This window comes from Lynx canadensis, chromosome B3, assembly GCF_007474595.2.
Source record: "Lynx canadensis isolate LIC74 chromosome B3, mLynCan4.pri.v2, whole genome shotgun sequence".
Lineage (NCBI taxonomy): Eukaryota > Metazoa > Chordata > Mammalia > Carnivora > Felidae > Lynx > Lynx canadensis.
Genome location: NC_044308.2, coordinates 137,183,999 through 137,325,086, shown reverse-complemented (window position 1 = coordinate 137,325,086; position 141,088 = coordinate 137,183,999). Strand labels below are relative to the sequence as shown.

At 53.6% G+C, this 141,088-nt stretch overlaps 1 protein-coding gene across 4 annotated transcripts; it reads left to right on the top strand.

The window, feature by feature from the left end:
- Nucleotides 1–23,257: 23,257 nt before the first annotated feature.
- On the top strand, nucleotides 23,258–135,704 carry CLMN (calmin). 4 transcript variants are annotated; one of them, XM_030319892.1, is made up of 14 exons: nucleotides 23,258–23,342; nucleotides 98,545–98,606; nucleotides 103,619–103,714; nucleotides 106,692–106,775; nucleotides 112,063–112,155; nucleotides 114,476–114,666; nucleotides 116,561–116,754; nucleotides 118,855–118,937; nucleotides 123,484–125,145; nucleotides 128,399–128,595; nucleotides 132,838–132,898; nucleotides 133,518–133,588; nucleotides 133,969–134,065; nucleotides 135,506–135,704. In XM_030319892.1, exons 1-14 carry the CDS (start codon nucleotides 23,261–23,263, stop codon nucleotides 135,668–135,670), a joined length of 3,138 nt encoding a protein of 1,045 aa, XP_030175752.1. In that variant the 5' UTR covers nucleotides 23,258–23,260; the 3' UTR covers nucleotides 135,671–135,704. The 4 variants fall into 4 exon arrangements, with proteins under 4 accessions (XP_030175752.1, XP_030175751.1, XP_030175753.1 ...); XM_030319891.1 differs by having other exon boundaries at nucleotides 135,502–135,704; XM_030319893.1 differs by lacking the exon at nucleotides 133,969–134,065 and having other exon boundaries at nucleotides 135,502–135,704.
- The last annotated feature ends 5,384 nt before the right edge of the window (nucleotides 135,705–141,088 follow it).

Below are 141,088 nucleotides of genomic sequence, written 5' to 3'. Positions count from 1 at the left end.
TTAAAACCAGTACTTTGAGTGACAATGGTTGTTCCTTCACATTTCACTGGGGTCGCCATTTCGGAGATCCAAGAGGTGCGAAGGACCTGCTTCCTATGAGTACTGGTAACCATGGTCATGAACACTGTGTCTGACAGACCAAGCCCTGCCCTTGACAGTTTATGAAGGGGCTTCATTTGCCCAGTCTCACTTGGAGTCAATAGTCTTTAGACTTCCAGTTTGCCCAATCCAATGGGCAACTTTTATCCTCATCTTCTTGGCAGAATTTAACACAATTGATCACTATTTCCTCCAGCTTTAAACACTTTCTTCCATTACTTTCTGGGCCACCACACTTTCTTGGTTTTCCTTCTCCTTAGCTGGCTGCTCGTTCTAGATCCTGCCCTCCTCTGGTCTCCTCTCTCCTCTCCTTTCCTCCTCTCCTCCTACAATCACTCTATTAGTGACCTTGTCCATTCTCAAGGCACTGACTATCACTTTGCCCTGAGGACTCTAAAATATCTATCACTAGGCTGGTCCTCCCTTCTGAGCTTCAGACTCACAAACCCAACTGCCTGTTTGACACCCTCCCCTTCTCTTGAATGTCTCACACTTTAGATTCTTGATTCCCACTGCTCACCTCATCACACTTAAGCCTGTCCCGGCCCCCTGGCCTCATCCATCTGAGTAAATGACAGCATCATTCATCCAAATGTTCACGTCAACAACCTAGCATCATCGTTCTTGCCTCCCTTGTCTCCTCCTCGTACCTCACACTGGAAATTCTATTGGCAGTTCCTTTGAAATACCTCTGAATTCTGATTACTTCTCTCCTCTCTGCTCCTGCCCTGATTCATCTCACTATCATCTCTTGCCCGGATGAGCAACAGTCCCCTAACTGGCCCCGTTACTGCCAAACTCTGCCCCATCGGTTCTTCAAACAGCCACGGGAGTCATCTTTCAAAGCAGCAAATTATAGCATGCCACTCATCCGCTTAAAATTCTCACATGATGCCCTAGCCAATGCAATAAAGCAAGAAAAAATATTAAAAGTATACAAGAAGAAGCAAAACTGTCAGAATAGAGTCTGGGCATGAGAAATATCAACTTGCATTTTGTGTTCATGTCTTTCCAGTTCCCTCCAATCTGGGATGAATTCTTACTCTTTCCCTGTCTTCCATGTCTTCAACAAATCTGTAGGATGACCCTCAACTTGGTCCCATCTGAGATGTATATGGACAGGGTATAGATTCAGTAGAAACCACCTGGAAATTTTCAAAAAGTTGTATTTAATATGCACCTCTGCTATCAATTACTGCACACCCTTATAAACACTTGCTATTTTCTGTTTTGTTCCATTTTAGCCACTCTGGTGGATATGTAGTAGAATCTCAAAGAGTTTGAATTTGAATTTCCCTGATGACTAATGATGTTGAACACCTTCTCATGTGCTCACTGGCCCTTTGGATGTCCTCTTTTGTGAAGATCGTCTTCAATAATTTTGCTCATTTAAAAAAAATAGGTTTGTCTGTCTTTTTCTTATCTATTTTGTAAGTTCATTAAATATTTTTTAATGTTTTTATTTCTTTTCGAGGCAGAGAGAGACAGAGCATGAGCAGGGGAGGAGCAGAAAGAGAGGGAGACACAGAATCCGAAGCAGGCTCCGGGCTCTGAGCTGTCAGCACAGAGACCGACACGGGGCTCGAACTCACGGACTGTGAGATCATGACCTGAACCGAAGTCGGACGCCCAACCGACTGAGCCACCCAGGCGCCCCTATTAAATATTTTTAATACAAGTTCTTAAATGTTGAAAACAATATAATAAAGCATCTAGAAGAAAACATAGGGGGAATATCTTTATGATTTTGTGTAAGCAAAGATTTCTTTAACTGAATACAAAGAAAAAGACTGATAAATTGAACTTTATTTAAATCAGGAACTTCTGTTCACCAAAAGACCCTTTAAAAAGAGCCAAAAGGCAAGCCATAAAGGAGGAGAAGACGCTTGTAATGCATATGCCCAGTAATCACATTTTTGGTCATACCTACTAACCTAGACTATACATACATCCAATGAATATATACATACATGTTCCCAGGTATGTATCTAACAGAAATGCTTCCATACGTGTGTCAAAAACCATGAACAAAAATATTAACAGGATTTTTACTAATAGCCCCAAACTGGAAACTACTCAAATGTTCATCAACAATAGAAGGGATAAACAGTTTAAGAGATAGTATAGAATGGACCATTATATAATGGTGAGGGAGAAAAGAAGCTAATTGCTGCATGTAAGGATATGGATAAATCTCACGGATAGGGTCAGTCAAAAGAAGACAGGCACAAAGAAATATATGCTAATTCCATTTATATATGGTTCAAAAGAGGTGAAACTCACCTTTCACTATGGAAACATTTATCCCTGATGTGTATACTTAATTTTTGTGTACTTTATCGAATGCACTCTGCTTCGATTAGAATTAAAAGAAAGACACATAGCTCCCCAGTGGCTTCTCATCACACTCATCGAAATTCTTATCAAGGCCATATATGATACGGCCCTGCCCAGGTCACTGGCCTCAAATCCTACAGTTCTGCACTTCATTCGCGCTAGCCACACTGGCCTGTGGCTGATACTCAAACACACGAAGCTGGTGCCCATCTTTTGTAAATAGCACCACTGCTCCCAATTCTTCACCCTTCTGTCTGTGCATTTCACAGTTGTACCTGCTAGGGGTAGAGCATACTTCTCTGCCCCATTGGTGTTAAGCTTGACCACCCCTCTCTGTGTGATGTGCTTTGGTCCACGAAATATCAGTAGAAGCCTCAGTGCGCTTGGTCCAAGCCTATGCTCTACGATAGCTCCCCTCTTTCTGCTTCCCCTCTTGCCTTCCCGCCTCCAAATTGAGAACACGTTCTCCCTAGTGTGCTGGATCCAAAGAAGATGAGAAACAAAGATTTGCAGCACGGAGCCAAGCCTGGCCGAGACCACCCTGGACCACCCTGGAGCAGCCAACCACTAACTGACCTGCAGCGGGATCATCAAGAATAAAGAGTTGTTGTCTTAAGCCGCTGAGTTTGGGGATGCTTGTTATGCAGCGTTAGTGGGGCAATAGCTGACTAACTCAGCACCTCTGGATCATTACCCTCTGCCCAAAAAGCTCTCCCCCTAAATATTCTCTTCTTTGTTCAAATGTCACTTCTTCAGAGTCTTTGCTTTGCCACTCTATCAACAGAGTTCCACGCCTTCCTTTCATTCCTTTTTATCCCCTTGCCCTGCTTTATATTTTTTTATAGCTCTTACGGCCACTGCCATCTTACTAACTATGCGTGCATTTGTTCATTCCGTCTTCCATGTTTCCATGACATCTTGTCTTTGCTGGATCTCCAGCATCTAGCACAGTGACACTAACCAGGAACTCAGTAAATACTTGTTGTGTCCCTGCCCTCCTCCCCACGCACAGTGTTGCTGGCACACGGAGGAAAAGACTGACTCAAAGGTCACGTCCTTTCCCCTGCTTACCAAGATGGGGCTGGCACAGAAACACAGAGTGACCAGCCCCTAAGTTGCTGGAGGGGAGGAAAAAAAAAAAAAAAAAACGGAAGCAAGGAATCTGCAAAATCCACGAGCTGTCACACGAGCCCCTGGGAAAACTTCTCCATCGTGATGGTGATTGGGTGTGAGCCAGTGCGTGCCCATAAGCGCACACTTGCTCAGTTCATCCCTCCAGGAGCCCTTTCTGGGGCCTCGCTGCCAGAGAACATGCCCCAGGCAGGGAGCAGAACCCTTCAGTGCAGTGTTGCGGGTTTGCCAAAAGCCACCCACACACCTGATGTTTCCAGAGTCTACCCGCAGTCCACAGAGGGGGCTGAGTGCCAGCTATGTGTCCGGCTCTGTGCTGCGCCCTTCGTGGGCTTTATGACATCAATCCTCCCACGCCCGTGCAAGGTACACATCATCATCGTTACTATTTACCAACGAAACTGCAGCCAGGGCAGTTAAGGAGCTTGCCCACGGAACCGGCAGAGCCAGGATTTGAATCCCAGTCCTGCTGATGTCGAAGCCCTTACGGTTTCCACCGCATTACCTGTCCCTCTGCACAGAGAGGGGTGGGCGGACACGTACAGAGCTGGGGGCCGTCAGGGCCGCACTTAACCCCCCCCCCCCCAGCTTCCCCAGCACTCCGAGTCTTATCTCATGCTCCTGGGTCTGGAATTTGATTTGGGGGGAGGCATCGCATTGAACCTGACCTGCTTGCTGTGAATCACTTCTGAGATTTCTTAGGTGGATAAACAGACAGTCTTCAATTGTAGTTTAGAGTGCTGCCTCCTTTGAAATAAAGGCAGGAGAATCGCACCTACGTACGGCTATAAATACAGGTGCGGGCATAGTTATAAAGATATAAATTATAAAAAAAAAAAAAAAGTGGGGGGGGGAGGAAGTAGCCACAGAAATACTTAGAGGGAATTGAAATAGAAGGAAGAATAAGAATAAAAACTGCTTAGGTTTCTACAAGGAACTGGCGCAGCAGTTTGCAGAATTACGTATGCGCAAGCCTCTGGCAAGAGAAACAGAAAGATGCAAAAAGTTTCTTGGTGAATAACTTTCCCGAGTGCAGCGCAAAGGTCTCTGGGAGCGTGCCCTGCAGCTGGGATGGCAGCAGCAGGCAATGCAGTGGGGGAAGGGCGGGACAAACCCGCGGGGACAAGCCCTTCGGGTCGGACTGGTGCTCACCCACCTCGAAGATGGGAGGCCATGGGTCCTGACTCCGTCCCCGAAGAAGGAAATCCGCATGTGATCTCTCTGCGGCTCTGCAAAGCCTCCCAGGCTGGTGGCCCCGTGCGGAGACTGAGAGCCGGCGCCGGGGTGATAAACGGATCTGGTATGAATCCTGATACTGTGACCCTGTGACCCTGTGACCCCTCCCTGGGCCCGGAAAATAGGATTTGCCCTGCAGGACCACGTGGGGAGGAAGGCGTATCTTCACGAAACCCACACGGGTCTGTCTCCGGGCTCACAAAGCCGAGCATGGTGGTTAGGGCTGGGCTGCTGCTGACTTGGAATTCTTGCTTCGGAGGCAGACCCTCGTTAGTTCAAGCCAATATGAAAAGTGATTTGTGTCTTTCGAACTTGCGCCAGTGGGTCAGGAAGGAGCTGGTGCCGGCACTTATTTTTGCATACTAAATAATAATAATCTTCGTCCTACTCCCAAAGAGCCTTCTCATTTGCATCCTTGTTCCTTGTCTACCTCACTGGAATATATGTTTTTTTAAATTTATTTTTGAGAGACAGAGGGAGAGAGGGAGAGCGGGGGAGGAGCAGAGAGAGAGAGAATCCCAAGCAGGCTCCGTACTGTTTGCGCAGAGCCGGATGCGGGGCTCGCACTCGCGAACTGTGAGATCGCGACCCGAGCCGAAATCAAAGAGCCGGACACTTAACCGACGGGGCCACGCAGGCGCCCCTGGAATACGTGCTTCATAAAGGGAGCAAGGATATTGAATCCCAAGAGCCCGCCCAGTGTCAGCGCCCCGAAGGAGCACTGGGGAAGATTCCGCGGTGCGAATACGTGCACGCCCGGAAGCTGGGTTAGAGCCTTTGGTGGGATCAGCCTTCAGCGACACTCACCAGCGTGCACCTGCAGCCCCTGCTCTCTGCATGTCTCAAGTCCAGGACGGCGCCACAGATAGATTCAGGGCTCAAAGCTTAGCACCCGTGACACCTCCTCCCGGAAGCCTTCCCATATATACCGCGGTCAGAATCAATCCCCCTGCCCTGCGCTTCCATGGCCCCAAGCTCTGGGCCCTCATCATTCCACGGAGCAGGGCAGTGGCTTTTCAGGGACGCCAGGCGCTAAGTCAACGAGCCCAGCGCATCTCCCCAGGGAGGAGTGACGAGCAGCAGGGCGGTGGGAGCAGAACAGCAACGACATCTGAGTTATTCGCAGGATCCATCCAGCTGCCGGACCGAGCCCGCAGTGCAGCGGGGGAGCAAGGGACAGATGGCAGGAGATTAGTCGGGGCGCAGTTGCGATGATCTCAGCGAGAGGTGACGCTGGCAGTGAAGGTGGGGTGACATCGTCGGGTTGCGGAATTGGTTTTCAACGTAAAACCCACAGAATATCCCAGAGAACCCAAAGACCGGGAGCCGGAAGACCACGGGAGAAGCCGGTGTGGGAGGAGCCCGAGGGGGTCAGTCGGGGCCGTAGTGAACTGGCGGTGTCTGTCAGACATCCAGCGGGGACATCGCACAGGCAGTTGGATACATGGGACAGGATGACACCCCTGAGAAGTGAGTGTGGTAGAAAAAAGAAGCCAAGGACCCATCCCCACGCTTGGATCCCCCTGGCTGAGGGTTCACACCGCGGCCAGCTCTGTACTAGGCGCTGTGGGAGGCACGGATTTGAAGGAGACCCCATTCCTGTCCTCGAGGTCGGGGAGACGGAACTTGCCTCTCACCCACAGACCCAAGATGCTGTGTGATGTGGAAAGACCTCTGGCCAGAGCCAGGCAAACCTGGGCTGGGCCCCCTCCCCCGACACCCCTCCCACCCCCTCCCACCCCCGCCCACCAGCCATGGCTTTTCTCTAAGCCTCAGCATCCTCCTCTGTAAAATGGGGACAATTGTACGTCCTAGCAGGGGACACACTGAGAGCTCTAGAGAGAAGAGAGGTGCTTGGCAGAAACCGGTGCTCGGGAACCTGTCTGTACTCTTTATGATTTGCTAGCACGTTCCCCCCCCGGCCCTCCGCCCTGAAGGCCCTCCGGCCCATATAATGTCAGTTGGGTTTCCAGAGGGCCTGGCCTCCAGGAATGGACCTGGAGACTCCCCTCACCTGCCACCCAGCCTCCCTCCGTGGCTGCTGCTTGCCTCATGCAGGCTGGGGACTTTCGGTGGCAAGGTCAAGGCCACGCGGCCCCTTGCAGTAATTGGAAATGACAACAGTGTTTTGTCTCTCGGTGGAGACTGGTGGAGATCAAAGCCGGCATAAAGGAGCGGCTGCGACAGGCAGGAATGCCCTGGCAAATGCCATCAATTACCGAAAATTGGCTGCAGTTAGGACTATTACCATTAAGGGCTGCCTGGCTTCCCCCAAAGTGCCCCCGAGGCGCATTCCTGACAGCGGGGGTGAGCGGGTCCCACGGGGCTGGTGGGAGGGCAAAGAGAATTCCAAGGGTTTCCACTGACCGCGACTCAGGCTTCAGCACGGATTACCACTGGCCAAGAGACAAGCTAAAGGGGATTCTGGGAAGGGTCTCTGGGCAAAGAGGAAGCGGGGGTCCTGGAAAACGTGCGGGGAGAGAAACTGAGCTCTGGAGACCCGTAAGGGAAAGACCGGTGGCCTCGGGGCTCTCCCTTGGCACAGAGGTGGGCATCAGCCCTCTGCCCTCCGGGTCCTGATTAGGGGGTGCACATGTCAATGGTGTGTCAGAGGAACACCTCCTTCGGGTATGAGAACCAAGGGAATCTTGACAGGATGTTGGACCCTGAGCCAAAGGACAGGGCCCCGCGGGTGTTTGATGGCCACTCACTGCCTTCTTATCCCCGCAGCAACTTTGGGGAAAGGGCCCTGAGGAAGACGGGCAGCCAGAGAGTGACCTCCCTCCCCCCCCCCCCCCCCAGAGCAACATAGTATGCATATGACAATTCCGGCAGGTACCGGGGATGGATGAGAGGACGAAATGGTAAAGGAACCAGTTGTTCCTTCCAGAGAGACTGAGACGTAGCGGAAAGATCCTCACCTTTCTAGCCGTGAAATATGGATCTGATCTCCGCCTCCAACGCGTAGGAGCTGTGTGACCTTCAACAAACCACTTAACCTCTCTGAGCCTCTTGTTCCACATCTGAAAAGGGAGGAAAGTAATACCGGCATCAGAATTCTGTAAGATGGCCCTTTAAAAGGAGTCACGGCGTCGTTACTGCTGTTAGTGAAAAGTCCCGGGCTAACTGCTGCTTGGCGATCCGAGCGGGTCCTCACGTGTCAGGGTCAACACGTGCGCATACGCTGCTGTCTCGCGTGCTATCAATCAGCCGGCCGGTGGGGCCCCTCACGCATCATCCTGAGAACAAAAAATAAAATGGCTTTGTGTCAGGAGGCTTGTGGCTGCAAGTAACAAGGTGCCCACTTGACGGTGGCTTAAACAGTGAAGATCATTATCTCGGCCAACAGCTGAGCGGGGCCTCTTCCAGACCTGGCTTAACAGCTCAACCAGTCGAGGCTCCAGTGTCTTTCCATCCTTTGTCTCTGCCACCTCCAGCCTCTCATCTCAGCCGGGGCCAGCTCCGCAGCGTGCAAGCACCAGGGCAATGAAAATGAACGGCCCGTTGTCTGAAAAGCAGGATAAGAGTGCTGTAAAAAACACTAAAATATAATTTGTTTTTCTTTTGTGTCTTTCTCGACCTGTCATGGTGTTTTGATCTGCTATTTAAGGAGTCACAGGTGGCCAGCGGCGTTTCACCCCGCAACTGGGAACACTGGCTGCTGGGGTCCTCTCCCGCCAATCACGGGACTGACCTGCGGTGACCCGGCTGGGGCCCAGAGCACCAGGGGGTGGGAAGCAGGTAGCTGAGACCCCCTCCTGGGGAGGTAGAGGGGCAGCCGGGGGCAGAACCACGCCTAGAAGTCTCCAGGCGTCCAGCCCATGCTCCGCCGTCCCAGCGGACTTGGTTTACAAAACACAGATTCAAAGATAAAACGACTCGGGATTTTAGGACAGTGACCCCAGAGCCTTAAATCCCAAGCTCGGGGCACAAAGCCAGCCTCTGCCTCCTGTCTGCACATAGTCTCCCCACGGTGATGACACCCTCAGGTAGGAAAAAAGGGGCTTGACCCACAGTGTCTCACCCCTTTTCAGGGCAATAGTTATCGCCCCCCTTGGCCAATAAGATGAGAGAGACCCTTCTACTGTCATCTCATTGGTCAGGGCTGGTCATGTGGCCACTGCTAGCCACAAAGGAGTCTGGGAAAGCGAGTCTCTAGAACGACACGTTCCTGCAAGGAAAAAAAGAGGCTGGCCGTAGCTGCTGGAGACCCTCAACGGTGTAGGCCGCAGGCTAGTGTAGGAATCGTTCAAAGCCGCTTTGGGCTGCTGGGTCACCACCTGTAAGGGGTTCAGATCCATCGGCCTGCAAAAGGACGGGCACAGGAGACTACGCGGTGACCAAGCAGGCTCCCGGACACGGAGCATCCCCCTCTCGTCGCAGCCTGCGGGAAGGGGGTGTTAATCCCACTTTTCGCAGAGTAGGGAACAGACACGGTTTTCAGTCCTTGTCTGGCGTCACACAGGCCGTGAGTTCAGTGCAAGGGCGAGAACGTGAACCTGATGGACCTCACTCTGAAGCCTCTGCCCCAGCCCTCGTCCAGCCCAGTGCGCGCTGAGGAGGCGGGCGTCTCTGTGACTTGTCCTCCAGGCAGGGGCGGGGGCGGGACTGCAAACCAGGCTGGGGCTTGCACCCCACGCCGCCTCGGGTCAGAACTCCCCAGCACCTTGGCCTCCGAGCCGGCCCCACGGCAATGACGCCACGCGTGTTCCTGTCTCCAGCCGGTGTTGATGCTGTTCTCCCCGCCTCAGCAGGCTCTCCCCGTGGCAGGACCACCCTGGGGCCAGCCACGCGGCATGGTGGAAAGACCACTGGCCACCCAGCAGCCTTCTGCTGTGACAGAAGGTGACAGAAACCGATCTGGCCAACTTAGGCAGAAAAGGCCAGGCCCAAGAGAGTCTCCGAATTGACCAGACTCTGAAGGTAGAATCAGGCTGCCTGGGGGTAACGATGGGGCAAAGGACCGGTCTAGGCAGCAGGAAACAACGAGGGGTTCTTCTCAGCACCCTATCCTACCCTTTTTCCTGGGACCAATCAGGCCCAGCCATCTTCAGGGATTTAACCCCTGTGCATGAGGTGCACACTCTAGGGATTGAGAGACAGAGCCTCCGGCGGGCTGAGCTGGGTCCCAGACCCACCCCTGGGCCAAAGGATGCGGGCACCTCGATGGACAATCTCGCCATCGGGCCCATCAGGAGGAAGAGGCAGTCCCCTCAAAGATGGCAGGGCACTATTATCAGAAGGAGTGGGAATCGATGTTGGACGGGAAAAATGAACACCTGTCTAGCCCGGCGCCTCCTTCCGGAGGCTCAGTTTCCTCATCCGTAAAATGGAAGACGTTGACATCCGTGGAACTTGAAGGCGGGGCTCGCTCCGTGCCCCCGTGCGTGCCCGGCACCGGGTAAACAGCAGCTGTTCACGTGCCAGCCCGCGGGCATCCCACGCTGTCAAGACCCTCCCTCGGGTCAGCTGGACGGTAAGGCGGTCAGAACTGGCGAAAGGCGGGATGTTCCTGGCCGCTCCTATGAGTCCGGAAGGTGTTTCCTCCTCCGGGAAGACAGGAGGGCCACACCAGCATTCATTCCCACGTAACCTTACAGCCCCAGAGACGCTAAATGCCTTCCGCGGTGGGCACCGCCGAATCCGGCCCCAGGTCTATGTCGCCCCGAAGTCACGGGGTGGGGGCCGTGCCGCACACCCAAAGCGCCTCGCCGGCATCCGCCGGGGACTCTGCATCCTTCAGGAGGGCGCGTGGAATCCCTCAGTGAGCTTTAGGCCCCTTGAGCGCTACACATGGTTCTGCTTTTCCTCTGCAAGGGCATCGCGTGGATTCACTTGAAGTCATTTGGGGGGCGAGCGAGGTGCCAGATGCTGGCACACAGCCTCCCCCCTCGCTCTGCCCGAGAGGTATATGAAGCTTTCATTTCTGCTTTGCTTACAAAAATAATGGTTCTGGGGGCAGAAGGACACGTGAAATGAAAAGGAAATTACAGGCAACGGGCCAGCCAACTCTCGGTTTCCAGATGCACGTCAAGCCACCTCAGGAAACAGGCCCTCCCCACAGGGAGGGGCTCCCAGAAACCCTTTTCGGCTTCGGGACATCCCGACGGAGAATTAGCCAGGGCCTTGCCTTCTCACCTGGGACCTGTCACCGTATTTAGCAGCGTTTAAGAAACAATCCCTCCCCCCCCCCATCGCTGCTGATTAAAAGGAACATCAATTTTAATGGGGAGGTGTCACCAAAGCCTGGCCGAATGCCCTAACTGGGAAGGTCACCTTTCCCAGAGTGTCTGCGTTCCTTTCCTTCCCAAATTAGGCGCCGGTGTGTGGGAGGGTGAGCCAGTCTTTTCTACTGGGTGACCTGCCTCTGTCACCTCACAGGAGCCAGGATCCAACCAAGGTACTGAGTATACCCCAGTCGTTTCTACAGGGTTGTGGGGTTACGGGTTTTCCTGGGACTGAGGCCTCACCTAGAAACCCTGGGAAATCGGATAATCCCTCCCCGAACCATCTTCTCCTGTGTGCCTTTCATGCCTGTGCACCTGGTCGGCAACCCGGCAAACTGGGGACACGCAAATTGCAGCTCGTGAAAACGGAGAAGTCGGACGTTTGAACGGGCCGCAGGGTCTCTGCCCAACCTCTTTCCCAAAGATTCACTGAGGCTGGGCGGGAGACTGGATGGGTTTCCAGCAAACAAGGGACAGAGAAGGGGAGAGGCTGTCCGGTGCCCACGAGTCCTGCCTAAGTGCCTAGGAAGCTTCGTTCACGTCGAGCTGTACCATTGGGGCGGTTAAGCGTTCGACTTCGGCTCGGGTCACGGTCTCGCGGTTTATGAGTTCGAGCCCTACATGGGGCTCTGTGCTCACACCTTGGGGCCTGGAGCCTGCTTCCGATTCTGTGTCTCCCTCTCTCTCTGCCCTCCCCCATTCATGCTCTCTCTCTCTCTCTCTCTCTCTCTCTCTCTCGCATGTGCACGTGCTCTCACTCTCAAAAATAAACATTAAAAAAAAAAGTAAGTACCATTTTTCAAACTCCAGTGATGTGGCAGAAGGTCAAGTCCGGGACCTGATGTGTTTTCTCTGATGCACACGACAACCATGAGGGAAACTTGAGTGTCCTACTGTGTGGGTGAGGGAAACCGAGGTTTCAGAGAGGTTAAGACACTTGTTCAAGGGCACACAGCAAAGCGAGACAAAGCGAGGATAGCCCTCAGGTTAGTCTGTCGTAAAGGGCATAGGCTGTCCAGTCTCACGGACTTTGTAGGGGTGGGGAGGTCTGAGTGGCGCCGTGAGAAGTGAGGGTTTGCCTGGAGGGTGGTGGCCGAGGGGGAGGGAAGGGCAGCAGAGGGCCAGCCAGGTGAGCAAGGATGTTGAGCGTGAAACCACCTGGTGATCTCGGGAGCAGGTGCTTGGTGGTGCGGGGGGTGGAGAGGCAAGGCTGGAGGGCCTGGTCCAGAGCGGGAGCCAGACAGGGGACAAAGCAAGGGAAGGACATTCGTGGGCCCCTTCTGATGATCTCAGCCACCTCTGCCAATTTGCCCGCTGGCCTCCAGTCCCCAGCTGCCGGAAGGAACGCAGTTCAGGTTCTCCAATCAGACAACACAACCTGGGCTCAAATCCCAGATGCATCACTTCCTGCCTTGCGAGGCCTTGATGAAGGGACTTACCCACTCTGGGAAATGGGGCCATAGGGTCCCAGTGAAGTTTTAAAAAAGAATATAGACTTAATTTTTTAATGTTTTAGGTTCACAGCAAAATTAAGCAGAAAATAGAGATTTCCAGTAAGTCCCCCGCCCTCACACACACACACACACACACACACACACACACAGCCTCCCCCACAGTCAACGTCCCCCAGCATTGGTGGTGCATTTGTTAGCCTCGGTGAAACTGCGTTGACACATGTTGTCTGTTACCCAGTGTCTATACTTTACATCCGGGTACATTCTGTGCTTTGACAGATGTATAATGACACGTATCCACCATCACAGGGGCCTACAGAGTGATTCCACTCTCCGGACCGTCCTCTGTGCTCTATTCATCCCTCGCCACCCCTAACCCTTGGCAACGGCTCATCTTTTTAAACGTCTACCTACTTCTGCCCTTTCCAGAATGTTCCATAGTTGCAACCTACAGTAGGCACTGTTTTCAGATTGGCGTCTTTCACTTAGTAATATGCGTTTAAGTCTCCCCCGTGGCTTTTTCGACTTGCTACCACTTTCCCTGGCTTTTCTTTTGCGTGGAACACTATTCCGTTGTGCGGGTGTATCACAGTTTATTTACCCACTCACCGTGGAAGTTTTCAACAAGGTGATACAGGAAAGGCATCGCGAACTGTTCCTGGCACCTCGTAGGCATGCGGCGAGGACCCCTCACTGTCCTTCAAGCCATCTGATAAGCACCCCGAAGGCGAAGCCTGCTCCAAGGCAAGGTCAACCCTTTTCCAAAAGCAGGACCCCAGTGGAGGTGGGACCCCAAAGGAAGAGAGGCTCCCCGGGTTTCTTGTGGTCGCAGAGGCCCCATTCGGCGGTGACAAGGGCCAGGTTGGAGCCGTGCCCTGAGCGCTCCGCTGAAGGGTGTGAGGCCACTGGGCTTACAGGATCCTTGAACTTGGTTCACAGAGAGAGGAAGGGCTGGTGTGGCCTTGGTCGCAGACCACATTTCTTGCACACAGCTCATTTTACCGATGAGAAAGCATTTGCAACATCTCCCGTGCTAACTAGCCAAGAGCCTTTGGTGCCAATTTAGCAAAGCCATATTTGAAGGTCGCTGTACTGTCACGGGGAATTCATGATAGTGTTACTTCACACACCAGCCCCTAAGGGTGTAGGTTAAAGTTAACTAATGCACCCACACTCATCCAGAAGTTTCTACTGAAACGCGATTCTGAAGACGGTGACAGGCGTGTGGCGAAGGCTTATTATGGGCTGCACCCCCTGCCTCGTCAGCCTGCTCCCTCGGCCACCACCCTTCCCTCCCGGGCCTCAGGAACTGGCCTTCTCAATGACTAGTCTCATGCCTTTGGGTGGGTCACAGACCAGGCTGGAAGCTGGGTGTGGAGGTGGGAAGGGGGATGGCTGGGAAGGCAATAAGGAAAGACAGGGTGAGACGGAAAGGACACTGGCCTCAATTGGGAGCCTCAGGTTGTCCTAATTTGCGATGTGGCCTTGGAAGTCCCTTCGCCTCTCGAGAATCGGGCTCATCTCTTCTCTGAGCAAGTGGGCTGGGCTTGCCCTGACATTCCTTGGAAAATGTGGCCGGGCGCTGCCCACAGGAGCATCACCCTGGCAGCTTCAGGTCTGCCCCAGGGCCCGATCATTCCAGGACAACCCCTTGCTAGCCAGGAGAAGGCGAGTTCCTCCTCGTCCCCCTGGCCGCCCTCCATCTGCCGTTGCCCAGAGCTTAGAACCCCGGATCCTCTGGCTCCGGCATCCATGAGGGCAACCCGCTAGTGCCCCACCCCCTCCCGGCATCAGGGCGTCTCTTGGCTCCCATTACCCTCCCCCACCCCCCAAGGGCCACTCCCATCAAGACCAAGTTCTCATCCATTTAACGGAAACGTTGGTATCGCCGACCTAGACTTCGCGTTGGGCTGGTGGGGTGTTCGACTGAAAATTGCGAGGGGCATGTGTTCATGACACACTGTGGGCCATGAATGCCGGGGACCCCTTGGGACCTAGATATCCATGCAGATATCTAGGATGGAGGGAAGTTTGCTCGGGTGGGAAGGGAGGACTTTGGGCTGCTCACTGAAGGATCCAAGGGCTGAGCAAGCAGAAGAAAGATGGTGGGAGGGAAGCCCAGTGGGAAGAACAGCCAAGATGCAAAAGCCAAGATGAGAATAACAAATGGGGAGTGGGGGGAATGTGTGGGTGCCTCGCCTCCCGGAGATGGTCCAGCCTGTCCCCTGCCAAAGAAGTGCCTCCATTTCTCCAGGACTTCTTCCACTTTCCTTCTTTTCCCTCCCTCCCTCCCTTTCTTGTTCTCTCCTCTTCTTTTGACTTTCTTCACCAAATATTTCGTGGCACCCATCACATCCCGGCCACCGTTCTGGGCATGAGCTGCACGTGAGTCGCAGGAAAGCGAGGGACGAAGATAATGAACATCCCGCTCCGCAGATGGATAGTGGGTTACAGGGGGTGGGGGGGTGCCATACGGGGAAGTGTCAGGGGGTGCTAACAGGGAAGCTGTTCTCTGGGAGGGGTTGAGGAGGGCAGCACTGGTGGATCGTTTGGAAGCCATACCCACAATAATGCCCCCTATCCAGAGGTGGAGTTTATTTCTTTCGCTCCTGAATCTGAGCTTGGCTCTGTACTTGCTTTGGCCAGTGGACAGTAGCAAGTGTGACACAAGCAGAGGCTTAAGAGGAGCTTCTGCATCGAGGCTGGCCCTCTTTAGTGGCCCTTGGAATCCTGAGACCGTGATGTGACAAGCCCAGCCAGCCTGCTGGAGAGGCCACACTGAGGAGGACTGAGGCGCCCCCACCAAGAGTGTGCCAGCTGCCACACACGTGAGCCCATCCTAGAGCTTCCCGCCCAGCCAAGGTGCAGAGACAGGAGTCCAGGTGAGACCAGCACCAGACCCACCCCGACTGGCGACCATAGAGTCATGAGCTAATTCGTGACGATTGCTAGAAGTCGCTACATTTTCGAGTGGTTTGTTACGCAGCCAAGACTGACTGATACAACCGGGAAAGGATTCCCCAGTGAAGGAAGATCTGAGCTACATCTGAACAACAGGCAGGAATTCACCAGGGAGAGGCGAAGGGAGGGTAGAGAATTCCAGGTGGAGCCAAGAGGGTGTGCCGTCTGGCAGGAGGCAGAGCTGCGCGTTTAGTTTTTAACAGTTTGTTGAACATACGCAGGAAAATGCACCAGTTGGTGAAGTGTCACGTAATGCATAAACACAGGGTAACCAGACCCATATAAGAAACAAAACATGCCCTGCACCCCAGAGGGCCCCCTTACGCCCTTTGCCCACACCACCTCCCTCCCAGCCTGACCACTACCCTGACTTCTATCAACGGAGAGGGAAGTGGTTTTGAACTTCTTACTGGGTTCTTAACTTTTTTTTTTTATTTTGTAGTGTTTTATTTGTGAGAGAGAGAGACACAAAGGTGCTGTGAATCTTTTGAACACACATTTTGAGGACTATGTATGCATTTGTGCTCGGTATAGAACAGCAATGGAATGGCTTGCCTAGTAGAGCAATTCTTTTGAGTAACTGAAGGGAGCAGGTGGACTGAACGGGGCTCGGGGTGCTTTGGGGGAGAAGTGAGACCCTGCAGAGTGCCGTGGACATAGCAAAGTTAACATTTGACGCTAGCTACCAAGGATGGATTTGGGGAGATCGCATGAACTTGACAGGACTTGCTGCTGGCTTGGATGCAGACTTTTGCCCCTTCTCCTTGGACTCTGCGTGTTAAAATCCATTTGCACAGCACGAAATACATACTTTTCTAGCAGAGCCACGCTGAGGGTTCTTTACAAAGATAAGTTGCCATTTGAGATGTACAGGGGTCAGCCGTGGAAATGCCTGCCAGCATTTCACATAAACCTAAGAAATGTCCCCACAGAGGGCAATGGAGCGAGTATTTTTGTTCCTGACCTTTTAGGGGACAGGTGCCTCCGGTCATCTTGTTTCCATAAGGCTAACAGTTGGCTGGATTTATTTTCCAGTGACTCCCTAATATGAATGGTTCCACTTAGTTGCCTGGGCAGGTTCCAAAAGGGTACAGAGCAGAAAGATCAGACTCGGTTTCTGCATAATATTTGAGGTCAAGTCTCGTCTCTGTTAACCTACGACCTGTGTGACCTTGGGGATGCTACCGAACTTCTTTTGGTCCTTAGTTTCCATCAATAAAATCAAGACGGTAATAGCACCTCCTTCAAAGGATTAAATGAGATAATGCAAAGCACTGGACTCAATGTTTGGCAAATAGTGAGTTCTTAGTAGCTGTTAGCTGCACAGCAGACAAGAGATACACAGTAACTTTGTTGAAATGGGCTTGCCTGTGCTGGCGCCCTCGGCTGGAGGGGCTGGCCCAGGGATTCTATTTGCACCAAGTTTGGGCTTTTAAAATCACCCTTCTTGGGATTATCATCAACAAAGTTTGCTTTAGATTCCAACATGTTAAAAAATTATATATATATATTTCTGCAATGTTGTTGGAAACAACAATAGAGGGTGTTTTTGCTGGGTCTACAGCATCCTGTCTCTCCCCACCTCTCCATATTGCCAACATCTCCCACATCGCCGGGGAAAAGGTTTTCATCATTTGCTTTACTGGAAAATATACTCTCCTTAAATAGTGTTCTAATGTCTGCAAAAAAAAAAAAAAAAAATTAGCAGCACTGTCTCTAGGGAAGCAGCCTTTGACTATTCAAACCTGGAAGAAATGAAGGGTTTTATTTGTGGAAATTGGGACATCCGGTGCTGTCTACTTAGGGAAGCAGATTTTTTTTTTTAAACCACCCATCAACACCTACACATACCAGAAAAAAAATTAATAAAATCCCAGAGAACACATTAATATTTTACATTATAGGTAATCTTCCAAGTTGAGGGACAGTTTTTCTTCTGAGTGTGGTTCATTTTATGCCACAGAAATGATCTGAATCTTACTGAAGTCTCACCGGAGCATCTCTTCTCTATATATGTGTCTTTGATCTCACAGCCACCCTGCCATGCAGGAACTCTTTTATCTTACAGATAAAAGCACAGAGGCCCAGAGAGGTTAAGAACGTGCCTGAGGTCACACAGCTCAGACCATTACCATCTGCCCACTGTCCGCCACACCGCATATCTTCCCTCCTTTTTGCCCGAGCCTGATTCCTTCTGCTTCTCAGCATCTCTCTCTGCCACCAGCCTTTGCATCTTGTCCTACGGGATTCCTGGAGGCAGACAGAAAACATTGGGAAAGAGTCAGCAGGAAAAAAAATTGGCAGAGAGCTGGCCCTCCTAAGGCATGGAGGAGACCCTGACCCTTCTGAGGAGCCCGGGGCTCAAAGAGTTTTAATAATTACTCGTTGGTGGGGCGCTTGGGTGGCTCCGTCGGTTGAGCATCCGACTTGGGCTCAGGTCACGATCTCATGGTTTGTGAGTTCAAGCCCCATGTTGGGCTCTGTGCTGACAGCTCAGAGCCTGGAGCTTGTTTCGGATTCTGTGTCTCCCCCTCTCTCTGCCCCTCCCCTACTTGTGCTCTGTCTCTCTCTGTCTCTCAAAAATAAATAAATGTAAAAAAAATTTTTTTTAATAATTAAAAAAAAATAATTACTGGTGGGTGAAGTTTAAATAGAACATGTTGAGTCACACACACCACTAATACTGAGGACCGTCCAGCGCCATGTTGGGCCCTGGAAATACAAAGATGAACTGGGCGGCCCTGCTTACAAGGCCTTCCTGAGGAATTTGCACAATGTAGGTGTAACAGACATGCGCAAATACTAGAAGCAGACGCCACAATATTCCTAAGCCAGCCACAGGTACGGTCAACTCCACCGTCTTGAACAGCGGAGAATCTGTCTCTACAGCCGCTGCACCCCTGTGGGTTACTGCCATCTTACCCCGGTGTCCCTGAGATCAACAGGGTCCCGAGCTCCTAGCCTCCACCTCCGACTCTTCCTCCACACCACAACTAAAGGGCCAATCTGACCCAGTTTTGTCCTCCAAAGGCTCCTCTCTGCCCTGAAGACAAAGTCCAAACCCCTGAGCAGGGATTCACAGGCAGATTCTGGGGTTTGTCCACTGTTGGGTCCTAGCATGGGGCCAGGGCATGGGTAGTCATTCAACCAGTGTTTGTTCAATGAATAAATGAGGCTGCGGGCGCGGGGGGGAGGGGGGCGGGGGCGGTCTTCATGCTACAGGGAAGCCTTGTGACATCATAATGCAGACCCTCTGCTCAGAAAGTATTCTTGGGTTTTTTGAAGAATCACCATTGGTTAATCTATCTAGGACCCACTATAGCCTCTTAACTGGACTTACTTGAAATTAACTTGAAATTCCCAACAGGTTTCATACGACGGCGAAATCTTTTCAAAAATGTCACGTAAACACGACAATACCTAAGTATACGTGACTAATACCAAATTGCTAAGTGTTCGTCTGGTCCACAGCTCAAGTCCAGTCGCATGTGGGTGATGTGGGCAGGCCGTGAGAAGTATAGTTCAAAGTGTGCTTTTGCCCTACCCTGTGACCTTGGGATGGTGTCTGGGCCGCTTTAAGCGCCACCTAAAAATGACCCTGCTCGGTTGGCCTCATGAGGTCACTGTGGAGACCAGCTGAGCCCTGGCCGCAGAGGGGCCATCCAAACCCACAGTGCTGTGCACGTGTCACGGGTCACGACCATGACCAGAGAAGGCAGCTTCCCACCGGCTGGAACCCCATCACACTCCTCTCCTGCAAAGTGGCTGGGGGTGGGGGGGGGGGTACACTGCGGTTATCTTTGTTGTTCTTAATCCTTCCCAAAGGGGGTGTGAGATGTGGATGTGCAAACCCTCTGTCCAGATTATCTGCCAGAAGTTATCCATCGCCATTAACAGAAGCAGGAAGATCCCTGGGCCAGATGTTTTAGAGGTCCTGGGGGCGCCTGGGCGGCTCAGTCGGCTAAGCATCCAACTTCAGCTCAGGTCATGATCTCACAGTTTGTGAGTTTGAGCTCCTCGTCGGGCTCTGTGCTGACAGCTCAGAGCCTGGAGCCTGCTTGGGATTCTGTGTCTCCCTCTCTCTGCCCCTCCCCCACTCACGTTCTGCCTCTCTCTCTCTCCCCCCCAAAAATAAATAATTACAAAAATAAAAAATAAAAAAAAGTCCTTACAGAGGGAGGGAGGTTGGACTTGATCTCTGAGGTCCTATCCAGGGATTCTTTGCGATTCTCCGACTCCACGTCCTTTCCCTTGGCAGAAGTCAGTTTTAAACAGTTTTAAACAATGGCATAGATTCTAGCGGCATTGGGCAATTTCTAGAAAATCAGTTTCTGGAAACTCCCGGGAAGCCAGGCCTTCAGGCAGAGTACTTTTCCTTCCCCAAAATAAAAAGGCAAAAGAAAAATAGAACTGTTAATTCAGGTAAGAGGCAAATAACGTCAATGCCCATGGATGTCACATGACCTTCTCTCCCAGCTGGTGCTCCAGATACAGGAAGTTGTACACACCCAAGGAAGGTACAGTGTGGTATTTGCCTGGGGCCTGGGAATGTGTGCTTTCCCCGCTGCCGGTATGTGAATATTTTTTTTTACTGCCTCTGCAGAAGTTGACTTGAGCCCAGGACATAGGGATCAACTATTTGGCATTTGGTCCTTGCTTTGTGAGTTCAGGCCTATACTGGATCATCCATCCATCCATCCACTCAACATGAGACCTCATTTGGTGCCAGGCAGTGTGCTAAGTGCTCAGACAGAGAAATTAATGAGACTGAGCCCGTTCTCAACGACACAGCTTACGTGGGGAAACCACCAAGTAAACATAATCGTGATGTGACATCTTAAGATAGGGGTTCATAGGCTATTATGAGATTGTGCTGAATGTTATGGCAATTGTAGGAGGTGGGCACTCAGCTGGGCTTTGGGGGTTTGGAGGAGGTTCTCTTGAGATGAACATGAGTTAGCAGTGGTGTGCTAGGTAAAGCAGGAGTACAGAGCAGGGGAGGGCAAGGGCATTTCAAAGGGAACAGAGTGAGCCAACGCCTGCAGGTGACTGGGGTGTGGCCAGACCCTGCAATCCCACATCCTGGGTAGAAAAGTGCAAAACCAGGATTGATGGGCAAGAAGGCGGCACAGGGACCAATCAGGGAGGGCCAGGGTCCAGAGAGAATGAAGGAAAGAGGGGTGATATTGACACACAAGCTCAGTGAATATTCAAGCACCTGTTGGGGGCCAGCCTCGAGCTTAGTGCGGGTTAGTGTGCTTAGACGGGTCCTAGTCCGTCTTGAAAACCACCTAAAATTCTCTGCACCTTGGTACAAAGAATTTCTCTGCACCGACATCTAGTACACAGTTGGTGCTCAATCAGTGGCGATCACGGCCCCTCCCTGCCAGGGAGTTGTTACTGCCTACACAGTGTTCCTCACACAAATGCTCCTCGACGATGCAGACTTCCATTCATATCTTTGTGTCGTGACAAATGGCCCATCCCTGCAGCTTAACATCCCCACCTCGTTGTTTAAAGCCTTCTGTTCCCTGAGACCCGCCTCTGGATGGAGAGAGTCTGATTCCCTTGGCTCTTTGCTTTGTAAAGAAAACGATTTTCAGCCAAACTCCCCCCTCCATAGCAATTATGGAAAATAAATTGAAGTGTAAAAACGGGAGGTAGCTAGCAGATGGGGCAAAATTAAGTGCCTGGCTACTAGCACCCAGCTCCGGAGGACACAGAAGCAGACCTTGCTCCCTGGAGTGTGAAATGAACACAGGCTCTCAAACCCGGTCGGGGATAAAGCAGCTCCAACCTCGAATCCGGGAGGCATGCGCCCAGGCACCCGTGAGTGCCCATTGGCTCCGTGGGCCTCCACTGGGCTTCCAGAGCCGCAGATGAGGAGAGCTGGGACAGGCTGGGGACTCTTGGAAAGGGTCTTGAGAGGTTAAAAAAGAATTTGCTGGTCTTCTGCCTGATGATAAAAAATATGTGCTCATGGTGAGAAACTTGGCAGACAGAACAAGAAGAAAGAAAAATCATTCCAGAGCTTCCCACCTTGACATTGCATTTCGGTGCATCCTCTGGTTAAACTTCCCCCCTGTCTGGTCAGCTCATCTGGCTTTGACGTTGGGTCCCCGATGGGGCCCTGGCACCTGAAGAGGGCAGCACACAGGAAGCCACTGGGGCCTGTGCCCACTGGCCCTGCCCAAGTTGCTTGCCCAGTGGTGGCTCCCCTCATCCTTCCAGTCCAGCTCTAAAGTCAGCCCCACCCAGAGATCTCTCCAGACCATTCCCTATCCCAACTACTCCCTCCAGTGGATTTTCTCCCTTCTGGAAGTCACCTCTATCTGTATTTTTGTTTCTTGGTTGTTGGCTGTCCACTCCACTGCCTACCCCCCACCCACCCCAACCCCACTCAGGAGTCTGAGTCAGAGAGTGGATTCACTCACCTTAAGGCCCTACCTCAAGGACACAGGGTCTGTGTACCAGTGGGGGCTGCATAGTTATTTGTTAATTAGGAAATAGCCCAACCATCTGGGTTCCTAGTAGTTCAGTAGCATGAACTTGGCAATGATGAACACAACCTATGTTTATGCCCATTTTTTTTCTCTTGTAACACCCCATATATAAGCCATTCTCTGTCTCTGTGTGTGTGCCCAGGTGCCTTCCACAGCTCTCAGGAGAGGGTCCAAGTAGTGAGCTAGGAGCTTGGACCTCATGCCCCTAGATCATTCTTCAGCCTCGGGTAAATTCCAAGACTCCGGGACCTCACTTTTTCCATGTTTGTGAAACCAGCTAGGAACTCTGCCTGGAAGTATGGGTTGTGAGCCCCAAACAAGATAAGATCCTGGAACTCTCAAGAGTTAAAAGAAACAGTAACAAACACTCCCCCACCTCCACCCGGAAGGCCCTTACTCATTTTCAGTAAAGCCCCAGAGAGGGTGGCCCCCCCCCCCCCCCGGCTGCACGGGGTGGTGGCGATGGGGGTGTCGGGCTTCTCCCTGCTTCCCAGAATCTGGGGTCATCTCTGGACGGGATCCGCAGGGAGAAGGTTTCCAATAGCCAAACCTAAGAAAGAAGTCTTTCTCGCTGCGGCTCCCCAATCTGGAGGCAGAGGAGAGGCTCCCCCTTAACTCCATCTCTGCATTCGTTCGCCCCTACCCGGGTTCTCACCGTTTCCCCCCCCAGGTGCCCGCGGGGGCGCACGGCCTCCCACGGCCCTCCCCTCCGCAAAGGTGGCCTCTGAATTGTGCGGAGGCCGGGGACCTGAGGTGGAGGGCTGTCTGCCTGGCCGTCCCGGGGACAGGGGTGCGCGGAGGGGCCGGGGGCCCGGGGGCCGGGTGGCAGGGGGCGGGCCCTCCCGCGGACCAGGCGCTGGGACCCGCGGGCTCACCCCGCCCCCGCTTCGCGGCGTCGCCCCGCCCCCCGCCCCCTGAGACATCACAATCTGGGGGCCGGGACCCCGTGTCTCATCACCGCCCGTTTGCGACCAAACAATCCAAGCAACAAACACCCCCGGGGTGGGGGGGGAAAGAAACCGGCCCGAGCCCAGCCTCCCTCCCCCGCCCCGCCCCGCCCCTCGCCCCCCCCCCCGGGGCCCCCGCCCCCGGACGGGGGAGTGAGCGCCAGCCGGGCGCCCCGCACCCGCCGCCCCGCGCCCGCCCGCTGCCCGCCCGCGGCGGGGGCGGCCCGACCGCGCGCCCGCCCCGCCCGCCGCCCGCCGCCCGCCGCCCGCCGCCGCTGCTCCGGCTCCGCGGCGCCCTCGCCCGCCAGGCTCTCCGCCCGCCGCCCGCGCCCGGCCCCGGCGCCCCGGCCCGCCGCCCGCGCTTCATGGCTGCGCACGAATGGGACTGGTTCCAGCGCGAGGAGCTCATCGGGCAGATCAGCGACATCCGCGTCCAGAACCTGCAAGGTAAGGCGCCCCGGGCCCCCCACCCCCCACCCCCGCCCCGACTCCCGCCCCCCACCCCCCGGGGAGCGACGCCGGGTCGGGTGGCCCCTCGCCCGGCCGACCCCGCTCCTGTCACTTGCTGGGGGAGGGGGCCGAGACAGCCGCCCCCGAGCCCCCGCGGGGCCGCCCCGGCTAGATTTGCTGTCGCCCAGGGGGTGGGGCGGCACACGTGCGTGTGTGTGTGTGTTGGGGGTCCCGCTTTCTTTGGGGGGACGTCACGGCTCCCCTGAAGCCCCTGCTGCGAGTTTGGCCAAGTTTGAACGTGTGGGCTCTTAGGGGCGGTGGCCCAGGTCAGGGAGGGAGAAGAAAGTGCGACTGTGTGTGTGTGTGTGTGTGTGTGTGTGCGCGCGCGCGTGCGTGTGTGTGAGCTTGCACACCTCCCAAGTACCTCTGAGGCTCAGGGAACGGGCTGGGGGGCGGCGCTTGAGGGGGTGGGCCGGGGACCCGGGGCCAGGGGCACGGATGGGTGGGTGGGGGGGGCTCGGCAGGCTCCCAGCCCATTCGGGCCACTTTGCGGCAGGGAGCGGCCCCTCCCTTGGCCGAGGCTCCACTGGGGAGTGGGCGACAGGCCCCGCTCGCCGGCCCGGGACGCTGGGACCCGCGGCTACCTTGTCACAAGGTGAAAGAGAAACTTGGGAGGTCACGGAGTCCCAAGGGCTAGGGGTGGCTCCCGCCACACGTGAAGTGTATTAAGAATTTATTCATGGTGGAAACTTCGAAAGCACGACAATAGTTAAAGGGAAAAAGTCACCCACAGTCGCCCGGTAACCCGTTCACCCACCCACCCGCCCAAAGAAAGCCGCTTTTCCTGGAGGTGTGGTTCCAGCCTCTCTCTCTTTTCATACGTGGGCTTTGCTGAACTAGAGTTCCACTTCCGGCCTCTCTTCAGACACATAGACCTGGCTGGGCCGGGGAACTTTCTTTAGCAGTTTCCTGGGCTGACCTGGGCTTCTAGAGATTCCAAGGTTGGGGGCGCTGCAGAGAGAAGCTGGGAAACCTGGACAGAGAGATGATAGGACTGTGGGTGTCGTCCTTCCCCGCCCCCGCCAGCAGGTGCCTGCCTTTACTGCTGGAGGGTAGGGAACCCCAGCAGGCAGGGTGCAGTCGGGGGGTGGCCGGGTAGTCAGTCAAGTTTAAACATTACACCTGATGGAATGTTCCCTGGGAGTCCATTTAGACCGGCTCCACCCCTAGGCTGTGCAAGGACAGTGCAAGCAAAGGTGACCCGAAATAGGGTGGTGGGGGGGGGGGCTAGTACAGTAGACACTGGACCCTGAGTTTGCTCTGGGTTCCCCTGATCCCTTCTGGCTGTGATTGGTGTGAAAGGAGGAGGATCAGGCTGGATCCCTTTGGATAATAAGCCTCACATCTGAATCCTGTTGCCCCAGAACTGACATCCTATTTGGGCGTGGGAATTAGTGTCTTTTGCTAAGATGGCACGTGGTTTGGGCCGTCGTGGTGTGTTTGTGCGTGTGCCTGCGTGCGTTAAGCAGTCCGTGGGTGTTTCATAAACACATGCTAACCAATTCTTAATGCAACAACTTCCTGCGTTGCTCTAAGATCAGCTCCCGGCATACAGGGGATCGGGGATCGACTTTTGTGAAGGGATGCTCAGCAGTTTGAGCAGTTATACCTAGAATGATGAGAGAAGGCTTCACTGAATGGGGACAATTTGAGATGGGTTCTGAAGGTTAGGTAGGAGTTCACTGAATGGCCTCTTCTCTCAGCTCCCAGGGAACTGTCCTCACTTTTAGGCAATGCCAGTTATAATTTGAGCGTCCAAATGGCTTTGCTATTTTAAAAGGTAAACGTTTAAATGTGTGTGTACGTATTATGTATACATCTTCTACGTGGCTACGTGTGTGTATAAAATGTGCATTAATCTTTAGTGCGAGCCCAGCAAGTTTTTGCCTCCGGATAACCTGTGGTAACCACCATCCACATCAAGATGTTAATGATTTCCAGTACCCTGGATGGGTGCCTCATCGCTCTTCCCAGTAGGTGACACACGCACACAGGGCCACTACTATTCTGATCTTTATTACTGTAGTTTTGCCTCTAGAACGTCACGTAAAACAGAAGAGTACGATCCATACTCTTTTGAACTGGCCCTTTTTACTCCACGGGATGTTGGTGCAATTCATCCACGTCCTGGCCTGTATTTCTTCAGTTTTTGTAGACGATTAAGGTACGATTCACATATCATAAAATTCACCTGTTTTAAGTTTACCATTCAGTAGTTTTTAGTAAGTCTCCAGAGTTGGGCAGACATCCCAACAATCCAATCTTGGAACATTTTCACGGCTTGAAACAGCTCCCCGGTTGTCCGCGTGTGCATCTGTTAGCTCCCGGCCCTGGACCCAGGCAACACGTAGTTCCTTGTCATTGGACTCTTCTGTCGCCTGGAAGCACCCCACTTTGTTGGTTGGCTCACCGCCGAGGGACATTTGGGTTGTTTGTGGTTTGGGGCTCTTGTGGAACTGTCCATCCCCTGGGGGGATGCTTGCGCTGTGGAGGCGCTGGCCTGCTGGCCCGTGGCTTTGCTGCCGTGGGACAGGAGGTGGGGCCCGGGGTGCATCCTCTCTCTCCAATATTCCCTTGGCTCCCCTGTCTTTTGACTGGATGCTTAGCAGATAGTTTCTCTCCTTGTCTCCGTGGTACTCAAGAAGTCTCGACCAAAGGGCCACGTCCAGAAGGCCCCGCTCGCTGTGCTTCGAGCCTCTGCCCAAAGCAGCTGGTGGGTGTCGCCGGGCCCGGATATGTCTGGCTCACCAGCTATGCGGGCCATGGGGGGGGTGGGGGTGGGGGGGCTCATTCATCTGAACGCCGTGTGGGTGGCAGTCAAGGGAGGGCAGGAGGAGCCCAGGCAGAAGGGTGGTTTGCTTAAAGCTGTGCGTTCGCTTACAGCACAGGTAGTCAAGAGCTGTTGTGGCGATGGCCGTGGGCATTTCACGAGTCTGTAATCGGAGGGACCAAGGAGGATGTCCAGCCTCCTTCCGCCCATGGCAGCTGTTGTATGGTCAGGCAGTCCTATTCTTCGTACAAAGCTTTGACGCCTGTGGTCCTGGGGCCAGGTGCATTCCTCCAAAATGTCAGTCTTGAGGATGCTGCATTTCAGGGAGGATTGGTTCCCTAGCACAGCCCTGCGTGTACCTCTCTCTATGGATCTACATAGTGAAATTGACTCAGAGGCGTCTCGACCTCTGCACGTTTGCTCCTCGAACCCTTCGTCTATGTCCCTGAACTGGAGATCAGGCGTCCAAGCAGGGAGGATTGTGATGTCACCAGATCATCTCCCACGGAACCCTGGAACGAACACTTCCTGACCTGTCTTTGGAGGTCGGGGTGAGCTGGATAGAGAGCACGGTGTCTCCCAAGAGGCCTGTCACTCAACTTGCTGTCCCCGACACGGGGGCAGATGAAGCCCTCGTCGATATGCTCCCTTTGATGGCGATGGCTCATAATAAGTGTTTGCAGATCAAGGACTCGGTAGTGGAGAGCACAGGGGGGTGTCCCTCTGGGCAAAGGCTGCCCATGACCCCCTCACAGGGTCCCTTCCAAGGAAACGGAGGTGGCCCAAGCCGTTGACCTTTCCAGGGAGGAGAAAATAGACTTGTAGGACGCTGGCAGCTTCCTCCTGGTGGCCCCACTTCCTTGGGGCCTTGAGGGGTAGAACTGAGGTTAGAGGTGGCCGGTTAACCATCCTGTGCCTTAGCTCGTGGCCTGGCCGTGGGTGGTGAGGGTTCTGGTGCTCTCGTAATGACAAGGCAACTCTGGCTGCCCCCTTTCCCCCTTTGATCCGACCTCAGGGTCCAGCTGATGTCCCACCAGGTCTGACCATTGCTCAAAGATGGGGGGGGGGGTGTTGGGCCAAGATTCGGAGGATGCTTCTGTTCCGGTAGGAAGCCTCTGCCACCCTCAGAACTCCCAGCACGTTTCTGTTCTGTCCGGCAAACGTGTGCCCAGCACTGAGCAGTGTGCAGGCAGCGAGAAATTCAGTTGGCTCTCGTCCCTGCCTTTGAGGAGCCCGAAGCCAGACGGGGTCCCACCTGTCCTGCTTCCGGCTGTCCCCCGTTGCTCTGGAGCCTGTTGGGTCTGATGCTGTGAACCTTGACCCCGGCAATGCAGAACAGCTTGGTTAAGACCTGTTACCCGCAGCTGGGGGGTGCATGGAGTCAGGTGGGCCTGGGCGGACAGAAGTCTCTCCCCACTGCTGCTCTGGGGGAACGTAGGGGCGATGCCTCCCCTCCCCCCCACCCCCCTGCCAGCTGGGCCCTGCTGGCTAGTACCCCCGGAGCAGTGTCCCCACCCCTGCCTCCGTGTCTCCCTCAGTCCCAATCGGTCGGGAAGCCGTCCCGCCCGGGCTTGGCAAACAGGACCTGCGATTTGGGGCACTTGGAACTGACCGCCAGACAGAAGTGGTAGCAGTCTGACGGCTCGGTCCCCTGACAGAGCCGCTTGGGTGCCAGGCACAGTCCTAACTGCCACCTGTAATGTCTTCCGCCGGCCTTTGAGGTGGGTGCTGGTTTTCGGAAGTGGAGAGGTCAAATGACGTGCCCGAGGTCGCAGGCTTGTTAAGTGGGGCTGGGATGTGAACCCAGGTCAGACGGAGCCCGCGCGTCCTGTGGCACCAGCTCCGTGAGTCATGTGCACTGGGCGCCCAGGGAGGAGCTGGTAGCCTCAGGGCGGGGAGCTGGGAAGGCCCGTCCGAGGAGGGGCGTTGGCGGTCAGGCCTTGAGTGCCGAGCAGGAGGAAGCCCGACTGCACAGAGTCTCCGGGGCACGGCGCAGGAAGGAAAGTCAGGAGAGCCTGAAGGCAGGCTCTGGGCAGGACGGTGCCTGTGTGGTGAGAAAGATCGGCCCCTCCCGGGTCGTCCGCCCCCGTCCTGTGATTACGATGGCTCCGGCCCAGGAGCAGGCCCTCCCCATGCTTGCCTCTTTATGGTGACCTCTTTATGGCTCTGGGCCCTGCGTCACCTCCTCCAGCCTACCCAGCACTCAGCCACCCGGCGCACGTCCCCGCTAATCCCTTCGGCGGGTCTCCAGGGCCAAACTGTGGGCCGAGGGCAGCACCCCGGTCCATCCCAGGGTAATAGCATCAGTTTCCGTGGACACGGTGATGTGAAACATGCTGGGCCACACTGGCTCACGCGGTCAAGTCCAAGCCCCTTAGCCTGGCATGCGGGACCCTCTGTGGTCTGGGGTGGGAGGCCAACCAGTCTCCTCTCCCTCGGCCACCCACTGACTCCGAGCCCCCCGGCATCCTGCCCTCCTGGCTCTTCTCTCCATACCTGTAGACCTCCTGTGCCTACCGCAGGGGGATCAGGGATGTCACTCGGGTCAGAGTTACCCAGCACCCAGGGAAGAGAAGGCACCGAGGAGGAATCGTTCCCGCCCCCACCTCCCCCCAGCTCTCAGAGGACGCAGCAAATATGCCAGAGGTTTCTGTATGAGTACAAAATCAAATGCACAACCCGCTGCCTATAAGGACCCAAGTCCTGATCTGTGTGCTTTCTTCTAAAGAATAAATCCTCATGTAGAACATTTTGGCGGGGGGGGGGGGGGGGGTTGCTCCCTGCTGGAGTCAAGCCACAGGCTTTGAGTTAACTGTGGATTTTGCCTCCCAAAGACCACGTTCCAGACCTGGCTCCACCCCTAACTCGGGGTGTGGACTCTTCTCCAGGGGGGCCTTTCCAGGCGGAGCGTGCTGTGCAGCTCTGGGAAGCCCTAGCCAGGAGCTAGAGGCTGAAGGCCTGGCTCTGGGTCCTGGCACATGTCTTCCCATGGCTGTGCCTCAGTTTCCTCATTGCAAGACGAGAGGACTGGGCTCGCACGGGCCCCTTGGAAGGTGGTTTGAGGAGTGACGCGGCCTGAACGGAGCATGTGCTTGCATAAAGGCACCCAAGTTCCAGTCCCTGGCACAGGCGGGCAGCCGGCATGTGACGGTGGGCGAAGCTGAATGTGGCCGGTCGCACCGCTGGGTTCTTTTCACTGTCAGGTGCTAGGGACTCCCCTCCCCCGTTCCCCGCCACTAAGGGTCCGCCGGACAAAAGGTTGCAATTGATAAGTTTGTTATAGAAGCACCCCTCGGTAAATGACGTGCCTTCTTGGTTTAGTCTTGGCTGCTCAATTACGGCTCCTGTGACAAGCCCGGGGAAGGGCTGGGACACCTCTGAACGAGCGGGGCAGAGTGCCCAGGAGGGTGTCATGACCCGCCCACGGTCAGGGCAAACTAGGGACCCCCGCCATCCCTCACGTTTGTACTGAGGAACAAGAGCGTTCAGGAGCCATCCCGTAAAAGGTTTGTCGGTAGCGAGAGGGGGCCTCGGTCAGTTGGCAGCGGGCCTGGGAAGAGGTTTTGCCGCAGGGACGCTTATTAGTGGCCGTGGCCTGGACGCCATCGGGGCCCCCCAGAGCTGCCTGGGGTGGGCAGCCTCGTGAGAGAGGCCGAGCTCCTGCCTCGATTCAGCGCCCTGGGGACGCGGCCCCTTGCCCAAGAGGCCCAGATTACATTAACGGCCCTCCCTGACCCATGGAACACTCTGGCATTTAACTTTTGACTGGAACAGCTGAGGCACTGGATACGGTCCTGCCCGAGCAGCCTGAGGTCACGCCTGCCCTCTTCAGAGGGGAAGTGAGAAAAAGAAAGTAATTGTCTTTTTAGTGATAGAACCGTTCAAAGTGAACTCCCTGTTCCCATAGAAACCTTTTCTTATTTCTCCCACCCCCTCCCTGCCCTTTTTTTTTTTTTTTTTTTTTTTTTACAGTGGTAGACTGTGTCACAGAAGCAATTAGAGGCGGCATCGCAAATCACAAATGTGGCTTTAAAGAATCTTTGGTGGGTTTTGTTCCCCCCTCACCGGACTGCCTCCTTTTCTCTCATGAATTGTATCAGAGCAGGGGGCGTGGCACTCTATGGTTTGCAGGCCGAATCTGGCCCGCGGGCTGCTTTGGTGAATAAAGTTTTATTGGAACACAGCTGTGCTCGTTTGTTTGCATACTGTCCAGGGCTGCTTTTGCACTACGACGCTCACTACATCGTCGTGACGGGGAAGCACCCACAAGACCGAAAAGGCTGGGGCGCCTGGGTGGCTCAGTTGGTTGAACGTCCGTCTCTCGGTCGCGGGTCAGGTCGTGATCTCACGGTTTGTGGGTTTGAGCCTCGCGCCGGGCGAGCCTGCTTGGGACTCTCTGTCTCCCTCTCTCTCGGCCCCTCCCCTGCTCGTGCTCCCTTTCTCTCTCTCAAAATAAATAAACTTTAAAAGAGAACCAAAAACATTTACGATTTGGTTATTTAATCTTTGGACCGTGGGAAACCAGAGAGCTTCCAGTGGGATGGCAGGGACCTTTCTTCTAAACCCAGACTTGGCACAGGACAGGTAGGGGATGCTTGGGATGACATCAGCAGGGGATGCCTGTTGCCTGTACAACGGCCCAGGCTTGTTTCCTGGAGGGTAGGTTCGTGCCTAGGGCGGGTTCTGGCCCTGCCTTAGTAAAGGACTTGCCTTTGAAGCCTGGCCATTCAGCCAAAGAGCAGTTACCGAGTCCTCCCGAAATCCGGGGAGCTGGCACAGAGGGGTGAATGGGCCACTGCAGGAGTCCCCAGTGCACATCACGAGGCTGAGATAAGCGAGTTAGGACTGAGGGTGCTTAAGGGGGGTGCTGCAGGCGTCTGGAGGTGAGGCGAGGCCCAATCCAGGGGGGACGCTGGGGGTCGGGGAAACTCTGTAATTGCAAATCTGCAGAGTGCAACCAGGGAGCAGGGGGGTGTATGCCGGTGGGTGGGGTGTCGGCTCTTCAGTAGGATCGTGGCCGGGGTGGGGGTCGGGGGGAGCACAGGGAAGCGGTCTCGGAAGTAGCCCGTGCAGCTGACCTTTTCCTCTTCTTCTTCCCCTTCCCGAGCCCTCTGAGACACTGCTTCCGGGAGATTATAGTCCAAAGTCCCCCGAGGACGAGGACAGGCCCGGGAGGATCTGGGGGACCTACAGAAGCCCTGCAGTCATGTTGCTGTGCAGACCTGGGGGGCCCGATTGGAAGGACCTTTAGGGCTCTGACGACGTCATGCCCCACTCCTGCTTCTCTCTCCTGGGGGGCTCTCCATGTAGGCAGGAACCTCAGCGATATTTATATCCCTCTCCTCTTTTAAACTATTTTTAATCCTCGATGGTATGACATACTTAAAAAGCAGGGTTCTGAGGCCTTGTAGCTGGGAACTGGGGCGGGGGGTGGGGAGGGGCCCGGAGATGACCCTGCCGGTTGGGTGGTGAAGTCACTGAGCCCTCACATTTGCATCCTCCGCTCGCCCTCCCCTCCCGCGTCAGCCCTGGTCCTCTCGCCTGTCCCTTCTCACCTGCCTCTGCCAACATCCTCCTCCTCAACTGCTAGGACCACTGCCCAGCTGCCTCCAGCACCTCTAATCCCAGTTCATCCGGGCGGCCCGAGATCCTTCCCTGGTTCAGTCTTCTTTGCCCTCAGGAAGGAGCCCTGCTGTGTGCTCTCCCCCCGACCCTTCTCCCGTCCTTCCTGGAATGAACCAGACCCCGCTGCACTCCCCCCCACCCCCACCCCCACCCCAGGCCCGCCCGTCCTTGTCCCTGTACGTTTGTCTGCATGACTCCTGCAGAGAATGACCACGACCTGGCCTAGAGCAGCCTCCCGGAACCTCGCCTGCACCTGCCTGGGCAGAAATCACAGCGTCTTCCTCTGGACACGGGAGGACCCCTGAGTGGGTCCCTGAGTGGCTCATCCCGTGAGCCCCTATACTATGGATTAGGTCTTTGGAACTGTGTGCTGTGTTGCTGTAGGCTGAGCCCCGTGCCCTCAAAGACAGTCACATCCTAATCTCCGGAACCTGGGGTTACGTTACCTCACTTGGTAAAGCGACTCTGCAGATGCGATTAAGTGAATGTCGACGTTGAGATGGGGAGATTATCCTGGATTATCCATCTGGGTCCAGTGAATCCCAAGCATCCTTAGGGAGGCAGGAGGGCCAGAGGGGGAGAGAAAGAGAGGGGGAGGGGGGCAGATGACTGGAAGCAGGTCATAGTGATGCCATTGCAGGAAGGGGCCGTGAGCTGAAGCAGCAGCTTCTAGAAGCTGGAAGAGAGAAGAAATGGAGTCCTCCCTAAGAGTTCCCCAGAAGGAGTGCAGTTCCGCTGAGAACTTTGATTTTAGTCCGTCAAACCCATCGCGGGCTTCTGACCTACAAAAGTGTTAGATAATCAATTGGTGTCGTTTGAAGCCACTCAGCCTGTGGTAATTTGTCACAGCAACAACAGGAAACTAACGCGTGAATGAATTGCAAATGGCGGCTATCAAGCCTGGCCGACACCCAGGCGGTGGCATCGAGCCCGAGCTGGGAGTGTAGAGACCGGGGCTCTGGCCACAGGGCTGCCACCAGCTGACTGTGGGACTTGGGGAGGCTGCCTGGCCGAGGGCAGGAGAACAGGGTTTGAGGGGACAGGAGAGGGGGCTGGCCTGAGCCTGCAGACTCTATCCAGGCGTCCACAGGCAGTGCAATCTCCGCGTGATCTGAGATACACGCAGGGCTGTGCACAACCAGGGGACAATGTCACGGAGCCCATCCTCTGCTCTGTGGCCCCGGGCGGTGTGGATGGCTGTGGCAGTGAGAGGGTGACATCCCGGCAACTTCTAGGCACGAACCGTGTTCCTGGGATTCAACACACTCTGGCAGCTGTAGTCTCCGTTCTAATCTTCATGTTCCGGTCGGGTTGAGACACACGAGCGAGCGCGGTCCGGACCATTTGAAACGGTCTTCTACTTCGCGTGACGTATCGACGCCTGCTGAGAACCCGAGAACACAGCATTCGGGAACCGGCTGATTGGCAGTTCCCAACTTTGGGTAACATTCCGTCAGGGGTTAAAAGCCGCAGGCTAGACTCACGTTGACCTGGCACCCGGGAAGGAAGCTGGACCAGGCTCAAGGATATTGGGCAGGAATCGGCCAGCTTTGGGTATTGAGCCTTCCCCGAGGGGACTCAGCGACTCAGCCATCTATGGTCACGTACCTACCAGGTTCTTCACACTGTGACACAATCGAGTCCGAATTCCTAACTGACGGTTCCTGATTAGTGATTCCCGGGAGCAGAGCTGAGAAGAGCGGGTGCAGGGGTCCCCTTTTGAGAGGCTGACAGAATGAAATCCTTGTAACCTTGAATTATGGCAGGACTGACTGGAGGCAGCCACGGGAAACCAGCCTGTGATCTTCGTCATGGGTTGTGATAAGGGCAGTGGCAGATTATAAAGCAAGGTCACCTACACCATAGCCTTTAATTCCACCATAACCCCTGAGGTTGTATCCCCTCTACAGAGGCAGACGCCGAGGCCCAGAGGAGGTCAGAAACTTGACCCTGTCCTGCAGCCAGACAGCAGCATGTCCGGGGTTTCATTTCACATTGTGCCATCTGAGACCGACCGTGGCCCTCCACCCTCCACCCCCACCGGCACTTGCTGGGGGCCAGTCTGTCTGAGGTATTCGCTTCCCTTTCATGCCCACAAGGGACTGTGGAACTCTCCCTTGGAGAGCTGGTCTGGCCTTTGAGCTTGACTCTGATCTAAAACAAAACAAAACAGTGATACCTTGAAAATCAAAGCTTGGAAGCCTTGGGCCCCAGTAGCAAAGGTGTTGGCAGGCCCGATGATGGCCTGTCCGGTTCCCAGAATTGCTGTGGGCAAGTGCCATGAAATGGCATGTGATGGCTTACCTGTAGGGGGATGGGGGGGGGCGGGCGTAGGGACCAGGTGCCATGATGCCTCGGACTGATGATGGGCTAGCAGAGGGGGAGGCCGGGAATCAGTCAAGTGTTACCCTTGATAGACTCTGCTTGCCCAGGGTGGGCACTGCTGTACTGGGATTTGTTATTAGTGACGGCTCGTTGACTGCTGGTTAGCCCTGGTAGACCAGAAAACTCATTGGGTTGGGCACTGGGGCCCATCCTGCCCACCACTGTGTCCCAGGGTCTGTCTTCCTGTTCCAGGCTCAGCGTGTGCTCAGCTCAGTTTACGTTTGTTGAATATGTGAATGCAGACTCAAAGGGAAACTGTAGGCTCCAGGGTCTGGCAGAGCAGGGTTTTTAGTTTCAGACTCTCTAGTAATGACTAGCTGTGGATGTCAGAGGCTTACAGCATCTTTTTGGTGGCAAAGAATATTCGGTGGCATCACGCCTCCATCAACGTGTTTCCCGGTACCTTGCCTTTTCTAAATCACACATGACTCTAGTTTTCCAAGGTTTGCGTAAAAAGTAGTGGTTCCCCCATGTTGTCCCCTTTCCCAGAGGCGATCAACTTGCAGATTTTTTAGCTGATGATTTTGGTATTTTCCTCTTGGTCTCTGAATAACATACCTGTATTCCTTTGTCTTGATTTTTTGTTTGTTTTGGTTTGGTTCAGGGCTCTGATTTCTGACCGTGGAAGGTAAGGATATAGATCTCCTCTTTACCTCTTTTAACTTCCGATCTTTCCTGTCCTCCCAGCTGCCTGGTATATTTTCATCGTAATTTTGGTAAGATTAGTGACTGGAGTTTACAGTGCAACTACTAGGGGGGAATAATCGGAGCTGAGGCACGTAGTAACTTATGATCGCTCTCCCTTTCCTGTTCTACTTTTGGTTTCCTTGGAGTTCAAAACTGTTAGAATTGGCATATGTGCTCATTGATTCATCCCCCCAGCTCTGTTGGTGTTCTGGATATCCCCTCAAGTTGTTTGGCTGCATCAGGAAAATTCTCTCGGTTTCCTCTTCTTGAGCACATCAGGGTCCTTTGGTCTACTCCAGTAGATCTGGAGTCTGGCTGTCACCTGGGTGCTCTTCCACTGTCACCTGTGGCCCCTTACCTCTCTCCTGGGTTAGTTCTCCCATTTCCTGCCTTCCTCTTCTGGCTTAGTCTGTTGAATCCAGGGGCATATCCTTCCTGAGAATGGGCGCCTGAGTGGTCAGTTTTCTGAGAACTTGCACATGGGAAAATGAATTTATTCTCCTCTGATTCTTGATTGCTAGTTTAGCTGGGCATCAAATTCATGGTTGGAAATCATTTTCCCTTGGAGCATAAAAGCCTTGTTCCACTGTCTTCTAGCCTGCGGGGTTGCAGTTGAGAAGTGTGAAGCCATTCCCTATCTTTTCTGTGACCTGTTTCATTCTCTCTGGAAGTTTATAGGATCCTCTTTTTGTCCCCAGCACCTCGAAACTCCAGGGTGACCTGCCTGGGTGTGGTCTCTTTTCATGCATTGTACTGATCACTGAGTGTAACATTTCCATCTGGAACTGTGTCCTTCTGTCTGGGAAATTGTCTTGGATTTTCTTTTTTTTGGGGGGGTGGGTCATGATTTCTGCTCTTTGTTTTTCTCTAATCTTCTAGAACTCCTTTTATTTGGACATTGGTCCTTTTGGACTAATCCTCTAATTTTCTTATCTTTTCTATTTTCCATCCCCTTTACTTTTTGCTCTACTTTCTGGGAGATTTCATCAGTTTTTATATTCCATATTTTAACCTACCACGTTTTTACTTTGCAAGAGCTCTTTCTTATTCTTTAGAGGAGCCTTATTTCAGGAATGCAATACCTGCTCTCACACACTGGGAATAGTCACGATGGACCGTGATGGCCGAGGCCTGGAGCAAAATAGCCTGGTTCGAATCCCAGCACTGCCACTCACTTGCTTTGTGACCTTGGGCAAGTTATTTAACCTCGTTCTTCTCCAAGCCCCTCATCTGTGAAATGAAAGTAATAATATTGAGATCTGCCTCAAAGGTTGTGCTGATGACACGATCGGTTGGAGGCAAAGGGCATAGAGCCGTGCTGGTGCCCTTCGGATGCGCTGCGTGTGAATGTTACCTCTACCCTTCTCTTTGCTTATGTGGGTTTGTTTGGTCTGGAGCTTTCATGTTAAAGGCTTCTTTGTTTAGCTGGCTCATAGCCCTTGATTGTTTTCTCATATTTAAGAGTTGGGGACTGGGGCACCTGGGTGGCTCAGTCAGTTAAGCGGCCAACTCTTGATTTCCGTTCAGGTTATGATCTCACGGTCGTGGGACTGAGTCCCGCATCGGGCTCCACAAGGAGCCTCCTTGGGATTCTCTCTGGCCCTCTCTCTCTGCCCCTCCCCTACTGCGCTTTCTCTCTCTCCAAATAAATAAACATTAAAAGAAATAGAGCTGGGGACTGAAAAGCGAAAGCTCAGTGCCCAGGGGGTGGGGTTTCTTGGTCAGAGCCTCTCTCAAGGGTGCCCTGCTGGGTTGTGTCATGGGGAACCCCCATGTCCGTATCTTTAGAGCTTCCCTCCTGGCTGGTCAGACTGAGTCTTGCAGTCTTCCGTCCGGAGGGTCCAGGCCAGGGTGCTGGGGTGCGGGGTGGGGGTCTGAGAGCTGGGAGAAGAAAGAGGGCGGGGGGCAGGGGGCTCCTCTGCTTCCAGTGTGCAGAAGTCACTCACTGTGCCGTCCTCAGCTCAAGTCATACTCAGAATTTCTGTTTTATCCTCTTTTTTTTTTTTTCGTTTTTTTTTTATTATTTATTTTTGGGACAGAGAGAGACAGAGCATGAATGGGGGAGGGGCAGAGAGAGAGGGAGACACAGAATCGGAAACAGGCTCCAGGCTCCGAGCCATCAGCCCAGAGCCTGACGCGGGGCTCGAACCCCCGGACCGCGAGATCGTGACCTGGCCGAAGTCGGATGCTTAACCGACTGCGCCACCCAGGTGCCCCTGTTTTATCCTCTTTGAAGAACAAACTTCCAGTCTTGTGCCTGATGGAGGATGGGACTGACACCTGCCAGGAGGACATGGGGGAGGGGATGAAGGGACCCGTCTTCTTATTGCATCCCCCCCCCCCGCCCCAACCCCATTTCCAAAGGTACCTGTCACCACTAATTCCCGAACCTTCGAGACCTCTGGGTTGTAAACTGGGCTGTTTTTGTCCTTGCTGGGTGCCACATTAAAGTGTGGACGTCTTGAGATGCTAATCGGTCACCACGGGTCTCCCTTCTCTCCACCCTTTGGGATTTTATTGTTGTCCCTCCTTCCCTTCTCCCCGTCCTTGCGGGTTTACACTCTAAATACATAGTGCATGTAACAGACTCCTCCTCCGTGTGGAGTGGAGGCCCGAGTCCTCTGCAGGAAGGCGCCCCCTCGCCTCTCCATGCATCTCAGAACGGCCGGGGAGGAAGGTGGCAGGTGCGGCATTCACCCCAGCCTTGAAGGTTTGAAGGGTGAGGATACTTGCTTGGCTCCGTTCCCTTCCATTTTGACTGTTCCCCAGAGGCTGCTGCTGAGCCCTGTTTACCGGGAGAGATCAGGGAAATTCCAGAGGGGTCTGGTCATACCTGGTGGCTGTTTTCCCAGCCGCACACTCTGGTTACCTAGAGTTTCGAGGCCTGGGGGGTTCTGGGGTCCAGGTGGGGTGCAGTTGTGCAGATTTCAGAACCGGAGCCTGTGCTTGCCCACGGGGTGTACTGGCTCCTCGGGAGAGAGAAACCAGCAACGGGTTGTTTGGTCTCTACATCGTTCGATGTTGGAGCCCTGCCTGCTTTTATAAAACATCCCGAGCCCACGGCCACAGGCTACCTGGGGGAGAACTGGTGGGTGGCAAGCTTTGAAAGTTAAGCCATTCTTCGTGGCGAGATTAAAGATTATCCTGCCTGAGCCTCCATCAGACACTGCTAGACCGACTACCCTTGACCTTGTAGAGTTTGGAGTGGGTTGGATTACCCAGGAGGAGGGGCACTGTGGAAGCACCTTGGAGATACCGGGAAAGACGGAGTCAATACATGACCCTCCAGGCCCCGTGAAATGATGCCTTTTTGTTTTGTTTTGTTTTAATCCTGCAGCTCTTATCGAGTAAACATAGTTGTTGAATAAGAACAAAACCAGAGAACGGAGAGCCTGCCTGGTCTCCAGTGGAAAGAGGTGTTTGAAGCCAGGTGTGAACTTGAATTTTAGCTCCTTCGCTTTGTGGCTGCGAAACTTTAGCCACATGGTGTGTCCCTGTGGAGTTTTGACCTTTTCTACCTGTGCTGTGACTTTAAGGATAGTAATGCCCTCCCAGGGTTTTTTTTTTTTTTTTTTTTTTTGGAGGATTCAGTGAAGTCATGAATGCTGAGTGCCCAACCCTCATCAGGACTTTTTATTTTTATTTTTATTTTTATTTAAAAAAATTTTTTTTAACGTTTATTTTTGAGACAGAGAGAGACAGAGCATGAACAGGGGAGGGGCAGAGAGAGAGGGAGACACAGAATCGGAAGCAGGCTCCGGGCTCTGAGATATCAGCACAGAGCCCGACGTGGGGCTCGAACCCACGGACCGCGAGATCGTGACCCGGGCTGAAGTCGGACGCTTAACCGACTGAGCCACCCAGGTGCCCCTTATCAGGACTTTTTAAAGAAATGTGTTCTTTCTTTTACAGAGCAATTTGGGGGGGGGGGGGGTATGCTGGTGGATATTTTGCTATGGGGTTCCACTGAATGATGGGAATGGATTGATCACTTAGTCCACATTTCAAGCTCGGATTTGGGGTCTATACTTGGGATCGGTGAAGAGCCACAGGGCAGTGGTTGACAGGCACTCAGTGAGTTTTCTAGTTGGAGGCCTGGGATCTTTTGGAGATGGGAGACGTGATCGGGGCTGAGCCATTCAGCAAGGTGCCTAGGGCAGCCTCTTGTGTTGGGAAGGGATTTAGAGGTCAGTGGAGATGAGCAGAGATGACCTCTGGGGGGGGGTGGTGAGGAAGTTGGTATGAGCCGAGGTGCAGAGGCAGGAACGTGCCGGAGCGTTCAGAAGGTGACTGGTCCGGCCTGGGTGAGAAAAGGGCCGAGTGAGGCAGTGCTCGTGGGTGCTCATTAGTAATCAAGCGACCTTTCTGACTCATTTTCCTCGCTTACTGTTTCTCCCTGGGGACATGGCCTCCTAGGCTGGCTTGGGACCAGCATTCCTCAGTGAGTGAGTACCGGGGGGACACTATTGGCTTTTGGCTGGGATGCCCTCTATGTTGCAGGTGGTTTCACGTCCTTGACTGAGCCCACGAAACGCTGCTCATGGGACCGGCAAAATCTTCCTTCCCGTTTCTACCCGGGAGTGGTAGCCACCCATCTGAGACTAACAGGGTGACGTGTCTGCAAATGAGAGGGGGAAGCCGTGCTTCCCCCGAGCTGTCTCCACTTGTGGACGCAGAAGAGTCGCGGTGACGACCCGTGCCCCTCACTCAAAAGACTCTTTGATGTGAGGCTCCAGCTTTGAGGCTCTCAGAAAATCAATAGTTGACGTAACAGTCATTCCGTGAATCGTGTCCATTCTGACCCGAGCTCTCTCCAGCTGTTGGAAGAATCCGGCAAAGTGATCCAATACCCCATGACCCTTTTGGATAATTCCGTGGAAAATTACGTATGGCATCGGGCACCGGTGCCGCGACTTGTATTTCTGTTTTCTAAAATACTGCCCATCTTCTCTCCGCGTCAAACCAACCGGCACTCTACTGGTTCCTGAGTTAACTTCATGCCAGGAGAGCGCCCAGAAGATATTCATTGAGTGTCTGCTCGATGTCAGGCACTCTCCCGGGCACCAGGGAGGTACGGACTTACCCCTGTCCCGTGGCAGGGAGTCGATTCCCATGGTCCCATTGGGGTATAATGACGGGAGATTATTCTAAGCGTCAACAAGGGAACCCCGTAGAGATGCCATGAGGGACTTTCAGACGAAGTGACATTTTAAGTTGAAATGGGAATTAGCCAGATGGAAGCGGGGAGAGGAACATTCTGTGTGGAGGGGACAAGTAATCTGGAGGCTGGGGTGGCGGGAGCATGGCTCACAGACACAGCTCTGCCAACATGAGCCGACAAAGATGGCCTTAGGTGCTGTGTTGGCCCTGGAGCTTCTGGATCTTTTCCATTCGGCACAGCTGATGGGGCTTTGGGCCGTCATCTGAGGGATCAAAAGGTCTGCGATTCACTTCCTTTCAAGCAGGCTCAGCTCCAAAGACCTGCTCCCCACTACTGATGGGACACAGATCGGTCCTGGTGCCGGGCCGTGGAGCTGGGGTGGCCTTTGTCTTACTCTTCTGTGTGCTTTGGGGCGCAGCAAGCACTGAGACTCTGGTGCCTTGTGGGGTGTGTTCTCTCCTCTCCCCTTGTCCATCTCGTTTCCTTCTCCTGCCCCTGTCCCAGGCCAGGCAGAGCCACCAGGAGGGGCTGCTCCGTTCAAGCGCCGTTTTTCTGCGTCGGGAGGGATTACGGCATAGATGACGAGGCCGAGGGTGGTGGTGATATATTCACCACCTGCATCCCCGTTGTGTCCCCGGATTAATTACCTAACACGTGCCAAGAACTCCGTTGGGTATTTTATATTTCATTCACACGTAAGCCGGACGAGGAGGAGAACTGCTCATTTTCCATATAGGGCGTCGAGGCTTGGAGAGGTCGAGTACCAGGCTCGTGGTCACACAGCTCATTATGGTGGCTGGATATTTCTTGCTCCCAAACCTGTGCCCCTCCCACTAAGCCACACCAGTCGCCTGCCAAAGTTGGGTTCGGCGATGCGGTTCACAAGCATGGGTGGCTCTGGCCCCCTTCGGTCTCTTCTTTTGACCTCAGTATCCGCGCAGTGTCCCCCGAGGGCCTGGATATGTGCCGTCCCCCGTGGTAGCCACCAGTCCTGTGACTACCGGGGACTTGTGTCTGGTCCAGATGGACGTGTGTAACATGCACAAAGTGTGAAGGCCCACTATGAGAAAAGGGATGTAAAACGTCTCGTTAACGGTTTTCAAATATACGTCACACGTCGGAAATACTTTGGCTACAGTAGGTTAAATGAAGCACACCGTTAAAATGAATTTTACCTGTGTTGTCTGACTTTCTGTAACACGGCTGCTCGAGGTGACAACGTAATTTGTGTGGCCTGCATTCTATTTTGACTCAGCAGGACGAAGGCAGACTGTGATTTCTAAGGACCTTTTGATGCTTCAGTTTGCAATCTTGGTGCCTCCGTTTTTCCCTCCCTGCGCCGTGTCGCGGAGCCCCAGGCCCCCTTCTGAATCACCTGCCCCACGTTTGTCCCTGAGACCCTCGGGTGGAACTCCTACCCTGCCTGACCTCTGACCCCATCACAGGAAGTGCCGTCCCAGCATCGCCTGCCACCCGGACAATTTATTCCACTGTTCTGAGTCTCAAATGCCTCATCTATAGAAGGGAAGGGAATCTTGCCCCCCCCCCCACCTCGTGGGGTTGTTCAAGTAAGAGGATATCTATCCATAAAGCCTCCACACCTGGTGGGGGCTTTCGGTTGCTGACGTTTGTCACCCTCGTGACGGACGGCAGTTGTTATTGGCGTTGTCCCTGCTGTTGGCGGTGGTCATTTCTTTAGCAAAGTTTGCCGGTGATGGAATGCTGCAAGTCAAATGAGCCACCCGAGTCTGCTGGGGTGGAGCTGTCCCAGGACGTGGCGGGGGGGGGGAGGGGGGGGCTAGATGTGACTTTGTACACCTGGCTCAGGGAAATCAGAGCCCTCTGAGCAAATGGGTCAAGTCCGCAGCCGCAACCCTGTCTCCAGTGGCCCCAGATGGCTCACTGGGGATCTGTTTCCTCAAGCGGGCTCGGATCTAGAGACCCTGGGGTCAAAGCGTGAAAATGGCGGTTGAAGGTACTGGTGGGGCCGTTGTGGCTGGTGATGGTGGTGAAGGGACAGGTGTAGAGCAGAAGGCAGGGCAGGAGAGAGGGAAGCTGTCAGCGCTGTCCTGAGAGTATTCTGTCTGAAAACAGAGCCTTCCTAGGCCATGAAAGCTGTGGGTTCCAGGGCGAGCCCACTGACCCCCCACCCCACCCCGCCGTCCCGTGTCCTCATCTGTACACGGAAGAAATCCGTTCCCGCCCTATAGACAAGGTTTGTGAAGGCCTTGACACAACACGGCGGTGTGGTCCGCAGCGGGCACCCCTGGGGTAATCAATCATCTGTGGCAACTGCCTTTTTGTGTCCACGTGGTTATGGAAGTTACAGAACCACTTTTTGGGGCCCCCACCCTCTTCTTCTGCCACTGTGACTACCGTGTCATGCCGGTGGTCTTTTCCACGAATTCGTATTTTCCACGCTTGTACTCATTACCCGTTTGAGCCCTGCTGTCCACTTTTTCGCATCCTGTGTCATCCAGCGCCTTCTTCCACGCTGTTGGGCGACCGTCCTGGTGCCCCGCGCTGCGTGAAGCCCCCCTCTGTCCTTGTTGTCGTGTCTCAGCTCTTGTCACTTCATTGTCACACTGCTGTGATTTGTGACGTGAGCCCTTTGCAGGAGGGTCTGGTCTGGGCCCCCTCGGTGGGCCTGGCCTAGAGATGGCCCAGAGGTGCCCATAGAATGGACATGCCACGACCCACTCAGCGCCCTGGCTGGACTTTTCTAAACCAGCTCCCCTCCCCCCCGACCCACCCCCGGCAGAGCTTTCCACAAAACACGCCTCCTGGAGCATCTCACTCTGCATAACCATCTTGACTTTGGGGTGATGTTTCCCGAGTCCCTGAAAAATGGTGACCAGGTCAAACCTTTTAGGACTCTCGATCGCCATTTGTAAAAGGCGAAAGATTTATGCGATTTGAAGAGAAACCAGAGCATTCTCGATCGCCATTTGTGGTGAGATTTTTAAACTTGGGGCTGCCCCCCGCCCTTCTTTTTGGGAGTGGGGCTCCGGGTCCCCTCGTACTCCCTTTGCCGGACACTCACGCAGAAAAAATGAATTGTTAAGCCGATTCTAATGGGAGCAGGTGGGAGCCAAGAACCAAGGGGAAACAGAGCAGTCTAACTTGGGCTCTCCCCTCGGGCCCTCCCCGGCTGGCACAGGTCAAGGGGAGACCATTTATGGTGGCCCCGGGAGAGCCACGCATGAAAGCAAGTCCCCCAGGGTGGTCCAAGTGGACAGAGCCTCACGGGTCAGCTTTCCAAGGAAGGGGACTGTACCGAGGGGTGTAGCTGGGGAGGGAAGGAAGGGAGACAGCCGGGAGGGGCAGGCAGGGCTGAGGGATAAGGGTCACAGAGCCCAAGGGCCCGGGCTGAACCCCGGCTCTGCCTCTTAGGAGCCAGATGTCTTTGAACCTTGAAGCCCCTGTTTCCTTGTCACGAAAACAGTGCCTTGCTCCCTAAGGAGCATCTAGCGGGTGACTCCAGCCCTGCAGGTTACTGTCATTAAACACAGTTCCCCTGTAAGATCCTCGAGGGAGGGAGTCGGCTTCGTGCCCCGTAGATCGGCGGTTCTCAAAGTTTGGGTCAGTTGTCCTCAACGCAGGGTGATTTTGCCCCCCGCCGCCCGCCGGGGACATCTGACAAGGTGTGGAGCCATTTCTGGTGGTCACAGCTGCGAGGATGCTCCTGGCTTCTGGTGGGCGGAGCCCAAGGATGCTGTCCACCTCCTACAACGCACAGGTCGGCCCCCACCCCAGGGAATGGTCCAGCCCCGAGTGTCCGCCCTGCTGAGGCTGTGGGACCCTTGCCGTGGATGGGTCGGAATCGCCTGCGGGGCTTGCTGGACCCCGAGCAGCAGACCCCACCCCAGTAGGTCCGGTTGGGGCCGAGATTTCGCATGCCTAGCCGGTCCCCGGGTGCTCCAGGTCCCTTGAGGTTGACCCCTGACCCTGGCACACATTCACCACCCTGCTCCTGGCTAACTAAGTCTCTCTTGAGCTCTTATGAGAGCTTGCCAGGCGCTTTGTGAACGGATCACCTGTGTTTCACAGCCGTCCTCTGAGACAGCAACTTCTGTCAACTCCCCCATTTTCCAGAGGAGGAAACCGAGGCTCACAAAATGCGATCCACACCGAGTACCTGCAGAGGGGTGAGCTCTCGCTCTGGAAGGACCCGCCCAGAGTGGGTGGTCCAGCAGCTGCCAGGAGACGGGGTCTGCCCGCTTCTCCTCCTTCTTCCCTTCCAAGTTCAAGTTCTGCTCATCAGCTTCACGGGGTGGGAGGGAAGGGTCCCTGCACGTCGGTCCTGTGTCCTGGAGGAGAGTGGGCAGGGGGAAGCCGCCCGCGGCCACCAGCTCTGGCGACCTGTCTTCCGTCCAGAAGTGGCCAGGCAAGACCCTGGGACTCAGGTGGGGGCGTTCAGCCCCTTCAAGCCCCCTTGTGCCTGTGGGATTCGGTGTTGGGAGCTGCAGCCTGACGGGCCGTCCCAAAGAGGGCAGGGGGACAGGTATAGGGGGTGGCCGTGCTGGGCACTGGGCCACAACACTCATGCAGCTGGGACTGAACACCTTGGTTCCTCCTCTGACTTTGCACAAGGCACTTTTTCGCGACAAACGGGGGAAATTCTCATAGCCCCCCGGGACGGTGGTGCGGATTCGCTGATGCTCCCCACGTGTGTAATACAGCAGCCCCTCCAGAACCAGCAGCCACTGATTCTTGGCTAGAGCCACGGGACCCTACCTGGCCGCGTGGTCCCAATCTCCTCACCCAAGAAGGTGGTTTGAAATGGCCGGCCTGTCTTCCTCACAGAGTGGCCCAGAGGGGTCCGACGAAGCCCGGGTGAGGCATGCCCCTCCCTCCATTCCGCATCTGTTGATCTTGCCGTTCACCACCTCCAGGCAGCCCTCCTTGATTCCCCAACCCCTATTTCCAGTACCCCGGCACTCATCCCACTTCCCCCCCGGGAGCGTTGACAGCTGTCCTCTGTGAGTTGTGAGTCCTCCTGGGCACGGGCTCTGCTGTGGTCCCTTGGGTCCTCCCCAGCGCCTGGTGCAGAGTGGGTGGTCAGCAAACACCGGAACTAACGCATGGGATGGCTGTGTGCTCGGGGAGCACTCTCGTGCCTGCTTGCAGAGCACCTCCTCTTGTGATGTGGCTCTCAGTGGGGGCTGGGCAGCAAGGAACCCAGAATATTCTCTGTGGGCTCTGGCTTTCCCTGGCTGCTCACTCCTGACTTGGGCAAGCCTCTTTGGGCTGGGGGAGGGCCTGGGGGAACCACGGGGAGGACCCCGGGCAGCCCAAGCCTGGTCCGTTCATGGATGTGTCCCAAAGGTCTGGAATGGTGTCTGACACATAGAGGGCACTCAGTAAGCATTTGCATGAACGAACGAATGAATTCTAAAAGTTTCTGGAAGGCTTTCTGTGAGGCGTTAAGATAGCTGGAACCCGTGCTTTAAAAAGGAGCTTTAAAAAGATTTTTTTTTATGTTTATTTATTTTTGAAGGAGAGAGAAACAGAGGGTGAGTGGGGGCGGGGCAGAGACAGAGGGAGACACAGAACCGGAAGCAGGCTCCAGGCTCCGAGCCGTCAGCCCAGAGCCCGACGCGGGGCTCGAACCCACGAACCGCGAGATCATAGCCTGAGCCGAAGTCAGACGCTTCACCGACTGAGCCACCCAGGCGCCCTGGTAGTTTCTTATAAAATGACACATACGCTACCATTTGCCTCAGTAATTTCCCCCCCGGATATTTCCCAAGAGAAATGGAAACATGTCCATGCACACAACTCTCTCTCTCTACCTCTCTCTCTATGTAGTCCCACGTCATTGTGTGTCCTGTCTTCACAGAAGCCAAAAAGTGGGAACAATCCAAATGTCCCTGAGCTGGTGAATGGATACCCGGAGCGTAGTGCCTCTTACAGAGCTGCCTTGCTCAGTGGTGAGAAGGGAGGAAAGACCTTGCACGTGACCCAGGTGGATTGCCCACGCACGCAAAGCGAGGGAAACCAGATGCTGTAGGCTCCCCGCGTGGTTCCTTTATATGACGTTCTGGAAAAGCCGGAATCCTAGAACAGGAAAACGGGTCCGTGGTTGTCAGGGGCCGAGGATTGACCGCAGTGAGGCCCAAAGGAACTTGTTGGGGGTGATAGAATATTCTGTATGGCGGTTACACAACTTGACTCATCAGGGCTCGTGGAACTGTATGCACGGAAGGGTGCATTTTGCTATATGTAAGCTATGTCTTAATAAACCTGACTTGTAATGGGGGGGGGAGGGAGAGAGAGAGAGAGAGACCATTAACAAGCTGAGAGTCTCCTTATCATAGGTGTTTTCATGATGCTGGCGTGTCCGTTTAAACGGGACGCTGCACAAAAGTGGCCTTTCTTGGTTCTGTGACCATTGATGTAGGTAAGCGCTTTCTAAACTGATCTTTGAAATCTCTTCCTCATAAAAGCCACAGGAACCCCGTGGAGCCCCAGGCATAGATTTACCTTGTAAATGAGACTTTACAGAGTTCTTTCAAGCCTAGGAAAGTGAGACCTGCAGAGAGAGGCACAGGTAGGAATCTGGCAGCCTCCCTTTCACTCTGGCCCCCAGCAGGCACCAAGCCCAGAGCCCTCCCTGGAAGCACACTGGCTGGCCTGCTTTTGTCTTCTCCACCCCCGAGAGAGATGGACTTAGGGGTGATTCTGGAACAGTCGTGATTAGGTTTGGCCGTGGGTTACAGAAGGCCCCAAGTAACGGTGTCGCAAACAGGTGCGCATGTCTGCAGGGACGGGCCAAAGCTGGTATGGCAGCTGTGCGCCACAAAATCTGAGGGACCCGGGCTTCCCCTAGCTCATCGCACTGCCTTCTCCTGGTATGGCTCTTGACCTCATGATCCGATATGGCTGCTAGAGCTCCAGCCATTACCATTAGTGTCTCAGGCAGCGGGATGGAGGAAGGGACAATAAATCAGGGTCAAGCAAGGGATGAATGCTGTTTGGGGTGACCCCTCTGAGCTCTGCCACGGTTTTGCTGTGGGGCCCGGGACCAGCGTCTGACCTCTTTAGGTCTTAGTTTTTCTGTCCGTGAAGTGCGCACAGTAACTCCTTCTGTTCTTGCTTGTTACGGGAATTAAACAAGATGATGTGTATATCATCCCTGGGGCACTCAGTTTCCCCATGGTAACCATTATTACTCCTGCGTTTTCTCGAAGCGGTCTCTGGTCCTTAAGGGGGCACTTCAGGGAATGCCATAAAAAGAACCCGCACTTTGAAGACACCCAGGATCCAGCCCTCCAGCCGTGTTTACGCAGCAGTTAACTCTGATAGACCCACAGGATCAAGCCGCTAGCTTCCTGGTATCGCCCCAAGCTTGCTCCATGGCAGGCACGGAGCTCGGTGCCTCCCTGTGCCCTGAAGTGATGCCGTTGTCATCCCTGTTTGGCCTGAGGCACCGAGGGGATCAGAGACTTGCCCAAGGTTGGCATGATCAGCGAGAGGCGGGCTGGGATTTCAGCCCAGGGAGCGTGGCGCAGGGTGTGGGCTCCCTCGGTGTACCGCAGGTGCCCACGGCTTGGTGCAGGGACAGACAGTGTGCACGGCAGGGCAGGGCAAGGGGACGCAGGTGGAGGCCGGGGCCCGTGCCAGGCGGAGGGAGATGATGGCGAAGGTGGAGGGCGGGCTGTGCCCCCCGGGAATGACCTAGATGAGGTCATGGCAGTTTATTCCGTTTGCCGTTGAACTGTTGGTTTTCTGAATAAGTAGCACAGCTGCGGGGAGGGCGCCGGGCGGTCGCTGACACTGACTTTGCAGGGTGATGCAAACCCCAGCCCTGCCACTCGCCAGCCGTGAGACCTCTCTGAGCTTCTGCTTTGTTTTTCCTCCCGTCGTGGGCCTGATGCCAGGCCTGGTTGAGAGGACTGGACATACCCACTCCAGAAAGCGCCTGGCACCTATTAGTGGCCGGACCCGTCATGACCGTGGCCCTCACAGGCTCTGTGACCTCCGTGCACCCAGGCTGAGGGTCTTCTCTGCAGACCGGCCTCCTTCAATGTCAGGGCCCCCTGTGTTCTTTGCTTTGGGAGTAGAGCAAGACCTCTGTCCTGCCTCTGAACCAGGCTGCCATGTTTGAGTGGTCAGCACCCAGGTGGGTGGTCAGCGCCCAGGTGCTCAGGGTGGGAGGAGGGGCTGAGCCCCTCACTGTCACATCTGATTGCCACGGGCACCTTTTGTCGGTGATTCCTGCCCTCAGGAGAGGGGAGGGGAGCGGGTCCCTGCATTTAAAAGCCCCCTGGATGGACCCCAGGCCGCTGGCAGTGGCTCTCTCCCGGTGGTAGAGACACCAGTGGGCGCCTGCTGTTTTCCTCTTTCCGCTTCGTGTGTTCCCTAATTTTTCTATAAACAGTATGTTGAGTTTTACTAATAAGAAAAAATGGTTTTCCAAGAATGAGCTTCCAGCATTCTGCCGGTGCAGGGGCGGCTCTCAGACGTTCTTTCCAGCCCTGCCCCCAGCCCTGCCTTCCCCGCATACACATCCACCCAACTAGAGTTGTCTCCGTTTCAACCTACTAGATGCAAATGCAGCTCCTTAAAACTCGTGAATAATTCACATTACAAAAAGAGCGTTGGCTTGATGGCGATCTGCTTTTGGAGTTCGAGGTCCTTGTTTGACAGAGGCTGCCTGAGAAACGTAAAAAGTTAGCCAGCCAGAGGCTGGAGCCGCCCGCTCTGTGGGTCTTCAGCAGGTCTCCCTGGAGACCTTCCCTGGAGAAGTGGAGGGTTGGATTTTGCTGCTGACTCCCATCTACGGGTTGTGACTGCCTAGGTAAGGGGCGGGGCCCTCTGGGCTCAGTGGGATGGTGTGCGGGGTTTGATTAGCAATGTCTGCCATGGTGCTGGATGGGGAGTATTTCACACAGACTGGAGGAGTTACTGTCCCAGGGCTAGATCATCTCAGTCATCTCGGTGACAGTCTATCTATGACCCGTACCCGGGGCTGGCCACCTAACTGGTAGAGTCCGGTGCAGGATGATAATTGTGTCCTGGCTGAGAGTCGGAAGTGAGTCTCTCCTTCCCGGGAGCTCCCTGCCCCAAGCCCTCAGACAGGAGCTCCCTGAAGCCTAGGAGAGGACTGGCCCTGGGCCCTGCTTCCTGCTTGCTTAGGGTCATCCCTTGGGTGCCTACAGATGCCTGGGCCCCAGCCTTATAATGCCCTCTCCCCCCACTCTCCTTCCGCCATCTTGCCCTTGGTGCCCGTCCATTGTGTCTGGGTCGAGCTGTTTTTCACCCAGCTGGCTCCTTGTCTGCTGGCTCTCCGCTGGGCTGGCTCCTCCCTCTGTCTAATGATCCCTGACTGTGAACCCTCCTCCCTCGGCCCAGAGCCTGACTGTTCTAGGACGCCAACTTTGGTAACTTTAGGAGGAGGTTGGATTCAGTGACTATGGCCCGCCTGAGGCAAGACCCAGGTGACGTTCAGGCTTTTCAGAACTGCTACTTCCCAGGACAGAAAGGAGGGTGGGGGGGGGGAGGGGGGGGGACCTTGCCAAGGCTTGACTAGCGGCTCTCCTTTGCCTGCCTTCCATCCCTTCCAGCGCCCCTTTATTGAGCATGTACTACGTACCAGATGTCGTTCTAGGTGCTGGGAACACAAGGTGGGCAAGACCGATAAGACCCCACCCGTCTGGAGCTTTGTATCCTCGTGGGCGAGATAAGCCATCAACAAGTGCATGAGTAATCCGAACCTGGGTGTTTGAAGTGCTTGGAGGAAAATCAGGGGCGGGGGGGAAGGGAAGAGAAAGTGGTGGGTGAAGGGTAAGGGGAGTGTGGTAGTCGGTGGAGCGGCCCTCCAAACATGTCCACATTCTCAGGCCTAGAAGCTGCAAGCGTGGCTTTCCCGGGCACAGAGGCCTCTGCAGATGTGATTAAGTTAAGAACCTTAAATGGGGAGATTAGCCTGTATCATCCGGGTGGGCCGATGAGGCCCCGAGGGTGCTTCCGAGTGAAGGAGGCCAGAGCCGGGGACATAGCCTGAGAAAGCCTTGACCAACTGTTGCCGGCTTTACAGCTGGAAGGAGCCCGTGAGCCGAAGGATGTGGGTGGCCCCTACGAGCCGGAAAAGGGAAATGCATTTTCCCCAGAACATCCAAAAAAGAATAGAGCGCTTGGTTTTGGCCCAGGAGGACTCGTTTCAGACTTCTGACCTCTGGAACTGGGAGAACTTGTGTGGCCGTCAGCCACGACGCTTGGTGCTTTGTTACAGCAGCAACAGGAAACTCATCCAGGGAGCTATTCACCATCAGGGGAAGCCTCTGAGGTGGACAACGAGCAGGAGCCACTGTACAAAGATTTTCAGAGAAAAGTGCTTTGGAAAGAGGAAACGGCAAGCGCAAAGGTCCTGAGGCAAGGGTATGTTTGTGGGTCGCTCTTCGGTTGTGGCCAGCCGTCGCTTTAAATGACGAGGTCCTTTGGACGGCATGAGAAGGCTGACTTTTGCCCCACCAGGCCTCTCCCCTCCTCGTCTGTGCTCATGTTTGTCCCTCTGCCCTGAGCGCTCTTTAGCCCAGCAAACTCCCCTACGCGTTCTTCTTCGGAGAAGCCTCTGCTGACCACCACCCCTATGCGGACTAACAGCTTCCGCCCCCCTTGCAGTTCCGGGCTCTTATCGCACTGAGCCCATCGTGCAACAGTTACTGGTTTACAGGCTTGTGTCGCCTCCGCAGGACTGTTTCTCAGGAGTAGAGGCTCTTAGCCACCCACCCGGTGCAGTGCCTGGCCTGCAGGACGTACAGGGTTTGCGGAGATGGCTCTGACCCCAGGACCGATCGTGGCCTCCTGCTTACCCTTTCTAGCTAGCAACTCCTTAGATTAGACTGAACTATCCAGCTTGGAAGCGTTGCAGCCCGAACACGTTTTCCCTGGGGGGGGGGGGGGATGGATGTCCTCCACCCTGCCCTCATGACCCAAAGGATTGAGCTTGTCACAGGGGCTTGATCAGTCAAGAACCCCGCAGGGGACTCAGGGAGGTGAGTGCAGGGTGGGAGAAGGGCTGTTCCAGAGGCGGGGGCAGGAGAAAGGCCCCCCCCACAGGGAACGTGCAGCACTCAGGGGGCCCACATCAGTGGGGGGGCTGTTGTGGGCACGGAGAAGGCGGGGAGCTGGAGGAACCCCAGAAAGCCATTGCCTGGTGAGGGGTCCCCCCAGCAGGAGCCGTGGGCCGAGGTGGATGAATGCAGCCCTGGGCAAAACAAATGGGATCAATCATCTGCCCCCCCCCCCCCCCACCAGTGGTCCTGCCGGTATCTCCCATCGGAAGAACCTAGCAGGTGGCCAGAGGACAAGGATGCCCAGGGATGCAGCCTGTGGAGCCATCAGCCTCCTGCACGGAGGATGAATTGGTGGGAGGGGAGGTACCAGTGGAGACGGAGCCACGCAGGGACTTACATTCTACTCCTCGACAGGGCACTTTGAAATGAGTGTTCTTTCTGCATGTTTTTATAGACCATGAAGTAACTTACAAGCTCACACGGCTCAGAAGGCGAGGGAGAGGGAGAGGGAGCTGGGGTGTGGACACGGGTCTGCCTCCAAGGTCTTTCTGCTCTGTGTGACCCTTCCACCCAAAAGCTGGTGGCCTTGGGTCAACTTCCCGTAGGTCCCTGAGCACCGGCTGTGTGCAAGGCCTGCCCCGTGCGTGCCAGACAAGCACCTCGGCCCTTCTCCTTCCAGAGGTATCCTGGGGTTTGATCTCCAAGAGCCAAGCTTTCTTCTCCTTTATTGCAGCCATCACAGTTGGTAATTCTGTGGTTGTTTCTTTTTTTTTTTTTTTTTTAGAGAAAGACGGAGTACAAGTGGGGGAGGGGCAGAGAGAGAGACACACACACACACACAGAAACCAAAGCAGGCTCCGGGCTCTGAGCCGTCAGCACAGAGCCTGACGCGGGGCTCGAACTCACGAACCACGAGATCGTGACCTGAGCCGAAGTCGGACGCTTAAGCGACCGAGCCACGAGGGCGCCCCTACAGTTGTGTTTCTTGATTAACACCTGCTTCCCCATGGCAAGCAGGGTCCATGCGTCTGGCCTGTCATTGTAGCCTCCTCCAGTGCCTGGAACATAGCAAGCGCTTGGCAAATACCTCTAGAAATAGGGAGGTGTTTATGGACTCCTACCTGTTCATTTTAGATTCCTCAGCAGGCAGACTGCTACTCTCCTGGAGGTTTGGGGAGGGGGTTGCCTGGGGAGTTACCCACCCCCCCAGCATCTCCTGGATCTATTCCCAAGGAGGCTGTGGACAGCACCTGCTCCCTCTGTGTGCGGCCCATGCCCACCCTCCAGCCAGGCTGGGTCGGGCTCCCTCCCTGCCGGCATATTCTGCAAGCCTTTAGCTGCAGCGTTAGACGAGAGGCCGAGGAAGGAGTGGGCTTCTTCCTTCCTTTCTTTGTGCTGCCTCCTTTCTTACCGTTTCGAACACCAGGCCCGGTTTCAGGAGAGAACGGTATGTTTGTCTGATGGCCCCAAGGAGGGAGGGAGGCCACTCTCAGCCTCACCGGAAAAGCTCAGCCACGGGATTTGTTGCTGCCACGGATTCAGTTTTTCATTTCACGAACCAGACGGGGCCACGTCGAGGGCCGTGCACCTGCTTGGCTCTGCCCCTTCGGCGCTGGCTTACTCCTGCCTGCGAGGTCAGGCACTCCGAGTCAGCTGGAAACCGCTCCTGGCCTTGGGTCCAGAAAGGACAGAGAAGAGACTGGAGCCTGGCAGACTTCCCATGCAAACATGTATGTTTGTCTGGTTTGATTTCAAAACAATTGAGAGCAAACTTGGGAGTAGAGAAAGAAAGGTGTCTTCAAGCCCATTCCTTCTGACATAATCACTGCTGTCTTATGTATTTTAATGATCTCTCAGATACATTTATGTTTGTTCTCACGGCCACGAAAGGCTACGTGCAAAACTGCCTTCTCCCCTGTGTCACCTGCCTCCCTCTTTTTCCTGCTGCCTGGTTGCCTCTGATCACGTTCGATGGCTGGTTGGGGGCGCTGGGTTGAATTAGCCATGTCCTTGGAGGTGCACAGACTCGGGGACTCCTGTCCCCACGCCCCCACCAGCATCCCGTGTGTCCTCCCAAGCTTGTTTGGGTTAATCCTTGATGATGTGTCTCTAGCTCCCAGCAAATCCTGGCTCCCGGGAGAGCTGGTGTTTTTAGTGGGGGGCCAAGCTCAGTGACCACCCCCTGCCCCCCCTCCCGCCGCTGCCCTGCCGCCAGCCTGGGAACCCAGGGAGCAGGTGCAGAGGGTGCCGCCTGCCCCCTGAGAGCGCGGAAGGGGAGAGCTGTTCTCAGGCTTCTTGACCTGAAGCTATTTAAAGTCAAGGGCACGGTCTCCCAGGAAGGAAAATCAATGTGCTTTTGCTGTGGGGTCGGGGGAGTCCTGGGAGGGCAGATCTCCTCGCATTACTGGTCTTTGTTTGTGGTGTTGTTATTTAAACCATCTAGGGAAGGTTATGAAATCTCTGGAGCCTTTTAAAAATAGCCTGGTTTCTTGCTTTAAAATAGCCCATGTCCACTGGATAAAATATGGAAAATACCCAAAATATAAAGAAGAAAATAAAAATCATCCCCCCCCCCCCCCACGGCACCGCCGGGAAATGACTCCTATTAACGTTTTGATACATTTGCTCTTTCGGCTTTTGTTTCCTGAAAGGTGCTGATGGTTTTAACCTAAATGGCTTCACACGCTGTATTCTGGACCTGCATTCCGGTCCCAATGTCACGGCTTAGTGATCTCGGCGCCTAGCCATGTGGAGCTAATGACTTAGTCTCTCTGTGCCTCGACCCCCTCATCTGTGAAATGGGCCTGAAGTCGGGCCTTCCTCACAGGCTCGCTGCAAGGCTGAATGAGGTCATGTGAATACACGTCCAGCCCAGCCCAGGCACCCAGTGAGCTCGTGATAAACTCTCGTAGTCACCATTAGTGATTTCGGTCCATCAGAAAATACAGTTTGGGGCCCTACTCTTACTCATTTCGTATTATGCTCCCAGAATTTTCCCGGGTCTGAAATGTGGGGTCAACATTGCTCTGTAGCCATGTGAGAATTCTCCTTGTGCTGTCTTTAGCCACCGTTTACAGTTCATCTCTCTGCGTTTTCACCCTTTTCCGTCCACCCTGTGATGATGGATTCCCTTGCACGCTGATTCCCATCCCCGGTTCTGATGATCTTTTAGGACAGACCCCGAGAGGCACACGTATCGGGTCACAGGCTAGGGGAATTTATTTCGGAGGCTCCGGACAGAGACCAGATTGCTTTTCAGAAGGGCGACGACACTTGGCGTCCCCCAGCCGGAGCTGCTGGGGCCACCTCTCCCTCCCCCTCCCCCCCTCACCGGCGTTCCGGTTGGGTCGATGTTTATTTGCCAGAGTGATCAATCCCGGCCATGCCTGTAACCAGGAGCCTCTGTGGATGAGAGGCGGCTACTCTGGCCAGTGACATTTCCATGGAGGGTGTGGGTGGCCGGGTTTTGTGTTTTTGGCGTGGGCAGCACCCAGTCCCGGTTGTCAGGCAGCTCTGAGAAGGGCAGGAGCCGGAGGACGCAGATTGGCGTGGGCGGGAGGAGGAATCTGTTTACAGAGCCATCGCTAGGCTGCCGGGCACCCAGTTAGCAGGGGCGCGGCAGCAGGTGGTTTCCTGGACGGCGAGCCGAGCCCCCGACAGACAGGAAGCGCTCGCCTCCTGCTCAACTTGGGACTGTTTCATCGGTAACCAGGGACACCAGCGCCTGGGCTCTGCAGCCCGCTAAAGCCTGTTGCACGGCGGTGTCTCTTTTAATTACTCTCATTCTTTGGGGGAGGATGAAATGCGCATCTGGACGCAAGAGCTTGGTCAGGTTGGAGCCTAGCAGGTGGCTGGGAGGACCTTAAGACCGGCTGGGGACTACAGCGTCGGTAGCTGGGGGTTCAGAGGTAGTTTGCCGCACCCAGCCGCTGTCCCCGCCTTGTTTCTGGGCACCGCTGTTCCTGAGTTTTTCTTTATTTGGAAAAGGAGAGGGGCGCCTGGGTGGCTCAGTCGGTTGCGCATCCGACTTCAGCTCAGGTCACGATCTCGCGGTCCGTGAGTTCGAGCCCCGTGTCGGGCTCTGGGCTGATGGCTCAGAGCCTGGAGCCTGCTTCCGATTCTGTGTCTCCCTCTCTCTCTTCCCCTCCCCCGTTCATGCTCTGTTTCTGTCTCAAAAATAAATAAACGTTAAAAAAATTTTTTAAAAAGAAAAGGAGCATGGCGGGTGGGGCGGGGAGCCTTGTTTTCATGAAGTGCATAAAATCAGCCACTTTAAAGTGTACAAGCCAGGGGCGTTTAACACACTGATGGTGTGTCCAGCCATCACCTAGTTCCAAAACGTTTTCATCACCCTAAGAGGAGAGCCCCACGCCCCTTAGCAGTTCCTCCCCATGACTCCCCCCCCACCCCAATCCTCGTGACCCCTAAAATCTGTTCTCCGTCTCTAGGGAATTACCTGCTCTGGATGTTAAATATAAATGGAATCGCACGATACGTGGCCTCGGTGTCTGGCTGTTTTCGTTTTGCACGATGTGGTCTGGGTTCATCCACGCTGTAGTATGGGTCAGGGCTTCATTCCTCTTTTATGGACAAATAATGTTCTGCGGTATGGCTATTACATTCCCCCTCCCCCATTCTCCTGCCTCACTACCTGGGACTTAGTATTTTAAAGTAAATGTCAGGGGCTAAGCATCTGACTCTTGATTTCAGCTCAGGTCATGAGCCTGAGGGGCTCAGGGTTGTAGGTCGGAGCCCTGCGTCGGGATCCAGGCCGAGCATGGTGATTCTCTCTCCTTCTCTTTCCCTTTGCCCCTCTCCCCAGCTCATGCTCTCTCTCTCTCTCCAAAATAAAAAGAAATAAATTTCAGACATTGCACCCATCCACCCACAGATATTTTAGTATGTTTCTTTAAAAGATAAGGACTCTTTAGAAAGCGTGGCCGCACGTAAACCAATGAATGATGGGTTCTGAATATCACCGAACGGCCAGAGGTTTTTGCAGCCTGGCTCTTGACACCCAAGCCTTCCTCATCCTCTCTCCTCCTCCTCCTCCCACAGATGGGAGATCTTGTGTAGACTTTATCACGTGGTCCCCTGTGGCTCGATTGTCGGTGGCTGTCTGGAGTGCTCCGCACAAAAGGATCTTGAAGTCAAGCCTGGGATCAGTGGGAAAGATTGCTGTGGTTGATTAGCGATGCCTGCCATGGGCATGGGTGGAGCCTGCCCCTTGGCCACAGATCCCAGAGACTGTCTGCCTTTATTCAGGACTCCAGTCACCTATACACTTTCTGTGACATTCCACCTGCTCCCCCCTTACCCCCCTGCCCCAGATCTTTCCCTGTTTAATACCCAACTCAGATGTATGCCCTTCTAAAAGGACCTGATAAGTTCAACCACTCATCGTTAATCTTTTCCTCTGTTGGACTTCGTGGGTCTTGTCATTGGTCTCCAGAGGAGAAAGACATGATCTACAAGTCACACAGTGTTTACCAAGCATGGTGACAACAGAACAGAAGAAGCTGCATTGTTTCCCAGAAGCCCCAGCATCTAGACGTGGGCCCTGCCTTCCTGGGCTGATTCATTCTCTGTCTCTGTCTCTGTCTCTCTGTGTCTCTGTGTCTCTGTGTCTCTCTGTCTCTATCTCTCTCTCTCTCTCTCTCTCTCACACACACACACACACACACACACACACACACACCCCTGAATTTCATGCTCTCGTTTCCTGGAGAGAATTCAGTGACCCAAAGGAATGAGTCTAATGGGTATAATTTTAGGCACCACTTAAGGACTGGTGGCTTAGGGTTTAAGTTTCCATCCAGTTCAAAATCAAACTCTGAGGCTATAGCATCCGGTGACAGAAAACAACCCTGGAACTGAAGCCTCGAGGATGGGTCCCCCTCAGCTCCCCTCTGTGACCTCGGATGGGTCACTTTCCCTCCCCCGGTCCTGTGCTGCCCTGTGTACAAAAAGGGCGTGGGCTCCGTGCCGTGCGATCCCTCCGCCAGCTCAGCCTCTGATGGCTCTGCTCCTGTTCCAGCAACGCACAGGCTGGGCCTGCTGAAGAGAAGACTTTAATAAGCAAAGAGAAAGCGGGGGAGTGGTTAGAAAAGGCCACTGTTGGGGCGCCTGGGTGGCGCAGTCGGGTAAGCGTCCGACTTCAGCCAGGTCACGATCTCGCCGTCCGGGAGTTCCAGCCCCGCGTCGGGCTCTGGGCGGATGGCTCGGAGCCCGGAGCCTGTTTCCGGTTCTGTGTCTCCCTCTCTCTCTGCCCCTCCCCCATTCATGCTCTGTCTCTCTCTGTCCCAAAAATAAATAAACCTTGGAAAAAAAAAAAAAATTAAAAAAAAAAAAAAAAAGAAATGGCCACTGTTGTTCCTTTCAGGGCCCCCGTCTGGTCTTCTTGGTGGCTGGCTGTCCTCGATTGGGAGGAATGTAAAATTTCCAGCGCCAAGGCGGGAAATGCCTTGGAAATTGGGTCTCTTAACTCTGCCCTGGGGTGGGATTCCCGCCCGGTGCCTGCCTGCATCCTGGACACAGCTACCCGTTTAAGCCTGCAGCACCTCACCCCGCGCTGCCTCGAGGTCAACCCTGAACGAATCATTGGTCTTTCCTCAGATCTGACCCTTCCCGCCTCCCCCCCAGCCCCTGCTCTTTCAAGACCCCATCAGTCGTGTCTCGTTTCACGTTGATTCCTAAACGGCTACTCGTTCGTTGCTCGTGTTCCAGTCTCCTCTCCATATGCCACCAGGGTAATGTTCATGAGAATTAAGTCTTGGCCATTCCCCATGGGGGAATTCCCCACGGGGGGGGGGGGGGGAGGGGCGAGGGGTGGAGCACCTACCTGCCCGCTTCTCTCTCCCCCTTCATCTGCCAGTGTTGGAGTAGCTCACCTCCGTGCAAGGACGGCACACTGTCACACAGGCTCATGGGAGGTGGCAAGTCAGAACTCCTCCAACTTGTCTTCCAAGGTCCCATGCGTAGAAAGATCTGCAGCTAAGAACGCAACCGAATGGGACTACCTTCATCTCAAGGCAAGAACTGTGGTCTTAGCAGATGACAAGGAGTGTCAGGACCGTTTCCCACACTTGATTCTGGCCCTGCGTCCTGGTGGATTACACCTGTGGAGCATGAAATACCTGTCACCTTATTTCCCCCCCTCCCCCCCCCCCCACCCCCGGGGCCCCTCTGAGTAGGGAGAACACTTTGCCTTTGCTTGGCTGAGGGATTCCTGTGTCCACGGCTCTCCTACTGATGTCACACTGCCCCAGAGCACTGCCCTGGGGAGCACGTATGCGTCCCCAGCTCCGCCAGGCATCACCTCCTCAGGGAACCTTCCCTGATACCCCCAAGCAAGGGGCTGAGGAGCTTCCTGCCACCGGAGTTGGTAGCTGGAGCTTATCCGCCTCCAGTCCGTGAACCTCCTGGAGTGTGGGGAGGGCGTGTTTGCATCCATTCTTTCCTGTGTCTAACGCACTGCTGGGCACAGAGCTAGTGCTCGGAGTTTGTTTACTGACCGATCACCCTGGACTTAGGGGAGATCCCCTCGCTGTCCCCGCCCACCCCCCTCCCCCAGCCCACCCCTGTTTCGCCGGGTTTTGCCCTCATTTCCCTATTTCAGGGGTTCACTTCCGGTTCCTTCTCTTCATCAGCTTCACCTTCTCTCAGCACAGCCCTGAGCTGTTGCACCAGAGTGACGGCCACTTTATAGCAGAAACATCAGAAGGGAGCTAAGCGTGTTTACAAAGGTTGCCATCAGAAGAAGTTTGTTTGGATCACTGGGAGATGCAGCCTTGGTTATCTCGAGCCTTCTCTGTCCCAGTGGCCGCCCGCACGAAGTGCCGTTTCCTCGAGATGATTCAGAGGCGGCGCAGGTAGGACGTGAACTTGCACCTAAGCGTCCTGACGCCCTCGCGTTGCCAGAACGTCCGTCGAGAGTCGGACTTCTAGGCTTGGTTGTTCTTCTTCGGCCAGGCCTGGGTCCCCGGTCTGTGAGATGCTCGCCGTGGCAGGGGACCGGGAGAGCTTCCTGGGCGCTTGGCGCAGCGTCTCGGCACAGACTCTATTTTATTGTGGGGCCACCTTGAGATGGCCCGCCCAAAACGCCAGCCTCCGGCTAAGGCCTTGCTCAGCCGGGAAGGCAACAGAGTTGTCCCAGCAACAGGGGCCTCAGGGAAGGTAACAGAGTTGTCCCAGCAACAGGGGCCTCAGCGCCGTGACGAGCCACTCCCTCCCGTGTCCCTGTATTTCTGGCACCAGAAGGACCGGTTTGGGACCCCAGAGGAGAGATTCCCTCCCCCCCACCCCTTCTGCCTGCCGGGAGGGGATGAGAAAATTGACCCCCAAGACCTTTTCTTAGAGCTCCTGCTTAGCTTAATTCCTATTAATTCTAAAAACATGATTCTGGAATATCTCAAGTATTCCCCAACATAGACAGAACAGGACAGTGACGTCCCTGCGTCCTTCACGCTTGAGCAGTAACGGAGCTGTGACCACTCCTGTGCCACCGGTGACCCGCCTGCCTGCCCTGGTCATTTGGAAGCCGATCTCAGACATTATATCATTTTATCCAGAGACCTTTGAGCGCAAAGTCTAAAGGAGGAACGCTTTTGAAACTTAACTGGCACAACATCATCACGCCTGAAAACCAAACAGAAACCCTTTAACATCACCCAAACCCAGCAGCGTTTCGATCCCCCCCCCCCCCCCCCCCCGCCTCAGGATTGGGTTTTGGTTTTGTTTCCTGCCTTTGTTGTTTACGTGGGGATCCAGATAAGGGCTGCACATTGTACTTGGTTCCTCGGTCTCCCAGGTCGTAAGTTAGAAGTGCTTCGGGGGGCAGGGAGGGGCTTGGAAATTCTCAGAGGGTCTAGAGGGACGGGGTGCCTGCCCTGCCCCGCCCAAGCTCCTGGACCTCCTGCTTCTGTGTCCTTCTGCCTCACATGACAAGCGCCTCCTTACTCCTGTGTTTACTCTATTGCATACTTTTTTATTAAATAATTTTTTTAATGTTTATTTATTTTTGAGAGCGAGATCGTGGGAGCGGGAGAGGGGCAGAGAGAGAGGGAGACACAGAATCCGAAGCAGGCTCCAGGCTCTGAGCGGTCAGCACAGAGCCCGACGCGGGGCTCGAACCCACAACCTGTGAGATCTTGACCTGAGATGAAGTCGGACGCTTAACCGGCAGAGCCACCCACACGCCCCGATTTTATTGTATCCTGACTGTCCCCCCAGCATGTGTGGTCTGAGCTAGACACAAAGATGTAGAGCTGAGTCTCACAAAAAACACATAGGTGAGGTGCCTGATGTCTGTCAGAATCTGTTCACCTGTATGTACGTGTGTGAGCTTACGCACGAGTGTGTGTGCGTGTGTGTGATCATGAAAATCTGGTACGTGCTCCTTGTTTCCCTTGAGTCTTTACCCAAATGTCACCTTTTCAGTAAGGCCCTCCCTAGCTGCTGTATGTATGTATTATATATGTAGTTTCTGAGAGAGAGAGAGAGAAAGAGAGAGGGAGAGAGAGCACGCAAGGGAGGGGCAGAAGGAGAGAGAATCCCAAGCAGGCTTTACACCCAGTGCGGAGCCCAACTCGGGGCTCGATCTCAGCACCGTGAGATCATGACCTGAGTCAAAATCAAGAATGGGGTGCTTACATGCCTGAGCCGCCCAGGAACCTCAGTAGCCACCGTATTTAAATCAGGGTTTCTTGACCTCAGTGTTGTGGTCGTGTTTGCTGGATAATTCCACGTCATGGGGGGAGGGGGGGAGGGCGGGGCTGCCCTGTGCAATGTGGGATGTTTAGCAACAACTAGAGGCCAGTAACGACCCTCCCCTCAATTGTGACAATCAGCAACAGGTCTAGGACTTGCCAAATGTTCCCTGGGGGCAAAATCGGCTCAGATTGAGAACCAATTTAAATACGAATTGGGGAAAAGAAAAATCACCACTTTCCACCCATTGCCGGCTCCATACTTAATCTCTGTCCCCTTTCCTTTTTGTTTAAAATTGTTCTCTTTAGCCCTTATCCCCGGCTAACAGAGTAGACGTTTTACATCCTTATGCAATGGATCATTGGCTTTTCCACCCTAGACCGTAAGTGCCACGCGTCTGGGACTTTTGTCCGTGTCGTCTGTCCGATACTCATCTTTGCGTCTCCCCCGTCGCCGGCTGGGCCATAGGAGGGATCGTAAGTGCTGAATGAACAAGGGACTGTTCAGTGGCACTGCAGGACACATGTGGAAGGAAGAAGGCAGTCAGAGGCTCCCCTGCGAGGAGGCTTGGAGACTTCCTTCCGAGGCCACGCGCTGAATGGGACCGGCTCCCTGGGGGCTCTGGACGGTGGCCACGGCCATGTGCCCAGGTAGGAAGCGGACAGGAAATGCACCCGGGAGCCACCCCTGGGCAGGGGTGAGTGTGCCACTGACCACATGGTGACACGATGACGGCTAATCTCGAGGCCATGATAACAAGGTTTGGGCAGGGGTGGCAGTTAAAGTGTCGCCTGACTTCGTGGTCCTGGGTGCCACGTAGCCCTGGAAAGTTGACGAGGTCGCTGAGTTCAGAGCGAGCCGGTGTCGTGAGACTCTGAGTGCAGACGTGGGTCTGGTGGCAGGTCTTTGAGAGGTTCGGGAGGGTCACTCACATGGTCCTTTCATCGTAGGACGAACTGTGGCAAATAGTGAGGACTCGAGAGATCGTAGCTGTTATCACTGCCGTTGACCTAAGGTGCGTAGTCAGAGTGGAGGTGAGGTAGGTGAGGGCAGAGGAGGTACGTGCAGAACCAGAGATCAAATGCACATGCACATACACCTGCCCTCCCTTCTCCACCTCCCCCAGCGGCAGGCTGAGACCTTCAAGGTTATGACCTTCCCGAGACGCAGCCAGGGGCGTGGGGAGTGCAGGACGAGGGTGATTGTTATTGATCTGTCGCAAAGACCACCGAGCCTTTCGGGGCTGTTCCTGAACGCGGCTCATTGCATTGGGAGTATTATTTATTTAGGGGTGAGCCAACCTCAGGTTGACAGAGCGGGCCACGGGCAGCTCCTGGTTATAAGTGAACTATAGTGTCATAAATGCCACCCCCTTCTCCTCGCTGATGAGCACACAGCCCAATCAATACCAGATGATGAACCCTCCCAAGCAGGGGTGAGTAACGGATAAGCTCACCCAGACGTCCGCAGGGTCTGAATGTCCTCTGGGGCTTTCCACCCGCTGGTCCCTCTTTCTGGAATGTTCTTCCCACTACCCTCTGCAGGAATGACTCCTCCTCCCCCTTCAGGGTCGAGTCCTTCCTTTAGAGTATGCTAAATTGAGGGGTAGGGAGGGTGGGTGTGTGTATATATGCATTTGTTTATAAAAGCCAAAAATATTTCTGGAAGAGATCATACAAACCACAGCGAAACTGTTCGCTTTGGGGAAAGGAAATTGGCTGGAGAGAGGGAGCTCACTTTTATTGTTTTATTATTATTTATTATTTTTTTATTCACTGTGGTTATACATTTTGGATTTTGAACCGTGTGAATGTTTATTCAGATTTACATTAACATCAATGACGGAAGATTTTCGATAATTTGGCCCCAGAGGGTTTTACCTCTGGAGCCATATGAACGACTTACAATTATTTTATTGTTCAACTTGAGTTTGGCTTTTCATCTGTCCCTCTAGAATATGAACCCCACACAGGCAGGGCCGTGTCAACCTGGTTCTTTAGAATCAGCCACAGGGCTGGGCGCACAGCCTGACTTAACTGTTTGGTAAATTAAGAAAGAGTGAACTGGAGCTTCTGGGTGGCTTAGTCGGTTCAGCGCTGACTTTTTTTTTTCTTTTTAATGTTTATTTATTTTTGAGAGGGAGAGAGACAGACACAGAGTATGAGCAGGGGAGGGACAGAGAGAGAGAAGGAGACCCAGAATCCGAAGCAGGCTCCAGGCTCCGAGCTGTCAGCCCAGAGCCCGATGCGGGGCTCGAACCCACGAACCGTGGGATCGTGACCCGAGGAGATCGTGACCGAAGTCGGACGCTCAACCGATGGAGCCACCCAGGTGCCCCTCGACTCTTGATTTCAGCTCAGGTCATGACCTCACGGACTGTGAGATCGAGCCCCACGTTGGACTGTGCACCAACACCACGGAGGCTGCTTGGGATTCTCTGTCTCTGTCTCTGTGCTGCTCCCCTGCTCTCTCTCTCTCTCTCAAAATCTCAAAATAAATAAACATAAAAAAATTAAAAAAGGAAGGAAGAATGAACTGACTCAGGACATAGGGCTGATGATTGTAGTAGTGAACTTGAATTTGTGCTCACCAAACTCCACGCTCTGAATGCTGCCCCAGGTGTGGAGGAACACGCGGAGTCTGATGAGTCTACTCCTGCCTGGCACGTAGTAGGTGGGCAGGAGAGATCTGTTGGGCGGTGCACGGATGGCTGACTGCTGTCCCCGGGCCCCACTGAGGCTGGGGCTTCTGTGTTACAGCAGCCAGCGATACTTTAATGCCTCCGCCTCTTCCGGGGCGCCCGGGTGGCTCAGTCGGTTAAGCGTCCTGCTCGCGGTTTCGGCTCAGGTCATGATCTCACAGTTTGTGGGTTCGAGCCCCAAGTCGGGCTCTGCGCTGAGAGTGGGAGCCTGCTTGGGATTCTCTCTCTCCCTCTCTCTCTGCCCCTCCTCCACTTTCTCTCTCCCTCTCTCTCCGCCCCTCCTCCACTTTCTCTCTCCCTCTCTCTCCGCCCCTCCTCCACTTTCTCTCTCTCTCTCTCGAAATAAATAAACATTAAAAAAAATACCTCCCCCTCTGCCTACGGTGCCCTCCCCCTCCCCTGCCACCAGCCACCTGTCACCTGGCAGACCCTCCCCCGTCACAGCCTGCACTTCCTCCCTCCTGCCACGCCACTATCCACGAAAATAGTCATATTTTTCTTTGAAAGAAGGCAGGATTAGTGTCTATCCCCAGGAGAACGGATAAACACATCGGGCAATAGTTATACGACGGAAGGATGTGCAGCAATAATAATTTTTAAAAGACCACAGTATCGGTTCACGTAATAACCTGGATGACTGTAGAAAACATTCACGGAACAACAACAACAAAAGAGATAGAGATCGTATACTGTGCGATTCTATGTACACGAAGTTCGAGAATAAGCAAATTTAATCCAGGGTGATAAAAGTCCAAAGAATCCATACCTTTGGCCTGGGCCAGGTGCAGAGGGACTGGGAAGGGACACAGGAGAACTTAGTGGGTAATGGGAATATTGTGTATTCTTGATCTGGGTCGCGGTTGCACAGATATATACGTGTGTGAAATTTCGTGCGGCTATCTACACGTAACTTTTGCATGTGTTATTATACCAAGTTACGCCTCCGTTGGGGGAAATCAAGAAGAGCCTGTGTTTTACAGCCGCTCTGCTCCCTGATGCTAGCACTGCATTTTTGGAACGTTCTGCCATGCTGTAGACCTGCATCGCGATTCTTGTGGCTGCGTAGCATTCCGTTACGTGCGTGTCATTTGTACCCTCAGACCAGCTTTGTTCCCAGTAGAACATCCGTTTTGAAATGATGTGAGAGGAGAGGGGGCGCCCAATACCCGGAGGTCGTCCTTGTGCTTTTAGAGGACGTGGCCTCGGCAGACAGGGCAGGACTGTCCCTTATTGTTTGGGGATTGAATTGTTCCGAAGAATTTAGTTCATCAGGAATAACGTATGAAATGAAACGGGCACCGGGGGGGTGGCTCAGTTGGTTCAGCGTCCGACCCTGGATTTCGGCTCAGGTCGTGATCTCGCGGTTCGCGGGTTCGAGCCCTGTGTCGGCTCTGCGCCGACGGCATGAAGTCTGCTTGGGATTCTCTGTCTCCCTCTCTTTGCCCTTTCCCACCCCCCCGCCCCTGCCTTGAAAATAAGTAAACATATTTTTAAAAATGAAACAGGTGTCATCAAAATTAAACACTTTTGTGCTCCAAGGGACACGATCAAGGGAGTGAAAACGACTCAGAATGGAGAAGATATTTGCAAATCATATATCTGAAAAGGGACTTGCGTCCAGAATGTATAAAGAACTCTTGTAACTCAATAGTAAAAAGAAACCAAACAACACAATTTCACAAATGGGCAAAATTTTTATCTGAATAGATATTTCTCTGAAGGAGGTGTACAAATAGCCAATAAGCACGTGAAAAGATGCTCACTATCATTAGTTATCAGGGAAATGAAATAGAAACCACAGTGAAATACCACATCACACCCACTAGACGGCTAAAATCAAAAAGACAAAATAACAAGTTTTGGCAAGAATGCGGAGAAAATGGAGCCCTCACGCACTGCTGGTGGGAACGTGGGGTGGTGTGGCGCTTTAGAAAACCATCTAGCCGGGGCTCCTGGGTGGCTCAGTGGGTTGACCGAGCATCTGACCCTTGATCTCGGCTCAGGTCGCTATCTCACAGTTCGTGAGTTTGAGCCCCACCTCGGGCTCTGTGTTCATGGTGTGGAGCCTGCTTGGGATTCCGTCTCTCCTTCTCTCTTCCCCTCACCCACTTGTGCACGTGCTTGCGTGCTCTCTCTCTCTCTCAAAATAAACTTTAAAAAAAGGACTGAAGCACTGATTTATGCTACAACGGGGATGCATCTTGAAAACATTATGCTGAATGAAAAAGCAAGTCACAAAAGGCCACATATTATGACTCCATTTAAATGAAACGTCCTAAATCAAGGGAGAGAGTATAATAGTGTCTCACTGGGGCTGGGGAGGGGATGGGGATTGGGGAATGACTGCTACTGGGCATGAGAGTTCTTTTGTTGAGTATTCTAAAATTAGATTGTAGTCGTGTTTGTAGGACTCCGTGTATATACTAAAGACCACTGAGCTGTGTTTTCGATAGGGAATCGCACGTGAATTATATTTTTAAAAAATGAATAAGGCACTTTGCAGACATAACGGGAACTAATTATTTTTCGTCCAAAACACTGAATTAGGTGATGAGGGGGGTCAATAGAGATAGTGCTCACTGGACCGTGTGGCTTGCCAAAGAGATGTGGCATGTCACGTAGGTGGGGGTCCCACGGATGACCTACGTCCTGGGCTTCCCTCCCCCTCGCTGGCTGTTTGACCCTGGCCCAGCCATCCTACCTCCTTGGGTTTTGTCTGCTTATTCGCCAAATGGGCACCTGTGTTAGGGGAACGGTAGCTGCCATAACCGAGAAACCTACACATCACGGTGGTTTAATACAGCAAAAGTTAACACTTAGGGTTTATTATTATTATTATTATTATTATTGAAGTATAATCGACGTTCAATGTGAAATTAGTTTCGGGTGTACAACATAGCGTGGTCCGACAGTTCTGGGCATCACTCAGGGCTCACCGCGGCAGGTGCAGCTACCGCCTGTCCCCGCACGACATTATCACGTTATCGACTCTCTTCCCTGTGCTGTACTTTTCATCCCCATGACTTATTTACTTTATAACTGGAAAGCTGTCAATCTTAATCCCTTTTGTCTGTTTCTCCCATCCCCCCCATCCACTTCCCCTGGGGGCAACCACCCGTCTTCTGAATGGAAGACTCTGTTTCTGTTTGCTTCGTGTTTTAGCTTCCACACATGAGTGAAATCATACGGTGTTTGTCTTTCTCTGTCTGACTTACGTCACTTAGCCTAATACTCTCTAGGTCCATCCATGTTGTTACAAATGGCAAGATCCCATGTTTTTTTTTTTTTTTTTATGGCTGATTAATATTCCACTGGGTATATATACCATATCCTCTTTATCCATTTACGTATGGATGGACACTTGGGTCGCTTCCGTATCTTGGCTATTTATCATAAATACTGCCGCAGTAAACATAGGAGCCCATTTGTCTTTTCGAATTAGTATTTTTGTTTTCTTTGGGTAAATACCGGCAGTGGAATTACTGGATCATATATATGGTGGTTCTATTTTTAACTTTTTGAGGAACCTCCCTCCTGTCTTCCACAGTGGCCGCACCAGTTTGCATTCCCACCAACAGTGTGCGAGGCTTCCTTTTTTCCCACCGCCCTGCCCACACCGGTTATTCCTTGGCTTTTTGATATTGGCCGTTGTGACAAGTGTGGTGTCTCACCGTGGTTTTGAGTCGCATCTCCCTGATGATTAGGGACGCGGAACGTCTTTTCGCGTGTCTGCTGGCCATCTGGACGTCTTTGGACAAACGTCTGCTCAGGTCTTCTGCCCACCGTTAATCAGATTATCTGTTTTGTTTGGCGCTTAGTTCTTTACGTATTTTGGATGCTAATCCCTGGTCAGGCACGTCATTTGCGAACATCGCCTCCCGTTCGGCAGTCTGCCTTGGCAGAAGTTCATTTCTTACTCATGCAAAGTCCACCTTCCAGCCAGGATATGGGACGGGAGAGCACACGGCAGGGGGTGTCATGGCCAGGCTGGGAGTGACACACATCCTTCCATCCCATTCCATTGATTGGAACTCTGTCACGTGACCCAGCTAGCTAGAGCGGCCAGGGATATACTTGCCTCCTGCAGATGTCTCCACGCTTTGGAGGGGAAGCGTGAACTTTTGTGGGCAGGCAGCCAGGTTTAGGGATCCAGGTGGGGAGGCTGGCAGGGGGTCAGGTCCACAGAGGCTTTGGGCCAGTCAGGAGGCCACATTACTGTCCAGCTGGACCATGGGAATAAGCCCTTTGATGAATTGGAAAGCAAGATGGGAACACAAAGCACTGTAACCTTAACCGTGGGTCGTGAGCTAGAATAACGTCTTTTGGGTTCTGACTTGGGTCAGACCGTCTGTCCACCTTTCAGGTCTGCCAATCAGAGGGGAAGCATGTTTTTACGTGAACACCTATCAGGTGCCTAACCCAAGGCCTGTGGCAGCTGGCCTGTCCCCCCTCCGTGCTGGTCTACAGCTGAGGCCTGGATGTGACCGTCCCGTTCCGGGGGCTGGTGTCTCAGGTGCTGGTGGCAGCTTCTCTTGTGGCCTGCGTGTGATGTGTTTCACCAGGAGATGGCCGCTCGTTGCTGGCGGCCCCCGGAAGGCTTGTGTTATGGGGCCGTTGCTATAGAGAAAATCTGATTATATTCAAAGTCAAATTCATTAAATCAGCATGTTCTTTTTCCTCGGGGCTGGAGAATATCACAGGGAGGCCCTTCCTCCTTCCTGTCTCCCCCAGGCTATTGGAAGGTGTAGGTTCCACAGAGCTGTGTCGGAGCTTGGAAAGAATGCTCTGTTCCTTCTGATCCCAGCTAGCCGCTTGAAATACGATTCACCGAGACATGGAAATGAGACGCGAGGGTTGCAAACTATTGCAGATAGGAGGTCTGAAACCCAGGTAGTGCCTTTCCCCACCCCTTTCCTGCCACTCATACGTGCCATAGTTCCTACCTGGGTGCATTAGGGTTCTCCAGAGCAAAAGAACCAATAAGGCATATATAGAGAGATTTATTTTAAGGAATTGGCTCATACGATTATGGAGGCAGGTGAATCCAAACTCTGCAGAGCCATCTGGCAGCCTGGGGACCCGGCAAGAGCTGCAGGTCAAGTCCAGAGGCCGTCAGCTGGCACGGGCCCTTCTTGCTCAGATGAGCGCAGTGTTTGTTCCGTTGAGGCCTTCCGCTGATTGGGCGAGGCCCACCCGCATCACGAAGAGTAATCTGCCTTCCTCAGAGCCTGCGAATTTAAATGTTAATCTCATTCAGAAAGCACCTTCGCAGAAAAGAATCCAGAATAACCTTTGACTAGATACGTGGGGGCATGGCCTGGTCGAGTCAGGACATGAAATTAACCATCACACTGTGCTTAATCCACCCGTGTTCACAGAAGCAGCAAACTGACTTGCAAAGTGCACGGATGATGGGAAGCCGGGCTGTGAACCTCTCCGCTTGAATTTTCTAGGGACGTGACTTTGACCTCTCTGATCCTCGGCGGCTTTGTGAACATGCTGGCCGTGGGTGGAGCCCGAGTGTGGCGGATTCGTGTTTCTTCCCCGGTTTAAAGGCAGAGGGCATCTTAAGGGACCGTCCCGGCCGTTGTATTGCTCAGAGTGGAAGAGTGGGGTGTGGAAGCCAGGTCTGGCCCAGAGGTCACCGTCTTCCCGCCGATACGCACCAGGCTGGGTGAGGATTAGTTCGATCAGATGCGAGTGTGTGCCTAGACTACCAAGCACAAGGCTGGCACCTGCCTGGCGCTATCAGGAATAGGTTTCTTTTCCAAAAGGCCCCATCGGGAATGGTGGACTTGAAAGGCCACCTGATGATGGTGACGATGACAACGGCGACCGACGTTCCCCGGGCGTCTGCCGTGGTGGCCCTTTGTGCAAGGTCTTACAGGCACTGACCCATTTGGTTTTCCTGGCAGCCCCACGAGGTGGGTGCAGCGATTACCCTCATCTTGCAGGGAATTGAGGCTCAGCTTATGTGACTTACTTGAAGTCTCCATCTTCTCCCGGCACGGCCACCTCCTCGCCTGTGGCCGTGCCGGGCTCTGCAAAGCCTGCCTGTCTCGGGCTATAACGCAGTGCCACGGATGGGGTGGCTTGCAAACAACAGAAACGCATGTCTCATAGTCCTAGAGGCTGGAAGTCTGTGATCCAAGTGGCTGGTGAGGGCTCACTCATGGCTCCTAGATGGCGTCTTGTCACCGTGTCCTCACCAGGAAGCTCTCCAGGGTCCCTTTTATAAGGGCATTAATCCCATTCATGAGGGCTCCACCCGCACGTGACCTACTCACCCCCCAAAGGCCCCGCCTCCTAACACCATCCCACTAGGGGGAAGGTTTCAACGTGTGAATTCTAGGACATTCAGTCCTTAACATCGCCCCCTCCCCCCCCATCCAACTCTAATATGCAATTATTCTAAACGTGTGATCACCTCGCAAGTAAAAATGTTACGGCTTCATCACTGAAATTCTGCACTTGGGGTGAAGTGAGCAGACCTTCCATCCACACCAGAGCCCTTGTTCTGGATGCGTGTGGCTGCACCGTTCTCCCGTCGGTATCCGGGTCACTCGGGCCTGCAGGGTGCCCGGCCCCAAGGAGCCACGTGTGCACAGGGCTGCTGATTTAGCCGCCACAGGCCGAGCGGGAGTGGTACCCACTGCATGATTGTTAAGGGCCGGACTCGGGGACCCAGCCCTGGCTTTGCATCCCTTGTCCCAGAAGAGCAAGCTGTGTGGCCTGGGGCCCGTCCCCAGACTCTCTAGGCCCAAACTCCCCATCCGGAAAAGGAAGAAAAGAGGACCACCCACCTCGAACTTAGCAAGATCAGACAAAGTAATGTCCCTAAAGCACGTAGCACAGCGCCTGCGTGCACACAGCAAGCCCTCAAGAAATGGTATCTATTTTTATTAGGCATTTAATAAATACCTCTTGGCCGACACTCTTGCTTGTTCTAGATTATTTTTCAGGCCATAGCTTGCTGAGCTGTCCTCTGGTCACTGGAACGCATTGTTTGTCTTTTGCGGAGGGAGGTGGGGCTGGCCTTCTGGGGAGCGGAACAGCTGGAGAAAAGCTACATGCTCAGTAGCCAGGCCAAAAACTGGGTTAACCGCAGGCCAGGTACAGGGCCCTGACCAAGGTCGACTTCCGGAGAGTCCCCCAGAGCCCGACTCTGAGAACAGGCGATGACACTTGATCGTGGACGCCCCACGCGTCTCAGGGAACACGTGGAGAGTTCACTGTGATCCTCTGGGGTGTTTGGGAATGCAGACACTGACCCGGATTCGGCACCTGTCACCCAGGGTTTGGATGCTAGCCCTCCTGAGCCACGGGCTGACCTGTTGCCCGGAGGAGAAAGTCCCAGAAAAGGCATCCGGGACAGGGAGTTACCTGCAGGTTGTCAGGATTCGTTCCTTCTCAGAATGAAGCCGATGTTTGCCTTCCTTCGGAGGCCAGGGCAGAGGGGGTGGGGGGACGGCTTCCAGGTCCTGGAGGTAGGTGGACAGGCCTTGGTTGGGGGGGGGAGGGGTGTGGGAGGAGCCAACACACCTGTGGGCAGCCACGGACAGCCACTGTGTGCTTCGCTGGGTCCCGGTGCAGAGACGTGGGTCTCTGAGACCTCGGTGACCAAGGTCAGGGGGATGCCGTTAATTCCGGGAGACGCTCATTATTCGCTCATTCCATATTTGCCGTTCGCTCCCTCGCTAACATTATTGGTAACCCTAAGATCAATAGTCGTGGTGCTCTCTTGGCCATTCACAGGCGGGCACGGTGGCAAAACGTTTGAGTCATCTAACGCACGTGGCCCCAGCCGAGTCAGAACAAAGCGACAATCCGTCTTTTGTTTCAGCCCTCAGCCTGTAAACAAGTGTCTCTTTCGAGGTCTAGTTAGTGTCACATTTTTAGCATTTTTGTGCTTTTTGTTGGCGATTTTGCTGTTGACAACGTCCCTCCCACCCCACACACAGCGCTAAAGTGCAAGAAGGCAATGACATACCTTACGGAAAAAATACTTGCGTTGTGTAAGCTTCGTTCAGGCTGCGGTTATAACGCTGTTGGCCACGGGTTCAATGTTAATAAGTGAACAATATACAGTTCACCCTCGAACAACACAGGAGTCGCGGGGCTGGCGCCTCGCGCAGTCAGAATTTACGTATGAGTTTCGACCACCCCCCAACTTAACTGCTAATAGCCCACTGTTGACCGGAAGTCTTACCCAATAACATAAACAGTTACTTAACACGTGTTTTGTATGTTATGTGTATTATATACTGTAATCTTTTTTTTTAGATTTTTTTTAACGTTTATTTATTTTTGAGACAGAGACAGAGCATGAACGGGGGAGGGGCAGAGAGAGAGGGAGACACAGAATCTGAAACAGGCTCCAGGCTCTGAGCGGTCAGCACAGAGCCCGACGCGGGGCTCGAACTCACGGACCCCGAGATCGTGACCTGAGCCGAAGCCGGCCGCTCAACCGACTGAGCCCCCCGGGTGCCCCTATACCGTAATCTTAAAATAAAGTAAGCTAGAGAAAAGAAATTTGTAACTAAGAAAATTGTAAGGAAGAGAAACTACGTTTTCAGTGCTCTACTGGATTTATTGGCAAAAAATCTGTGTACAAATGGATCCCTGCGGTTCAAACCCATGTTACGTATTGATCGGTTGACAAAAATGTTGTGACTAGATGTTTGCAGGAGCCCAACGCTGTATTTCTCCCGGAGCAAGCGTTCGGTATTTGCTAATTCAGTGTTCGGGGCGGCTTTCTGGAGCATCACTATTGTGAATAATGAGACTCAACTGTATTATCTTTAGTCAAAAAGGATAAACTGGGTCGCGTAGTCACTCCAGACCTGACGGAAAGCCACCTCCTCCGGGAAGCCTCCCAAGGTCTCTCCAGCCTCCAAAGATCTTTCCCCAAACCTGTTGCACCCCACCACATGTTTATCATTGATTCAGCACATGACATAGACTGCATGATATTAGTCATTATCCCCATACATTTATTTCTCCTATTGTGTGACAGTAGCATGCCCTCCCTGAAGGAGAATGTGGAACGTGGCCTTTATAATTCTTTGGACCCTACTCGTAGCAGGCACTAGAATCATTTGATTCTTTCTGCGAATATTTGTTTCATCAATTTGAGTTGCGAGTTCAATTCCTTTTAACGAAGCACTACATGCGGGACCGACTGAACGAAGGAGGGAAGGAATGATGTGCTCCCTGAATGCCTGGTACCCATTATACCCAGAATCTTGGGTGCTGCCGAGAGTGGAGAGCAGAGAGGAGGCGCTCTCCCACCTGAGGACGGGCACAGAAGGCATCCTGGGAAATCGGACCGGCGGGTGGAGAAGTGCGGGGAGCGCGTGCCAAGCAGCATGAGCAAGCACGTGCAAAGGCCCAGAGGCGTGACCAGCAGATGGTGAGGGGACCTCAGAGATGCGCAGCAGCAAAGGGGATGAGGTCCAGGGGTGGGAGTGGGGAGGGGAAAGGATGACGCAGTTGCACAAGCAGCGGGGCCGGGCCCCAGGGGCCGAGTGTTTGCACGGGAGTGTGTCCCGAGTTAGCAAGAGCCTTTGAGGGGTTTAAGCGCTCAGTAGTTTGCGGTTGGACACGGTACTTTTATCCTTAATTAGCTCAGCAGCACATGTGCGCAATGCGGAGCAGGTATCTGTCCCGTGCTGGCCGGTGGGAGGGCCCACGGGCACACGGCATCCTGGTCCTCCTCCTGGTCCTCCTCCCGGACCCCCTCCCGGAGCTCACACCCAGGAGAGGGCCAGCCGCAAACTTCTCTCCCAGCCCAGCCAGCGACGCCTAAAAACAGGATCCCCGAACAGATCAAGATCTTGTTTTTCCGGCCCTTTCCCAGCGGCTCTGTGGGAACCGCCGCCATCTCGCTTCCTCTCAAATGTTCCTTGAAACCCCAGGAGGGCCCCGGCCGGGGGAGGGGGGGGGGTGTCTTTCCGTGTCCTTGTGAAGCACTCCGTTCTGGCACCTGCTGGGCTTTTCCATGCAGCACTTCCCCCCTGCGCCTTGCCTGGGGCGCCGGTGGATGACGGGGGTGGGGGGGGGTCCCAGCCAGCCGTTGAGCTCTCCAGATTTGGCCTGTGTCACAGCCAAGGGGACACGCATCATGTCCCTCCCTTCCTCCCCACAGGGGGCGCTGTGAGCTGCTCCCTCTCCTTCCCCAGCCCTGGTTGGCCCACCCTCCTTGTTCCCGTGTCCGGCCCGTAACAGCCCCTGAACGCGCGTGCACACACACACACACACACACACACACACACGAGATGCAGTGTTACCCGAGGCCACAGTGCCAACGCCCACCTGCTCCCTATTTCCTCAGAGATATTTCCTGTCAGTGCTTTCTTTTCCCCACTCTCTTTGGAGGGGGCACCTAAAGATTCTGGCAGGTACCTGTTGCTGTCAGCCACGTGGACACCCCCCTTGAGTTTGAGGTCACCCCTCCCCTCCACGCCGGGCTCTTTGGGGACAGCCAGTGAACCACGCACCCTTCCGTTCCCTCTTCTCTTGGGATGAGCCAACACCTGGCAGCGTTTCCGTCCCTCGTACGCAGAGACCCAGGTGGCTCTACCGAGAGCCCTCCGGACCCGAGCAGTCTCTTCAGGAGAGAGGGACCCGTGTCACCTCCTGAGACCTTGCTACCAAGGAAGCAACGGGATTCCTAGAAGGACTAGCAAAGGGCAGAGAAACGTCTGCGGCCCATTGGGCAGCGTCGTTAGAACGTAAACAGCCACCGCCGACGGCACGCCGATGCTACCGTTGCCTTGACGTCTGCTTTTTAATTCTTCCCACGACACCCCCTGCACCACGGGGCCACATGTATTGCTTTCGTGATCCCCCGAGTAGAAAGGATGGCATCTCCGAGAGCCTAGTAGTCACAGAGCGCCTCGTGCTTTCACAGGAGACATTTATTTTCTCACGGATCTGGAGGTCCCGTCGGGGTTGGTTCCTTCCGGGGGCCGGGAGGCCTGAATCCGTTCCAGGCCTCTCTCCTTGGATTGTAGACGGCTGTCTTCTCCCTGTGTCTCCACAGTCTCTTCCTTGTGTGCGTGTTTAAGGACACCAGTCATCTTGGATGAGGGCCCCCCGTAAGTGACCTCATTTTAAACCTAATTCCCGCTGGAAAGACCGTATCTCCAGGGCGGTCAGTTCTGAGGTGCTAGGGGTTAAGGCTTCAGCATATGAATTTTTGAGGGGACGTAATTCAGCCTGTCGTAGAGAGTTTGCCCTTGACCACAGAGCTGGGCGGCGGGGCTGGGAGAAGACGAGCTTCTTCTGCCAGACCTCAAAGGCCGTGTAGGGCCAGAGCAACACTCAACGGCGGCCATCTCGGCAAGGGCTTTGGGGGAGTGGTTGGGGTTGGGGGCACTTTTTAAAAATGTTTATTTATTTGCGAGGGAGAGAATGCAAGCAGGGGAGAGGCAGAGAGAGAAGGGGACAGAGAATCTGAAGAAGGCTCCATGCTGATAGCAGAAAGCCCGACTCGGGGCTCCAACCCACAGACCGTGAGATCGTGGCCTGAGCTGAAGTCGGACACTTAACCGGCTGAGCCACCCAGGCTCCCCGGGTGGTTGGGGGGGGGGGGGTACTTGATGGGAAAGGATAGAGCTGAAGCCTCCCATCCCCACCTTTAGTTCCTTGACTCCGGGGATCCCCCCCCTTCCAACCAGAATGACCCCTGGTGTCAGTCATGGAGACTATTCTCTCTGTTGGATGTACCCAAAGGTATGTTGAAAAACGAAAGAGATTCAGGGGTCAGATTCCGGTTCTGAGACTTTCTAGCAGCAAGGGCTCGGGCAAGCATCCCAAGCCTCATTTCTTCCCTGGTGAGATGGTGATAATTAATGATACCTGCCCGTTAGGATTCTTGATGTGAAGTGACAGAAACCTAACCGGAACTCACCTAAGCACAGAAGAGAGTAAGTCTGGTTATGGATTTCAAGGAGGAGATACTGATTGGGCCACTAGCAAGCCAGGGATGTAGCTGGGCCCCAGGGGTAAAGGAAACCACGACTCCGACGTCGACAGCTGTTCCCTCCTCGCCGCATTTGGTCAAATTCCCTCTTATTCTCCAGACTGGCTTTCGCCACCAAGTGGGAAATATGGCCGCCATTAAGCCCCAAGTTCACGTCACAGCCCCAGTCATGGGAGACATCTCTCGTGGTCTCCGTAGTCCCAAGTCCTAAGCTCCCAGGAACTGGTTGGTTGGCTCAGCTGGGGTCCTGTGTCCTCCAAGGGACTCTGTGACCAACAGGGACCGGGTTCTGACATGGGGCAGGGTCATGGCCTAGGATGTGAGGTCCCCTTAAAACATGGTAGCTCCTTGGGGCGCCTGGGTGGCTCAGTTGGTTAAGCGTCCGACGTTGGCCCAGGTCACGATCCCCCGCTTTGTGGGTTCGAGCCCCGCGTCGGGCTCTGTGCTGACAGCTCGGAGCCTGGAGCCCGCTTCGGATTCTGTGTCTCTCAGTCTCTCTGCCCCTCCCCCGCTTGCACTCTGTCTCCCCAAAATAAATAAATGTTCAGAAAAAATTCAAACATGGTAGCTCCGTATTCCTCAGAGCCACACGGAGGTGGCCTGAAAGAGGGAGCTCGCTCACCCAGCACTGCAAGAATGAAATGAAAGGTGTTCAGGGGCACCCTTAGCCCCCTGCCTGCCTCTGAAAATGTCGGCTCCTTTCTCCCCTACCCACCCCTAATGGAATGCGAGTGAATTGAAGGAGATTAATTTGAATTAATGAGGTGCCGTTGAAATATTTTTAACATCAAAACATATAGCTATTCTATTAACACAATATTTTCAATGGCTGGTGCTGGGTCTCTGTCGGTGACTAGATACCTTCATGTACGGGTGGCGTCCTTCACATCCCAGAGGATGACTTAACACCCATTCTTGGTAGAGGATGGAGACAGAAAATGAATAAAACCAGGAGCAAATCGCTCCTTGTCTAGACGCAGCTGGCAGCGGGTACTCGACAATTGTTTAATCGGATGAATGATGTATAAATCATCTAATTGACTCTTGCCTCTTTTGCCTTTGGCGTACTTCTCAAATTCTAACTAGCGTGATCTGCAACCCAGAATGAAAGGTCACACATTCTGATTTAAGGAACCCAGATAAAGAATGGCCTCATTGTATATTTGGTCCGAAGGAACCCCTTGGGTGGCATTCAAGGCTCTCCCCCAGCGTCCCTCCTCCCCTACCTGCCACGGAGCTGGGCTTAGTGAGTCTCAGAACCCATCGTTCAGTGTTTATGTCATTACTGTTACCCCACTTCCCCATCTGCTGAGGGCCCCCAGGACCTCCAAGTCCATGCTCCAAATTCACTTTCCACCTGGGACATTCCTGAGGCTGGTGGCCCCATCCCCCGGCAGAGCCCTTCTCCTGCCATCCACAGTTTACCAGTGTCCCTGCCCTGAAGGGTGTGGACTGGGACCCAGTATATGGCAATTCTTCTCCCGGACCAGCAAACAATGCATGTTTGGGTCCAGGCCCTTGTCCAGTTTCATCTTTAAGTAAATAAACTAAGGGACGTCTAGCCCCAAGCCACCCGCTGTTCTCTGGTCATTTAAGAGTCTTGAGTGAGTGTTTAAGAGATGGTTGAGGAGAGAGGTGTGGAGCCCTCGGGGAGCACAGGGCAAACGCCCTCCCCTAGCCACACCATGCTCCTCATGGTGGCCTCTTCTCAGGGAGCAAAACTGTGTTCATAAAGACAGCGCTTTCTACGGGGTAAACCCTGCCATTGGCCTGCAGGTCGCCGCCTTCTCGCTGTGTCCTCACACGGTCTTACATGCACCTGCCCTGGTGTCTGTGTGTCCTGATTGCCTCTTCGTATAAGGACACCAGGGCCCATCCTAACGGCCCCATTTTAATTAAACCACTTCTTTTAAAGACTCCTATCTCCAGGGCGCCTGGGTAGCTCAGTCGGTTAAGCATCCAACTCTCGATTTCAGCTCAGGTCACGATCTCACAGTTTGTGAGTTCGAGCCCCGTGGCAGGCTTTGCACTGACAGGGCGGAGCCTGCTTGGGATTCTCTCTCCTCCTCTCTCTCTCTCTCTCTCTCTCTCTGCCCCTTCCCCACCCCCACTCTCAAAATAAATAAATAAACGTAAAGAAAAAAAAGACTCCTGTTTCCAAATACAGTCACACGCCGAGGGCCTGGGGGTTAGGACTCCAGCAGAGGAATTTGGGGAGGACACTAGTCAGCCCGTAGCAACTTGTAACATTAGATGTGGATGTGTGCGGCTCATAGCACAGGCAGTGAAAGAGGTAGCTAGTAGATGTTTGAGGTGTGCACACATGAGCGTGTGTGTGTGTGTGTGTGTTGTGTATTCCCACGTGGCTCTATTTAACCGATAGGAGCTAAATAGAGCCACATAGGAACGCATAACACACACACGTTTGCATCAGCAAATGCAAAATTCGTGTCATCCTTAAACTGTTCCCTAACATACCCATCGCGCTGGCAGGAATTTGCTTTTTTAGCGAGCGTCATATGGGGACTGGCCGTACCCCCTGTCCTGCACGGCAAGTGCTATGTGCTGCTGCTCTTTGGGACTGACCGTGGCTCCTGGCCACGGTGCTGGCAGGGCCCGAGCGTCTCATCCTCGCTGCTGTAGGACAAGGGAGAACGAGCAGCCATAACTCCCACCCCCATTTGCGTAGAGGGGGAAACAGAGGCCCAGGACCTGAGGCCTGCCCAACGGTTGTGCTGTCAGGGGTTTGCGGGGGACCCAGGCCCCTCTGATCGTGACAGCAGTTCTCAAATCTGCAAGAGACCCAGCCCACAGGGGATATTAAACCTGCAGATTTCCCAGGCTCCTCTGTTGCCGTTTGGATCCTGTCAGGGCCTGGGCAGCCCCCAGGTGACTGTCAGGACACGACCAGGCAGTGTTAGGGGACGCTGTCCTACGTCTCCCAGTGTGGAGGTGACGGCCCATATTCGCAATCGTGATGATTCAGATGTACGAGCCAGCATTTTCCATGTGAGTGAGACCTGCTCCTGAGGGTGGGCCTGTCTCGCCCCCGAGCTGACCTCAGCCAGCAGAGGTGGTTAAAGCTAAGTGCTCCGGCCGTTGAGGTGAATCATGTGCTTTGCTCCCTAGCTGTGGGCCCTCGGGCCTGGAGAGGTGAGCAGCCTGGAGAGGTGGGCGCGGTGGGTCCCGTGTTACAGATGCGTAGACTGAGGCACCCATGAGTTGGCCTGTGGAAAGCGCTTCACTTAGCACCGGCACAAGCTCCCTCGGCATCCTCCCTGCATGCCCCCCCCAACCCCATCCTTCCCAGTTTGGGTGGTTGGGAGTGACAGCGGGCATGGAACTCAGGAGGCTTGTGTTGTAGAAGATTCCCGGGGTTGGCGGACTGCTGAGGGTGAGGGAGCGGTCTCCCCATAAGACTGCCCTCATTTCCAACACCAATCGCAAGTTCAAGGGGTTCTGAGAACCAGCCTCCGGTGTGATCATTCGTTAGAACAGCACTCGCTGAAAGCTCCCGCACTCACGTTACCCTCTGACACCGATGTGTGACCGACACGCGGAGCATTGCCCGTTAGGGAAGCTCGCTGAGCTGTGGTGCCCAGGCTCTTGATCGAGGCACAACTGATTGGTTGATTGACTGACTGACTGATCGCCCTCATTGGTGAACTCAGTGTCCAGGCCAGCCGATACCGTGTGGCCCCGCTCTGTCCCACGGTTGGTCTTTCTGGCACGGCCAGCCCCACACTGGGATCCGGTGTGGTCAGCCCCTGCCCTAGCCAGACACACTCCTGTCACATACACCGAGATCACCTCCCAGAAGCCCAGGGCGCACGCCAGACCTCTCTTTGGCCAAGGCCAAATCCTGTGCTGTTCAGCAGCGTCCCGGCGGGAACTGGCTTTGGCTGGTCTGGTGAATGTAAGTGCGGAGGGCTGGGGCCGAACCGTCCGTGGTCACTGCCATGTGGCAGTTCTCGGCCCTCTGTGAACTTCGGCAATCATTTCATCCTCCACGCCAGCGGCACGGGGCCGTAGACGAGTCCCCTCCACACACACACGCTACAGATGGGGTCAGCGAGGGGAGGGAGGCGCCTTGCCCCCCATCGCAGAACTAGCCAGAATGCTTTGACCCCTTCCAGTTGGCTATTAGTTTTAAAACTTTTAAAAAACATTAATAAGTTGCTGGCCTCCTTCAGATGGCCTGTTCAGCACCCCCTGGCGTTCCTTGGGTAATTTCCGGCCCCTTGGAGAGGGAAGGACCACCCTGAGTCCTCCAGTCTTGGGGCCAGACTCAGCGAGAGCTGGAAGAGGTGCAAAGCCATAAAGCAGCCTGGAGGGAAGTTATTTTTCAATCAAGTTGGGCTTTGCTGCGCTAATCCTTCCCTTCTGCGGGGGCCAAGGGCAGAAAACTCTTCTCTGCGTGAAGAGACCCCAGGCCTGGCTCGGGCCCTCGGACCCGCGTGTGGAACAAGGGCCTGCAGCTTTGAGAACAGCGGCAGTGCAGGAATGTGTCTCAGAAGACCACCAGGCCGGAGGAGCCCCAGCTGCTCCTTCTGGAAGAAAAGATTGAATGCGGGAGGAGGGGCTGTTTTCCCACGAAGGCCCCACCGACCACTCTCCGCGATTCCACCGCTGTGGAATCAGAGCGAATTTGCTCCCCACGTTGAGAGTTTCCCTTCCTCCCTCTGTGACCCTGAGCACTACCTTCCCTGACCTGGCTAAGCCTCGGTTTCCTCCTCTGCAAAATGGAGAAAACAACACCCACCTGACGAGTACCCAGCACAGTGCATGCACCTTAATAAACTGAGGTTTCTGGTTTCCACGACGGAGGGGAACAGATGACGCTTGTGATCTCGACGCCAGGCCCTCCTCGTGGCACATCAGTTCTGTTTCTAAAACTGAAGACGTTCGGAATGGCGCAGGTAGGGAAGCGAGGCGGCTGAAAGACGCAAAGACCCCTCGACTGGGAGATGAGTCTCTGGTTTTATGGGGTCAGTTCCTGAGGATACGGGGTGCATCTTCCAGCCAGGGTGACTGGATCGCGTTCCCGAAACGAACATCAGCTGCACCAGGATGCAAGACGGCGGGTGGCGGTCCCGTGGTCACCGTCGAAGAACCAAGAAGGTGGACGTTGCCTCTGGCTCTTCAACAACCCCCCCCCCACCGGTCCCCTTCCCCCCACACACGTGGGATCACTTCGTGCAGACGCCGAGCGCGTATACCACATGGGAAATAAAAAGTGCACGCGGGAAACCCAGAGGTTAGAGGGGGTGATGTTTGGTTCCAGGTGGTCCCCCGACCAGATTTCCTGTATTGTCGTTAAAAGCCTAATGCCTTTTCAAGATCTCACGGTCTTTGCCACCTTCTCTAATACTTGTCCTTCCCAATTTCCCCCCTACTCCACCCGCTCACCCCTCAACACGCAGAACCAATTGGCTCATCAGCTCCGAGGCTTTTGTCCAGCCCCCCCCCACCCCCTACCCTGCCCCGTGTTGTTCAGAGGCCCGAGGCAATATACAGTCCTTATGAATCCTTCCTTATGTCTCAAGCTCTTGCATTCATTCATTCGTTCTTTGCACCCTGTGGAGAGACACAGGCTTCCTGGCTTCTCGGGCCGACCTCCCGTAGGGCCAATCCGCAGGGGTTCAAACCTAGACGACGCGTCCCCAGCTCTTCACCGTCTGTAACTGTTTCTCGTGTCTCGCGTGGACGCGTGGAAGTTGGATGGCTTTTTGAGCACAACTCGGATGTGCGGGGGGCGGGGGGGGGGCGACATCAAGGAGAGAAAAGACATCGTGGGGAACCCGCTGCCTGTCATCTGGTCGCTGAGCCATTCTGTCCTGAATTATCTTCCCCTGGCTTCCCCACCGAGGACGGGGTACGTGTGTAAGAGTTTTGCAGGCCCGTAGAAGCGTGTAAGGGCCCACGAGTGCTCCTCGTGACCGTGCTTATTCCTGAGGGTTAGTTTTTAGCAGCCCAAGACAGTGCGACTGGCCTCCCTGCCAACGAGAGGGGCGCGGGTGAGTCAGCCCTGATGGGTTTCCGACGGGCTCGCGAAAGCGAGAGAACGCGTATTGCGCCAGTTCGGGCCGTGTTGGGCCGCAAGTGGCAAAAACCCAACGTGCGGCGACTTCATCCAAGAGGATCTGTCTATCTCGTGCAAGAGGAAGCCCAGAGACACCAGCCTGCCACCCAGCAGGTCCACGTCTGGCTGCTGCTTCACCAAGAGCTCTGGCTCTTGTGTTTCTAGCTCTGTGGCTCCGTGACGGGAAGCCAGAGGGTTAGGAAAGAGGCAAAGAGTGCACACTCCAGTGTCCTCCGCTGACCTTCTGTCGGGCACTCCTGGAAACCCCAGCCTAACCTCCACTTCCGCTTTGTTGGCCAGGCCTTGTCCCAGGACGACCCCTGACCAGGGAGGTGGGGAAATGATCGTTTTTAAACTAGGCAGGGACAGGTGCCTGGGCGGCTCAGTCGGTTGAGCGTCCGGCTTCGGCTCAGGTTCATGGGTTCGAGCCCCGCGTCGGGCTCTGTGCTGACGGCTCGGAGCCCGGAGCCTGCTTCGGATTCTGTGTCTCCCTCTCTCTCTGGCCCTCCCCTGCTCATGCTCTGTCCCTCTCTGTCTCTCAAAAAATAAAATAAAATGTTAACAAAATTTTTTTTAACTAGGCAGACTGCTGGCTCAGAGTTAGGATCCTGTTGGTTGAGAAGAGGAAAATGGTTACTGGGGAGGCACCTAATAGTGTTTGCTGTAGCCCTCCCTAAGCTGCCCACCATCCGTACACAGCTTCTCGCCCTGTCAGAACTCATTCACCTTCCTCCAAGGGGAGAGCCACAAAGTTTCATCCTCCTGTTGCAGTCAGGGGTCAAGATCCAGGATCGGGAAGAGCTGTGGCAATTTCCACGCCAGGTTTGAACGCATCTGGTTCCTTGTGCCTATAAGCGAAAAGACAGGTTATTGGCCTGCTTCCCCTAACACAGCCAGTGGACAGTGATGGAGAGAAGGAGCGGGATAAATAATAGCGGCAACAGTGAGTACCATTCAGGGAAGGTGAGAAGAGATACTGGCGAGGCCACACAGAATACCACACTGCAGGCGTGATATGGTGGAAATTATGTTCAAACAAGCAAGCGAAAATAAAAACCCCGTAGAAGGAAAAATGGAAGGAAATAAGCTGTCTTGGAGTAATTCATGTTATTGACTTTTCCGGTTTTTGTCTGTTACGGGTATTTATTTTATGAACAGAAAATCCTTCTGTCGAATATCACATTCGTAAACGTTTCACCCCGGTGGTATTGAGGACAGAAGAATAGGACGTCGTGCTACGCACGGGGTTGAGTACATAGCAGTTTTTTTTAAGTAAAACATAACATTTCTGTATTGTTTTTTATTGTGTTTATTTATTCTCAGAGAGAAAGAGAGAGCGAGAGAGAGCGAGAGAGAGCAGGGGAGGGGCAGAGAGAGGGAGAGAAGAATCCCAAGCAGGGACTGTGACATCATGACTTGAGCCAAAATCGAGAGTCAGATAGATGCTTAACTGACTAAGCCACCCAGGCGCCCCAAACTTAAAATTTCTACCAGACGTAGGCATGTGGTTAAAAAGCTGAAATATACAGATGAGCTTATAATGAAAGCTGTAGCCTTCTCCACCAGCTTTCCCCACCTTCTGGCCTGTTCCCATTGGGAACCCCTTTTACAGCTCTTAGACTTTTAAGATAGGGTTTGGGGCGCCTGGATGGCTCAGTCGGTGAAGTGTCTGACTTCAGCTCAGGTCATGATCTCGTGGTCTGTGAGTTCGAGCCCCGCGTCGGGCTCTATGCTGACAGCTCGGAGCCTGGAGCCTGCTTCGGGTTCTGTGTCTCCCTCTCTCTCTGCCCTTCCCCCACTCACGCTCATGCTCTCTCTCCCTCTCTCTCTCTCTCTCTCTCTCAAAAACAAACGTTTTTAAAAAATTTGAGATAGGGTTCTTCTCTTGCTCAGGTTGTGGTTCTGTGTGGAAGAACTGAGTAAAATATGTGAAGTTGCTCATAGCAACCCCCCGCCCCCCGCAAATACGCATCCATCCGCAGAGGGACCCGCCAAGGTGGCGGGCAGTGTGGCAGGAGGCAGTGACCTAAATTGCAAGGACTTGGAATAGTTTCGTTAATGATTTCTGTCCCGGTTTACCGGGAAGTCTGAGTCGGTCATGGGCAAGGTCAGGAGGCAGTGTCATAGTTAGGACCACAGGCTTTGGGGCCAGGCCTGGGTGTGAAACCTGGCTCCTTTTTTTTTTTTTTTTTTTACCAGATGGGGTGACCCAACCTGTCTCTGCCTTGGTTAGTGCGTCCGTCAAATGGGAATCAGGGATGTTCACAGCAAAGACTCTTTGTTGTGGTGGTGGTTTCAGCATCTGTTGATTTATGTAAATTCTCTATTTCTTCTTGCCCTCATTTTGACATTCTGTGTTTTTCCAGGAATTTATTTTAGTTACGTTTTTGAACTTTGAAAACACAATTATTTTGTTTTGTTTTTAAACGTTTGTTTGAATCGGGATCCACATAAGGGGCCAAACGTTGCATTTGGCTGGTGTCTCTTAGGCCTTTAAGTCTTTCTTGATCCGTAGGTGTTGCCTCATCTCTTTCTTCTTTGTAGTTTGCTCGTTGAAGAAATGAGTGAGGATGCTTTTAACTGTAGCCAACGGAAACCCACGAGAGCATGAGAGCTGAGAAAAATTGCCTTTAAGAGAAAGGCAGAGGTCCACCGAATCCAAAGGCCAGGGTGTAGCAGAGCCTGAGGAAAAAGCCAGAACAGAACCGTCCTTTGCACACTTTGCCCCACTCTGTCTTTCTCCTGACTGTTCTTTCTGCCCTCCAGTCTGCGTGGCAGCAAATGGCTTCCATACCCCTGCTCCATTCAGGGGACCAGCCAGACAGAGGCTGGCTTCAACCCCAGTTTGGATTCCCAAGAAGATGCTTTGATCCGGTGGCCGTGTCATTGGCCTCCAACCTTCCACTGCCCTTAGCCCCTGAATCGACGCCAGAGCACTCAGGGTCTACACAGCACAATGATCGTACCCGTCTCGTGGGGCCACTGGGTCAGAGAAAAGAGACGAGACATGCACGGTGTGGGGCGCTTAGTGAGCCCAGAATACACGGCACCGTTAGCCATGAAAAACCAGACCACTAAAACCTCTCAGGAGTCATGAAGTTCACTTCAAGGGCAAGGGTGCTACGCGGCCCGGCGCCCTACTTCCTGAGAGCCAGTCAGACGCAGCTTAATTAGCCGTTCAGTTAAGCCAAGTGCCCAGTGCTAACGTGGGCCAGTCGTGGCCCTTGGCCGCTGTGCATGTGGGTGTTAGGCAGTCAGGCTCATCCTCTTGGTTCTTGAATGGGTGTGCAAAACATGCCGGCCTGGGAGAAATCCCTTCGTGGCAGCTCGGTGCCTCCAACAACCCCGTGGACTTAGACTCCAGCTCAGGCTCCCATTGGTAGAGCCTTAGTGACCTACCCTTCCAGGGCCAGCACACCGCAGGGCTGGCCTCCTCACTGATTCCTGGGTATCCTCACCCGGGCTTTCTTGGTTCCGGCCCGTTGGGTCCACCTGAGGCTCGGGCTCACAGGAATGGCCTGAACAGTGCTGGGAGCTGGGAGCTGCAGGGAGCAGGTGCAAACAGGGCGAAGACCCAGATTTTGCTCCTAGAGCCATGCAGGTGAGGGTAGATGGACAGATTTGAGGTCAAGGTTGCAGCTGGAACGTGAGTGATCCAGGCTATATCAGAACGGGTGTGGTGGTTTTGGAGGCCAAGTGCAATGAGCAGACTGGTAGATGGGTTTTCCACTCATTGAACAACATCTGTACTCATGTGCCAGGCACTGGGGCATGGCAGAGTAGGGGGCAGGGGCAACAGTAATGTATGAGAATCTTTCTATTAACGGATTTACTCGTTCACGTGTTCATTCATTGAGTGTACCCTACCTTCTTTTTTTAAAAGTTTTTTTAACGTTTACTTATTATTGAGAGACAGAGCATAAGCAGGGGAGGGGCAGGGAGAGAGGGAGACACAGAATCCAAAGCAGGCTCCAGGCTACGAGCTGTCAGCACAGAGCCCAACGTGGGGCTCGAACCCACAAACTGCAAGATCATGACCCGAGCCGAAGTTGGACGCTTGACCGACTGAGCCACCCAGGCACCCCAACCCTACCTTCTTGAACAAAAACATGTAAGGTGGCTTACCTGATCCATAAAACGAAAGGAAAATCAACAAGGGGCGCATGGTTGGCTCAGTCAGTTAAGCGTCCAACTCTCGGTTTGGGTTCAGGTCGTGATCTCGTGGTTTTGTGAGTTCGAGCCCCACGTTGGGCTCTGCGCTGACAATGCAGAGCCTGCTTGGGATTCTCTGTCTCCCTCTCTCTCTGCCCCTCCTCCATTTGCATTCGCTCGCGCTCTCTCAAAATAAATAAAATTAAAAAAAAAAAAGAATCTCTTAACAGCAAAGCAAATAAAAGGAAATAAACCTGGCTGTGAGATTTTGGTTGCCCCCAACGAGGAAAACCTGAATATTTGCAGCAGCCTCTGCACCTTGGATGAGAAGCTGTTCCAGGAGCCATTGGCGATAGGATCTGTCCCTTCTTTTGGTGGATTCCTGTGTTTTCGTCTGCTGCAAAAATGCGCAGCTTCATTTTCAAAGAAAAATTTGCCCCTAAGGATCCGGTGGCAAGAAACCTGCGACCAACCTGTGCCCCCTAAGAAGTCCTCCCTGTCTGGATGGAGGAATCGTAATCGTTTTCAGAAGCAACAAAACCTTGTCAACCTCGTCGCTCACTAGGTGTTTCAGCAGCCTGAAAACCATCTACCAGGCTTTCTATCCAATCAGCTGCTATATAGTATCTGTGTGCTTTTAGTTTCTTTCTAAAATTCTAAGATTTGAAAGACTGGAGGGGCACCTGGGTGGCTTGGTAGGTTGGGCATCTGACTTCAGCTCAGCTGGGAGCGCTTGGAGTTTGTGAGTTTGTGAGTTCGTGAGTTCGAGCCCCACAACAGGCTCACCGCTGTCAGCCTGTCAGCACAGAGCCCTTCGGATGCTCTGCCCCCCTCCCCCCTCTCTGTCCCTCCCCGGCTTGTGCCCTCCCCAAAATAAATAAATAATAGTAATAAAAGAAAGCCTGGCTGGGGCGCCTGGGTGGCGCAGTCGGTTAAGCGTCCGACTTCAGCCAGGTCACGATCTCGCGGTCCGTGGGTTCGAGCCCCGCGTCGGGCTCTGGGCTGACGGCTCAGAGCCTGGAGCCTGTTTCCGATTCTGTGTCTCCCTCTCTCTCTGCCCCTCCCCCGTTCATGCTCTGTCTCTCTCTGTCCCAAAAATAAATAAACGTTGAAAAAAAAAATTAAAAAAAAAAAAAGATAGCCTGGAAACGTTTGGCCTCTGCTGGTGGCCCTTGCACTGTTGGTCACCTCCGATGGCCTGCCTTCCTGATGTCAAACTGAAGGCTGTCTATTTTGTTCTCTGTTTCCTCACTGTTGTACCTGCTGGACTTGCCCCTTTTCCAAAAGATAGCTTTGAGCTCGTGGAAGCCTGCTTTTGGAGAGGTGCTGAGCACCTCGTCCTGAGAGGCATTCCAGTACACTCTGGATGACAGCCTTAACGGCAGGGTTGGATGAGAGGCAACCTTCAGTAAGCTTATTTAAGGACCTCTCCAACCGGAACACTAGACTGCCCTGAGGAACGGAGTAACCCTGGATTCCTCGTGGTGCTCAGAACATGGGAGAGAAGATTACGGTCCTTGAACAAAGCTTCATCTACTGAGAAACTTTACCTACAAGGTGGAGGTAGCCCATTTGATTAACTTTTTTTTTGTTTGTTTTTACCTGTTTCCATTTAAACTTTACAGAAGAGGAGGGAAAAAAAATCAGCGATGATTTTTTTGGGGCCGTTTTTCTTCTTCCTTCCTTGGGTTCCTCAGACAAAGGAGGCCTTCAGTAGGGGTGAGGGAAGGGAGGAGCAGCCGCTATGATGGTCTTGGAGGAGGCTGGTTGCTGAAGAAGGAAAGCAAAGGCAAGAGGCACGTCCAAGTCTGGTTGCCCAAATGTTCTTTTTCTTTTTTCTTTTTTTTTTCTTTTTTTTTTTTAACTTTTTAACTTTTCTTTATTTTTGAGAGACAGAGCGTGAGCAGGGGAGGGGCAGAGAGAGAGGGAGACACGGAATCCGAAGCAGGCTCCAGGCTCTGAGCTCTCAGCACAGAGCCCGACACGGGGCTCGAACTCACGAACCATGAGAACATGACCTGAGCCAAAGTTGATGCTTAACACACTCAACTTGTCTGCTTCTTTCATTTCCCACATGCCTGCCACCCCCACCCCCACCCCACCACGGCTCCTGAAGCCCCAAAGTGAATTTTAAAAGTTGGGCTGTGAGGTCCGGCCACCAGGAAGTCGTAGGACGGCCGCTTAAATCGGGCGCTGGAGCCTGTGCAGTCTAGAGCAGGGCTTGGCCGACCGCAGCCCACTGCCTGTTCATATAAATAAAGTTTTATTGGAACACAGCCATGCCCATTTACGTATTGTCTTGGCTGCTTTCCCACCAGGACCGCAGAGTTGACAAGTCGCTGGAGACCATGTGGCCTGCGGAGTCTAAAACGTTTACCGTCTGGCCCTTGACGGGAAAAATTGCCAACTCCTGGTCAAGAGCGGTGACTCTCGGCCCTGGCTCAGTGTCAGCATCACCTGGGGAGCTTTAAAAAATGCAGATGCCTGGGCCCCGCCCCCAGGGGTTTGGATTCAATTAGTCTGGAGTGGAGCCCAGGCATCCCTACATTTTAGTTTCCCCAGGTGACTGTCCTTTGCAGCCAAAGTTGAGAATCACACGTTTAGTCTCAGTGGGTTTTTGTTTTCTTTTTTTTTTTTTTTTTTTTTTTTTTTTTTTTTTTAAGATTATAGAACTGGGATTTGCCATTCTCCAGGATTTCTACCCAAGGACAATGATCCAACCTTGACCTCAATGTCAGAGTGCAGCCCTTAGGTCTGAGCCACCTGTCTATTGCCTGAGGGAGACCTCTGATGATAAAATGCCTACAGTGACCCCGGGGACTAAATGTGCCTGAAGAGGGTTGGAGGTGAGCCGCGTTACGGTGAGGGGCCGAGTCTGTCCACATGCACGCCTGCACGCACACGGGGACACGCATCAGGGTGGCTCGTGTAGGTAGGTAACTGTTGTCCGTTTTCGAACGAACGCGTCTCGAGAAGGAACCCGTGTTGGGGCGCCTGGGTGGCTCGGTACGCTAAGCGTTTGACTCCTGGTTTCGGCTCAGGTCACGATCTCATGGTTGGTAGGTTCGAGCCCTGCGTTGGGCGGTACGCTGACAGTGTGGAGCCTGCTTGGGATTCTCTCTCTCTCCCTCTCTCTTCTACCCCTTCCTCACTTGCTCTCTCTCTCTCTCTCTTTCCAAAATAAATAAGTAAACTTTAAAAAAACAAAAGGAACCAGCGTTTCGTGACAGCGTTCATAATTGTCACCTCGGCACAGCTCGGTCCCAGGGCCCCAGCCCAGGCAGCTGGTCCTCTCTCCTGCTAATTAACGTGAAATGTTGGTGACACTTCCAGCTGGAGGAGAACCTGACACCTCTTGCCTTCCCCCATCGCAGGTTTCCAGCCCTACGTCTCTTGCTCAGGGTAGGAATTTAAAGTCGCACTGGTGTCACTTTTTGTTGGCAGGCGAGAGTTGTAAATGGGAATTTCACAGTTTGCTTTATCCCTCGCATTTAAAGCAAATATTAACCACCTTGCCTTCCGCGGTCTGTGTCTCCCATGTGGAGCCCAGTGCCTTCTGCCCTCCCGGCCGCTGTCCCCTTGGGGCCTGCTCTTTCTGGAGGCAGAACCGTGTCCACCAGCCAGAATAACCAACTCGTCCCGGTTTGCCAGGGCCTTTCCCTAGTTTTTAGCACTGAACGCACCGCGTCCCAGGACCCCCTCAGTCTCCCTCGGCGAAACGGGACAGCTGGTCACCCTGATACTTGGGATTCTCGCAATGGGTTTGCCTTTGTTCGTACTTGAAAACGTTGGTATGTCAGGTCAGGTGTGGGGTTTGTTGAAGACAGATGTGCTTAAAAATGCAAATTAAGGGACACCCGAGTGGCTCAGTCCGCTGAGTGCCCGACTTCTGCTTAGGCCGTGATCTCACGGTCTGTGGGTTCGATCCTCATGTAGGGCTCTGTGCTGACAGCTCAGAGCCGGGAGCCTGCTTCGGATTCTGTGTTTGCCCCTCCCTCACTCTCTCTCTGTCTCAAGAATATATAAACGTTAAAAAATATTTTAAAAATGCAAATTAAGGTCAAGAATAAGTAGCTGAACCCAGAGGTTGAGCTGATTCTTATGAGGCCTGTTTTGTGGATAAAACACCAGGTCAGCCTTTATCCTTCACTTGGACAACCTGGGCATGAAACAGAATCTTCATGAAGGTCCTTCAGTAAGATGTTAGCTCTGAAGGGGTTGGACCAGCCCGGTGCCACGGGGATAGTTTTGGCTTACGGTGACCGGGCTAGGGTCTTCTCCCAGCTGTACCGCCAAGGCTGGGGCAAGTCACGTGTCCTGGCTGAGGCTCGGCGCCCTCGGCCACCTCCGCAGGTGGCCGGGAGAATTCAACGGCGGACATCTGGTGATTCTCACTGTGTCAGGAAGAGGCTTAGCGTTGACTTCTTCCCTTCCTTCCTGGGGAGCCTGGTTCTCACTCGAGACAGATGTTAGGGGTAGCTGGGTGACTCAGTCGGTTAAGCATCCACCTCTCGGTTGCGGCTCAGGTCATGACCTCGTGGTGTGTGAGTTCGAGCCCCACATCGGGCTCTGCGCTGACAGCGGGGAGGCTGCTTGGGTTTCTCTCTCTCCCTGTCTCTCTGCCTCTCCCCCACTCACACCGTCTCCGTCTCTCTCAAAATAAATAGATAGAACGTAAAAAAAAATGTCAAAAAGGCAAGCGTCCACTAGGGTAGGCAGCTGCCCCAGCAACAACCCCAAGATGCCTGTGTCTTCACTCAGTGACCGCGTATTTCTGACTCACTGGGGTCCAACAGTGATATTCATCATCGGGCGCCGCTGCTGGGTGATCCTTGCCCAAAGGGGAGGCTCAGGAGTCCAGTCTCCTTCCCTCTTGTGACTCCGTCATCCTCTGTGTCCTTGGAACTGTCCCCGTGGGGGTGGGCACAAAGCACCGAGGATCGTACAGGCCTCGTCTGAAAGTGGCGTACCTCAGACCCACTTACCTTCCGTCGGCCGGGACTCCGTGGCGAGGCCCCCACCACCTGCCAGGGGGGCTGGGAAATGTAGTTTGGCTGTGTGCCCAAGAGGAGAAGGAAACCGGGTTTGGCAAACACATGATAGCCTCTGTCACAGGACGTGTAGCCGCCTAATTCATTGGCCGTCAGGACCCGGTGGAGACATCCCCCCTTAATGAACATCTCTGTGTTTCCGAAGTAGGCTCCTACAGGAAGTCGTGGTTAGTTTTACACAGGAAAGGGGTCTGGCTTCCAGTGATCTTCAAAATAAAGGGATCTCTTTATTGCAGGACTTATCAGGGCTTTTACTATACCGCTATTTCTCAGACTTATTGGACTCCTCTTTGGAGAGAGGCCTTTGAGAACTAGCAGTCTACAGAATGTGCTCCAGAAAACACTGCTTTAGAAGTTACTCAGAATTCAGAAGGCAGAACACTTTCACGACAACACTGGTGTAAAAAAACATCCCCAACATTTGTGGTCCGTGATGGAGAGTTCAGTCCCGCAAGGATCTCGGTGTCAAGGGTCCATGCGGTGAGCCTCCGCGGTAGGTGAAGAGAATACTTTTCTGCCTTTCCTTCCTTCTTCTTTTCTTCCCTCCCTCCTCCTCTCCCTCTCTCCATCCTTCCTTGTGGGACCTGTCAGGACAGGGGTCCACGTCTTATTATCCGTGGCTGAGCATCGTCATCATTATCGCCTCCCTGGATGGGTATGGGAATGATCTGTCCCGTGCCACTTAAATCCCCATCTCGATTTCAGCTGGACACGTCGGGGCAGCCGACCCGGTCTTCCCATCTGGGTGGATGTTAAAAATCCCTTTTCCTAAGCTTGGGTTTTTATGGCCGGCTGGCGTCATCCGTCATCATAAAAGTGGACTGAGATTTAGCACTGAGGTTAGACAGAATCACTCACAGAGAAAACTAGAGCGGGTTTATTTTTTTTTTTTTTATTTCTGTTACAGGCACCAGCCTAAATATATATGTATATATAGCTTAAAACTTAATTTGCTGTGTAATTGGGACTAGTTCTTTGGAGCCCTGGGTTATGGGTTTTGGAGCAGCCGAGAAGCAAGGGCACGGCGGGGCAGGACGTGCTATGTTAATTGGTGGCCTCTGGGACCCGTGAGAGAATTGGATTTAAGTCCCCAGTTAGAATGTGCTTGGCAGCTTTCTGGGAGTCTCCCCGGGTACATACCGGGGAGACCACCAGTCTGCACCGGCGGCTCAAGCAGGGCTCCATCCCGATGCCCCCAGGCGCATCCACGACGTGCACGAGGGACGGAGGAGAGCAGGCAGCACGGGAGTCACAGAGAGGGTGACAGAGCTCTGGTGGCTCTGGCCTGCCGCTTCTCTGTACGCTTGTCTGTAGTAAGTCTCGCGCCGCTCGGCCTCTGGTCCCGGCGAGGGTTTTGCATTTTATTACCAGAGTCTTGATAAAAGGGACGCAGGTCAGAGCAAACATGCGGGGAGGAAAAACAAAGGAAATTAAACGCAGAATCGCTGCTGGTGCAAGCCACATGGAGGCCTTGGCTTTAATACCACCAGAGCCGGTGGGGGGAAGTGGCCCCCAGGAGTCGGAACCAAAGGGACGTTGGCCTGGTATTCCTGAAGCCTGGCCCCTCTCCTGTTTAAAAAGAAATTGCCGTTTAATTTGTTTCTGAGTTTTATGTCTCAAGTGAACCAGCATGGGGCCACGTAATGAGGTTGTGTTTCTGGGAGGTGTTGAAAGACGGGAAAAGAGCAAACACGGCGTCCAGACGGGGTGGCCGAGGGTTCCCGGGGGGGGGGGGGTCTAGCAGCCCCGGGGCCGGAGGGGCCGGTGGGGGCTTCCCTGGGCGCTGGCCTCCCTGGGTGCCGGCTTCTGTGGGGCCAGAGGTGCCCTCGCACGGTCTGGTGGCGGTCCACCTGGCGACCAGCCGGAGGGAGCGGCCTCTCCATCTCTGTTTAAAGACCCCCGGGGCCAGCCCCAGCCGATGGAGGAGGGTGGCCTGGCTGAAGGGGGCCGAGGAGGACTCTTCGAATGAGAGAGGGTCTGAGCCACAGAGAAGAAGAGCGTTTGGCAAGAGTGGGAGAGTCTCTGTGAGCATCTCAGGGGGTTGGGCAAGAGCTTGCCACAGGAGGAACCCCTTAGAGATCGTCACAGGCGGGGGCTGTGGCTGTCCCCCGGGGCTGAGATGGCCTCCGTATAGTGCCACGCTTCACGGCAAATGGTGCCTGGGGGCTGGGAGCGGGTGCAGGCCGGGGCCTTGCCCCTGCACAAAACAGAAGCAGAGGTGGGAAGGTGTCGGGCCTCCCACCCCCCTGGCTGCCCCCACCCTCCCTCCTGGACGGAGATGGGTGGGTGAAGCCTTGGCCCTCAGCGCCCCTCCCACTGGGGACGGGCAGAACCCACCAGCCGTAGCCCCTGCCCTGGATGACCTCGCTGTCCCAGTCCTGTGTGTGTGACCCCCGCCCCCCCTTCCTTGCTGCCGCCTCCCGAGCACCGACCCGCCTGAAAGGAGCCTGGCCCCGTGAGGAGTTAAGGAAAGCCATCTGCTGGGCCACGCTTGTGCCCGTGGCGGGCCACGAACCGTGAGGACAGGTAGGTCTGGCTCCTGAGCCGTGACACACACCTGTCGCGCTGCCGGGTGACCTGCCGGATAGCTTTAACGCATGGTGCCCTCCCCGCACCGCGGGGAGGCCCTTCCGTGGCGGGGTAAGGCCAGCTCAGGTGCATCCGACCCTCGCAACCCCATGATGCGGGGACTATGACCCACTGTGTAGATGGGTAAACGGAGGCACTCGGGGACGGTACTGGCAGGCCTCTCGTTTGCTGAAGCTTTTCCCCGTATTCTGCGGCAGGGAAGGCTGACACTGGAACAGCCTGGGTGGTCCCTTAGGCCCTCCAGGGCTTCTCACCCTTGGTGCCGCTGACACCCTGGGCCGGAAAAATCTGTATTGTGGTAGGGGGCCGTTCAACAGCATCCCTGGCCTCAACCCACCTAGATGCCGGTCCGAACCCTTCCGCTTGGTCGTGACAGTCAAAAATTCTCCAGATGCCACCGGATGTCCCCAGGGGCCGAGGCACCTCTGCTTGAGCACCGCTGGGGACACTCCAGCCTTTCCAGGGCGCTCCCAACATGGGGAGTGGGGCGAGGGCAGCTGGAAAGCCGGAGGACTTCCTGGAGGTGGCCTTGGGGCACTGAGACCACCAGCCTGGCCGAGGAGGAGAGCGGTGAGGCCACAGCCCGTCCGTCTGCCTCCCGCCTCTCGCCAGGCTGGGTGGCGCTCCCAGCTGGCCTGCCTGAATGGACGTCACAGAATGAGCGTCCCCTGCAGGAATTCTGGTCTGCAGTCCTCCTCGTCAGTTCTGGTTCATCTCGCAGGGGAGTCAGAGACCCCCCCCCCGCCAAACTGTATGAATTCAGTGACTAAAGGCCACTATCGGGAAGAGCCCTTTGGACAACGAAGGAAAAAGAAATGACGTTTGTCTTGCCCGTTGCCGGTAGGCAAGCCCGGGAGACATATGTGTGTCCCCCTTTTTTCGTCTGCGGTGGGGCTTGTGTACCTGGCCCCAGGCCGCCTGCTCCTTCTACGCCAGGTGGCACACCAGTCACATCCTCCACCCTGCCTGAAGGTGGCCAAGAAATTGTGCCGCTTGTCTCTTCCCAGTAAGACCAGGTTTTCAAAGCGTGCAGTATCTCGCCCACAAGCCGGTTGAATGCAGGTTCTCAGGCCTTGGGGCCAGAGAGCGTGAGTCAGCAGGTCTTGGATAGGGTCCAGGGATTAGCATTTTAACTGTCACCCCAGAACCTCGTGATGTTAGCGATCCGTGGACCAGACTTCAAAAAATGCCACGGCGTTAGCTGATCACACTGAATTGTGTACGTGAATATCTTGGTGCTTTAGCTGTGTGTGTGTGTGTGTGTGTGTGTGTGTGTGGTTCTAAAAGGAATCAGTAAAATATCAATAGTGGTGATCTGTGAGTGTAATGTGATTTCAACAGATTTTAGACATGTCTCTTTACCCTGTCTTGTTTTAATTTTTTATCATGAGCATATGTTTATAAACAGATAAGCCATCAACCCTTTCTCGTGGGTGGGGAAGGGCAGAAATATTATAGAGGAAATATTACCTAGGAAAGAGGTTTAGCGGAAGCGTGGACATAGGGACAAAAGGGCACGGTGTCAATGAATCTGTTTTAACTCCCAAGTCAGCGTCTCCCACTCCGTGGCTCCCAAGTCCTGAGCTGGCCACAAGTGGTGGCCTGGAGAAGGGAGGAAGGTCACATTTTGAAATTATCTGTTCTTGGTAAAGCAGGGGCCCGAGTCACACGAGGGGATTTGGGAGGGTGGCCTTGAGCCAGAAGGCTGTGCCTTCCTCTCTGTCTCTGTCTCTCGGGGCCCCTGTCCAGCCAGCTCCTCCCGTTCCACGCTGCCCGGGCACTTGGACGCGCCCCGGCCAGCCAGGCAGACCCGGTGATGGCGATTTTACAACCCTGTTACTGCCCTGCCGTTGCCCAGCAAACCCGCACCGGGCCCCACAAACACTCCGTGAGAAGGCCAGACCCTTCCAGAAAAATGGTTCCCTACACCTTTACAACGTGATAGGTGCGGCGGAAAGAAAGGGGCCACTGGATTTATGGAAACTATATAAAGTTTACGGAGTCTTGGCAGGCCAGAAGTAGAAAGAGCCTGCAGGATGGGGGTGGGCATTTCGAAATGGAGAAGGTCACGATCAGACTTTTGTGGTGAGACACCGAACAAAATACTGCGATTCCAGGGCTTGCGGTGTGGCTGTGAGGTCAGCCACTGGGGCTGCCTTTTGGGGTGATGCCCTGGAATCTTCACCGCATGCCCGTGAGGAAGGCGCAGCTTTCCCCCTTCTGTAGAGGGGAGACTGAGGCAAAGGGATTTTGAAAGTCAGGAACTTGCCCAAGGTCGCACAGCTAGTGGTGTGTGTGGCTCTCAGCTGGGTGTTCTGAGGCAACCCAAATTCTCACCGTCTCTCCCCTGTGTATTGAGCGATGTGTCCCAGTTTCAGGTTCAGAAATTATGGTCTCCATTCCCTATTTCAGTTTGGGACTCATCTGTTATTTGTGATTTAGTTTCACGGTCCCCTGGTATCTTCAGTCATCACGTTCCCCTCCCGTGGGTCAGCTTTGCTGTCGAAGCTAATCTGTGCTGAGATTCCCGCCCCCCCGCCCCCCAGGCCGTGGCTGGAATGGAAATGAGGCCTCCCACAGGTTGACTGTGGACCAGGGCGGGGCTGGGACACTGCCCTCGCCTACAGGAGCCCCTCCGTGTCCCACTTCTACCGTGAGATCCTCATAGGACCCCCGGAGGAGTACCCCCTGGGGTCTGAAATCACCTCCCCTCATCCCCATCAGCCCTGGAAATTTCTTATTTCTCCTTGCATATGTGCCCTGTAGCATCCATGTTTTCTCTCCTACTTGGCTGTGAATTCTTGGAGTACAGATTCAAGCATTTTTTTTTTTTTTATTCTCTGATTTTGCCCACAGGGTCTGGTGTAGTTCCTGGCATGTAATGGTTATGGACTAAGTATCAGCTGGGAGAATGGAAGGAAGGAAGGAAGGATGGATGGATGGATGGATGGATGGGTTGAAGGAAGGAAGGAAGGATACATGGTTGGATGGATAGATGGATGGATGGATGGATGGATGGAAGAAAAAAAGGAAGGAAGGAAGGAATGAAGGATGGATGGATGGATGGATGGATGGGTTGAAGGAAGGAAGGAAGGATACATGGTTGGATGGATAGATGGATGGATTGAAGGAAGGAAGAAAAAGAAGGAAGAAAGGATGGATGGATGGATGGATGGATGGAAGGAAGAAAAGAAAGAAGGAACGTTGGATGGGTACATGGTTGGCTGGCTGGCTGGATGGATACATGGAAGGAAGGAAGGAAGGAAGGAAGGAAGGAAGGAAGGAAGGAAGGATACATGGTTGGATGGATGGATGGACAGACAGATGGGGTGGGTGGATGGATAGACACCCGCTTCCTTCCACACAGTTAAACCAGCCGTCCAAACGAGGTTCTCTCAGGCTTTCACTGAATGCACTTCTGTTTCAGGGGACGTCCTTCGCTCTCCCTGAAGCCATATGGAGAAACCAGCCTGAGTGTTTGAATGTGTGTGTAAATACTTTACAATCCCATAAACTTGTTTAAAGACAGGTGGGGGTGAAAGTATACACCGGGGCAGCCTTTGGGGAGGGCAATTTGGAAGTAGCTATTAAAATTGTAAATGTGCCCACCACTAAGACCCTGCAGCCCCGCTTTTAGCTGTCAGGCCTGAGACAGATTCATCTGCTTGTGCACAAAGAACCAGGCAGCAGGGCACTCGTGCAATCGTGCTGGCTGCAACACGGCCCGTAACAGTGAGAAAGTGGAAAGAGCTAAGTGCCATCAACCGAGGGACGGCCGCTAAGCTCTGGAACACCCACACCATAGAAAATGATACACAGGCAGAAAGGTCTCAAGTGGGGCTGGGGTCAGGGCACTCTCCAGTCTTCTGGAAAGCTCCGAGACTCTGTAGCTCATGGCCCTCAGCAAATGCTCCCCCCCCCCCCGCAACCCCGTTTCTACCCACCTCTTTTCCCTTCTTCCTCTTCTACCCACGAAACACAGTTTACTGGGATTAGCTCTTGAGTTCTTACACCGACTTGCTAAGTGACCTTTTCTTACAGCAAAGGAGGAAAAACGAGAGAAAAGCAGTTACGCGCCTAAGTACTGTCTGCCGGATCTTCAATTAAAAAGATTGAAAGGCACAATATTAAAATTTGATTTATGGGCACCGCTATCTACCTAATAATGAGGCCGAGAGGAAAAAAGAACCATAGCCATTACAGAAAACCGTAGCCCTTTTTCTCCCCTGGGAGATAAATTGCCTCCCATTTTCTTATTGCTAAAGAAACGTGAAATGGTTTTAAGCACATGCGACGCGTTCTTCCAAAATGTTGAAATCCAGAGCTGAGTGATTCAGGAGTCATCTGGCTCAGACATTTCAAGGAAGCTTCCAGAGTGGCCTAGCAGCTGGGCTGCGGAGGCTGCTTCTGTGTCCGGCCGAGCACCCAGACCTAGGCGCTAGCCCCCTTACCCAGGGTCCGGGTCCTAGGCAGCCAGCCGGCCAATGCCACACACAGGATCCAGGCCCGGGTCCCAACTTGGCTGTATTTAAGCTATTTAATCCTCCGTTTCTTAATCTGTAAAACGCGAGTAACCTTACTAATTGTGTGACAGTTTTGTTCCGTGTGTCTGAATTCATGGCTATTTAAAAACCATTGTTTGAGGGGCGCCTGGGTGGCGCAGTCGGTTAAGCGTCCGACTTCAGCCAGGTCACGATCTCGCGGTCCGTGAGTTCGAGCCCCGCGTCAGGCTCTGGGCTGATGGCTCAGAGCCTGGAGCCTGTTTCCGATTCTGTGTCTCCCTCTCTCTCTGCCCCTCCCCCGTTCATGCTCTGTCTCTCTCTGTCCCAAAAATAAAAAAATAAATAAATAAAACGTTGAAAAAAAAAATAAAAACCATTGTTTGAATGTTTATTTTTGAGAGAGAGAGACAGACAGAACAGACGGAATGTGAGCAGGGAAGGGGCAGAGAGAGAGAGAGAGAGGGAGCCACAGAATCCGAAGAAGCAGGCTCCAGGCTCCGAGCCGTCAGCACAGAGCCCAAGGCGGGGCTCGAACTCACAAACCGTGAGATCGAGACCTGAGCCGAAGTCAGATGATTGACTGAGCCACCCAGGCGCCCCTGAATTCATGGTTATTTATTCTAGTGAAGATGCCGTGGGTTGGGCTGGGGATGAGCAGGGTTTCAAGCGTTTTGCACACAGTTCTTTATACCCAGCTAATGGCTTTTCTTTGTTTTCAGTTGAGAGGGAAAATGTGCAGAAGAGAACCTTTACTCGATGGGTAAATCTCCATCTAGAGAAGGTAAGCGGGGCGCGTGGGTTTTTGTTAAGTGACAGATTCATCCGCGACCGAGCGCACAGCCCCGTAGTGCGGGGAGGGGGGGAAAGGGTGGCTCTGTATTTCCCGCTGTCGTTTTCTGCGCCCGTTCGTTGAAACGTCTGCTTGAGTACCTTTAACCACCAGGTGTCAAGCTCAGTGCTGGGAACGTGGTTCTGCCATCATGGGGCTGTCAGCCCAGTTGGGGAAGGAGAGGGTCTCTCTTTAAATAGGAATCAATGAACAAATGTTAGAAGACATTTATTACTGAACACCCCAAGGGCTTTCCTGGACACAGGGACTGGGGTGGGGACAGGGCTGGGCTTCCCGTACTAGGGGGATGGCAGGGGATTCTCAGCCAGAGCCATTTGTAGGTATCCGGATTGATGTATGCAAGGACTCGACACCTTGTAACAAAGCCAGATCCCCTGGTTAATCACATAATGTTGCTTTCGATCAACAGTGTGACCTGCCCTGTTTGGTGCATCAGGCACCCCGCTTAGTGCAGCACACATCTCCTTCTATCCCCATGACAACCCTCATCCCCCGGCTGGGGAAGGAGAGATTCTTTTTCTCTTCATAAGACAGCTGATTTATCAGGATTCATTTCACTCCTGTCATTTCTTCTTAAATTCCACGATCTGCTTCTCCAAATAGACGCAGCCCCGTCGCCTCATCTCCTTGTAGAGCTGGTAGCGTTCTCAGTGAGGTTAGGCGGATGGATTTTCTTCTCTCCACCTGAAAGGTACGAGAGCAAGTATTGACTGCCCGTGGAGTTAACCCCAAAGAAAAGTTCATGGAGGAAATCGCTGAAATGATTAGATCCCCGAGAAAAGAACGGTGGTTTCTCGGAAGCGCGGCGCTTGACCAAAATTCTAATTCGTGTAGTTTGCCTTTAGACCCGTAATATTTCCCGAGCAGCCCTTGACCACCCACACCTCTACTCGGCACCTAGACGATGGGCTCCCCTTGACCCAGGAGGACTCCCGACCTCCTTGGGATGAAGCACCGTAAATCATTTGCCAGTTGTTTTGACTATTGGTACATTTTCGGCAGTGCTCATAAAGCGAAGTGTTATTTTTGGAAAAAAAGGAAAACCGTTCCCCCGATCTGAGTTCGCCGAACTCCTAAATTAATGCCTGATGTGCGTCAGGATAGCTGGAAATTCCTCCTGGCGGATGGAGTGTGGCTATGGCATATTTCTTTTCCTTTCTTTCTTTCTTTCTTCTTTCTTTCTTTCTTTCTTTCTCTCTTCTTTTTCTTTCTTTCTTTCTTTCTTTTCTTTTTCTTTCTTTCTTTCTTTTTTCTTTCTTTCTTTCTCTCTTTCTTTCTTTCTTTCTCTTTTTCTTTCTTTCTCTCTTTCTTTTTTTCTCTCTTTCTTTCTTTCTTATTGAAAAATAAATACAGAAAAGGACAGCGGGTAAGGCCCCAAATACCCACGCACTCACTCACCACCCTCGGCGAGCCTCTGTGAGCATCCTCCTATCGGGGATTGCCTCCGTGGCCATGCTCCTGTCCCTTTTCCGGGGCAGGTGGGTAGCCCCGCTCTGAGGATAAATCAGATAGCACCTGAAACCGATGCCTAATAAACAGGGCAAAATTAACAGCCATGTTTCCAACCTTGAGACTTTCAAGGCCAACCTTTCATGTAAAGGAAACCCAGGAACCCCTCGGGGACTTGGGTTTAACTGCAATTTGAAGGCCGTTAGAAATATTTACTGAGTCTCGGGCTTCTGGAAAAATTCCTTAATTTACCGAAGGAGTTAGATCATGAAGAAAGCCCTGGGGGTGCTGTTTACTCGGCCATACCGATCTCATGAAGCCCGTGGAACGTTTGGGGCCCGAGCAGTGTTTTCGCTGGAACAGATTCAATTTCTCCTTCTGCCATCTCGCAGGATGGACTCTGGCCAAGGCCCCATTTGCTGCCGCCGAGGCTCTTACAGACACTGTCAGTGGAAATTACCCTCCAGATTCAACTCAAAAGCAAGGCTTGGCCACGGCCGGGGCTGGTAACTGGAAATTTTGTTAGTCCATCTATCAGGGGGTGTTCTGTTCGGGCGTCACGTTTTCTGCCTCGCATTAGCAGGAATAACATTTTCGTGAGAGTCTCCGTAACCCGACGCCGTCATGTTCCGTGTGGAATGTGCCCAAGGATCTGTGGGAGTTTGCAAAGAAAATAATTTGCCTCTTGGTTCAAAGTCGCTGTTGCCCTTGAAGCAAATCCCTCTTCTGTGCACCTGTGGGAGGAATCGCCCTGTATTTGGACAAACTGGGGGTCAAGGGGCTCGTATAAGGGGTAAGGAAATGCCACCTTCCTTAATAAAAAAATTTTTTTAATTTAAAATAAAAAAACAAAAAACAAAAAACAAAAACAGGAATTCTCCAAAGCTGTCACGGGAAGGAGGCCTTCCCGGAGGGAAAAGGTGCCCAGACCAAAACTCCTCCATGTTTCTGAGACTTCCCTCACCCCTGGGTCTCTGGCCGGTTACAGAGATCGTGTCTCCTGTGTGAACACCTCATTCATGTACCCAAGGAGCACAGAGAGCGAGGGCCCTGCCCAGCTGTTCTAATGTTGCCAAAAACCCCACTACCAAAAGGGAAACAGAGAATCACGCTGGGGGTGGGGCTTATTAAAAATACACATTTCTGGGGCGCCTGGGTGGCTCAGTCGGTTGAGCGTCCAACTTCGGCTCAGGTCATGATCTCGCGGTTTGTGAGTTCGAGCCCCGCGTCGGGCTCTGTGCTGACAGCTCGGAGCCTGGAGCCTGCTTCGGATTCTGTGTCTCCCTCTCTCTCTTCCCCTCCCCTGCTCGCACTCTCTCTCTCTCTCTCTCACTCTCTCTCAAAAATTAAATAAACATTAAAAAAATACACATTTCTGGAACCCCCGTTCCCTGAGATTCTGTACAGTAAGTTCTAATCATACTGCATTGAAGGAGGTATTATCAAGCTGGTTCAGTCAACAGAAACCGTTCTTCAAGCAAAGTGTTACTCGGAACCCTAAAGAAAGGCCAGTAAGAACGGAGCCTCTCTGATCGAAGGGGGTGCAGCGGGTCAGACTCTTTCTCGGCACCCCTCGGTCCCCACAGGGGACCCTGAAGCTGCTCCAGTAAAGTCTAGGGTTCCGGGAAACACATTTGCAAATCCCGGTGCTGGAGCGTCTGACCGGCAAGTTCCAGACAGCCCCGGGAGCTCCGGGCCACACGTCCAGCCAGACTCTTGGTGGACACAGCATGATGCCAGTTCCCCTAGACGGTGGACCTCTCCGGCTTTTCCCACCCAGGCCCCCTTCACGCTCCAGTTCATGTGAGCACAGTTGCCTCTGCCCCCAGCGAGAGGCCAGAACTTGGGCGAACCCGGTAAACCCAGAAAGAGAAGCCAGTGAGGTGGAGAGAAGGAGATTCAGGGCCGTTCCCTGTGGAAGGGTTCCAGCCAAGGATCATCTCCTTTTTCCCACTTACAGCCATGAGACATGCACCCCCTGGATGAAATGCCTCACTGCAGAGAACACCCCGAGACTCTGCAGGAAAGAAGCCACTTAACAAGCTGGTTCTCCTGACTCATTCATCTGGGAAGGCAGGAGTTGTGCCAGGCAGTGTTCCTACAGGATCTCGTTTCATTTTAGCCCCTGTGCTCTGAGATCTTGCAGAACAGGCCTCTAAGGCCCAGGGAGGGTCAGGAAGACGCCCGAGTCCCTGTTGAGGGTAGATCCTGGACTTGAACTCAGGTATGTCTGACTCCCTTGCTTCTCAGTGGAGCAGGTAAGAAGTTCGTCCTGAGATAACATTGGTTTCCTTAAGAAGCCAGTTTTGTGGAGGAACAGAGACAGTGGCATTCAGAATGCTGATGAACTTTTTAAGGGGCTCCTGGGTGGCTCAGTCGATTGAGCGTCCCACTCTTGATTTCAGCTCAGGTCATGATCCCAGGGTCATGGGATCCAGCCACGTGTTGGGCTCTGTGCTGAGCATGGAGCCTGCTTAAGATTCTCTCTCTCTCCCTCTCTCTCTCTCTCTCTCTCCTCTGACCCTCTCCCCCCACCTCTATCTCTAAAATTAAAAGAAAAATGCTGATTAACTTTTTAGTATGATTTTAGTTAGTTTGATCGGTAAGAATATTATTTTTGTATCCAAACATATAAATAGACAAGAACATCTACAGATAAATCAGCCTCCCAACCTCTGACTTCTGAACAGGCCTACACATTTGGTGGGGACGAAGGGTCCCCCCCCCCCAGCCGTCCAGCCACTCGGGAGACCAGCAGTCTGTCAACCCGGCCCCCACTGCCCCCAGCTGAGTCACACACGCTAGCGACCTTCCTGGCTTCCTCTGCCGAGGGTCCCACCACCTCTGGAGTTAGACTGAATCTTGAGGCGTCAACTGGCACCTCAGGAAGATGCACATACAGAGACGAAGCAGTATCGGATATGGGGGGGCGAGGGAGGGGGAGCCCTGCTGACGTCTATACCGAGGCCCAGAGGGTCACTGACCCAGGGTCATGCCATCGTGGTGGGGATCTGGGCACCGCCTGTCCGCAGCCAGTGAGTCCCGAAGAAGACACAGGACTGACTGTACAAAGAGCCGATTTGACCAAACACTGGGCATGTCACCTAGCCTCTTTGAGCCTCAGTGTCCCTAAATCTAAAGCGAAGGGCTTACACCAGGTAATTTCACGTGAGTCCTACTGGCATTATTTTATTCTTTGGAGGCCTGTCATCAAGACATGCCATTTCTTTCACCCCTTAAAGAGAAGCGTGGATACAATGGCCCTTGGGGGGGGGGTCTCAGATCTCAGGGTCCAACGCCCTCCAGGTCACTTGTTTGAGCTGCGCTCTGGTGCTGAGTCTCCTTGATTTGCCGGCACCCTCTCACCCCCAGGGGCTGCCCGCAGACAGATCTGGGGGTCCGGACGTCTTCCCTTGGGGGAGAATTGAAGCTTGGGAACAGTTTTGGGGATTATACGGGTCACTAATCAGCTTCCTCCCCCTCTTCTTCCACAGTGCGACCCACCCCTAGAAGTTAAAGATTTATTCATTGATATCCAAGATGGCAAAATCCTAATGGCTTTGTTAGAAGTCCTGTCTGGGCGGAATCTGGTACGTATGTCACGAAAGGGTCAGGGAGAAATAAAAGGCGAAGGCAAACACTGATCAAGGTTTCTTTGCAGCACAGAACTGTACGTAGGTGCACCCACCTGGCCATGCGTGGTCCTGTGACAAGAAACTTAGGAAGGGTGACATTCCTTTCCCAGTGGCCAAGAGTGATACAATCATGTGTAACGAAGCAGTGTCCTCCTTTTTTTTTTTTTAAGTAAATATACTTTAGTAAGTAAATAAATAAATGCCCAGTGTTTTCTGTAAGTCTTTGAAGGGTAAAGATTGGAACTAGATCGTTAAACTTTAGCTCTTCAGCCATTGTATTAACATGAAGGATAGGAAGGATCCGGAAGATTGAGGAGAAAGTCGTCTTACCAACTGAATTCCATTACAACTGCTGGCTTCTAGAACCTTCTCAGTAGTATAATCATTCCCCTTATCTGCGGAGGATACATTCCACGACCCCCAGTGGATGCCTGAAACTGCGGACAGTACTAAGCCCCATATATACTGTTTTTTCCTATACATACATCCCTCTGATTAAGTTCAATTTATAAATTAGGCACATTAAGAAGCACCTGGGGGGCTCAGTTGGTTAAGTGGCAGACCTCGGCTCAGGTCATGATCTCACGGTTGGTGGGTTCGAGCCCCGCGTCGGGCTCTGTGCTGACAGCTCGGAGCCTGGAGCCTGCTTCACATTCTGTGTCTTCCTCTCTCTCTGCCCCTCCCCTGCTTACACTGTCTCTCTCTCTCTCTCTCAAAAATAAAGAAACATTGAAAAAAAATAAATTAGGCACATGAAGAGATTAACAATAATAAATTAGAAGAATTACACCAATTCACTGTAATAAAAGCTATTTGAATATGGTCTCTCTCAACATACTGTACTCGCCCTTCTTGTGACAATGGGAGGTGATAAAAGGCCCATGTGATGAGGTAAAGTGAGGTGAGGGACGTGGGCTCTGTGACATAGCATGAGGCCACTGTTGACCCTCTGACCACTCGTCGGAAGGAGGATCATCTGCTTCGGGGCCGCGGTTGACCGCGGGTGACAGACTGGTGAAAGTGAAAGCACGAGTAAGGAGGGGCCGCTGTAGAAGCCACATTGAATTGAACCAGCCCGTCTTGAGGTTCATTGCACTTAGGACCCTCACCATACATGTCCATGTAGCTTATGTCTGCTGTGTGTGGGTTGGTTATCTCTCTCCCATTCCCCGAGCGGGGGTGCTCAACCTCAATGCTGTTGACATTTTGGGTCCGACATTTGCAGTCCTGGGCACTGCATTCATGGTCTCTACCCCCTGGGTGCCAGGAGCACCCCCAGGTGTGACAGCCAAAAATGTCACTAGATACTACTGCCAGATGTCCACGGAGAGGGCACGATGACCCGGCCGAAATGCCAGTGGTGGTGACGTCGAGAAACCCTTCTGTAGAGTCTAGTGTTTGACGTGGCATCCGTGAGCCGTTGTGGCTAATGCGGGTCCCCAACTCTACCAGCCCGCTGCCCACATCCAGTTCTAGCTACAGGCTTGAAGTCAAGAGCCCCTCCTGTTTTCAGATCTAATGTAGCTAGAATCTCATCACACCCCTTAACTCTTCCTGTCTTCACCCTCCCAAAAGCAAAACGGGAGACACCTGTTAGCAGCTCCGGGGGGCTGTGCAGAGTCACGTCGTGAACTCTCACCAAGGGTGGACTCATGGAGGTCAAAACCGTGTTGGTGTCTCAGCAGGTCCCGCAATGAGCCAACAGCACAGTCCCCACAGAGCTCCCTGAGAAAGCGTATCCAGTTCCTTGCTCTGTGTTCGCAGCAACACAAGCTCCCACTTTGCTGCCGGGCCACTGGCCGATAGATGCCATGTCGTTGCTGGGCCTGTGTTGGGGGCCTTCGGTTCTGGAGCCCGGCTGAGAATAGGCCTCTGCTTACCCATGAGCTTGGCTGGCAGCTCACAGCTGGTGCAGCTGGTCCCCACTGGTTTGCCTTGTAATGTCGGCCAGCCGTCTGGAGGTGCTTCGGTGAGCTTCAGGGTGGGATAGTTTCCTTGGGATATTCAGCTGCTGTTGTTAAAATTTTAGCTTCTGCAAGCAGCTCTCTTCCTCTCTGTATTTGCCTCCTAGCTCTCTGTCTCTCTATCTTTCTGTTTCTGTCTATAGTTCTCTCTCCTCTATCTCTCTCTGCCTGCCTGTCTCTCTCTCTGTCTCTCTTGTCTGTCTCTCTCTCTCTCTACCCCTCTGTTTCTGTCTGTATTTCTCTCTCCTCTCTCTCTGCCTGTCTGTCTCTCTCTGTCTCATCTGTCTCTCTCTCCACCTGTTTCTGTATTTCTCTCTCTTCTCTCTGTCTCTGCCTGCCTGGCTTTCTGTCTCTGTGTGTGTCTGTCTCTTGTCTCTCTCCATCTCTCTGTTTCTGTCTGCATTTCTCCCCTCTCTCTGTCTCTGTCTCTCTCTGTGTCTCCATCTCTGTTTCTCTGTCTCAGTATCTCTGCCTGTCTGTCTCTGCCTGGCTGTCTCTGTCTGTCTGTTTCTCTCTCTGACCTGGGATAAGTGTCCACAAAGCTCTCGGCTGGAAAACTGAAACATCTGCCGCCTCTAGGAGGGACCTGCTGGGTGATTTAGCAGCTGCGGGGACGCCCCGGCCGATGCTCCCTGCCTGACAAAACCGTCAGAGCAGAGAGGAGAACACATCCCTGGAGGTCTCCGGAGAAGGAGGAATGTCAAAGCCAGGAGCCGGGTCAGAGAGAAAAATTTGACAAATCTGTCCCCTGTGTAACCTGCCTGGGCACCCCCTTCCCGCACAGACTCAAGTGAGTTAAGTCCCCAGAACCATAAATAAGCTGGATTTCAGCTGCGAGCCCCTAACTGTCTCTTGAGATTAATGCGAACACGGTAAAGACAAAGAGGCACACCGCCACCCTCCCAGCACCACCGGGCATTGAGAGTCTCGTTGGGCTCACTTCTCCTTTGCTCTGTTCTGTGTTGCAGCTGCATGAGTACAAGTCCTCATCCCATCGTATTTTCCGGTTGAACAACATAGCGAAAGCACTTAAGTTTTTGGAAGATAGCAATGTAAGTATTTGAAACACACATGCTTTTCTTGGGACGAAAGGGACGTAATTTGAAGTTCAGTGCCGGTCGCGGGAGAAAGCGTGAAAGGGGGACCCTGCGAAAATGGCAGAATGAAACTAAGTTTCAACCTAACGGGACTCACTCAGGTAATCCTTCAGCTGGAGAGATGGTCCTGGCCTCCCTGCCCGCCCCTCTCTGATCACCTAGACGCCGACTCTGACGGACGCCCAGCCTGGAAAGGGTGGCCCAGGGCACTGACTGGCTCACTGGCCCTTAGCAGCTGACGTTTGCTTCTTTATCCCTTTAAATAGTAGGACCGTGGGCACGCCACCTTGGGCGACTCTCTCTTAGAACACAGACTATCTGAGAAGCAGGAGCAAAGTGGGGCTAAAGGAGACAGGGGGAGAATCCCAACATGTCTTCTTTCTTGGATAGAACTCTCTAGATTTAAATTGGTTCTCTCTGTGCTTTCGGCTCTGTTTCGTGTCCTTCACAAACGAGCAGGGGTGGTCTAGAGGGGAGAAATTTCCAGAACTCCTCTTTTGTTAAGTTTCACCTGTTAACCCGGGTCAAAGGCCCTCTCGGCTTGCCTGATGCATCGGCACGTGCAGTAAGACTTCAGCAGGCGTGATCCACTTGGGGTTCCTGATGGTGGGCAACAGCAGCTGACCTTGGGTGACGTCAGCAGAAAAGGAATTTGTTAAAAAGCTGCCCAGTAGTGCACAGAATGCCCTAATAGACTGCGGAGTCGGGGAGGGGGCCCAGGAATTCACGGTGCCAGGACCGCTGCAGACCCGCCTCCCCGAGCGCACAGCCACTGCCATTGTCCCCGCTGCCTCTGGGAGAAGAACGTCACTGCCCCCGCCCGGGAAGGAGCTCTCAGGGTCACACATTCAGATTCGAAGGCCTGGGCTGCCGTGCCTGGATCCCACGCACGCCCCCGCTGCTGCCGTGGGGGAGAGGAAGCACTTCCGGCTTTTGAAGAAGGAGGTGGGCACCGTCTCCCGTACTGTGGGGAAAGCCCCAGACACAGGAGGGTGTTCCGATGGTGGCAGCCAAAGAGCATAGTGCAGTTCGTAGCAGCGTCGTTCACGGTAGCCAAAAGGTGGAGGCAACCCAGGTGTTCATCCGTGGATGAGTGGGTGAACAATATGGCATCTGTCCACACCGTGGAATATTACTCAGCCATGAAAAAGGGTGGGGTACTGACACGGGCTCCTGCATGGCTGAATCTTGAAAATGTTACGTCGAGTGAAGGAAGCCAGACACAAAAGACCACTTATTCTTTGATTCCGTTCCTGTGAAGAGTCCGGCACTGGGAAATCTGGACTCAGAAAATAGAGTCGTGCCTGCTTAGGGACTGGAGGGGGTGATAGTTAAAGGTAGGGGGGTCTCTTATGGAGGTGATGATGAAGATTTCTGAAATTGTGGCGGTGGGCGCGTACCTCTGTGAATATGCTGAAAACTTGACTGCTGTATCTTAAATGGGTGAAGGGAACGTGAGTTACAGCTCAATAAAGCTGTTGCAAAAAAAAAAAAAAAAAAAAAAAAAAAGCACGTCACATATTTGTGAAAATGGCTGGCCTGTCTGTGGAGTTGGCCTCACCTTGGCCTCCTCCGAGCTCATGGGGCTGCTACTTCCAACCTGGGAGAATTAGGCAGACTCCCCGAGCCTTGGTTCCCTCATCTGTAAAATGGAAGTGAGAAACCACAGCGCGTCTCCGAGCGTCGTTGAGGGTTGAGGGTGTCCGGCCGGGTCGCCTTCAGCCAAGCGCCTCGGCCCGGGACGAGGGCTCTGTTAGCACCTGCTCTGACCGCCTCCCTGCCCCCTGCACCTCTGCTGTGGGGAGGGAGCTCTGGGCATGGGTCTTCTAAGCAGCGCCTCCCCTCCATCCCAAGGAGCTTTGTTTCTGTGACAACGTAGGGCCTTGGAACAGCTGCCGGGGGTGGTCCTCGCTCTTCCGGCTGGTCAACCCCTAAGGGCTTCCCTGCCCTATCAGCCGCCTCGTCTTGCTGGGCCTAGAATGTAGGCAGCAGTCTCCCACTGCGTCTGTCAGAACCACCCGTGTAGATGGTGGGCTTGCTTCCAAGGGCCCTTCAGGACACATTGAGCAAGTGTCTTCTGCGGGGCCGGGGGTGTGCTCCACATTGGGGACACATAACTGCGTTAGAAGCACATCTGCACATTTAAGGAGCTTTGAGCCCGGTGGAAGAGGCCTCCCGTGGACAGGATGCTGCGTGTGCTGTCACACCAGGGGCACACAGGGCAGCAGTGAGCCCTTAGGGGTGGAAACCGGTGGCCGGCAGGTGAGGACGGCGGGCAGTGCGGGCAGGACTGGCCCCCGCCCGGGTGTGGCCCTGGGGAAGCCCACAGCTAGCTCAGGAAAGCCTGGCCTCTGCCACCCGCCGGGGGCTGGCCCACCGTCCTACTCAGTGTCTCCCTACATGGCAGCTCTGTCATTTCCTCACTTCGGAACGTTTCCCCCGAAGCTCAGCTCCGAGGGCCACGCGTGGCTTCCTCCCGGTAGGAGCGAAGTCCGGGACGATCACGTCGAGCACTTTGATCTCCCCGCATTGGAAGAGTGCAGTGAGCCACCAAATGGAGGGGGCTGTCAGAGCCTGGGGGTCAGGAGACAGCAGGCCGCGTATGAGCCATCACATGGGACAGTGACGTTCACGTGGGACACCGCTGACGTGTGCGGAGGAAACGCTGGACCTGAATTTGATCAGCCGTGTCATTCGCGATATTGACAACTCGCCCCGGCCTGCCGGTGATGAATTCCCGCTGCCCGAGTTATAAACTCTCTGCGAGACAGACCTCGGCCAGGGAGCTCGGGAGTCTCTCCCCCCCTGCCTAGGAAAGCCCAGCCCTGCTGATCGGGGTTGTCAGAAGTCCCTGGCGAGCTGATAGGATCGGAGAGCGGTGTGGAACGTTTGTAAAAGGCCCGAGGGAAAGGGAGAAAGGAGTGTTTGTGCGAGACGCTGTCCCCGTGCTTGCTTCCCGGAGTCTGGCAGAATTTCGCAGGGTGGGTTTGAGAGCATGCCCTGACTTACTCTGAATTCTCCTCTCTCCCCACCAAAGAATGGTTTCTCGCTTTTGTGAAGGACTTGTGAAGGAAGAAGCAGCGAGCGTGATAAAGGCTGCGGTGGCCCGCGAGCTCTTAAGTGTGTGTTCCCCAGCCCTTTACAGAAGAAGTGTGCACACGCCTGATCTGTGTACTCAGATTCTGTTTGCAGGAGAAAATGATGACGTGGCCAGAGGCCCTTGAACCTGAGCGTGTATATCAGAATCAGGGTCTTTTGTGGTTCCATACAAACTTTAGGATTGCTGGTTCTAGCTTCGAGAAGAATGCTGGTGCAATTTTGATTGGGATTGCCTTGAATGTGTAGATAGCTTTGGGTAGTATTGACATTTTAACGATATTTATTCTTCCGATCCACGAGCACGGCATGTTTTTCCATTTCTTTGTGTCTTCTTCAATTTCCTTCATAAGCTTTCTATTGTTTTCAGCATATAGATCTTTTACATCTTTGGTTAGGTTTATTCCTAGGTATTTTATGATTCTTGGTGCAATGGTGAATGCGATAAATTATGGGAAGAGCCTAAATGTCCATCCACGGATGAATGGATAAGGAATGTGGTTTATGTATACAATGGAATACTACTTGGCAACGAGGAAGACTGAAATATGGCCTCTTGTCGCAACGTGGATGGAACTGGAGAGGGTGATGCTAAGTGAAATAAGCCATACAGAGAAAGACAGACACCATATGGTTTCACTCATGTGGATCCTGAGAAACTTAACAGGAACCCATGGGGGAGGGGAAGGAAAAAAAAAAAAAAAAGAGGTTAGAGTGGGAGAGAGCCAAAGCATAAGAGACTCTTAAAAACTGAGAATAGCGGTGCCTGGATGGCTTGGTCGGTTAAGCGTCTGACTTCGTCTCAGGTCATGATCTCACGGTCCGTGAGTTCGAGCCCTGCATCAGGCTCTGTGCTGACAGCTCAGAGCCTGGACCCTGTTTCAGATTCTGTGTCTCCCTCTCTCTCTGCCCCTCCCCCGTTCATGCTCTGTCTCTCTCTGTCTCAAAAATAAATAAACTTTAAAAAAAAAATTAAAAAAAAAACTGAGAATAAACTGAGGGTGGATGGGGGGTGGGAGGGAGGGGAGGGTGGGTGATGGGCATGGAGGAGGGCACCTGTTGGGATGAGCACAGAGGGTCGTATGGAAACCAATTGGACAATAAATTTCATACTAAAAAAAAAATCAAATGCAGGTTCAAATGCAGGTGCCTGGGCCCTACTCTGGGACTTCCTGATTCAGTAGGACTAGGAGAGAATTTGCCATCTAACCAAATCCCAGGCAGTGCTGTTACCCCTGGCCCGGGGAGCATAGTTTGAGAACCAGCGCCTTCGGGATTCACCAAAGCATCATCCTATGGTCAGGACGTAGTTAAATAAATAGGTAATCCCCTGAGGGTTTCTATAATAGATGCATTTTTTTTTAATGTTTTTATTTATTTTTGAAGGAGAGAGAGACCGAGCGTGAGCAGGGGAGGAGCAGAGAGAGAAGGAGACATAGAATTTGAAGCAGGCTCCAGGCTCCGAGCTGTCAGCTCTGAGCCCGATGCGGGGCTCGAACTCACGAACTGGGAGATCATGACCTGAGCCGAAGTCGGACGCTTAGCCGACTGAGCCACCCAGGCGCCCCTATAATAGATGCATTTTAACCGGGATATTTTGGAATGATGCAGAAGTTCGGGGTAGAAGCCTTATCCCAATACGCTATTTGTAATGAGCAATGGAGAATTATCCATCGCGGTCCACGATGGCTGATGTTGGTGTTCTGCATTTGTCCAAAAATGCGTTGAATGTGGAGGTTTGGTGTTGTTAGGGTAGCATTCAGACAGACCCGGTGGACACGTGCCCAGCCCTCCCTGAAAAGAGTGACTCAGACCTTTCCTGGCTGTGTGTCCCAGCCACATTACATGTGGCCTCTGTGAAACTTCCTCCCCTGAGATGGAGGGATAATAGAAGCACCTGCGTTGTGGGCTTCTTGTGGGTCGAACCGGGTTCATCCTTACAAGGAGCTGAGGCTAGGGTCTGCGCGTGGTAAACGCAATACACGTGTGTATTAAATACAATCACGTTCGCTTTGCACGCTGGGGTCCCAGAGGTGGCCTCGGGCAGCACTGAACGATACAGACGAGAAGGAGAAACAGGTCCACGAGGGCGTCAGAAAACAACAGGTTACACCCCGTGTTAAGCTCATAAATTGCTTCTCCCCAGGTCAAACTGGTTAGCATCGACGCAGCGGAAATAGCAGACGGCAACCCCTCTTTGGTTCTTGGGCTGATATGGAACATAATTCTCTTCTTCCAGGTAAAGTAATTTCCTCTCCGTAACGCGCGGTAATGATCTCCTTGAGCCCGCTTAGTGCCAACAGAACAGAGCGGGGCCAGATCGAGGGAGACTGGGAGATCCTGCTTCTGATATATTTTGACTTCTCCGTTTCTTGAGAAAGAACCAGAGAGACCCGGCTGCCAGAGTCCCTGTGATTTTAATAGTGATGCGAGCTCTGTTCTCCAGAAGAGTCTAGCCATCCTCTTGGGACTTAAAGAGTTAAATATTTGCTTCAGAAAATAATTTTGTTCTGAAGTGTCACAAAAACTGGGAAATGCTTGTGATCAAAAATCGAACTTGGAGTTACTTTCCTAAAATGACGCATGCGCGGCAGATGTAATTAAAGAGTCGGAGTGAGGGGCGCCTGGGTGGCGCAGTCGGTTAAGCGTCCGACTTCAGCCAGGTCACGATCTCGCGGTCCGGGAGTTCGAGCCCCGCGTCAGGCTCTGGGCTGATGGCTCAGAGCCTGGAGCCTGTTTCCGATTCTGTGTCTCCCTCGCTCTCTGCCCCTCCCCCGTTCATGCTCTGTCTCTCTCTGTCCCAAAAATAAATAAACGTTGAAAAAAAAAAATTAAAAAAAAAAAAAAGAGCCGGAGTGAAAGCAGGAGGAGGAGGCGTCTGTGGTGTGCTCTCTGTCCTTGGCCAACTCCAGCCTCTGGAGACGCAGATTCTATAGGGAAGCACAGGGTCTGTGGCTGGAGTTTGAAGGTGGCGTTTAAAACTGCTCAAGTCTCGGGACGCCTGGGTGGCGCAGTCGGTTAAGCGTCCGACTTCAGCTCAGGTCACGATCTCGCACTCTGTGAGTTCGAGCCCAGCGTCAGGCTCTGGGCTGATGGCTCAGAGCCTGGAGCCTGTTTCCGATTCTGTGTCTCCCTCTCTCTCTGCCCCTCCCCCGTTCGTGCTCTGTCTCTCTCTGTCCCAAAAAAATAAATAAAAGTTGAAAAAAAATATTTTTTTTAAAACTGCTCAAGTCTCAGGGCGCCTGGGTGGCTCAGTCAGTTGAGGGTCAGACTTTGGCTCAGGTCGTGATCTTGCGGTCTGTGAGTCTGAGCCCCGCGTCGGGCTCTGTGCTGACAAGTTTTTATCCCGGAATAGGAGAGAGTAAGCTGATGTTTCAGCTTCTAAAATGCCCTCTTCTGAAATAGAAAATCATGGCTCCTTATTTAGCTGCCCTCCTAAGAGTAAAAATGACCTGCAGGAAGGTGATTCGCTTGAGCTTTGGTCTCCTTGCTTGTGTTGCTGAGGGGAATGTGTGCAAACAAGGTTTTGGGACAACAGACTCAGTTCTATGGGAGCCTTGAACTTAACACGCCGAAGGCTGTCTCTCCGAGCCTCAGTTTCCATACTGTGAAATGGGAGCAGTGGTCAGCTCTGTGGGAAAGCCCTCCGTCAACCGTACCGTGTTATACACAGGCTTCAGCGACCAATGTTTGTTATTAAACTCTTGTATAGATTCTGGAAACATGCTGTGTGAAAAGGCAAGGCCTTAAATCCGGCCCAGATATCCATCCATCCATTCATTCGGTAAATGTCTGTTGAGTTTCTCCTATGTGTCAGGCTCTGCACACACAAAGTCCTGCCCTCCTGACTCTCTGGGATCACAGAGGGCAGTCCCATAGCATAGAACCCTGTGGTGCAGGTTGTGATCAAGCTATGAGCAGAGTGCTGTAAGAATGTTCAGCGGGGGCAACTGCCCCAGAGTAGGGAGGGGAGTGAGGAGGACTTCCTGGAGGAAGTGACATCAGAGCCGGGTTTTGAAGGATGAGTAGGAGTGCGTTAGACCTGTTCGCGGACTTTGCTGTGCGTACGGATTCCTTGGGAGTGGTGCTGACATGCAGCTTCTGATGCTGTGGGGCAGGGGCAGGGCCTGGGACTCCGCATTTCTCACAAGAGCCACATGTTAGGAGCTACGTTTTGAGTAGCCAGGGATTTGGTGATGGAGGGAAGGGACATCCAGACAGCGGAACCAGGATGCACATAGGCATGGGCCTTGAAGCAGCATCATGCATTCTGAGACCGATAGGCAGGAGAGGAAAGGGGTAGGTGGAATCTGGTCAGGAAGACTGGCATGTGTGCGCGGCCAAAGCACCAAAGAGAGAGATTCCAGAAAGAGGTGAGCTTTCCTATGAGGTGTCGGTAGGCACCACGAGTCACATAAAACCGGAAGCATCTTCTGCCCACGCGGAGACCCAGCTGCACGTGCGCTGGTCCCTCCAGCCAGGCTCCCTGCGGCCCGGGGTCAGACGAGGATTTGCGCTAAGTCTGTCTCGGGGGGTCTGAAATGCCATTTTCTTTCCAGATTAAGGAGCTCACGGGCAATCTCAGCAGAAACTCGCCGTCCTCCAGCCTGTCACCTGGCTCGGGGGGCACAGACTCAGACTCTTCCTTCCCACCCACGCCCACCGCGGAGAGGAGTGTGGCGATATCTGTGAAAGATCAGAGGAAGGCTATCAGGACCCTGCTGGCGTGGGTGCAGAGGAAGACGAGGAAGTAAGCCGTCACTCCCTCCCCGCTCCATGCTGTTGTCAGGCAGAGGGAGGGGGGGTCCCCCTGGGAGAGGGCAGAGGTTGGGGGCACTAGCATGTATTAGGTTATGTGCCTGTCACTTCGTACAGACTCCGAGAGCCGGGAGTGCTGTGCATTTTCAGTTTCTGCACGCCCAGAGCTGTCTTCGCAGAACGTTTGGTTTGCAGAAAAGTGACAGGGGGATCTGAACACGAGATCGAAAGGGCTTTGCCCCCATTTAATCCCAAAGTGGGAAGGGCTCTTGGATCCTTATAACACGTACATATTCGTTGTTAAGCTTCGGGGTGACTTTCAGGGACTGTACCTACTAAACCCTAATAACAGTGAAGGCTGTGACGTGCTGTGACCCCCGCACCAGCAGGCCAGGGCTCTCAGCACTGCTGTATCAGGGACTTATGCAGCCAGTCGACAGCCCCTGGGACCCTGGGACCCTGGGCCGTGGCGGGGACAGCTGGAAAGCTAGGCCGCGCGCGGGGAGAGCCACACCCGGCCTGGGGCCACCCGGCTCTGCCACGCACAGACCGGGGGCCTTCCTGGCGCATCACAGCCACGTCTGCGAGATGGTCACTTATCACCGCCTGCCTTGCAGGACAGTTAGGACGACGCGGAGGCAGCTCGCGAAAGCGCCTTGCGCTTCACCAGCACTTAATAAGCACTCCCTCACGCGTCGGGTCCTCTCTCCCGGGTGTATACGGAAATAAACCATGAAAGAAAAAAGGAAAAGAAGAGAGTTGGATCCTTGGGTTTTGACTGAGGGGTCAAGCATGGAAGGGTTGATTAACGTAAACATCTGTCAGATGTGGCTTAAAAATAAATCAACCCGAAGAGGGCTCGTGGCCAGGAGGTAGGGTGACCGTCAAGGAGAGGACGTGTTCCGTGGGGGTGATGGAACAGTCCTGGATCTCCGTCGTGGCGGTGGCGGCCACAGGGTCTGTCCTTGACAAAGTGGCCTGGGTTATATACCACCCCCGTGGGAGTGACGCTGGACCGATCCAGACAAGGCCTGTGGCTCAATGGCTCGTAGCACCGTCAGCGTCCCGCCTTTGATGTTGCACTTGGTGATGTGAGGTGCACCGAGGGAGGCCAGATGGACGGTAGAGGAGAGCTCTGTACCGCTCTTACAGCTTCTTAGGAATCCCAGATGATTGCTAAATACACATATTTTTTCTAAGAGAGTTCAGTGGCCACCGTCGGAAGATGGGCGGGGTCTCAGGCTAGATTCAAAGGAAGTTGGCGCCCGGCAGGATTGTCTCTCTTTGTCCCTCACTTTTAAGTTGTTGACGTTATTTCTGTGAAATGGGATCGTTGGTGGCTTCCGTGTGCTACCCCGCGTCACACGTGAGGTTGGCCTCGTGCCATGGCTGTTCTGACGGGTAAGAGCTAACGCTTTGCCACAACAGCTGCCGAGCGGTCGCAGCCAGACGGGGTCCCCGTGTTACAACTGAGGAGTCTGAGGGCCAGAGCGATGTGACTGGCCCGAGGCCATCGCGCTGGGAACACGCGGGGCAGGGGCGGGACGGCCCTTTCTGGCTCCAATTTTATCGCACACCCTTATTTGCTGGTTTGCCTGCCACCAAAGAGTGAGCAGCGTGTGGAATTGCTCCTTACGTGTCTGGGAATCTGGGAACACAAGGTCCCGTTTTGCTGGTGTGGGTAACATACACCTTTCTGTTCTGTGTCTCCGGGAACGGAGGGGGAGTGCTGCGTACAGCTGTCCCGGGACTCAGGGCCTGAGGCGCCCCTGGCGAGCCCGCAGCTCCTGGCCCCGCTCGGAGGACCCTCGAGGCTGCCGCGTGTGACCTCTCAGGGGATTCACCTCCTGACCTGCGTCGCGGCCACCGCGGCCCCTCTCCTTCAGGTATGGCGTGGCGGTGCAGGACTTCGCGGGCAGCTGGAGAAGCGGGATGGCTTTCCTGGCCGTGATCAAGGCCATCGACCCCAGCCTGGTTGACATGAAGCAGGCTCTGGAAGACTCCATGCGGGAAAACCTGGAGAAGGCCTTCCGCGTGGCGCACGAGGCCCTTCACATTCCCAGGCTCCTGGAGCCAGAAGGTGACTCTGGTTCCCTCCCTTTCTCTTTCTGTCTTTTGAATAACTTGTATTACAGCTGCAACACACGCCGTCCGTGGAGAAAAACTGGGAAAAGACAGGGAAACCGAATGAAGACATTGTTATGTTTCCTGTACTTCCACCCCTTAGTATTTTTCGATGCATCTCGTTATAGTCTTTTTTACAGAATTGAGATCGTTCAGTATATGTATATAGTTGACCCTTAAACGACACGGGTGTTAGGGGTGCTGACTGCCCCCTGCCCACGGTTTAACATGCATGTATAGGGGACTTGGGTGGTTCAGTCGATGGAGCCTCTGACTCCAGCTCAGGTCATGATCTCGCAGATCGTGAGTTCAAGCCCCCCGTCAGCCTCGCTGCTGTCAGCACAGAGCCCGCCTCGAATCCTCTGTCTCTCTCTTCCCCTCCCCCACTCACACGTGCTCTCTCTCTCTCTCTCAAAAATAAATAAACATTAAAAAAAAAAAGAAAATCCACGTATAACATCTGGCCCCCCAGAAATTTAGTTTCTAATAGCCTACTGTTGACTGGAAGGAGTACCAATAGCGTGAACAGTTAACTAACACATGTTCTCTATGTGATACGTGTTATACACATAAGCTAGAGAAAAGGAAACGTTACTAAGAAAATCGTAAGGAGGAGAAAATACATTTACGGGACTGTACTGAACTGATCCCAAAAAAATGCACGTAAGCGGACCCACACAATTCAAACCCGTGCTGCTCAAGAGTCGGCTGTAGTTGTGCATCTACGACTTTTTATTAAATTTTTAAAATTTTAATTCCAGTAGAGTTAACACACGGTGTTATCTTAGTTTTAGGAGTGCCGTATAGGGGTTCCACAACTCTATACCTTGCTCCGTGGTCACCATGATAAGTGTACTCATCATCCCCATCACGTATTTGTAGCTTACTTGTTTCTACTCACCATTGAGTAAATTGATTAATTAATGAATTAAGTCGTTAATGATGACATAAGCCCTTTGCCCGCTGCTATCGTGTCTTTGTTTTTTTTTGTTTGTTTGTTTATTTTTGGGACAGAGAGAGACAGAGCATGAACGGGGGAGGGGCAGAGAGAGAGGGAGACACAGAATCGGAAACAGGCTCCAGGCTCTGAGCCATCAGCCCAGAGCCCGACGCGGGGCTCGAACTCACGGACCGCGAGATCGTGACCTGGCTGAAGTCGGACGCTTAACCGACTGCGCCACCCAGGCGCCCCCCAATCGTGTCTTTGTTATGTATTTTTAATGGCTGCACAACGGTCCATCTAGTGGGCGTCCCCAAATTTACTTAGGTCTACCACTGGTAGACATTGAGGTTGTTTCGAAAAGAGTCACGTTTCTATACAACATGCGGCAGACCTCTTACTGAGTAGAGCTCAGTGTGCATCTCAAGATTATTTCCTTCGGGCCCAGATCCCATCCGCGGAATACCAGAGTTGGAAAGTACATGCCTTTTCAAGGCGCTTGGCTGTCTGTCAGATTGATTTCCACATGACTTGGGCTGATTTGGGACTCCCTGCAGCAGTGAGAAAGGGTCATGGCTCACCAGACTCGCTGATGGGGCCAGCTGAGAGTTGGCTGCTCCCGCTGGGGGAATTCAGACCGCAGGGAATAATGGACAGCCTTGGGAATGAGGAATCCTGGGTTCCACATCCCGCCCCTTCTCTTCATCAGCCGGATGTGAGACTTCAGCCAAATGATTCATCCTCCCTGGGCGTAAATTTCTCAAGCATAAAATAAAGAGAAAAAAACCTCAATGGTCTGCAGGACTCTTCATCCACAAGTGTCCCTCGATCCTGTTTAAAAATCACGTGTTGGGGCGCCTGGGTGGCTCAGTCGGTTGAGCATCCGACTTCAGCTCAGGTCACGATCTCGCGGTCCGTGAGTTCGAGCCCCGCGTCGGGCTCTGGGCTGATGGCCCGGAGCCTGGAGCCTGCTTCCGATTCTGTGTCTCCCTCTCTCTCTGCCCCTCCCCCGTTCATGCTCTGTCTCTCTCTGTCTCAAAAATAAATAAATGTTAAAAGAAAAAAAAAAAAATCACGTGTTGATCGTCCTACTAACTCCTGCGTCTCTCTTAACAGACATCATGGTTGACACGCCAGACGAGCAGTCCATCGTGACTTACGTGGCACAGTTTCTGGAACATTTCCCGGAGTTGGAAGCTGTATGTTTGTTTCCTTACCTTTAATTCAGAAACAATTTCCACCCGCCGGCCGTCAGACAAAGCGCTGATGAAATGAGCAGTAATAATCAAAACTGGGTCTCAAGTCCCTCGAGTGTTGCCTTGGCACATTTTAATTTCAGAATCATGGATAAGATGCCTTACATTTATTTTTTTTATTAGTTTTAAAGGTTTATTTTATTTTTGAGAGAGAGAGAGAGCACGTGTGAGCAGGGGAGGGGCAGAGAGAGAGGGAGACAGAGAATCCCAAGCAGGTTCCACACCGCACACCATCAGCACAGAGTCCGACTCGGGGCTTGAACCCACAAACCGTGAGATCGCGACCTGAGCTGAAATCCGGAGTCAGCTGCTTACCTGACTACAAATCACTGTAAATGATTTACATTTAGAAGCAGGATGGGAAGTTGGGCAGCCATCCCTCTTGCCAACGTCTTCCCAAACCAAACTTTGCTAAGACTGTAAAAGATGTTCCCTTGTGATGTGGGTTGGCCACCTGATACTTTAGCCGTCAGATGGAACATTCTAGCAGTTTACCAGATTTTATCCGAGTGTGAAAAAATATGGAGGGCAATGACATTTCAAAAGCATGCCTTCTTTAAAAAAAAAAAAAAAAAAAAAAAAAGGCATGCCTTCTTATTTTCAGAATCCCAGACTGTACTTGGAACAGAATCAGACCTTTCAGAAGTTATCGTGGCTCCGTTGAACCTCCACCCACCCCGTGCCCAACCTTGAGATGGTAATAGTGACAGCAACAATGTGACGATAGACCTTTATTGAAATCCTTGGTAATTTACTGGGCTCGCTCAGGGCGACTCAGCAGTCAGCTGGACGGATGAGGTCCCTGACCTCGTACGGCTTCGCTCTCATAGCCCAAAGAGTCGACAAGTGAGCAAACACAGACTTTTGGGTAATGGGAGGTACTAGCCAGAACCAAATTAGCATGAAGAGCCAATCCACGGGGGGACAGGGCTGCACTTTGAGCTGGAGGCTGGTCAGGTAAGCGCCCTGCATGCATCTGGGCTGACTGCCCCCTACGTCCAGACGTGGCTTTGTGTCACGATCCTCGCGTTGTAGATGAGAATACAGACGGTCAGAGAAGCCTACGGGCCTCCCCAGGATCACGGCTACCAAGTAGAGAGCTGGGGTGAAACCACAGCTCTCCGTGATACACGCTTCTGGCTCTTGGGTCCCTTACAACCACTGGCTGGAACCCAGGCCCCATTTTGTGCAGCTCCGAAGAGCTAGTCCGAGGCTAGCACCTTTGGTTCCATTCCCTTTCTGTGTGCGTGTGTCCTGCCTGTCCCTGCACCACAGATCGCGTCCCAGGGTGCTTTAGAAGCAGGAATTCCATGGGCTGGAAACAGCAGTTCTGCCGCTTGAAGCTGTGTGACCTTGAGCTGCTTACTTAACGTCTCTGATACACGTCTGTGAGAGGTGTCCGCAGTGAAATGAAAATCTTACCCACACTTCAGAGTTGTGTCAAGAGTAAATAGACGATGCGGAGTATGCAGTCTTGTGCCTGCGACAGCAGTCAACGCTCAGCAAATGGTGGTGACTGTCACCGTTTTTGTAATTCAGTTTTCCTAGGCCCTCGCGAAATTTGGAAATACTAGACGCCGGGGCTTTTATTAGCCCCGAGCTCTTAAGCTGTAGGCAGAGTTTGGAACCGGCTGAAACTTACCACGTCTGTGTGAGTTAAGGTCACCGCCAGGCTTCAGCAAATCTAACCCTTGGATCTCCCCCAGTGCTGGGGTCAGAGGCTGGGGCTGGGACGAGAGAGACTGGAGGAAATATGACCCCTGGAGAAAGCGGTCCCGATTCACAAAACACCGTGTACCACTGCGGCACTGGCTGTGTCCTTGCCCCCAAGGGAATCCAGATGGGCCGTCCCAGCTAATCTAGACACCCACTGAACTCTTCCTTAACAACTCAGCTGAGTTTAGCTCATTTTACTTACTTATTTTAAGCGTTTACTTGTTTATTTTGAGAGAGAGCACGCAGAGGAGGGGCAGAGGGAGAGAGAGAATCCCAAGCGGGCTGTGCAGTCAACGCAGAGCCTGATGCAGGGCTCGATCTCGTGAACCGCGAGATCGTGACCTGAACTGAAGTCAAGAGTCGGATGCTTAACTGAGTCACCCAGATGCCCCAAGTTTAGTTCGTTTTAATAAATCTCTGCTAAGCCCTGGTCAGCCATGTAACCAGGCCCTGCACCTAGCTTTATGGCCCAACGTACGGTTTATTTGGGTAAATATATCGTATGTGCTTTGAAAGAATGTGTCTTAGGTAGTGACACATTCTGTCTCTCTCTCTCTCTCTCTCTCTCTTGCAAATAAATAAATAAATAAACGGAAAAAAGAATTTAATCTAATTTAATTTAGAATTTAAATCTAATTTAAATACCAATTAGACTGAGTTGGTTAATATGCTCTTCTAATATTCTGCACACATACGGATGTTTTTCCTACATTTCCTATCAATTAGTGTGAGGGAAAAAGGTTAAAAATCTCCAACTTGGGGTTGTGGAATTGTTTCTCGGTTGTTCGTTTTTGCTTTATGGTGTCGACGCTATGCTATCATGCACATTTAAGACTGTTGTATCTTCCTGATTTCTCAATCGTTGTATTTTCCCGCAATTTCGATCTTTGCCTGGAAGTCTGCTTTGTCTGATGGGAAGATAGCCATACCAGCTTTCTTAAAATTAGTATACACGTGGCGTATCTCTTTCTCTTTTCCTTCCAGTGTATGTGTGCTTATATTTAAAGCATATCTCTTGTAAATAGTATACAGTTAGGTCTTATTTCTTAACTCTTCTGACAAAAATTAGTGTGTCACCTTATTAGTGAATTTCTCAACTATTTACATAGATTTAACCTACCATCCTGATTATTGACTTCATTGGTCCTATCTGTGCTATGCTCTTTTGTCCTTCCTAACCTAACTTTTTTTGGATTATTTGATTACTTTTTGGTTTCTATTTTATCTCCTCTGTTGGCTTTTTGGCCACATCTTCTCGTTTTATCTTTGCAGTAGTTTCTCTAGGGATTATAAAACTCATCTTGAACCTACTTTAGCCAACCTTGAATTACTATTATACCACTTAAGGTAAAACATGTATTTTATGCATTTTTACATAACAATGTAATTCCCTTCACTTCCCTATTCCCTTGTGCTGTTATTGTCGTTTACTTTACTTCTGCATATGTTTTAATGGCCAGTGCTTTGTTATTACTGCTTCCAACAGTCAGGAGACTTTTTAAGAAAAGCGTTTAAATGGCCTTCGGTATTGACCACATAGTTTCCATATTAGGTACTTTTCATTCCCTCCTTCAGACCCAAGCTTCCATCTGTGGTCACTTCCCTTCAGCCTGCAGAACCACTTTCCTTTGTATTTCTTGCCGTCTTCAAATCATGACCTTTGGACTCTCTCCTTTACTAATGCTGGGTCATATTTGAGTCTACTTCTAATGATGGTTGTTTCTCTTGATTGTGGGTCTCATTCTCCTGCTTCTCCATGCCTTAAAACTTCTTGTTTTATGCCAGGCTTGGTCTATAAGAGTAGAGATTGAGATGGGGCGCCTGGGTGGCGCAGTCGGTTGAGCGTCCGACTTTGGCTCAGGTCACGATCTCGTGGTCCGTGAGTTCGAGCCCCGCGTCAGGCTCTGGGCTGATGGCCCAGAGCCTGGAGCCTGCTTCCGATTCTGTGTCTCCCTCTCTCTCAGCCCCTCCCCCGTTCATGCTCTCTCTCTGTCTCAAAAATAAATAAATGTTAAAAAAAAAATTTAAACAAGAGTAGAGATTGAGGACCTGCCGTCTTTTTCCCCCAGAGAAGGTAGCCTGTTCCCAAACACGGACCTGACTGAGGAGCTGACTGTTTTGACCTTCTCAGGAGTCAGTAACAGTGACACTGCAGTTTAATGTCAGCTCTCTGGTTTCAAATGATTTGAGGATGGGGTCAGCCAACTCTCCACCAGCACGCTGGGAGCCAAGCACTACAATACCACCAAGACTGCTCTGTGCTCTCCAGCCCTGCTCTCACTCTCAGCTGTTTCTTACTTAACAAAAGTCCCCATGTGTCAAGAATTTGTATATGACGAGAATTGGTTTTGCATTTGGGGCCCTTCTGTGTTTGATCTCTCACACTGGCCCATGCAGTCAGTAAAGATTTGGCTAATCTTTCCTTATCTGGGGTCAGTTCACTCTCCTGTCCCTGCTCAGACTAGGCAGGAGCCCACCAGTCTGAAGGAGCTGACAGTCACTTAGGAAGGGCTCATCCTTCCCTAGAGTTCCATTCATTGAGATTTCTTTGCATCCATAGCTTTTAAAAACACATTATTATTTTTTTTGACATATCTGGTGTTTTCACATTTCAGCAGGAGCAACCAGCCCCATCTCTTAATTAGAGCACTTCTCGCGTTAGTTCTGAAATGGCTTTGTCCACACTGGTTTCTGTTTTAGGGGGGGGGGGGGGTGGATAGACGTTGCACTCAAACACTCCTCTGATTTCATGTTGCCCTGTGTTCCTTCACAGGAGGATCTCGTGGATTCGGATAAAGAAGCCCCTATTGAATCCACCTTTGTCCACATCAAAGAAACCCCTTCGGAACAAGAGAGCACCGTCTTCCTTCTGACGGAGAACGGGGAGCGAGCTTACACCGTCAACCACGAAGCCAGCCACCCGCCGCCCTCCAAAGTCTTTGTCTGTGACAAGTCCGAGGGCGCGAAAGAATGCTACCTGAGTGTCATGCCCAGCCAGGCGCTCTCAGACAGCTCCACTGACTTCATGCACCAGATCATCGACCAGGCCCTCCAAGAGGTCCCGGGGAAGGCCAGCAGCACCGGTGAGCCATCTCCGGAATCTTCCATTTTATCCTCCAGAAAGGACAACCGGAGGTGCAACTCTTTGCCAATCAAGAAGACCGTGCACTTTGAGGCTGACACCTACAAGGAGGCTTCCTGCAGTAAAGACCCTTTCTACAGTCAAGACCTTCGCTTTGAGGGGAGCCCGAGAGGGACAAAGGACTCGCTGAAGCAGGATGGGGACGTCCTGGCAGCTGAGACTGCCGAGGAAAAGCCAAAGCAGGAAGCCCCGAAGATTCCGGAAGCGGCCTCTGATGAGTCACCGGGGGTCGAGTCTTTGGTGGACAGGAAGATCAATCATTCGCAGACTTCGGAGAGTTGTCCCTCCTGGAACGGGGCGCCAGAGGGTGCGGCCGGTGGGGGGAAGGAGAGCCGTCCCCTTTCACCCCTCGGGGACAACGCGGTTATGGCCGATTCCTTGGAGATCAAGGTCCAGCTGCTGACCGTAGAAGCTATGGCTGAGGAAGACTATTTTGAAAGCACACCTTTAAAAGCCTCTAAGTTCAACAGCGACCTAATAGATTTTGCCTCGACCAGCCAGGCCTTCAATGAGGTTCCTCCGCCTCGTGAGAAAAGACCTGTCGAGGAAGAGGTTCCGGAGGATCACGCTGAGAAACTGGGAAAGAGGAGAAGCAAATCTGCGCACCAGCGCAAAGACTCGGACGAGTCCCCAGAGAGGCTGGACAAGCAGGAACCCCACAAGGACCCTGGGCGAGAGGACCCAGGCTTTTCTTTGGCCCCCGAGGAGGCACCGGTGGAAAAAAAGCCGGAGGCGTACGAGAAGCCCAAGCGCAAGTCCGCGCGGCGCCGTCGGGGCGAGGACGAGGGGGAGGCCGCGGGGCCGCAGGGGCCGGACGGCGAGCTGCCCTCCGACCTTCCGAGTGGCAGCCTCAGCCTGGAGACCCTGCACAGCCGCAGCCAGGAAGGCCTGGACTTCAAGCCCTCCCCGCCGCTGTCCAAGGTCTCCGTCATTCCCCACGACCTTTTCTACTACCCGCACTACGAGGTGCCCCTGGCTGCGGTTCTGGAGGCTTATGCGGAAGGCTCAGAGGACCCGAAACACCGAGACCTGGATCTGGAGGAGCCGGAGGACTATCTGCATGACCCGGGGGCCGGGGCCGAGGCCGAGGAGGCCGAGGAGGCCGAGGTCTCTTGGAACAGCTGTAGCTTCTCGGGGCCGGACGAGGAGGGCCCTGAGGCCAGCATCCCGGCCCCGAGTACCGACAGGGGCGCAGAGGGCACCAGACCAGCCTCGGAGCCCGCACCCCCAGCCCCTCCAGAAGGCCACCGGCCAGGGGAGGCCGAAGAGAGCGGCCCTGTGGAGAGCCATCAGGTAGGTGGTCGCCGATGCGGGGACCCTGGGCCCTGCACAGGGATTCTGCTGTTGTCGCAGCTTCAGCCTCCACAAAACGGGGAAGCGGACGCGTCCATCGCAGGCGGTTCGGCCCGTTTAAGGAGGCGCTCAGTCACTCAGGCTCGGGCACGGGCAGGGCTGGCCCCCGAGAGGATCTCTCCTGAGATTTTGAGGCTGGGGGGCCTCCCTGGCCTCCAGGAGCCCTGCCCCTGCCCACGAGGCCGCCAAGAGGATATAGAAAGAGGCTGTGTTGGAGGGCCCAGCATCGTAGCGGTAATACTTGGAAACGGCGATCAAAGCACTTAGCAAACCTTAGCCCCCGCCTCCTGCAGCCTGAGAAAACCAAGTGGGACCTCATATCTGACTCTGGCCTTGATTTTTGGTGGCACAATTATCCTGGGCTTAGAAGTGGGGGGCACGCACTTCTGAGTTTGAGCGGCTGGGCACACGCCATTTGGTATTCCCGTTTCAGCTGGCCCAGCAGCTCGAGGGGCCACCGGAGGGGGCAGTGAGAGGGTGCAGGGGACCCTGACCTGCTCCTCCTCTTGGTCCGCTCCCTTCCCTCCCCTCCAGCCAAGCCAGCCTCCCCCCTACCTCCCGGGCACGCCACACTCTGCTCTGCGCCTCCCCCCATGCTACACTTGGCAAGTACTCATTCCTCTTCGAAGCCCAATGCTAATGACACCTCCTCCTAGGAGCCTTCCCAGCTTCTCCCCCGGAGGCCCTTGCTTCTCATCTATAGCCAGTGACACGGGACAGCTCTCTGCCACTAGTCTGGTTGTGATTTTCTCTCCCAGGAGAGAGTGAGCATTGAGGTATTAATGTTCGGATTCTGGAGAGCAGCCTGGCAGGGCTTGCAGTGGAAAGGAAACAAAGGTGGATTGCAGGCTGGTTTGGGGGTGTAAGGTGGACACGGGGTAAATTAAACACCAAGATAAATGGTGATGCTCTGGCTAACGGCAGGGGAGAGTCTAGGCTGAGTGAGGGGGCGGAAAGATGCTCTGAGGAATGAGAAATCCTTGCACCTGGAGGGCTGCAAGAGAAAGGGACAGTATCAGTGGCCTTAAAAGACATTTAGGGTCTAGATGGACCGGAAGCGGTGGCTTGGTCTTGTTCGCCGAACCCAGACGATGCGCTGGGCAGAGCAGAATTCTCAGTGACGAACAGCCTAGAAGCAAGCGTAGCAGGGCCACCCGTGCCGGGTCTGCCTTTGGATGGAGAAGAGAGGGGGGTGGTCCCACAGGTGCCAGGACCCACCTGCCAGCTGCCGCTTCTGCCCCCAGGGAGAGGAACCCAGTCCCCGGCCCCCACCCCCTCCCACCTGCTGTCTTCTTGGAAGCCAGCCCGGCCGAGCAGGCCCTTCCAGCAGGGGACCCCAAGATTCAGCGGGGTGGATATGGCCCTCAGTGACATCACGTCTTAGAGTCGCCAGGTTGGGGGACCATGACAGCAACTGTGGCGATTTTCTGGGCAGCAGATCTTTTAGGACGAAAGAAAGGGGACCGAGTGGGTGGCAGGGAGATGAGCCTAAGTGGCATCTCTGCCCCTCCGTGCTATTTCAAATGGCTTATTAGCAGCTCAGTTCCTCTCCCCGGACCCACTGAATGCGGCCTGCACACAGGCCGCTTCATTCTCTCCTGCTTTGCAAAGAGGAAGGTCATTTGCCAAGAGCAGGTGGTGCAAGGTGTGTGTGCCCAGCATGCGGACAGGTGATTTGGGGTGGGGCTGAAGGGGTCCTGGGCTGGGAATGATACCGCGAGATGTAGATTTCAGTCCACCTTCCGCTGAACTAAGCGTGAGCCCTGGGGAGAGCTTCCGTTCCTGGCTACGGTTTGCCACCATCTGCCTCTCTGGGCTCTGAGCTGCCTCCTCTGGCTGCCCCCCATCCGGTGAGCAGGCCCCCACTTGTCCCAAGTGAGACCAAGGAGTGCACCCAAGTGAGTGCAAGGAGGGCTTGTCGCCCGGGATGACAGGTGAGGTCTGTCTGGCAGACAAGACAACACAGAAGCATTTCTCTGATACCTGGCCCTTCTTTTAAAAAGGAAAAAAAAAAAAAAAAACAAAAACAAAAAACGGGGCGCCTGGGTGGCTCAGTCGGTCAAGCGTCCGACTTCGGCTCAGGTCATGATCTCCCAGTTTGTGGATTCGAGCCCCACATCGGGCTCTGCTGACAGCTCAGAGGCTGGACCCTGCTTCGGATTCTGTGTCTCCCTCTCTGCCCCCACTCCACTCACGCTTCTCTCTCTCTCTCAAAAATAACTAAACATTAAAAAATTTTTTTTAAAAAAGGAAAAAAAAACCTCCCAATGAGACGAGAAAATGGAAAATTTCTTCTTCTAGTCTTTAAAAAAAGTCTTTTCAGTTCGCCTTTCAGAGAAGGTAGCATTGGCCCATGGATGACGGAGGGGGGATGGGCATTCACACTGCTGGGAGCAGATTTAATTCCTGCACGGAGCGTTGTTCTCCCGGGGCGCACGGGACAGGCCACTCTCATCCTCGTAGTCTGACACCTGCAGAGCAGTGTCTTACGGCCCCCGAAGGGATTCTTGAGAGGTGGCTCCGACCACCCCCACGCTTCTCGATTTCACTCGGGAACGTTGCCGCGGGGTTTCGGAGTGCCTGGTGTGGACGGTGGTCGAAGCCACTTCCTTGTCAGATAAATGCCAGAGATGTTGCGCTATGATCCAGCAAAGGCACGGGGAAGATGTCATCCCACAAGCTGTCTGTTTGCCAGTGTGTGCACCTCTCCCAGCCCAGGGGTTGCCTTTGCACCTGTTGGCCCACTGGCTTCAGGATCGGCTCCTCTCTTTAAGTGGGTGATGGTTGTGTGAAGGGCCCAAGCATCGCCCAACTGTATGGCACATCCTTCATGGGAAACACGGTGTGGTATCGTGAGAAGAGATCGATAATTATTATACCCATTTGATGGATGAGGCAAGTGAGGGAGAGAGAGGAAGAAAGCCGGTTGCTTAAGGTAACTAACACAGCCAGATCTCAGTGACTCCGAAACCCATGCTGTTTTTTACAGTCTGTGGCCTTGGCACTCTAACCAGGGGTGGGCTTCTCTTCCAAGGCGGGCTGTTCTGGAAGGAATCCCCGGGAGGGGGCACCCTAGCTTCCTAGAATTCAGGTGGAGCCGAGCGCCGCTGGGTGGGGTGGGGGTGGGGGGCTGTCATGCACTCAGCACTCAGCCTCAAATGCTGACTTGTGTTTCGTTGTCTTTGTCCTTAAGTCCCAGGAATCTGAAAACTCGGGAAACTTAGCAAACTCTTTAGAAGAAAAGGTAACGGGAGAGTCAATCAGCAGTAAAAAAAAGGAAAAAAGGAAGCACGTGGACCACGTAGAAAGTTCAATATTTATAGCACCCGGCACCGTCCGATCCTCAGAGGACCTAGAAGGAGACACGGGTGACCACAAAGTCCTTTCCAGGTATTTTATCACTGTCTTCTCCCCCCAGAGACTGAGCTAGAGAGTTACTCCCTGAGTTCATGTCATTCTTGGTTTCTGATTTGGGGGGTGGGGGGAGTGGGTGAGGGGAACACAGGGACGGGACCGGACGGCAAGGGAAACACAGGTTCGTACAAAAATTCATCCAGCCAGTTGGTCATTTATTTGCCAGAATCAGAAACGGATCGGTCCTCCTTATCTACACCCTGCTCCCCGGCCCTGCCCGGCCTCCCCGTTACCAGGCCCGGTCATACGCAGCAGGGCCCGGCGGACCCGAAGCCCGCCGTCTCCCCTCTCCGAGTACCTTTGGGTGGAAACTGGCAGTGGGCGGCAAGATGGCCGAACCGGGGTAGGTGCGGGGTGTGAGACGGTGCGGTGTTCGAGGCTCTGCGGACGCCCCGGCCCCCGGATGCCCCCTGGCTGAGCTAGGGAGAGAGCCAGCCTAGCCATTTATAAGCATCTCACAGAATTCAAAGCAATGTGCTCCATAGGCATGGGGGGGGGGGGGACCTTTCATGGCTGTCACATGGAAGCCGGACGTGAATGACGTGGCTTCACCTGTGAGTTTAGGTCCCAGGAAGTGAGGCCGGTTGACTCGTCTCGGGGGAGGAGGAAGCTCGGAGCGCCCGTCTGCTCGGTCACTCCAAGGGCACCGGGTGAGCCGGACTGGCCCCAGGGAGAACACTTAGCTGCTGAAATGTCAGAAGATCCCGGTTTCTCCCCGCCGTCCCTCGTCGCCACCATGGCCACTGTTGAACCTGCCCTAATGTGTTCCAGCATTTCGCATACGGTCCCTCGTCAGTTCTCACAGCAGCGCCTTAGGCGGGTAGGAGGGACCATGCTTCATCACCGTGGGCGCAGGGGGGTCTGGGGACACCTCCCAGCCCAGGAGATGACAGAGCTGGGGTCTTGGACTCAGACCCGTCAGGCTCCATGACCCACATTCTTTCCGTGACCCCTCATTGCCGGCGGTGGGGGAGCCACGCTGGCTGCGAAAGGGAAGTTGTTGAGATCAGCATTTGGGGAGGAAGTGGGGAGAAGCCAGGGCAGACAGAACCAGAAGGAAGAGTTGGCGGATGTCCTGCCTTCCATCTCCCCTCTGCTTTGCTTCTGCTCCTGGGCTACAGGGGACGAAAGGAAAATAGGTGGGGGGGCCCAGGTGAGGAGGGGCAAGGCACAGCGGAACCCTGCGTTCCCACTTTGCCCGTGACCCCCGGAGTCCCTCTCCCTGCAGAGACCTGGTCATGACCGTCCGGCAGACATCCTTGTCTTGGCGTGCAGCCCGGACCCGGCTCTAAGTGCAGATGGCCCGCATGGGCAGGTGGCCCAGGCGACCATCTTCTCCAGCACAGCTCGCTCGAGGAGGGGCCACGGGTCATTTCCAGACGGCTGTCCCTCTTCACTAGGGGAAGATGCAGGCATGGCTCCAGCCCCCCGGGGGCTCAGGCAAGCAGGAGGGAAGGCGCGCCCCCTCTTCTGTGCTGGAACCGAGGGGAGCACCTTAGGTGCCAAGAGGCACGCGCGGATTTCACCATGTGGACCTCAGAGGCAGGTGGAGAGAGGGTCGGGGGCACCTGCAGGCTGAGACGTCCTTCGAGCTCGGTACAGAAGGATAGTGGGATCTGGACTTGGGAGAGGGACAGAAGGCGTTCCGCGTGGGAGAAAGAGCCTGGGCAACCAGCTGGCACACAGCAGCCACCCCAGGACGTGCAGGTCGGATGTGAGGGGGTCAGGGAGAAGCAGGGGAAGGAACACTGGGGGATCGATCATCTGGGACACCTGCTGCAGCCAGACATCAAGCAAAACCCGTCCCAGAGGAGATGAGACAGAGGGGGCGGATGTTCAAAAGGCAACGTTCTGTCGGTGTGTGTGGGAGTGAGGCCCGGTTGACTTTTCCCGGCGAAGGTTTGAGCGACGTGCACGTCCTTCTGTGTAGAGCAGACAACAGTCCCCTCGGCGGCGGCTTCCCATCCCACTCGGGCAAAGCTGTAATTATTACGTCGCATTTCAGCCGCGGGGAAGGCTGCGCGCCAACGCACGCAGAGGGCGCAGGGGTGTGCTCGTGGAGAGAACGAGTGAGGCCCCCTGCGCCCCTCCCCTGTGCCAAGCCGTTTCACCTGCAGTCCGGCAGGTACCACCACCCCCCTTTCGTGACCGAGAAAGTGAGTTCGGAGAAGTCGGTGCCTCGCCCAAAGCTCTCGAACTGGACAGAGCCCCCGGGCACCTCCCTGCCAGGCACACACACAGCATGTTTTCCTGGCTGTACCTTGACTGGGGCTTCCCATTGTTCTGGGCAGAAAGGGCCATTGTTCCCGAGCCTTCCCGACCGGTCTCCCCCGGCTCTCATCTGTGTCCGTTCTTGGTCACCTCTGTCCTCCTCCCCAGCCCGCCAAGCACCTTGGCTTTAGTTGAGATCCTTGAATGGCCCCTCGAGCTCTTTTGCCTTTGAGGACCCTCTGTCCCCAGCCTGTTCCCTGTCTTGCTCCTGGGTTTCAGCTCCTGAAACCACTTCCTCCAAGCAGCCTTCTTAGATTCCTCCAGGCTACTTTTAATCCCCCTTTATAGGTTCTCACGGTCTCTACTCTTTTTCTTCACCGCATGAACCCAAACAGGAATGTCTCCAATTATTTGTGTAAGGATGTATTTGTCATCGGCTCTCACCCTAGATGGTGAGGCAGCTCCCTGGAGGCTGGGGAGGGCACCCAGCAGAGGTCCAGAGCTTAGCACCGCACCGGGCCTGCAGCTGGCCTGCACATTCACATTCTCGGGGGCGAATGTGAATAAATAAATGCATTGCTCTCTTATTAGTCTGTGGAGGGCGGGCTCCTGAGGAGCCGGGCCCTCAGCCGCCCGGCCCAGTGCCTGGCACACAGTAGGCGCTTGATGATGCTTGCTGGGAGGAGGGAGTTCGGGATACAAACCTGAATCGGCCTCCAGCGGATGGTACCAGAACACAGAAACCACCCGCAAGAAGGTACGCCGAAAGCTAGCGGGAGAAGAAAGAGCAGGAGCCCTTCCTGGTGTTGACCTGCCTCGTACTAGAAAATAGGATCCGCAGGTGGGAGTTACCTGTGTCTCCAGGTACTCCCGTGAGTTGAGTCAACACTTAGGGGACATTGCTGGGGCCCAGGCACCTGACGGTCTCTTCTCTTTGTGGTGCGTTTTGTGTCGTGTCCGTGCCGTGATACTCGCTCGCCTAGGCTGGCCCAGTGCCTGGCACGTAGTAGGTGCTTCATACCTATTAGCTGGAAACATGCCCGATGCAGGGGAAGAGGTTGGTGAGGGTCCGGTGGGCGGGAATAGCCAGGCTGCCGATATGAATTCCCTGGCAATAAGCTCGTGGGTCAGATGCCTTTTTCTTGGACCCCCGGATGGCCACATGGTAGGTCCGCCTTGAGGAAACGGAAGTGATTGTCTCTGATCCGCAACACCTCGCTCTCCTGTTGAGTGGCAAGACAGGGCCACCGGGACCTGGAGTGTATACTGTACTTCCCACCAATACCGCAGCCCCGTGAAGTAGTCGGGGTGGGAATGATGATCCATTTTGCAGATGAGCGAAACTGATCCGAGACATAAAACACGTGGCTAAGGTTGCCAGTTAATCGGCCAGGAGCCGGGATACAGCCCAGGCCACTGGCTGGGCATCTTTGGCCGCCGTCCTGGGTGAACCGACTTCAGCAGATGATCAGAGATACGTTCCCCATCAGCCTCAAAGACATGGTCAGAAAATCGGCCTCCTCGTGCATGAGAGAAAAAGAGGTACAGACCCCCGAGAGCTGGACAGAGAGCAGCCTTGTGCCTAGAAAGCACTAGAAAGGGAGTCTGGATAGCAGGGCTCAGCCCATGCCTGACATGAACGTTCAGAGGACCTTTGGCAATTCCCAGATCTTGGGATGCTCAGAGAAGGCCCTCTGTTTCTTCCCTGAAACCCTGTGACTTTTAAATATACGTGGTCTGCTTTCTATTTAAAATTCTCAGTTGCTTTTTTTTCTTTGTTTCTTGTGGATGAGGCCACAATGTGTCTCTCTCTTATCCATCCTACTGTTTGTAAGCACACTCCAACCCAAGTGGGCACGTTGGATACAGTTGCTCCTTTCCGTGGCTGGGCCTGAAGTCATAGCTGGCCTAAACCCAGGTGTGGAAGACTTGGGGCGGGGGTGGCCGTACAGGGGGACCCGAAGAGCTCCCGGTGGCACCAATTCAAAACGTGTGTTTATTTTTCAGGACTAGTCACAGTGACTCCAGCATTTACATTCGACGACATACTAACAGGTCTTTGGAATCGGTTAGTATGGGAATTTCTTCTTCTTCTGCGTGGCCCCTGCTAAACCAATCCCTTCCCGTCCTTCCTCCTCCCGGCCCAGAGCTTTGAAATTACTGACGTGCAACAAATGTACTTTTGGATAGAAGACAAGCAAATTCACACCTTGTCGTTGAGCACAGTCCCACCGGATGTCCAATTGGGGTTCTCGGGGATGTAAATAAAGTGCTGACTGTAAACCTCGAAGTCCTCTTTGTTGTAAAAAACGCATCCAAGACCTGCCACCCAGCCCCGCACACGCACCCAGAAAGACCACCCTCAAAGACAGAGCGCAACGTAGGTGGAGGTTCCAGTCTACCTTTGCAGCTACTTAGCCCTGGATGTGTTGGGGCCCAAAGCACGGGGAGGCCGCAGCCCGATTCGGGTTGTGGGCGGTGGGGCACCAGCGGGGGGCTGGGGGAGAGGGTAGAACACCAGTAGACTATCAGTTAGCAGTTTGATTTTGGAACTTAAATGCTTGCGATATTGAGAAAAAGCGTGGCATGCTCGGCTTTGTATGTTTAAAATCGTTTTATTTTCTGTTTCAGAGATTTCATCTTTACTAATTGGGTTGCGGGGGTTTTGTTTATAAATTTCACTGTAGGACCACTTTAGCTATGTTCAGTTGAGGAACGCGGCAGATCAGGATGACAGAAGAAACCGAATGTTAACCAGGTTGGTGGCTTTAGTCCGAGTTTTGCGGGGTTTAAGATTTTTTTCCTTTCCTGTTTTAATTGTGCAGCCTCCCTTGGGGGCGTGGCTACGACTAGGCTTTGTTGATGGCGATAGTCGTCGTCGGAGGTCATGCAGGAAACCACCTGCTGCAGAGCAAGCGAATGTAAACTGAACATACGTAGGAGGGCAAGTGGGAACGGATGAACGTCGATGGGCGGGGAATGGCTCAGAAAATGGGCTTCCGTGTAAAGCCGGCTGTGGGTCACGAGCCCCGCAGCTGCGTAGATGCGGGGGTAGAACCAGGCAGTAGTGATGTGATGCTGGGTGTGTTCCCCACGTGTAGCGCCTGACCACCTGTTCCTTCTGTGTCGCCCCTGCAGGTACAATACTCAGAAGCTCACTGAGCTGATATTACAGTTTTATGGCATCAGAGCAGATATGAAGAAGGAATGCAAACATACCAGGATGTCTATGAAAGTATTTCTTGCTGTTCGAGAACTAGATGGCCTTGTCCGATATTGCCGAATTGGCATAAAACCGCCCACTTAGGACCTAGGAAACCCGAGCAATCTCGAAAACTCTGACAATTCTGAGATGCTCCTATCCCTCTTAAAGATATCGAATCACTTAATTTCGTTGATTTGCTTTTTTTTTAAATACTTGCCACGGATTTCAATGGGCGGGGAAGGCCTTAGATTATTGAAATGGAAAGCCTCTCTGAATCCAACACCCACGAGTGTAATCCTCAGAAGCTCCCCCGTCTGGCTTTTAAAAAAGAGGCAAGACATGTTTCCCTCCCCTGCCGTAAGATGGGAATTTTAACTCACGTCCCGCCAGGCGTGATGTACTCCGAGGAGAGGAGAGCGTTTCGCTTTTAGGAGATAGAGACCTCGAAAATTTAAACTAGAAGGTTGAGAAATGCAGTCATGCTTTCCGTGTTTCTGGAGCGTTGATTATTAGCTTTGTAATAAAAAATGGAGTTTAAATTTTTTCTAGAAACGGTTCTAAGAAAGAGAAATTCTGTCCGTTGTCCATTGTCACGAGTGAATCCGTTTCGAGGCCAAAAGGCAAACGTTTAACCGACTGTTGGCCTCGCTTTTCTGTATCAGGAGATCGTTCCGGGAGGAGCTGGTTTCCACGGCTCATAGTCTCCACCACACGCCCCAAATGACCACCCTAAGAAGCTTACGCTCTAGGCTTCTATAAGCAGAGACCCCCCAACCCCTTTCCAACCGCATGATGGCCCCAGCCCTTGCCTTAGGGAGAACTGGGCTTTAGCCGCCAGGGAAAAGCAAAATGTCACTTTCACCCCACCTTCTGTAAATGAAAAGAGGGAAGACAAGTCTGACCAGACGCAAATCTAGTGATTATTTTCGAGGTTCTGTTCCAAAGCCAAAATCAAAAACTTGGTGGGGGCGGGGGGGGGGGGGGGAGAAGGGGGGAGGGCGTGCCTTTGTTTCTGAAGCCTGTTTTTAAATGATCTATAATCAGGGAACTCTATTTATTCCTTTAGATTACGAAAGACATCCCCTCTGTCACACACTAATGGCGCAGTGCCATCAGCCCCCAGCTTTGCGTTAAGGGCACTGTGGTATAAAGGAAGGTGTCCCGGACGGGGCAGTGGTAGTTGTGTGGCTCCGAGCAAGCCCCCGAGCCCCCTGAGTCTTAACATGCCCGCCTTCGCAACGGGGCCGACCGCTTTACCCCCTTAGGGTCGTGCACATGAACGGAGGCCCCGTGAAAGCGCCACCTCTTGGGTCTCTGCACGCGCCCCTCGGGACCACTTGACTGGCCCACTGGGACGCCCTCCACTCTCCGGTTGGGCAGTGAGGTTGCAGGCTGGGGAGGCAGGGGAGGCCCATCCCCCCGGGGACCCGCTTGTGACTGCCTTGCCTGTGTCTTCCCTTCTGCAGGAAGGCCAACGACTCTGGCGAAGCCGTGTTCCGGGAGAGCCAGAGCTCACAGAGCGACTCTCTGACCCAGTTTGTCCAGCAGCCGGATATGATGTATTTTATTCTCTTCCTCTGGCTCCTGGTTTACTGCCTACTGCTGTTCCCACAGCTGGACGTCACCAGACTCTGATGCGTGTGTCTGCATAATAAAAAAAGGCTCCTGAGCGGGGGGGGGGCAGGAGTCTGGTCACTTCCCTTTTATTGGGGTTCGGATGGGCCGCTCTGCAGACAGCCGAGGGCCTCCAAGGAAACAGCGTCCCTCTCCCTGCCGTCTCCATGGGTTCCCTTCTCTCCTGCAAGTCCTAAGCACGCTTTTCTCGTCCGCCGTGTCCTCAAAACTCAGGTGTCTGTCTGGCTGGAGTCCCTAAGCGGAGCGTGTTCCTGCGTGCCTTGCTTTGCCAGGTATGAAGCGTCCTTGCTAACATTTAGCCATAGCCCGGGTCATAGCTCGTCCTGCGTGCAGGTTTTTAAGGCCTGGGATGGCTTTCAGTTACTTGCCTCTGAGAGGAGGGTCGTCCTGATGGGAGGCGGCGGGGGGTGGGGGGGGGGTGGGGAGGGTGCCCCACGCGCAGAGCCTCCATTGGGAGGAAAACTGCCCCGTGTTCCTCCCAGAGGTGGGCTTCGAGTGAAGGTGCTGGGTGTCCGTGCACCTGTCGGGGTCTGGCCGTCTCCGGGACCGTCCATCTGGGAGCGGCAAACCCAAGGAGGAGAGTGAGGGCTGGTGGTAGGCTGGTCTTTTTTTTTTTTTTTGGCGGGGGGACAGAGATGTAAATTCAGTTTTGTATTGATTGAATTAAGGTTAAAGCTGTGATTTTTCAAAGAGTTTCCGCCAACAGCACCCTCTTTCAGATGAATTCCTAGCAGGGGAGAGTCTAGCTGGTACATTAAAAGCCGAGCTCAGCCGACACGGGGCCGGACCTGGGATCCCTCCCGCTTTGCCTGGGCAGCGTCCCCAGCATCCACGACAGCTCCTGAGGCCTCCGGGCCGATCTCCAAGGCCCCACAGGGCACTGCAGAGAGCTCTTTAAAAGCCCCGGGAGGAGTACAGGAACGGCTGGGCTCAGAATCAGTCCCGGCTGATGTCAGAGCTACAAGGGGTCCGGCAGGCTCCTGCCCCTTGTGCACACCAGTCTCGGCACAGGCATCCTTAGTGGTCGGTCATAATGGGATTCTCGAAAAGACTTTCCGGAAGGTACCCCAACAAGTAGACCGGAACAGGCAGTTTGTGAGGAGACCTCCCCCCACCCTCCCATCTTCCTTCAGCCCTGCACCACCCTCCACCCCCGTTTCCTGCCAAGATGTAGGTCCTGGTGACTCGGTTTTGCGTCCTCCCCCGCCCCGTGGTCCTCCCCTCTCCAAGCGGGACTCGTAAAAATCACAGACTCTTAGGTCAGGAGAGGCCCTCAGACAGCCTGTTGTCTGCTGAACCCAGAGAGGCAGAGCGGGTGGACCGAGGTCACACAGCAGCCAGGAGCAGACTTGTAAGCACACTCGTGCCCCCTGATGCCGGGTCCAGAGCTGTCCCCTCTTTGACAAACCCTGTATCTGGCCCAGGAGTATCCTGGAAAGAAGATGAAATGATTAGATAAAAAGGTCCTCACTTAGACAAAACCAAAATGTGGGGCCAGCCACAACCTTTGCCTTGTTCTCGTGTTTTTCCCGGGAGGAAGCTGCATTCACTTTCACGCTCGTCCCCCGTGACTTCTGGAGTGCCCTTGATGGCTCGGATAGCTTGATAGGTGACAAGCCAGCCGTTGTTCCTCCTGCAGAGATCACGGTTCTCTCTTGGCAAGCCCAGAGCCTTGCTCACTTCAGGGAATGGGTTTCAAGTTTACAGAATCCCAGCACGGCCAAAAGAATTTACAGAGCACGTTTTAGTCAATGACATTCCAAGATCCCATTCCGGTGACAGCCTGCCTCGTCTCCTCCTTAGTTCTTAGAACGAATCCGAGCCTTCCGAGCTGAAAGCTGCCGGGAGCTTGGAGTGGTGCCATCGTGAAGGCCAAATGTGCCATGGAAAATGAGCTCATTAACGAGCTCTTTGGCATCTCTGAAAGCTAGGATACAGATAGTAAAGAATACGTGTGTGGTATTTTATAACCCTGGACGCCACGCGGGCCCTGCCTAAACTAGATGCTGGAAAAGCCGGGGAGGAGCCCATCCAAACGCGAATCTTACGGGTCTAGACCTCGTTCAGAAAAAGAAATCTCCGCAGGCTTCTTCTCTCACCCATTACAACGTGTGATATTGTTCAAAACCACCCACTGGGGATGGGGTGCCTGGGTGGCTCGGTCGGTCAAGCGTCCGACTTCGGCTCGGGTCACGAGCTCACCGTTCGTGGTTCAAGCCCCGCGTCTGGCTCTGTGCTGACAGCTCGGAGCCCGGAGCCGGCTTCGGATTCCGTGTCTCCCTCTCTCTCTGCCCCTCCCTTGCTCGTGCTCTCTGTCTCAAAAATAAAAACATTTAAAAAAACATTTTTTTTAAACCACCCACTGATGAGATGCCTAAAAATCGTTTGATTCAGGTTGGCTGTAAACAGATTTTTTTCTTTAAAGGCAAAAAAAAACCCACCAATTCTCCACTTGAGTATAGGCTTATACGGAAGAGAAAGTTGGATATAAAAGGTGAATACCGAAGCCCGCAAGACAAACCACCCATGGCTTTTCTTTTCTTTTCTTTTCTAAGAATCAATTTTTAATTCTTACCCGAGTAATACATATTCATAGTTTTTTAGCCAGCGAAGGTGCATAAAGACCGTTTGCTCCTGGGCCAGGTGGTGCATAACCGTGGGTACACGGCCTTTCTTGCCCAAATTCTCCCCCCCCCCCCCCCCCGGTTTGATCATCTTTTTGTGTGTCTTTGTGTTTGCTTGTGTGTTGCTTTGGGTGTGGCACATTCTTTAGTAACTTCCTGAGAAATGTAACCTGGGAAGTCAACATTTAACTACCTTGAGGTCTTGATTCTGCCTGTACTTAACACGTCTTGATCCTGCCTGTACCCAAGTATAACTGGGTGCAGGATTTCTGGTGGAGAATAACTCTCTCTTACCCACCTCCCTCAGGGCAGTGGTTGACATTTCTGGCCCCATCTGGATGCCAAAGCCTCTTCGTGGGACTTGGGCTTCTCCCCACCTCCCAGGAAGCATTCAAGTTTCCTTCTTCCTTAGTGTTCCGAGCTGTCCTGATGGTGGTGTGTCCTCTACGGTGTGAACCTCATGCTGGGTTCTCTTGGGAAGTTTCTTAAATCTTCTCATAGTGGTTCACATCCTTTCTTTCTGGACCACCTGTTATTCCAACGTGGGACCTTCTGCGCCATAATCCTTTAATATTTTTTTTTCTTTTCCACTTGTAGTCTTTTTATTTGGGGGGATCTGGCTTCAGGGCAAGGTACTCAGCTCATCTTCTCACACGCCTGATGAACGGTGAATGCTTAATTTCCAGAACGTTTTGTTGCTGTTCTCCTGTTTCTGTTTTATAGTGTCCTGTTCTTGGTTCGTGGCTGCAGATCTTCGCCGTCTGGGGATGTTCATGATAGCGGGTCTGGGGAAGTTCTTTCCCGCTCCCTGTATTGGCTCTGTTTTCTCGAAGTTCCCTTTTCTCTTGGTTAGTCTCGGGCTCCGTCTTTCACATCACGGGCTTCCTTCAAATATCTGGCGGTTCTGTGGATCCATTCGTACTGGAGAGTGACACATCCGAAAACAGGCCGGGAGACCTTTGTCAACCGGCGGGCTTTTCTGTAGGGGCACCCAGTTGGCACCTGACGTCTTCATGAGAAGGCCCCCATATCGATTGTAGGTCTTTTCTCTGGGGCTAATTGTTTCTTTACAGATATTTTCACTTCTCTCCTGTCTGGGAAAGAGGAACATAATAGAGCTGCTATGAAGTGTCCTCTTACAGTTTCTAAAAAAGGCATTCCCTCCGGGTGAACGGCTTCAAGAAAGATGCCTCCGCTGGGTAGAAGCCACCCATAGGCACTTGGCCTGGCTGGCAGATGGCCTCTTTGGCCCCTTTCTCTAACGAGATGTAGACCTGAGCGAGGGCAGGGCTTTAGGAGCAGAGCAAGGACTAGATTTGTACCGCCCAGTCGTTCCCTCAGCCGAGCGCCTTTGTGCGGTGCTCAGACTGTACGGCCGCACCCGGAGATCCTAGCGCACACCCGCGTGCTTGCGTCCTGACCTGAGCGGGCAGTCTCTTCACAGTCCATACTTGGACTCATTGAACTGCTCCTGCCTCGCTGTGCCTGGTGTCCGTGGGTCGCAGCTCCTCCGATCCCCCTGTGGAGTAGGACCGCAGCTGTGACAGCTCAGTGGCATGTCTCCGCCCGTGTGCGGTGGTCGGGTCCTCTGCCCTGCCCTCCTCTCCAGCGGCACTGCCCCTGCCACCAACGGGGTGGCATCTTTCACCCCCTCTCATCCCCTGTCCGTCCCATTGTCTTCACGAGCGCAGAACCTCTGTTCCTTTGCTCTTATTCTCGTGGGGGTCTCACGAGGGATGAAAGGAACCCACGTGTTCAACACCCCACCTTGAAGCTTCCCGTCCGAGTTTCGGAGCTTCCCGTCCTGTCCTGGCCAGACCTGGCCTCTGTGGGGAGAGGGGCTCCCGCCAGGACCTGGGGCCAGGGAGTTTACTGTCACCGCCCAGGACAGCCACCTGGGCACGCAGTGTGTGCCTGCTCCTTGTAAGGCGACCGCACTTTAGAAGGCTGCCTCTTTGGTCAGTCTGTAGAAGTTGGAGGATATCCGACAGCCTTAGGCATCTCGTACGGGTCTAGCACTTTATCTAAGCAATCAGAACACTGAAGGCCAGGAAGGGACATGACTAGTCCCACTGCTAGTTAGTGACCCCAGTATGGTCATCGTGATTCCCAATTACTTTTTTTTTGAGAGAGAGCGCGCGCGCGCATACGGGCGCAGGGGAGAGGCAGAGAAAGAGGAGAGAGAATCCCAAGCAGGCTCCGTGTTGTCAGCACAGAGCCCGACACGGGGCTCGATCTCACAAACCTTGAGATCATGACCCCAGCTGAAACCCAGAGTCAGGTGCTTAACCGACTGAGCCACCAGCACCCGCCCCTGCCGGTCACGTTTTCTGCAAAACTACATCCTGCAGCCACTGAAGGTGCCCTGCCCCTCCCTCCTTGCCAAGGACTCAGAACATCGCGACGCCAGTCTCTCAAACACACATCCGAGTAAACAAGAATGTGTCTTACCGAATATCGGAAATCACCAAAGCTCCTTTGGTAAGAACTATTCTCCTTCCATGGTTATGTCGCTTTCCAAGCCTCTTCCTGTCTCTTTCCGAGTGCGGTCACGCAACGGGACTCGAGGGCCCGCCGGAGCTTTGAGATGTGGCCTCTCTGCCTCTCTGCTTAGAGACCTTCCTCCGGGGTCTCTGCCGAATTACCCAGCTGTACTCAGCTTCGCGTCCTGAACCCCCCCGAGTGGGCTGCGTGGGAATCCCAAGCCGGCGTGGCTTCTCAGAACCTTCTCGGCGATGCTCTTGCCGGGAAGCAAACACATAGAGCCCTCCAGGTCCAGATGTGCTCTTTCTGT

What these genes read in the sequence shown, in the direction of transcription:
- CLMN (XM_030319891.1), top strand. Translation starts at nt 23,261, where the DNA reads ATGGCTGCGCACGAATGGGACTGGTTCCAGCGCGAGGAGCTCATCGGG. An exon ending in CAGGCTCCTGGAGCCAGAAG is followed by an intron (nt 116,755 to 118,854) that starts GTGACTCTGGTT and finishes CTCTCTTAACAG; the next exon opens with ACATCATGGTTGACACGCCA. An exon ending in GCCCTGTGGAGAGCCATCAG is followed by an intron (nt 125,146 to 128,398) that starts GTAGGTGGTCGC and finishes TTTGTCCTTAAG; the next exon opens with TCCCAGGAATCTGAAAACTC.